Source organism: Rhamphochromis longiceps, linkage group LG18, assembly GCF_057381845.1.
Source record: "Rhamphochromis longiceps isolate RC_006_pf linkage group LG18, R_longiceps_female_GT1.1, whole genome shotgun sequence".
Lineage (NCBI taxonomy): Eukaryota > Metazoa > Chordata > Actinopteri > Cichliformes > Cichlidae > Rhamphochromis > Rhamphochromis longiceps.
Genome location: NC_140574.1, coordinates 23,179,519 through 23,291,284, shown reverse-complemented (window position 1 = coordinate 23,291,284; position 111,766 = coordinate 23,179,519). Strand labels below are relative to the sequence as shown.

Here is a 111,766-nt window from a genome sequence, read left to right as displayed (position 1 = left end):
GCACAACAAACCGCTCGACTTTATTTGTGATGTTTAGAATGGGAAGTCTAAATTATTCTGGGCCCGCTGACATTTTTTGGCCTCACGCTATACTGAAGAGGAGAATAATGTCAGCTATAGCCTAGGGGTTGCAGCGGCTGTATTTTTTGCCACTCTGGTCTACTGGGCTAAATTTGGATGACTCTCTCAGAGCCTGTCAAGTGCCAGCTTTCATTTACTCACTGAAGAGAAAGCACGCCATCTAGTGCACCAGTATGAAAGCTCACAAGTCGAAAAGCAGATCACGCATTAGAGCAGTACATCAGTGTGTGTCATCTATGGAGAAGAAGTGACGCTTTACTGGAGTAAGAAGAAGATGACTGTAGAGTAAGATCTGTGCTGACTCATTTAAGTTCAGTTGCAGCTGAGAAGAAAAGTTGTGCCGATGATGGCTCATAGCACGTTTTATTTACTCATAGTTGGGAAAAGTTGAAAATTAGATGGAGTACTGCAAAGACAATTATTTATCCTGTGGAGATGACAACAAGGTAGGATGTGAAGAATTTAGGGTGCAAATATATTTTAAATCTTTTGTAACTTCCAAAAGTCCCACACTATTTTAATGGTGTACCTCAAATTGAATAAAAATGTGTGTTATCTGGTCTAATGTTGGGTTTTTCTCATCTTGGGAAACAGCCAAGATGATTTAAATGCCACATTATTTTTATTTTCCACAGCTTCACACTGGGATCTCCTGGAAGATACACAAAATGAAATGAAGAATAAATGCAAATGCTGATGTTATCCTTTCTGGATGTTCATATATTACTTTACAATTACATCAACAAAGAAATAAATATTCTTAGACTTGGAACACAGTATTCACCAAGTCCTGATTAACACCACAAAACACTGGAAAAAAAAGCACACCTCCCCCTCTGGACTAATGGGCCCATTTTACCAAATCTATGAAGAGGAGTGGACAATTTGCTGTCTATAATAGCACAGGCCAAAAGAGACAGGTTACTCAGGCGAAGAAACCCCACTCCATCTGAAATGATCATGCTGGATCAGTTGTGGCATTGCGCGTCTCCCAACCGTGAAGAACTGCGAGCCGAGGGCTCCTATAATTAAAGCGCTTATTGATTAGACTTTGCGCTCCTGCGTCCCCTGAACCGTGAGCCAGAGGCACGGGGCGGGTCGGTCACTCTCACAGACATTCAAATCACCCCAGAGCCACAGGGGCAATGTCTATGCTAATGTCTATGGTAATATAGCCCCCAGTTTAAGTCGATTATTGATGCTTTCTCTAAATGGACGGTTGATCCACAATTGAAGCTTTATGTGAACGGGTCAATAGCAAGGAGATTGATACTGGGCATGGGGTCAGTCTCATTTCAACCTCACCGGTTTCAGGAAATGAATTGCGAATTGCTTTGTTAATTGGAGCATTAATTGGAAAGTAAATGACATTTCTCAATTCCAAGTGGGATTTCTGTTCGTCCCTCGGCACTATACAGAAATATACAATATCCATGTATAAAGGCCCCGGGGAAGAGGTCAGAGACCCTCATTTGCTGAGGATCAATCTGTCGCTAGTTTTAATTCAGACATTTCTTTCCTTTTTAATAAGTTTTGTCAAATAGTTTCTGTTTTTTGCACGTGTGTATGTGTGTTTAAGAAGAAGACAGAGGGGGAGAAAAATGAAAAGAGCATAAGAACATATAGAGTACTGCGAGTCCCAAGGTAAAAGTCAACAGGAGAACTGATCTTACGTATATCTGGACCAGACAATAACAATGGTTGATGGTTGATGGACCTCTGGTGGGCGCTGGTGTTGGGGCCAAAGCAGAGCATCGTGCAATCAGTCTGAGAAAGGTCGGCGTATTGATCGGTGCGTATGGCTCCACTGTTACATATCAAAAACATCTTTGCTCTTCCCAACACTGACTTAAAGTACACTGCTCTTTACAACCGTCCGTCCCCAGACAGCCATTCAGCTTGTGAAGCTGAGGCAACATCATCTTTTAGGCTCCAAACCCAGACCTATAGTTCTTTGTTACCACATTTGTGGCCTTTATAGGAGTTCCCCGGCAGTATCTTCTTATTTGTGCTTGAGATAAATGGAAAGATGTCTGTTTGATCACAATAATGCCGCAAAAATTAAAATCTTTCCCAAACTGATTAATATAAGCCCTCAGTGTTAGGTGGGGGAGATTAAAATTAAACCTTGATCTATCTGGAGTCGATTCTTCATCAAACAAAGAGAGGGGACACAGCCAAAAACACGCATCTGATGAGACACTTCTTTAATTACTGGTGTCATTTCCATTATGCCACTCAAACTGTGTCTTTGCCTGTAGGTGCTCTGAACTGTGCTCTAACCACTGATCTGTGTCATGTGGGAAAACTCTATTTTTCACCCCGGTCTGATCCCACACACACTTTAAGAAGCTGGCATAGAAAAGTACAAAGAGGGCACGACCGTACATGACTCATGACGAGGTGTGAATTAGGTCTACACAGTACGATGAGAAAGCAGCGGTTTGAGGCACGGGTTTTTGGCTTCCTTCGTCTTTTATTTGTATGGTTTCTGAAACAACCACTGCAATTAATGCAGCTTCACTTTGCTTCACGTGTTAATACGTTCTTAAGTAGGCCCTCATGTCCACGTATAGGAGCATGACAGTGTGCTTCTCATTCCCATTTGCAGTCGATATTGGATGAGGATATGAGAGTTGGTATTGATTGCAATTTCCTGCAACGCTACGTTCCACTCTCTTGCTTTATCAGGAGACTAATTCCTATCAGCTACGCTGTCGGCCAACCAACAGCCTTGGCTGCTGCCCAGGACAACAGCTAATGAATAAGAGAGGAGTGAATAATCCAGCGAGGCATTTCTCCTCTGACAAACAGGTTGCTACGGGGACGATAATGATGAGTCTGGGATATTGGCTGTGGGGAAATGTGTACGTGTATTAGTGCGCATCAGCAGCCAGGTTGCGTTTGTTTGCATGTGTGCCTGTGCGCTTCAGTATGTGTATTTGTAAGATGTTTGTGCTCCATGCATGCTTGCACCAGCCAAGTCTTCACTGATTTTAATGGCGAGATGTTTGGGATGTCAGACATTTGCGTGCCTTGGGATTTGCTGTTGTTGAGTGAAGTCATCAAGGGCATGAAGCCAGCTGACAGCAGCTGGAGAGCCAATCAGGTGTTTATTTTTGCTATAATTGTGGAGCTAAGTAATAATGTTGTCCTTCCTGAGATGCATCAGGGTCCAGGTATACAGTGAAAGTTTTACTTTTTTGTTGTCTTTTTTTCTTTTCATACCAGTTTCAATAGGAGAATCTCTTTTAAAAAACATAGCACTTGTTTTAGTGGACTACATCCACTGTCCAAACCTTTTTTTTTTACTATATTCACTTTTTTTCCTTTTAAATTTCATCCCTCTTCCTGTTTTTTGTTAGTTTGAGTTTTAAACCGAGTTGATTATACTGTAAGTCTCTGTGGCTGAAATGCTGCTTTAAATCTCTAAATATCCTGCTGCACACATTTCAGGTGCCTACTCTTTTCCATACCACTTGCTTCCATCTCCCCGATTAAGCATTTATCCTTTCTTCTTAGTTATTCTAGTTTAAAATAAAACGGCCTACAATGTCTTTCATCAATAGCTGCAACCCTCTTTGTGTTTTGACTTAGTGTGAAAGTGGCAGGAACATGCAAGGCACCCATAAAGTGATTCAAATGTTTTGTTTTTGTGTTCATGCTGGAAATAATTCTGATGTAACTGTAAGTTTTGACGTGGCTTCCAATATTCCAATAGCCAAAAAAAATTTCAACCTTCTGTTGGGGGGTTGCCAATGCAGGGCCATTAGCCAAAGTGTAGTTGTGTTGTTGATAACCTATTCAAATTCAGTCAGTCACTGATATTAATTCACTAACTGACTGTGAGAAAAGTGTACAGTTCTTGTAAGCGCCAGACGTCTGCTTTATATTTTTATTTACGATCGAGTTCATGTTTGTTTTATAATTCATAGATTCATTACATAAGTCATCTTTTCAGGATTAATAAATATGAAAATATATGTGTTTATGTAAAGTAATTTTAAGTCACTGTTTTGGGATTGGAACCTAAAAGGGGGTACCTCTCACTTTAAGTATGTAAGTGCAATAGTAGCATGAAACCCTATGTGAGAGGGAAGGGGAGGAGCATGGACAGAGAGGTTAGGAGTCTCACGGTTTTCTGACCGTGTGCACAGGTAGTTCTGGATAACTGCTATTTTTTGGAACTTTCATGCTTATTTAGGAAGGAGTTCATTGTTACATCTTCAGTTTGTAATAAATAAACAGTCTTCAAATCATAATGCAACTGGAAGCATTTCTTTTGGAAACCAGGAACACGCGTCAGCCATAGACTCCCCTTTTTGAACTTGGTTTATTGGAAATTACCCTACAGTTCTAATGAAATCTGCTAAAGTTTGTGGCTTGCATCAACTTCTAGCTTTAGTGATAAGTATCTCTGTGTCTATGTGCAGTATATGTACAAGTAGTTATGATCATGCACATGTGGTTTTACCTCTGAGCTCTATATGTCGTATTATGGGTTGGCATGCGGTGAACAGAACAGTTCCTATCTTTTCTGTTTAATTTTAGGCTGTGCAGACCATTTGCATTCACAGAATTGAAGCTTGACTTCTGAAGAACAAGCCTAAAGTAGAGTACTGAAGATGCAGTCAAGTTTGATTGTAGCCGCTCTTCTCTGTTTCACAACCTGGATGAGCTCAGTCTGTGCAAGTGAGTACTGCAAGGAAGAAATAGTTTTTCATTTACTTTATGGTCTGACTGTTTTTAATGGATAAAATTAATGCAACTTTTTCTGTGTGTGACATTTTCAGCCCCTATAAGTTGTTGTGTCACGTGGTCCAAACCCAGAGTCTCACTTGACCGAATTGTGAGTTACGCCATTCAGAGTGAAGATACTTGTCGCATCAAAGCAGTACAGTAAGTTTATAGACAGCTTCACACTATATTGAAAAATATGTACTTGCTCTTCATTCAAAGGTGTTGGCCAGCTGTTGTGGGCGGAGTTTCCTACTCCAGTCCGAAGACATGCTTGATAGATTAACTAATTATTCTAAATTGACAGCAAGGTTAGATGTGAACTTGAATGCTTGTAAGTGTTCATATCGCTTCACATGGTATTAATGTATCCCTCTACTGCACACATTTTAATGTTACTTGATAAAAATGCCTCCCCATCATCTATTGGTGAAAATATTTTCCTGTAGATATCCAACACTAGTAACAAATTCTACAGAAAGCTATGAATTTACAGATTTTTTACATAATGTTAAAAAAAACCATTAAGTAAAAGGAAAACTCATAGCATGACCCAATAGACCCAATAGAAACTAATTAAAAAAACTCACAAGGTTTTATTGTACAGAATGAGTTACTTGCACATCTCAGAAATGGAACTGGGAATGTAAAAGCAACAGATGTAGAACTGAGGAGCATAAGATAGATGCTCCACTCAAAGGTAAGGCCACCTGCTCAACGCAGACCTCAAAAAAAGAGCAAATACAGCAATACAAAACACAAGCGCAAACTAGTGCCTACTACGATGAGATCATGTGAAATTTCAAAAAGCAGTTATTCTAACCTGCAAAAATCCAAATGACTTTCAGTGTACCTATAATCACAAATAACTGATTCACATACAAAATGCGAGGTACTGTCTAAACAGATGTGGGTCATAAGCGACTATAAAAAATTTTTACCAAATTTTCAGTGCAAGCAAAAATACAGGTTTAAACCTCTGTATTCTATTGCACCATTTTGTAATAAAGCAAATTCTTTGAAAATCGTTCACAGAAATTCCAGCAGATCATTTGTAGGGGTTTCTGGTTTATAGTGGATGATGTTGCAGAAAAGGTTTACAAATTCACTGTATACTGGAATTGTAAATTTACCATCAGATGCAATTGAGAAGGATCTGTTATTATTATTATTATTATTATTATTATTATTATTATTATTATTATTATTATTATTATTATTATTTATAAGCAGGAAGTAAGATTCTTCGCCTTGGGCTTGGATAGGTGCAGAGCACAGAGAAAACATGCAAATTCGATTCCTTATCGATTCCCTTATCGATTGTTATTGGTTGCACTTTGAGAGTCACAACCCTCTCTAAGCAGCATATCAAAGAAATTATCATCCAAAATAATAAGAATCAGAATCAGAATCAAAATCAGAAATCAGAATCAGAAAGGGTTTTACTGCCAAATGTTGAACAGGTTTACAACATTTGGAAATTGCTGCGGTACTTAGTGCAAAACATACTGTCAGATAAAGCTCAAATAAACATAAAAATTAAAATTAAAAGTGCTAAGTAGAAAGATATATACATGAGTGCAGGTGGTGATCAGTGCAAACATGGAATGATGCAGTGAACACAGTGTAGGGTCATGTGTTAGTGGTGGGAACAGTCATATGGTTATTGTTCATGAGTCCAACAGCAGAGGGGAAGAAACTGTTCTTATGGCGAGAGGTTCTGGTGTGAATGGACCGGAGCCTCCTGCCTGAGGGGAGCAGGTCAAACAGACTGTGTCCAGGGTGAGAAGGGTCAGCTGTGATCCAAGCTGCACGCCCCAGTGTCCTGGAGGTGTACAGGTCCTGCAGAGATGGGAGTCTGCAGCCAATCACCTCCTCAGCAGAGCACACAACACGCTGCAGTCTCTGTTTGTCCCTGATAGTGGCTCCAGCGTACCACATGGTGATGGAGGAGGTGAGGATGGACTCGATGATTGCAGTGTAGAATTGCATCATCGTCCGTGTTGGCAGGTTGAATTTCTTCAGCTGCCTCAGGAAGTACATCCTCTGCTGGGCTTTCTGTATGACAGAGGTGATGGTGGGCTCCCATTTCAGGTCCTGGGTGATGGTGGTACCCAGGAAGCGGAATGAGTCCACAGAGGTGATGAGGGTGTCAGTCAGGATGATGGGGGGGGAGTGGGGCTGTGTGTTTCCTGAAGTCCACAATAATCTCCACTGTCTTCTGGGCATTCAGCACCAGGTTGTTGTGGCTGTACCAGGACACCAGACGTTCAACCTCCCTCCTGTAGGCAGACTCATCCCCGTCCGAGATGAGTCCAATAAGGGTGGTGTCATCTGCAAACTTGATTAGCTTGACAGACTGGTGGGTGGAGGTGCAGCAGTTAGTGTACAGGGAGAAGAGCAGAGGAGAAAGAACACAGCCCTGAGGGGAGCCGGTGCTGGTGCCTCACATGCTGCTTCCTGTCCGTCAGGAAGTCAGTGATCCACCGGCAGATGGGATCAGGCACATTCATCTGGGAAAGCTTGTCTCGGAGATGGTCTGGAAGGATGGTGTTGAAGGCAGAGCTGAAGTCCACAAACAGGATCCTGGCATAGGTTCCTGGGGAGTCTTTTTTGTGATCAGTTTTGAGGTCATTCAACAAAAAAGTAAAAAAGTAATTATTGCACATATTACACAGAACACTTTTCTTAAAAGTAATGCAGTACGTTACTTTATTACCCCCAGGAGAAAGACATTCATTATACTACTGGTTATGTTGCTTTCATGTTGCTCTGTAAAATGATCTGAACACTGTCTCATAATTACCAAACAGCGATATAAACCTACAGGCTATAGCCCAACATACCAAATCAAATCCCTAAATTCCTAATGAGGACACATGTGATCTTTCTCTTAGTATTTAGGTATATACACAAATCACAAATTGTAGTGAAAGTGCAAGAACTGATAAGCGGGATCGACAGGCAGGCAGAACTACAAGAACTGGTTCTTGATTCCCATCCCAACAGAGGTAACCAATGAGCCTCTCCCATATGGAAAATATATATATAAATCTTATAAAGTTTGTATCTGTCTTGTGTGAAACTTGTATGAAAAGCATACAAGAGTGAAAACAGATATAAGATCCCTTGAAAAATTATATAAATGAAACTTGTATGTTTTGGATACTTACTAAAACAATATATGAAAGTAATGAGAAAGTGGCCACTTTCATGAGTAAATCATATAAGCCTTATATGATTCACTATATGAAGTAGGCCACATCTTATGCAAGTCTTTTATAAGTTTTTACTATTTCTTTTCCATATGGTCTGTGTCTTCAAACTTAACTGAACATCTCTGTGTTTGATTAGAAATAATGTCAAAAATGCACTACAGGTGTCATTAATGACTAACAATTGCAGGTTATGGACCGTGCTTGGAAAGATAATTTTCACCAACCTGACGCTGTGTGGACAAAAAAAGCTACTCAGAAGGTCGACAAGAAGTACTTAAAAGAGAAAAAGAGAAAAAAAACCTTCATAAGCAAGAAGTGAAACTTTTTAGATCAAGAATCTTTTTTGCGATTGGTTCCTCTGTCTAGATAGGTGGTCTGCACCAATCTAGACACAGGACACAGAAAATGAGAGAACATGGAGACTTGCTGTGAGGCCTCTAAATCTGTTTGCACCTACCAGTATATACAAATAATGTTAGAAATGTATTACAATGCCATTAATAGCCAACCAACAATTGCAGGTTACGGACCGTGCTTGGAAAGACAATCTGTGCCAAACCAGGCGCTTACGGGACAATAGGAGCAATGGAGTGGGTGGACAGGGAGAATTCGCAAAAGGGATTCGCAAGTGACATGACACCAACAACGTCCACTGCATCCCCAGCATCAGGAAACATCCCTCAGAAGGACAAGGAGACAGGGCAGAGCCTGATTATGTTTTGTCAAATACACTGCTGTGTAGTTCCATGGACTAAGAACATGTTGTGTCCCACTAACTAGCTAAGCAGCAGCAACAGTAAGTGACATTACACCAGCAGCGTTAAAAAACACACACACTTAAAGACTGGCAGATTGGGGAAAGAACACAGGGAAAAAACAAAGAGAGGAAAAAAGGGCAAAAACATGAAAAGACTTCAAATTTGCCAAAATCAGCTGTTCTTCTGTTTAATTAAACCCATCATGGTATAATTCTACGCTGTCTTCTTATTCGTGCCTCTCTTTTGTGTCTTGTAAACATTGTTTTCTGTTGTCTTCGCATGCATTGCCCTGACCTCTTCTACTATATACAGCACAGTAGTCACTCACTTATTTCCTTTTTTAATTTCACCCATCATCTATTTCTTTGTCATTTTAAATTTTAAAATGAGACAACTTCATTATTGGTCTCCATGACTGGTTGTGAAATGCTGGTGTTATGCTCTAGGACTGGCATGTGCTGCCTCCTGCACACACTATTGATGCCTACTCTTTCCTGTATGCTACTTCCTTCCTTCCTGCTCTCCAATACAGCTTTTACCCTTTCTTCTGGTTTGTTCTACTTTGGTATGAAATAAAACTGCCTGCAGTCTCTCTCACGAGCAGCTGTGAGGGACGCCAGTCATGTTTGTACTTATTCTGAAAATAAAAGAAACACGTATTTAACCCAGAAATATACCCAGAAACTTTGTTTTGTTTATTTGTGGGAATTTATTCTAATGTAAAGTTCATAGTAGTTTACAAAGGGGACAATATCATTGTCCTCTTAAATCCTCTGCATTTCCAGTGTTGAATTACGAGTCCTGTTCTGCTCCTGACTGTGAGGATTTGGTTGATGTTTAAAGTCAGTTTCCCAGGATTCCACATGCTAAAACTGCTGATTTCACGATTTAATTGTTAATTTAAAAGAAGGAAATTAAGCTTAACGGTCCTGCGATGTTAGTCACTACACACCCATACAATTGCGAGAAAGGGCCAAAAATAAATGTAACCTCTTATATGGGTATAGCATGTGCGTAAAGGGCTAATGACGAAGGCTTAGCTGAGAACCACCCTTTCATGTATGATTCTGTGGTTGACAGCAGGATGAAAGAGGTGACTTAATTCTCTCATAGATGTTTTAGATAAGAATGAATCAAATTCAAACACTCACTGAATTCAATTCACTAATTGACTGTGTGAAATCCCCACTTTCCTAATTAACATTCAGTGTTAATTCACGCTCAAATTCAATGTTTCTTTAAGCTAGCAAACTTTTCAAACTCGTAGTGACAGTGGAGGCAATTGTGGCTTTCAGAGTGAGCACAAAGGGAAGTGATGAGTATCTCTGTGTGTGTACAAGTAACTATGTTTATGTGTGTTTGTATTTCTATACGCTGCTGTTTGTGTTGCATTGTGGGCAGGTCTGTGGTGAAAGGACTGTTTGTCATTTTTAGCTTGTAACAGATGAAGTCAATATTTCCTTTCCCCACTATGTGGCCATAGTGACTATCCCCCCATGATGAAAGGTCTGGGTGGGGTGGGGGAGTAGCAGAGGGGCTTATGTTTTATAAGAGGCGAGATCAAAAATTTAATGCTCAGAATGACTGAGAGAACTTCACAAGCTGGAAACGTCATATACCCCACGCCTGCTGCGTGAGCAACACTGCTTTGATTCGACACTCCGTTATCTGATCAGAAAGGAGTAAGATTACTTAGCAGGCTGTAAAGGTTTGCACTGACAGAATCAAGACTCAACTTCTGAAGAACAAACCCAAAGCGCAATACTGAAGATGAAGTCCAGCCTGGTTGTAACCACTCTTCTCTGCTTCACCACCTGGATGAGCTTGGCCTTTGCCAGTGAGTATTGCAAGGAAAGAAAAAAAAGGATTTTCATTCACTGTGTGGTCTTTCTTCAGGGTAAAAATTAATGTGACTTTGTCTGTGTGACTTTTTCAGGACCTGGAGAAAGCTGTTGTGTCTCGTGGTCCAAAACCAGAGTCCCACTTGACCGAATTGTGAATTATGCCATTCAGTCTGAAGATACTTGTCGCATCAAAGCAGTACGGTATGTGTTCATAAAACCTCACACTGTACTTTAACTTGTATTTTAGTAAAAAAGTTTTTAGTAAAAATAAAACACGTGCGACATGAAGATTCTGGGTTCAAAGCTGTTGGCCAGCTGGGGTCTTTTCTAGATGTTTCACCAGTCCAAAGACAGGCCTGAGTAACTAGTCATTCTAAATTGACATCAGGTGTAAATGTACATGTGAATGACTGTATGTGGTCCTGTGATGGACCGGCGACCTGTCCAGGGTCCACTTTGCCTCTCGCCTTAGGCTGACTTTGGGCGAGAGTACTTTTCCTAAACCTGAAATGTATGGATGGGTATAAAATAATAAAATTCAGATAACCTGAATGTTTTTAAATTGTCTTCATAAATGATATAACAAATAAATAATTTAACCCTCTAAGCAAAGAGATGGTCCAGGAAAAGTTTGTTAAAAACTGAGTGAATATTGAACTGTTAGAAAAAGAATCCTTTTAGATGAGAAGCGAAACTTCTTCATTTAACTGCAGTACAGTCGCCCTCTTTTCAAGTTCTTATGACTACCATGACTTAGATGACCAAGAACGGACTCCGACAACGTAACACTAGGTGTAACTGAGAGGGAACAATTTTGCTATAAATATTAACTTTTATTTTATAGGGGAAGTGAAACGTTTTAGACAAAAAACTCTTTGTGGGAATGTCATTGGCCTAGAAAAGCGACTATTACTTGTAATATTATTGAGAGTCAGGAGAAATCAGAGCACAGAGAGAACATGCAAACTCCACACAGACCGTGCCCAGATTTGAACTCAGGGCCGCCACACAGTGAGGCAACAGAGCCAACCAGCCTCTTTCTTTAAACTTAACATGTACCAAATATGCCAGAATATATTTAGAAATAATGTCAAAACTGTATTTCAGTGCAATTAATGACTGACTAACAATTACAGGTTACGGACTGTGCTTGGAAAGACAATATGCGCTAATCCCAATGCTGACTGGACAATAAAAGCAATGGAGTGGGTGGACAAGAAGAAAGCACCAACAACATCCACAACAACAACATCCACACCAACAACATCCACAACAACAACATCCAAACCAGCATCCACACCAGAAGCATCCTCACTATCAACATCCACACCAACAACATCCGCAAAAACAACATCCACAACAACAACATCCACACCAACAACATCCACACCAACAACATACAAACCAGCATCCACACCAGAATCATCCTCACTCTCAACATCTGCACCAACAACATCCACATCAGCAACATCCACAACAACAACATCCACACCAACAACATCCACAACAACAACATCCACACCAACAACGTCCACACCAAGAACATACAAACCAGCATCCACACCAGAATCATCCTCACTCTCAACATCTGCACCAACAACATCCACATCAGCAACATCCACAACAACAACATCTACAACAACAACATCCACACCAACAACATCTGCACCAAGAACATCCACAAAAACAACATCCACTAAAACAACATCCACAACAACAACATCCACAACAACAACATCTACAACAACAACATCCACACCAACAACATCCACAACAACAGCATCCACACCAACAACAGCCACAACAACAGCATCCGCACCAACAGCATCCACACCAACAACATCCACACCAACAACATCCACACCAACAACATCTACAAAAACAACATCCACACCAACAACATCCACAACAGCATCCGCACCAACAACATCCACACCAACAACATCTACAACAACAACATCCACACCAACAGCATCCGCACCAACAGCATCCGCACCAACAACATCCACACCAACAACATCTACAAAAACAACATCCACAACAACAACATCCACAACAACAACATCCACAACAACAACATCCACAACTAAAACATCTACAACAACAAAATCCTCACTATCAACAACATCCACACCACCAGCATCCGCACCAACAACATCCACAACAACAACATCCACAACAACAACAACATCCACAACAACATCCACAACAACAACAACATCCACAAAATCAAAAAATATCTCTCTGACGAAGTGCAGAAGAAGGAAAGGACAGAGGAAAAGGCCATGAGAGGGAACAAGAAACGATGTGTTTGAGAAATCACAAAACATTTCAAACTTATCATAGTCGGCAAATGTTGCTCTTTTTTATTGTACTCTTCCTGCTTTATTTCATCAACAGTACCTGATAAAAGTAACATTAATCTCTCTATATATTACCATATATCACCATTCTTTGTTTTCATATTGTTGTCATGTACAAAAATGTATTTTAAAGTTTTCCCACTTTTAACTGCCAATAAAGCACTTTCCAGCAAATATTGTGTTTTTGTCATAATCAGTTAAAACAGGATTTAATTAGAATTATTCATACTCTGGTCGCTGTCGTTGCTCGTACCTTTAACTGCACACTAACCTCTAATGTTTGTCAAATGAGGAAACTCTGCTTTCTGAACCTACTCACTCTTTATTTACTATAATAAAGTGATTTTAATTTAATCCAATCTCTCTCATTTTAAAAACTGACTCGATTACATCATCAGTTTGCCTAGTGATGTAATCATTAGTATCAGTCTGCTAAAACTTCTCAGACTGATGCTTTTCAAATTCAATCACTCACTGATCTTAACTCACTTTCTCACCGTGAAAACTTTCCATGGTTTAAATTACCACGCCACATGCCACCTAAAATGCAGGTCACCTGTGGCTTTCAGATTGAATATAAAGGAAGTGGATTAATCTGTTTCTGTGCATGCACATAGTTACGATTATTTATGAGTTTGTATTTCTGATGCTGTTGTACTTGTTGCATTGTTAACAGTTTAAATATAAATGATGAACTCAGTGGTTTTTTACCCCATTGTGTTGGTAAAATGAGAACGAGCGCAAAGGGGCCTTTTTTTTTTTTATTAGAATCAACATCAAAACCTGATTGCTCAGAAAGACCACACTAGGAAATACCATGAACGCATGCACTGCGTCTGCCATGTGAGCAAGACTCATTTGATTCGATACTCTGATAAAAGCTCAGGGAGGCACAGAGATTATTTAACAGGCTGTGAAGGTTTGTGCCGACAGCTTTGAGGCTCAGCTTCTGAAGAACAAACCTAAAGCGGAATACTAAAGATGCAGCCCAGCCTGGTTTTAGCCGCTTTTCTCTGTTTCACTACCTGGATGAGCTCAGTCCGTACAAGTGAGTACTGCAAGGAAGAAATAATTTTTCATTTACTTTATAGCTTGACTGTTTTTAACGGATAAAATTAATGCGACTTTTTCTGTGTGTGACATTTTCAGCCCCTATAAGCATACGCAGTTGTTGTGTCGTGTGGTCCAAAACCAGAGTCTCACTTGACCGAATTGTGAATTACTCCATTCAGACTGAAGATACTTGTCGCATCAAAGCAGTACAGTAAGTGTTCAATAAAAAACCTCACACTGCATTTTCCTGTGGTGATATCCAGTCATTCTGAGAAGTTTGGTTCTACATGTTTGACTATTCAAATACAGTGTCTGTCTTTGATTTTCACCACTATACCAATTAAATTGGCCAGTTGGGACTTTAGTAGTCATGTCATTCCTAACGATCCAAAAACCTGTCAGCAGTTCTCACTGAAACCTCTTTGTACTGGAGGAAATTCTTTGAAAACATGTTCACAGGAAGGCCTTCGAGTTTCAGAAACCACTCTGTAAAGAGATGCTGCAGGGGAAAATATTTGATAAGCAAATTTACTGTGTACTGAGAATGGAGATGTTCAATACAAGCTAATTGCATGCCACTAGCTGCAACAGAGGTGAAAATATTTTTTTTTATTAACTTTTAAAAGCAAGAAGTGAAGCATTTGAGAATCAAGACTCTCTTTTGTAAGAGTGTCCTGGGTCTAGATAGGTGCCAACCACCTATCTAGACCCAGGACCCACAACATGAGAGAACATGCAGGCTTGCTGTGAGGCCTCTAAATCTGTTTGCACCTACCAGTATATACAAATAATGTTAGAAATGTATTACAATGCCATTAATAGCCAACCAAAAATTGCAGGTTACGGACCGTGCTTGGAAAGACAATCTGTGCCAAACCAGACGCTGACTGGACAAGAAAAGCAATTGAGAAGGTGGACAGGGAGAATTCGCAAAAGGGATTCACAAGTGACACGACCCCAACAGGATCCACTCCAGCAACATCCACACCAGCAACATCCACTGCACCCCCAACATCAGAAAAGATCCCTCAAAAGAATGTCACTTTGGGAGAGGACACGCAGGATGGAGGAACAAGGAGCAGTGAAAATGTGTCTGAGAAATCCCCCCCAAATTAAAGCTTACTAAAATCAGTGCCACTCTACTTAGCTTTACCGCTCTTGCTATATTTCATCATTAAAGTTAAAAAAAGGAATACTATAGCTACATAGTATAATATAATATATAAATATATATAAATATAAATGTCAGTTTGTCATGTTTCATTGTCATAAATATGTTTGTTTTAAAAAAAGTATATATTTGAAGCTTTCCCACAATCAATTAAAGTTACTTTTAAGCAAATGTTGCGTTTGTTGTAAAATATGAAAAATGTGGGTGAGGAATGTTCCTGGGAACTCTTGTTCTTACTAAGTCTCACTGTTTTTGTACAAAAATGGAAATAACCAATGTGCAGGAAGGAAGCCAATATAGAAATGCAGCTAAACACTGATAGCAATCTGGAGATGTGCATCATTTACATCATTAGGGCATGGTAAACAGACTTGTGCCAGCTGTCAAACAAACCTTGCACCAATAACCTGTACTAAAAGTTGAGTGATAGTTTCAATGCCAGTCTAGGGGTTAAGGGAAGGTGGTATGTGTGGTTTTGATCTTTATCACTTTGCCTTTGCCAATACCCTCAAAGCAGCTCTACTAAGGAGTCTCTTCACTTTTCTTTTCACTTGTTGCTATAATTTTGCCAGATAATAACATCACCCAACAGTGCAGTGTGCTAACAATTAACAACCAACTAACCAGATGTTAAACCAGCTAGCACGTCTCTGTATCCTCCAACATGCTGCTCAACCAATCAAACGACAACATGCTTAGAGTAGTACCACTCAAAACTATGCTGCTAATCGCTGTCCTAATCACTTAAGCTAACTCCGTTGTCTCACCTTCATAACTGCCAAAGTGCAGTGTAAAACCTAAAATTGTAACTGATATTTCTTTTACTGTAGTTATAGGTAAAGAGGAACATTTTTATTAACTGACCAATGCGTTTCAGCTTGTGGCCTTCATCAGGGTCATGATGGGTCAGGATGGTGAGGAATACCCTGATGACGCATTGGTCAGTTAATAAAGTTGTTCCCTCAGCAACCTTTAAGTGTTGCTGGAGTGCCTGCATTGTTAGTTTCTCATCCTCTCCATGCACCTTGGAAGTAGGTGAAGTTGTTGCTATCCTTTCACTGTAGTTCTAAAATTAATATGCAATGACGTTATATATTTCCATTATGGAGATTGCATGGTAATTTTAAAGAAAACTGGACATCACATGGTCTGGCTTAACAGCTTGTTCTGATATAAAGCTGACTTTCGCCTAAAATAGCAGAGAGGCTCACGTACCGTGTTAGTATCAGGGTGTAAAAGCTGCAGTGTTTTTCCTTTCTATTTTAATGCACAAGTCAGGTTCATGCAAACAGTCTACTTGTTATGGGTGTGCAGAAGAACAGACACATCTCTGACTGATCACCATGATAACTGGTGACATTTGCTACTCACGTACATTCAAAAATTCTAGATAAGCTAATGTTATAGATAGTAATTGCATTTGAGAATTATCAATTTCGCAATCTGTATGGGTTTTTTTCTTTATTTGTGACGCACATAAAATGCCACAAAAACACCTTGTGGTGCACAGAAACCCAAAATACAAGTACATATTATAAGATGTAAATAGGAATTATATTAGTTGTATATTATATGTTAACATGTAACTTTTTCCCCTAATGACTGTTTGTTAATGGAAGACTAGTTTTTTCCATGAGTAAGAACAAAATGAGATAGAAAATTCAGAGTAGGTGTTGTTTCTTTCAGCATGAGCATAAAGGTTTTAAAAGTTTAATTTTGCTGGGGCAATTTTTTTTTAATATAGGTCATATTCCTGCAATATTTTTGCATTTATGTTTCAGGGTCGAGTTTGGTTTTCTCTGAAACTGGGGGCCTGTGATACCACGCTAACCACCACATCCTGAGTACACTTGAGCAGGTGGGATGAGTTTACGCTTACGGGGTCTAATTTAGCAGAAGGCTAATATAGGGGCTATTTCCTCTCTTCTAAGAACATTAGGCATGTTTCAGTAGTCCGTGCAACATGAAATAGCTGACACAGACAAATATGTACAAGGTGTATTTATAGGAATACTTGAATACTTTGTCATACTTTTGCCTTAACAATAGAAAAAAAATACTGTGTGCTAGGTGACAGATGAGAGATGAATGTAGATATAAATAAATGACAGATTTCAGCATCTTTTAACTCACTGTTTTGGTCCTACAGCCTGCGGTTTTGAGTCATTCCTGCATTTGTCATCTACCTCCACAAAGCATGTAATGAGGCATTAAAAAGGATTGAATCAAATCCATTGATAAAAGGTGAAATCTTTGGGGGAATGAATCCTAAATTGATTTCACATTTACAGCAGCATTGATCTGGCCTAAGACTTTAGCACCTAATGTAGGTTAAAAAGCATTTCAGGAAGTTGTTCATAGAGTTGGGGTCAAAAGGCGACTCAGGAATCGTGTCGATGCAAAAATTAACTTTTGACCTGCATTTGTTATTAAAACTGATAAAATAAGTTGGCCGAGGTAAAAGGTAGGATTATTTTCTTCATATAATCTTACGTCTTTTTGCCTGCAATAGTATATATTGCCACATATCCTCTAGTATTCGGCCCTACATATGCATTTTGTGGTAGACCCGCACAGAGGAAAGTGTGACCTCACGTAGTTCTTTTGGCTCCGTGCAACGTGAGTATAATTTGGTCGCTGAGGCATAGGAAGTTATTCATTGTCACCTTCATACTGCACATGCATGCACCCACACAAGCATTTGCAGTTTTATGAAAAAGTGTGAAAAATAATGCAATACAGTACAAAGTAAATAAAACTTCACAGAGATTCTTCTGAAACCTACTGTAAACTGAACCGTGCGCAGTACTTTTGACTCGACGGCACATGAATGTGACAACTGAAAGAAAAGCCTTAGCGCCAGTGTTTTTTTTGCAATGTTTACGCCACACTTTTGTTTAACTACGGTTTAATTTGTAGTTTAGGGTTTTTGCTTAAATGTTTAACAGCTCTGTCATGCAAATAGCAACCATGGCGGACCACTAAGGTGGGTTCAGGGCTGGGAAAAACCCATTACTCTTTAGCGCGAGTAAAATGTCTCATCGACCTCAAACGCTCTCAGCCCCTCAGACCTCCCCCAGCTCTAGCACACTGAGACAGAGCTGTACTTTCTCTTTCTACCCACACATAGTAAACGTGGTTTTTAATAGCTTTTTTTTTTTTTTTAATCACACATCATTGTGTTAGAACACCGGAATGGAGGAAACATGCAAAGTAAAGCCCCTAAAACTTCCACCTGGTCTGCCTGAAGCCCACCACGTCTTAGTAAGGGACATGGAACACGGTGACCACTAAAGAAGCAAAAATGATTAAGCTGTCAATGCAAATGACTCAGCCAAGATCGTGAGAAGATTCAGACTTTTGATCAACAAAAATGTGTTTGTTTTGATGTTTTGCTTGCGGTTTTAATTATGATTTATGAAAGTGGCTTTAGAGACAACATGTACTTATGTCTATTTTTATGTGTTTAAATCCCCGTCATTTTGAAAATTACATATTACACTAGTTATCTATGACTGCATATCACAGGATAGTTAAAATATTAGAAACATTAGCTCACTACTACACTAGTTGGCAGGTCATCTGGTCAGTTTGTTGGTCGATATGCCTAAATTGAAAACCATTGGCTGGACAATGCCCACTCTTGCTTTCATATTGAGAAACACACTGAAAACCTTCATTTTTATTTATTTGAATTCTTCCAAAAGAGACACTCATTTAATACATTTACTAAGTCTTTACTCTGAATCCTTCCTGTCTGCAGTCCCTAAACAGTGCAGACTTGAGGATGGACAAGGAGCATTTGGGCCTGTCCATGCTTAGTTGTGTGAATTATGTTTCAATCTGTGTACAGTCATCGTAAAATAGAAAGCACTGCAGTGATCAGTTCTAAAGTTTTCTGTATCAGAACATTTAAAAATTGTCTGGTCCTAAGCAGGCCTTAACTTTAGGTAAATACAGCCTCAGACGAACAACAACACATGACATGTTACACTGTGTCCTTATTCGTTTAACAGAAACTTGGACAACACAAAGTGCATCTCATTATTATGGCTTGCAGAGCCACCCTTGACAGCAATAACTTAAGGTGATCATTTTCTGTACTTCCAGTCTGTCACATCATCCTGGACCACTCTTCTTTACAGTTCAGTGAGGTTTGTGGGTATTCAGTTATGCACAATTATCCCACCACAGTATTTTGGTCAGGTTGAGGTCCGGACCTTCACTAGGCCACTGCAACTCTTTGATTCCTTTCTTCTTTTAGCCATTCCTTGTACATTTGGGCCTATGCTTGGGATCGTTGTACTGATACCTGACCAAATTTCGGCAGAGCTTTAGCTGTCGGACAGATGGTCTCACATTTGACTTGAGAATACTTTGGTTTACACAGGAGTTCATGGTTGACTCAGTGACTGCAAGGTGCCCAGGTGCTGTGGCTGCAAAGCAAGCCCAAACCATCCCCCCTCCTCCCCCTGTACTTGACAGATGGTATGAGGTGTTTCTGTTCATGCGCTGAGTTTGGTTTTTGCCAAACATCCCGTTGCACATCGTGGCCGAACATCTTCACTTTGGTCTTGTGTTGAAGATTGAGTCTTGTGGTTTGCAAAGACTCAACTTCACAAAGCCTCCTTCCGTTAGAATTTATTTAAAACTTCCCCAACCATGTTAACAGTAAAAATTTTATCATCTATTATTCCATCATTGACAATCTATTTAGTAAATGTATGATAAAGCTTACTAAGCCATTGGACATCACACTTACCTTTACTTAAGCAGCATTTTAAATCACGTTTAGAAACCTTCTAGCATGGTTTCTGTCTCTATTTTAGTAAAGGCCTTGAACTATAAATGTTTTAGACCTGGCAGATCTTTTAGATGTGGGATGTATTTTGGATCGCTTCTCCGTTTTAAAACTCTCTAACATCAGTGCTGAGGATGACATTCCTCATCGACTTAGCCATCTTACTAAAGGAACGTTTTGGTTTTATCATATTCTCATGAAGATGAGACATTTAGAAACATCAGATAAAGAGGTGAAGAAATGCTCAAGATATAAGCTTTTCTCGCTGGACGCACCTAGATGCAATAGTAATCTTAAAAAAAAAATACAGTCACCACAATATAGCCATTACAGTGTGACACCTTTTATTACCCAATCTCAATCCATATCATTTCCAATATATGGACATACACAATAACATTATATTTACATATTTACATGCAGAAATCCAATGAAGACATTCAATGTCATATTAACTTCACGAAAGTTAGATAAGGTAGAAAAATAAGCAAATATTCAAGGTCCGTGGCAAAATCTGTAGTTTAAATAGTAATGTCAATTTTGGGTGAACGTAGATTTTGTGTCACTATTTCTTTGCCGTAATATTTCGTTTTTGCCAGTTTTTTCCATCGAGATAGGCCATGCTGTTCTGCGTCCATGTTTTCAAACTGTCCGAGCAGATTCTCCTGCCACTAATTGTGGTGAATCTGTTGAAAATCACAAAGAGAGAAAATTAACAGTCAGCAAGGGAAGAATATACATGAACAATTTGGGCTCAACATTTGAAAAACTTAAAGATACTTTAATATTGGATCATTTTTCTGACTTACACCACTGCAGGTATAGAACACGACGGCGGCTGCTGGATGTAGTAACTCTTCAGCAGGTCTCGATGGATTTGGGTGTTCGAGGTTCTCTGACAACAACTTGAAATCCCACCTTGAAATAAAGATAAAAGATTACAGTGTTATCATCGGCATGATCCAAATCTAACATGAAATCGTGCAAAAACGAACTCGATATTCATCCATAGAAGAATCCATGCATTACCTTGGGCAGCGGCTGTAGATACCATGATAGCGACAAGCAAAAGCGAGATAATTGTAAGTCCCTTCATCGTGTGGCCGTAGCTGAAACAGATTTGACTTTTGCACTGCTCTGCAAGCCCTTTTAAAGACCACCGACACATTCAGCATTCAGTTATTCCGCTTGCAGCAAGGTGTGAAGCACCCACAGATACGCACACGGCTGGAAAGTAGTAGAACAATTTCCTCCCACAATAGCTCACCAGTGTTGCACTTTGTTTCTCCACTCTCATCAACGGTGGTCTGAGGGTGTTAAGGCATTTTCCACTGCAGTTGAATGTGGTCTGTAACGATCATTATAATTTATTTTCATAATGAAAATTATATGGAAAATACCTGTAGCTACAACATGAAGATCTTAGAACACCATCTTAACAACTATGGCAAGTGGATATGATGGGATTCCTCTTTGTTTCTTTTAATTTTTAATTAAAAGAAGTGATTTGTTGACTCCTTCACATAGTTTTATTTCCATCATTAAGTGACAAAGAAGCTGGTGAAATATATAAGTACTTTATTAAACTCAAAAGAATCTGGAAAATGATGTGGAAATAAGGAATTTAATATAACTGCATATGTTATGGTGAATTCCTCTCACTTTCTAGCACGGAAGCTTTCTACTGTTAGGTTTTTGAGGCGAGCGTCTCTCTGTGCGCTCAGTGCCGATGTACTCATTTCTGCAACCACACTGCAGAAATACATTTCCCTGTGTCGGTGTCATGGCATTTAAGAGTATATGTGAGGTTATACTTAAATCGGCACTCGAGCAGTGATGCTGGAAATGTTACATCATCCCACTTTAACCTATATGGTTTAAGGTCATCCATTCTTCTGGAAGAGCATAGGAGGAGTTATATTTAGCTCTGTTGTGTCATGGCTGTTGTGCAGTCATGGTTGGAGAAGATATGAATAAATGTTATGAAGTGGTAACATCACTACAGCAGGTCACAAAATCCCACACCTGGCATCAGGGAGATGTGAGAGCAGTCATTCTTTCACAAAAAGAGAAAGACTTCTTTAATTAAGGTGATACTAACATTAAACTAAAGAGTTAACATCCTCATGGATATATGGAGACTCTGTATATTTACAAGGGTTAGACCTACCAATCATACAGAGTGTTTAAGGAATATAAGGAATTGTTGCATTTTTCCAAGCTATCCATGGGAGGGCGCTGGCACTTGAAGATATCTGTGAGGAGAAGGAAAGAAAACCAGCAGAGGTCAAGATGCAAGGTACCCAAAATATTTGACTGACATTTACGACATATAAAGAGATCTAAATGTTTGCATCCAAATCTAAAATGTTGTGATCTGAATAAATAAATTGTGAATGTTTTTTTATGCTGCTGTTAGCTTACACACTGATAGCCTGTTGAATCATAGCTGTGTTTTCTAATTTAAACATAGTTTAGGTTATAAATAAGAATGAAATAGAAAGATATATAATTTAATGTGCAATTGGAAAATGAATCTTAGCTGGATTTTGTATTCTTTGCTGATAAACAAAGTTGCACAAATCTTTTTTTTTTTTTGCTTTTCTGGCCCATTGGTCCCTACTTAACATGCTCCAGTGACCATTTGATGCTTCAGTCTACCCTAGGTCAGAAAGATGGTGGTGCTGTTAGTGTGGCAATGTAAGCAATGTAATATGAACTCGAACTTGTACACCTCTTTGTAACCTAAAGCAGCGGTCCCCAACCTCTGTATTTATCCGTGACACCTTAAAGGCCGGTCCGTGAAAATATTGTCGGACATAAACCGGTCCGTGGCGCAAAAAAGGTTGGGGACTGCTGAACTAAAGAACATTTAACAATGTTGGCGATTACCTGTGCAATGTTAAGAGGGTGTTACTGTACAAGAAAACCTTCCAAAAATCAAATCATGTATAAAAAAGCAAAAATGTTACATTTTTATTGAAGAAAATTGAAATCAAAGCTTTCCTTCTCACATCACTCATGAAGAAACTCCATTAAATACATGTACTAATTAGCATTTTAGAGCCTTTTTAGGTCTGTGTTTGGTGAAAAGGGTTTCTGTCTGATTCTGTGTCAGTGAGGTCAGTGCAGCTGTGCTAGCACACATGAAATACCGCAGGGATTTATTAATGTAGAAAGGAAACCACTGACATACAGCCAGCTCAGGGCAACAAACAGGGTGTCAGTGACTAATTTTCTGCAGAATTTCAAAATGGCAACTAAATGGTATGTTGTTACTCTTTGGACTAAGCTTAGCAACAATATAGCCATCTTAGATGGTCTAAACTTTAGACCATCAAAGATGGTTTGCAATATTTTTACAGATGTTATGATGTGTTGAAGATGCAACAGTATAGAGAAATAACCAAAATGAGGCAAAGCAGATTACATGAACTTTAATTTGTGAAGCTGAGACACTGATGTACACTGCTGACTAAAGACACACACAAACTCAAATCTGTGTAGAAGTGAAAGAAAATTTGAAACAGGAATGCTTTGGCATACTGAGGAACTGTTCACGCCCTACTTTCACATTAACTTCATTCATTCTGTTGTATTAAAAAGCATTACAAAGAGCCAGAAATATGCAAGGCTCTGCTTGAAACAGCTGCTTCCTAATTTATATAAACTCACTGATGTGTTAGATTATTGTCCTGCAGTATGTTGTACATTGCCAAAACACTGTATCATGGTAGAGATCTTTTTCATTGGTGTACATCTCATGATAGCATTGTGTTATGATGTATCTGTTACTGTATGTACTGTCTGATTCCCTCTCCTAAATATTACCTATTGCAGTGACAGATCATAAAGCAATTATTTAACAGTTGTTCATAATGTTTAACCCCTTAATGCCTCGTGTATCATATTTGCTACTGTGACACAGGACCCACATACACACAGGTCTGGGTTATGCTTGTAACTGTGCTTTATTGAAAAGCACAGTTACAAGCTTTTCCTCCAGCGGTTTCCGGCACCAGCTTCGGATGCAGCCACTCCGTCACTCCCAGTGAGTGCTCCTTCTCACTGCCAAAGACATAAGACAGGTCTCCCTCATTAAACAGTCCTGTACACCTGTTCCCTCCCCGCCTCCGTGCTGCCCTGTGAGCTCACTGCGCCACCCCTCCTCTGCAGCAGGCCAAAGACCACACCCCCACCACAGTTACATACAGTTTTTAGATCTTTTGAGACTACTACACCATCAGTTTTCCCCCTGGAGAAACCAAAACAAAGAGCACACTACATTTTTAAGGAATAGATTGCAAAAAAATAATAAAATATAGCAAATATGATGCAAATTAAAGCTAAAATATACAAATTAAATATTGAATAACATTGAATTTTCAAAATATTTGGATTTCTGATAGTTATTTCATGAGTCAGGCTTTAAAGAGTTACAGGCAAAAAACATTTTTTTTTTTCATTTCTAACAATTTAGTGGTACATATGTGTTTCATAATATTTTTTTTTTTATAATTTAGCCATGTGTGTTTTACTTATTATACTTTAAAGAACACATAGGTATTTGTTTAACTGCTATAACACAAAAAGCACCATGGATACTGGCATTATGCTGGTATGAACGTGGACTCTTTTTTTGAGGGACTTTCCATCAAGATAGGCCATACTCATCTGTGTCCACAGTCTCATGGTGTCAGAGCAGATTCTCCTGCCACACACTGTGGTAAATCTGATACAAAGTACAGACAAAACAATGCGCTACAGCTTCAGCAGCTTCTGTTCTGTCTTGCAAAAAGGAGCAGATACAGGTACGTCTGCTGTGTTGGTGCTCTCCTTTAGTCCTGTTCAGTTCTCCCTGTGTAGTGTCACATATCCTGGTATCAGCTCCATACACTTGAGACTCTGCTGGAAGACAAAGCACACCTTCTTGTGATGGCATATATGGCATATATTACATTAAAACAAACATAATATGTAAGAGATCCCTCATGAAGAACCTACATTAAAGTGCATTTTAGAATAATTTTAGTTGTGTGTTTAGTGAAAAATTGCTTTCTGTCTGATTCTGTGTCAGTGAGATTACTGCAGCTGTGCTAGCACACATTACTCTCACCTCTTACATTCTGCCACCGCAGGTATTTGTTAATGTCTATAAAAAACCCAAAACAGATGGCTGAGGGAAACAAATAAAATGTCAGTGACTCATGTTCTTCACATTGCTAGCTATATTTTGACTGCTGTTGAAATATGTGTTATAGATGCACTAGTAGAGAGAAATAACCAAAATGGGGCAACAAAGCTTACATGAACTCTGAATTCTGAAGCTGACACCTGTGTGCATTGCTGACTAAGTAGCCAGAGATGGGACGTAACCAAATACAAATAGTGTTACTTTTACTCCCAACATTTTTAAACCAATGTCTGTAATATCCTTTCTCCTCCTTGCATTTTCAAAACAGACGCGTTACTTCGTTACTTCTTCCAAAGCATTTACACGGGTGGGGGGATTTAAACCGGAAGTACAGCAGGTGTGTCCGTATGCTGTGTTTGTGGTACTTCCGACTCTAGCTAGCGCTACAGAAGAGGAGGAAGCATTAAGGAAGTGAGGGTTTTTTTTCTGTGTAGATCCACAAATAGCAGCAGGTTAGCTGATTACAGCACCTACACTAACCTACATAACAGATTGAAGCTTTCACGAGAATTCAAATTTAGATTTGAATAATATTTGCATTCTCCTGTACTAATATTGTTTTATATTATGTTATAAATGTTATGTTGTATATTACATAGCACAAGGTTCAGTTACTGTTTTGCAAAAATGATTATTAGAATTGTCCTTCAAGGAGCTCATTTTTACTTTCTTACTTTGAGTACATTTCAGAGCCTGTACTTTTTCACTTTTACTTGAGTAAAGAGTTGCTTCAGTACTTCAACTTTTACTGGAGCATTTCTAAATCCAGGTGTCTGAACTTCTACTTAAGTAAAGAAAGATTGTACTTTTGCCACCTCTGTAAATGGCACATATGAACAGGCCATCCTGAAGGAGCTGGTTTGCTTGTGTTGCTGCCGATGCCATCTCTTACTACCAGTACTGAGAAGGATACTAGCATCAAGCGCAACGTCACTCAGCAGGGATAAGGAAAGGGTAATGGTCTGTGGCCACCATTCCAGAATGTGCTTTATTATTTAGGACAAACTGAAATCCCTGAAGTTGAACTCAATGTATTTGATCTTACATGAGAATTATTATCTAAGTACTTTTTGTTTTTTGGCTAAACACACATTTGTGACATTTCCTGCCATAATATCAGTCCACTCTGTGCAAGCAGTGGGGAGTCATGCCACCCGTCTACAATGCTGCTGGTAAATTCACCGACAGATACTTGTGAAACACATGTGGGATGAGGTGCCACATGGTGCTGTTAGTTTCGGGACTGATAAAGCAGTTTTTGAATAATTGTGTGGCTGCCCCCAACTTTATGTGCCTCACAGTGTCTTTGTCACATTGTCCAGAGAGTAATTTCTGGAAGTCAGGCTTCTCTGTGCGTTTTTCAGCAGCTGTGGAAAGTGCGCCTCAAGGACTGCATTGTTGTGAAGTTGCCAGTGCACTGTGGTCCTTCCTGTTTCTTTTAAATCTCTGGAAATGTCAGTGGTGACTCAACTCCACTCAGGGGCTGCTTCCTTATGATTAACCTAAAACAGAAGTTTTAAGCTCCAACAAAAGTTGTAGCCCATAAAGATATGGCACAGCAGATAGTAGTCTGGCTGGATTCCTGAATGATCACATGCAGTGACACCTATAATGAAATAGTGGATTTCATTGTTAGATTGGGAACCGTGGTGTTGGATACAACCTGTCTTTTTCAGTTTCTTATGGTCATGCTTCCTTCCTCATTGTGAGTTATCATTTCTGCTTTCCTTTGACAAGTATTTTTAACATTATTGAAAATGACCAGATCCAGTGAAGTATCCCATCAGCTGACATTACTGTGACTTGATGTCATTGTGCTGTGAAGCATGTTACAGAGCCAAGAACTTTTCACATATTTAGTAACTCTTAATCTCAAAAGTCTGCTACCAAACCCAGTAAATGAAGAGATGACATGCTACGCATTTTGTGCTGTAGCTGTTTGAGATCTAATAATATTTCACTTTAAATGTTAAAGGTAAATGGGGAAATATCTTTTAGCATTTTAAAGCATTTATACAGCTATGTCTGTTGAGGATAACTCAAGACTGAGACCATTGCATTTATTCATTTCATTAAAAAATACCTCAATATTCTTGTTAGTGACACCGTGTCACCATATAACCGTGACACGGTTATATGGTTAATATGTTCAGGCCACACAGTGGTGCAGTGGTTAGTACTTTGTGTCATATTAGTCAGATGGGCCTTTCTGTGTGAAGTTTGCCGTTTCTTCTTCCATCTTTGTGTATTTCTTGTGGTTGCTCTGGTTTTGCCCACAGTCCAAAGACATGCTTGTTGGGTCAACTGGTGAGTCTAAATTGTTCTAAATGTAGCTGTCTGTCTCTCTGTTTTAGGTCTGCGATGGGCCGGTGATCTATTGAGCCTTAAACAGTGAGAACATTAGGCAGCAATCTAAAAGTCCTTGTGTAATAAAGGCTACATTACAATGACAGCTTGGTGAGATTAAAGTGAATTGGGGGTAACTGAAGGTTAGGAAGTGCAGACAGAGGACCTTCTGTGAAATGATAAAAACCTGTATTTGAAAGCAGTTGTTTCATTTATAACAATGACAGTGGTTCCCTGAGCAGATTAGACTTGGGGATATCTGAATATCAGATTCTAATGAATGTTTCTGAAATACAAAACATAACAAATACTACAATCTGAATTCTTTTTTCACAAGTAATCTCCTAATTAAAAGACTAGTGGTTTGATCTTTGTTTCTTACACATGAACCACAGGCCAAAGCCTGTCACTGTCAACTGACTTACATATTTAGAAAAGTTATTAAATATAGCCTGTTTACAATCAGCGCAATTTTATATTAATTCACAAGGCAAATAAGTGCTTAACTTTGGGTGAAGTCTTTGCCATGAATTTATGGTTAAAGATTTGACCAGATTTGCCTAAATAGTGGCCACAGACCTTTTACTTCCCTTTTAAGACAGGTAATCTTTAATGAACAGAAATTTCAAATTAAAATGTAACATTTAAAATATCCAACGTATTATTTAATATTAATAAAAGCTACGGCGAGCAGGTTCATTCGTTCTTCTTTTGCTTGCAATAAAAGCTTTTAACTAAAAAATTGGTATTTCAAATAAAAGTAAATAAATGCTCCAATTTGAATATGTTATTATCATTTTATAAGAAAAAATATAGTTATAGGTTTGCATTTTTTTTTTTACTTTTCCTACTTGGTTAAATCTTGAAGGATCATTGAACAAGTTCAGACATGTAGCTTTACTTAGAAATGACGGAATGACCAAATTTGGATGGAGGAGGCTCGGAAATCTGTGGTTTGTGGTGGAACCCTTAGGAAATGCTTCCTTCCCTTTTCCTTGTACTTGTAATAGCTGTCAGCATCAGAAAAAAAAGAGGGATAAAAATGAAGATAGAGATTGTGTCAAGTGGCGTTCATGATATGACGCGTAATTGCTTAAATCAGCAGATTTAACTAAAATCTTATTAATGCCTGATTATTAGACAAAGATTAAAAACTGTCAACTTTAATTTGAAGTTAAAGATAACAGTTATCTAAATGCAAATGCCCACCAACTCAATTTATCCACACTGCGTTCTTGCTTACCTTGTTAACAGTAATACTAATAATAAACAAAGATTACCAAGTGTCCTTTAAGTGGACATAGTGTGCCTTAATATAGGATCAGAATAATTATCACTGGATTGCTTCAGGTGTGTGTTATAATATTTGCAATGCACATCACTTTGTTATTTACTTAGGTAATATTAAAAAAAGTAAAATAAAAAGTCATGAACATGATTTCTTAACTCCTGTGCGAAAGTGGTGATGAAATTTATTTAAAAAAAGGAAATGAGAGTCTCAGTGTCACCCGAGTCATCCTGTCCCCCACCCTGATGCAAATGGATACTGTAGAAAAAGAAAGACACAATTCATCCGGTCAGTATGGCCTGATTCCTCTTTTTTCAACGGGATAAAAGCCAGAGGTCTGCTGCAGGGAGTCAGACTTCATCTGCAAGATCTACAGGTCACCTGCTGCAAAGAACCTCAGAAAGATCTTACGCGATAACCATGCAGCTGTGCATCAGAAGACTCGCATGCCAGGCCTTTCTCGTCGGGGTTCTGTTAGTGGCTGCAGCCGCTGGTAAGTTTCCTGTCAGACTCCTCCGCAATATTGTTCTTATATTTATGTTATAGTTTTAACTCTACTGTCTTCTGCTATGACTATCATTACTTGTAAAGAAATGTTTTGAAATTCTGTTTTTGTTTCCTAAAAGCAGAGACCAAGACAAGTGACTGCTGCAAAGTGATCAGTCTCAATCCCATCACAGCTCCAATCATTGGCTACAGGATGCAGAAGAAGGACCCACCCTGTGTCAACGCTGTCATGTAAGATTTATCTCCCTGTTTTATCAAAGAAAGACATGATTAAAACATTTTCTTGGAAAAGCAAGTTTATCAAAGTAAGCCGAGTGAAAAATATGGGCTCAAGTTTGAGTTTTTGTCTTTTCTCCACCCAGATTTGAGACAACAGAAGGGGAAGTCTGCAGCCACTGGAAACAGGACTGGGTATATGAAAAGATCAAGGAGCTAGAGTGAGTATGCCTCCTTATCTCAGCTTGTTTCCTGTTTCGAGAAGTTATTGGTTTCTTTGCACATGAATTTGCTGAGGTATACCACAAGCTTGTTTTAACCATTATCCACCGTGTGTGTATTTTACAGGCATGCACGCAGAGCAAAGAAGACTGCTCTCAAAACTACTGCCACTACCACTACTACAACTTCCAGCCCATAGAGAGCATCCCTCTTCACTCTAAACAGCTAGAAACATTTGTTTTAATCTTAAATAATTTAAAATGCTTTCTAATGTTATCTGTATGTCATATTTATAATTGGCGGTATTTATTTTTTCTGTTGTCTCTTTTTCTTTATGTTTCTCTGCCTATGATAGTTGTTCGCTCTGTGCAGAGAGACATCTTTATGATGAGACATGATGAGATATGGTGTTTGTTATAAATAAAAGGATTGATTCTGTCATCTGTCCACCGTCTTTGTTATTCTTGCCAATTATCTGGTTTTGTATTATTTATCTATAAAATGTAATCTTGTCTAAATCTAAGCTTATAATGAACATTTCTGACTTTATTGAACATATTCATTGAGAAGACACCAAATATGTGAGCATGTTACTGTTCGTATTAGTAATCAGGAACTATTTATTACATTCATAGTGCTTATAGTCCCCCCACGGCTCGTGATACACAGACAGACAGAGATGGACAACAACTATATAACTATTACCGTTTGATTAGCATAAACAGATTAACTTAAATGGATACATAGAAGCAGATCATTTCAAAATGTTTTATGCACCTTAAACATATTGTAATGACTACCAAGGTGTACGATGTACCTGACTAAGGTATGTTGTTTTAATGATTAATCCTGCCATCTAGTGGGTGCTTTGATTGATAGCCATGTTCTTTCAGTCGAACAAGTGTCTCATTGAGGGACTTACCTTGTCAGATAAACCCTTTCAGGTGTACACAATGTGCTCATGTAGTGTCATACAAGTAAAATACACACCATCTGCATCATTTATGGATCTCCTGTCACTCACTGACTGGAAAATATTCCCTAAATCAATGATTGCGTTTCCATCTGAACTAAGGATATTGCACGTTACATGATTTTCTTTGTTAAATGTACATTATGGTGATAGAGTATTGTTTGATTAGATAAACATAGACAGAGTTTCACTGCTGTGAAATAAATTCATATATTTGTGAGAAATGCAGTTGGTATATTTTAAGAGATTAATTTGGTTACGCAGCAAATCCATTGACAAAACAGATGTTCATATAAACATTTATTGACAGACTGATCAAATAAGCACCATCATTTGTTTAAATCTGTTCTTCTCAGTTTTGATACTGAGTACTAAGTCTGAGGCTGATGAAGTTAAAGGATAAAGTAAAAGATAAGGTAAAGCACAGTTTGTCAGTCAGTTTCAAGAGATAATATCCTCAGCGTTAACTTGACGGCACAAGCTTGAGATTCTTTTAGACTAAGATTTGGAAACTGAAATTTTTTAGTCTGTTTTTTGCTAATTGCTGTTAAGGAAAGCCTCTTTTATACAGAAAAAATATCCACGTTGAAGATATGCGTACGTAGCTTATTTGAGAGTTTAGAAATGTGTTAGGTAGGATGTAGAATTATTGTAGAGACGCTGACACTGCCCTGGATGCAATAAAGGCCTGAGTGTGTCATGAATTTAGGAGTAGATTTCTAGGAGGCCCTCCCCCACTTTGAACTGTGAAAGTAAGAAAAAGAGAAGTTATTGTTGAGTGGAAATTCCCCAGGGGAGACCTGGGTGCGGGCCTCAATGTTTGTAATATGTTAACTCTGTTTTCTCTGTTGTGTAGAGGAATTTGGTGTAGCTTGGGTGAGGAGATTACTTTTATGACCGGCAGGAAGTCACATACACAGAGACACACACACAGTGCTTTGACTGTTATGACGCACCCACACTTACATGCACAGTCACTCACCTGCACTCACATAGACACACGGGTATGCGCACACACAGGCACTCACATGCTCGTGCATACACACACAGACACAGAGTTTCCAGCACACCATGAGGGTTTTATGATGGGGTCACTTCTACAAAACTGTGTTTCACAGACAAAGCAGTGAAGATCTGCAGAGGGACACCGGCCTTGCATGTCTTCCCTTCTAGAAGATGCATGCTTAAATGAAGATGAATAAAGGTTTTGTGAAATGACTACTGAGTTCCGGTGCCGTCTCTGGATGCCCGAGGAATAAAAAGAACCGGCTGAAACTGATTTCATAACAACGTCCATCACCAGCTGAAGCATTTCCAGTTTTCTTCACTGATGTTTACCTCCATCTGAGCCACCCTCGGACATGACCAGTTTTAAACTAAAAAATAAGTAGTTCTCCCAAGTGATATCCCAAAAACCAAATGCTTTTTATTTAGATTGATCATGCCTGCAGAGATCTTAAGCAACATCTAATTGATATTTAAATGTGAGTTAGCATCTCATACTGGAGTATTTCCAGAGTTTCCCTCACCCACTCAGCTTTCAGATTTGCACACACCTGCTTGTTTGCAATAACATACTATGACCATTATATTCAAATATTATAGAGTGAGACTTAGAGGTTGCAGGCAAAGTTGGATGGCTTGGAAGAGAGAGTATTACATGATATATATGGTAGTCATCACTATATTTTGCATCCCTTGATACAGGTCAAACGCACTGGCTTCAGCTTGTAGCTTGCAAAGTGTGTTTTGCTCATGTGGGCATCTGATGCACACACACATGCACCCACAGGACATCATAAACATCAATCATATTGGTATTATTGACTGACCAAAAGTTAAATGTGACAAAATAAAGTTAAAGGCAGGCAGAACTGAACTTAGCATGCTCAGTATGAAATAGGAGAAGGGACATCAGGGTGACCATAGCTCTTGGAGCAATGTTGACAATACAAAATACGAATGTGGCAGAGCATTCACTGACATGACCTCTGTACATATATATGAAGAGTCACTGTACTACTGATGCTTTTTTTTTGTAGCCTGTGGCTCTTAAACTGGGGACAGGAAGCCCAGTGTTGTATCACAGCAACCAATACTGCATATTTTGCACCTTGGTTACAATTTAGACATGTATGTATTCAGTTCATATTTCAGTAAAATTCAGCACACGGCTGCAACTTTATCTCTCAGTGTGTATGGCTACATTTACACCTGAATGCAATTTGTTACACATGATAATGTCTTTTAGTGTTGCAGTGCTACAAAAGAAAAAAAAGACTGGCATAGCCTTATTCATGCAATATTTTGACATTGTAGCATAAAGCTGCTGTCAGGATGTTTTACATCACCAGTAACTTTGAAATTGTTTTGTGGTGAAAACTCCCCGCCCCCTTCCCCTGGTTACCGTGACCTATTTAGTGTGCCAAAAGGGGAGAACACAACTGCAGCATCTTCAAGTGGTAAATGCTTTCTAGCATACAGTTTATATGAAAAACAACAAGTTGTTAATTAATAGATGCAAAATTAACACCTGACATTAACTTCTGCAATATTTAGACAAGAGTTTCTGAATGTTTTGCAATTAACAGGAGTTTAATTGCACCACATGCTCTATGTGAGTGGCCTTTTCAGTGGGAAATCAGGAGTGTGAAGGCCAGCAACACATCACTACCACTTTTGTTGAAAGGAATTCATAGCCTTGCTCAACGACACTTCAGAAGCACACATGCTTGTTCACACAGTGTGGAGAAAGCTATAGAGAAGACTACTACTCGAATACATGTTGAAGGTTTTGCTTGGTTAATAAACATGCTCTTGCCAGAAACTGCTTATTCATGTCCAGCCTCACAGAGCAATTTATGTAATTTTCATGGCAAATGTTTTTCCTATTATGTGTCTTTGAGTATAAGGTAATTCATTCATTAGTAAGTATAAACACCGTAGTTAAAATATGAGCAAATTAATGCTGTAGGTACGATAATCATCCTATATTTTTAAAAGAAAAAGATCTAGTTCAACTCTTCTTTTGTAATCTTTCTTACTTATTGAAATCATAAAAGCTTACTAAGCAAGTTCAGACAAGTAACGGAGGATGAAATGACCAAATTTGGATTAGAGGACACTCAGGAATCTGTGGTTTTTGGTGGAAAGCCTTAGGACCGCTTTCCTTCCCGTTTTCTTATAATAAACATAACTGTCAACACCAGAGAAAAGGGAAGACTAAGATTAGTGATTGGTGTCAAAATTAAATATTAAATATTTCTTTGTCATTGTTAATATATATAATATACCAGAGGCCTGGGAGCTTGAGGGTTCTGCGCAGTATCTTAGCTGTTCCCAGGACTGCGCTCTTCTGGACAGAGATCTCCGATGTTATTCCCGGGATCTGCTGGAGCCACTCGCCTAGCTTGGGAGTCACCGCACCTAGTGCTCCTAGTTTATGAAAGTAAGCCAGGTGAAAAATATGGGCTCAAGTTTGAGTTTTTTTCTTTTCTCCACCCGGATTTGAGACAACAGAAGGGGAAGTCTGCAGCCACTGGAAACAAGACTGGGTATATGAAAAGATCAAGGAGCTAGAGTGAGTATGCCTCCTTATCTCAGCCTGTTTCCTGTTTCGAGAAGTTATTGGTTTCTTTGGATATAATGTTGCCTAAGTATACCACAAGCTTGTTTTAACCATTATCCACTGTATGTGTGTTTTACAGGCACGCACGCAGAGGAGTAAGACTGCTCTCAACTCCAGCTCATAGAGAACATCCTTCTTTATTACGAATAGAAAGGACTACAGACATTTGTTTTAATTTGAAATACTTTTAAATGCTTTCTAATTTCATCTCTATTGTATATTTATAACCAGTGATGTTAATTTTTTCTGTTTTGCCTTTTTAATTTAAATTTCCGCTTATGGTATGTGCTTGCTCTTTTCAAACACACCGTATATCTCCATGACAAGAGTAATACAGCTGAGACTTTTATGGTGTTTTTCATAAATGAAATGACTGATCCCATCATGTATCCACAGTCTTGTTGTTATCTGATTTTCTTTGCTCGGTTACAACTCCCTTACTTGACTTCACTGAACACATCCATAAAACAGAGAAGTGATGAAGAATGCAGCAGATTTGTTGCAGTGAATGAAACAAAACAGATGTTATTGTAAAAATTTATTGAGAGAATGAACAAATAATCAACAACATTTGTCTCAAATCTGTTCTTAATACAGTCTTAATACAGGAGTACTGAATTTAGACTTGAGGCTGAAGAAGTTAAGAGCGAAAAGTAAAGCAAAGGCATTACACATTTTTTCAGTTTTTCAAGGGACAGTGCCCTCAGCATTAACTTGATTATAAATGCTTGAGTATCTTTATAACAAATGTATAGGCACACTGGCTAATTCTGCATGGCGATTTCTTTACATCGAGCTGTCTAAGGTGACACCTGGTTTTTGCTAATAAGCAGTGAAAGCCTCTGTTGCAGTGAGGTCAGATCCACTTCCATCACGACCTGAAGCGTTTCCAGTTTTCTTCACTGAGCCACCCTTGGACATGTTCTTCAGTTTTGCGCTAAAAAAATAAGTAGTTCTTACATGTGAAATGCCAAAAACAAACCTTTTTATGCTTTTACAGATCTTCAGGTGAGCATCTAAACAGCCCCTAATTGACATTTTAAAGTGAGTAAGCATGTCATACCTGAGTTGTTCGAGGAGTTTTTTCACCCATTCAGCTTTCGGATTGGCACACATCTGCCTGTTTGCAACCGTGTAGAAACTATAACAGCGAGACACATCATTAGAGTAACACAGAGTATCATAGTACTAGTAAGTGTATTCATTTATGCTGCATGTATATGTGTTGGTATATGATAAATAATAACATATGCCAGACCCCCTATGCTAAGCAAGCCTACCGCAGACATGAGCGAGACAGATAAATATGAAGGCATGCCGGCTCGGATGTCGCCCGGATCAACAAGGTCCGCATCAGGTGTTGAGGAACCAGGGCACCCTGACGAAAAGTGGGCTACTGGAACAAGAAGGCATCGGTGGGCAAGAGACGAAAACGGCGTTGTTGGAATGCTACTACGCAAGTAACCCCGGCGGAAGGGGCTACATGAATATAACAGCACATAACAGCAGGGTGCAAGATGCTAGCAGGCAAGGCATACATGGAACGCCATAACCAAGTGGCCGGCATAGTGTACAGGAACATCTGTGCCGAGTATAACATGGAAGTCCCGAGGTCAAAATGGGAGATGCCCCCAAGGGTGGTGGAGAATGACCGAGCTAAGATCCTGTGGGACTTCCAGATACAGATGGACAAAATGGTGATGGCTAACCAACCGGACATAGTGGTGGTAGACAAACAGAAGAAGACGGCCGTAGTGATCGATGTAGCGGTTCCAAATGACAGCAATATCAGGAAGAAGGAACACGAGAAGCCGGAGAAATACCAAGGGCTCAGAGAAGAGCTCGAGAGGATGTGGAGGGTGAAGGTAACGGTGGTCCCCGTGGTAATCGGAGCACTAGGTGCGGTGACTCCCAAGCTAGGCGAGTGGCTCCAGCAGATCCCGGGAACAACATCGGAGATCTCTGTCCAGAAGAGCGCAGTCCTGGGAACAGCTAAGATACTGCGCAGAACCCTCAAGCTCCCAGGCCTCTGGTAGAGGACCCGAGCTTGAAGGATAAACCGCCCGCAGGGGCGTGCTGGGTGTTTTTATATATATATATATATATATATATATAATAAAATTCTACACACTACCTCGAAATGGAACAGATACAAATAAAACACACACACATACATATACACCTCAAGATGTTCACATATGTTTAAGATGTGAGTAAAAGGAGTAAAAAAAAAAATGATGATAGGGACAGCGAAACAGTGGTGAGGTGTGCAGTAGGAATAACGGATGGTTTCAAAGCGGGGTTGGGATTACATCAGGGATCAGCTCTTAGCACCTTCCTGTTTGCAGTGGGGATGCACTGCTTTATAAGTACCAGCCCATTTACCAAGTCAGTACAAGCAACACAGTTCCCCTCCTACAGGGCAGGATGATGTCTTTGCAGTCAGTTTGTCACTTCGTTATTTACTCTATGTGCGTAATCAGAGTGTGGTTTGTGTTAAAAGCGTAGGTGGGGGGTATGTTTTTGTTTTTCCCATGTAAATCCCCTATCCCCCACAGCAAACTGAGTCCTGCATGTAAAAACAAAATAAGAGTAATAGTCACAAACACGAGTGCTGAAGTCCTCTGTCAAAGTCATAATGAAATCACATCAAACGGAAATGCAGTGTCATCCAAGTCATCCTGTCCATCACGCTGATGTAAACAGACACTATAGAAAAAACTAATACGGAATTCACCCAGTCAGTATGGCCTGCTTTCTCCATTCATGAGATAAAAGCTACAAGTCTGCTTCAAGAAGATCAGTTTTCTCCACCTACAGGATCCTCTGATCAGCTTATACAGAAGCCATACAGCTGTGCATCAGAAGCGGTCTCTGGTAAGTTTCTCATCAGACTATTATTGTTACAATTTACATTACAGTTGTAACTACAGTTCTCTGCTATGGCTGTCATTACCTGTCAGAAAATGCAAGGACTTTTCATAATATTGAACAGCTTTATTGTTTCCTAAAAACAGAGATCAAGACAAGTGACTGCAGCAAAGAGGTCAGTCTCAATCCCATCACAGAGGAAGAACCCACCCTGTGTTATGTAAGATTTATTTCCTTATTTATTTCAAAGAAAGACATGATCAAAACATTTTACATTTATAATTTTGATGCAGTTGGAAAAGCAAGTTTATGAAAGTAAGCCAGGTGAAAAATATGGGCTCAAGTTTGAGTTTTTTTCTTTTCTCCACCCGGATTTGAGACAACAGAAGGGGAAGTCTGCAGCCACTGGAAACAAGACTGGGTATATGAAAAGATCAAGGAGCTAGAGTGAGTATGCCTCCTTATCTCAGCCTGTTTCCTGTTTCGAGAAGTTATTGGTTTCTTTGGATATAATGTTGCCTAAGTATACCACAAGCTTGTTTTAACCATTATCCACTGTATGTGTGTTTTACAGGCACGCACGCAGAGGAGTAAGACTGCTCTCAACTCCAGCTCATAGAGAACATCCTTCTTTATTACGAATAGAAAGGACTACAGACATTTGTTTTAATTTGAAATACTTTTAAATGCTTTCTAATTTCATCTCTATTGTATATTTATAACCAGTGATGTTAATTTTTTCTGTTTTGCCTTTTTAATTTAAATTTCCGCTTATGGTATGTGCTTGCTCTTTTCAAACACACCGTATATCTCCATGACAAGAGTAATACAGCTGAGACTTTTATGGTGTTTTTCATAAATGAAATGACTGATCCCATCATGTATCCACAGTCTTGTTGTTATCTGATTTTCTTTGCTCGGTTACAACTCCCTTACTTGACTTCACTGAACACATCCATAAAACAGAGAAGTGATGCTTTGAGAACACACCAAACCCAACATTTGAATGCAATACTAGCTGTTACACTGCTGATGGAAGAAGTAAGCAATTTGACATCATTCTTCCCTCCTGAACCACTTATCAGCCATCTTCTTAGGATGTCAGTGACTTTCTTGAGGTTATTCCAAAGCATTTAAGCCTGGGCTCTGTCAGATCTCTCAAAGTGTTGTTCTGTAGTGGATTAACTTCAGTCTTTACAGTCATTCTCCTACTGCGAACTTCTAGTGAGCTTCTGGCAAAAGAAACCACAAAGCATGATGCTTCCTCCTTTTCATGTTGCTGTGTGTCTTCCCATGTCTCATTTTTGTCAATCTACTAAAAACAGGTGAGTGCTGTTGTGCGCCTGAAGCATGCAAGCTTTCTTCTTCTTCTTTTTAGCTTCATGGTGTATATGCAACCCTGAATTAGTATTTATGTGAGGTGGATATTTGAAGAGACATTAAACAAGTCAAATTATTCCTTTAAATCGCTCTTATTCTAATTGCCTTTTTTAGCTCATAGCAAAGTAGCTTTAAGACATGACTAATAACAACTGGTTTAATGAAATTGTGGATATAAACTCCTCTGACTTCTCTCTGTTTGTGAGGCATAGACCTTGAAAAAGAGAAGAGCCTTGATTTTTTGTAAATAGAGCATTTCAAAAAATGTTCATGTCCTTGTAGCCAGACTATCAAAATCTCATGACGCAGCAGACAATGGTGTTATTCTCAGATTCATTCTGCCCTCTAGTGGGTGCTTTAAGTGACTGCAGTGCATATTCAGTCAAAGGAGTGTGTCACCTTGCATGACTGGTACACCAACCTCTTGGGGTGTTAATCTGAAATAGCACAGGAAACTGCCTCCCTAACAGCCATGTCATACATTTACATGAGCTCAGAGATCAGTATTGCTCATCAAGTTTTCACCATCCAACGCTTAAGTACAAGTGCTTAAAGTGTTCCTAACTTAACTCATTAATTGATTGGAAAATATTCTCTAAATGAATGGTTGGGTTACCTGAAATATTTTGTGAAACTGGTTAACAAGTTCTAAAGTCACTCAAATAACTTTAAAATCCATTCAGTGAAAGTGACATGGCGGATTTTAGCTGCAATTTGACTAAAGAAATGTAGACAACAGCGTTACATTACCCTGAAATAAATTCATTTACTTGTCTGAAATGCAATATATGTATATTTTACCTCATTCATTTGTTTATGCAGCAGATTTGTTGCAGTGAATGAAACAAAACAGATGTTATTGTAAAAATTTATTGAGAGAATGAACAAATAATCAACAACATTTGTCTCAAATCTGTTCTTAATACAGTCTTAATACAGGAGTACTGAATTTAGACTTGAGGCTGAAGAAGTTAAGAGCGAAAAGTAAAGCAAAGGCATTACACATTTTTTCAGTTTTTCAAGGGACAGTGCCCTCAGCATTAACTTGATTATAAATGCTTGAGTATCTTTATAACAAATGTATAGGCACACTGGCTAATTCTGCATGGCGATTTCTTTACATCGAGCTGTCTAAGGTGACACCTGGTTTTTGCTAATAAGCAGTGAAAGCCTCTGTTGCAGTGAGGTCAGATCCACTTCCATCACGACCTGAAGCGTTTCCAGTTTTCTTCACTGAGCCACCCTTGGACATGTTCTTCAGTTTTGCGCTAAAAAAATAAGTAGTTCTTACATGTGAAATGCCAAAAACAAACCTTTTTATGCTTTTACAGATCTTCAGGTGAGCATCTAAACAGCCCCTAATTGACATTTTAAAGTGAGTAAGCATGTCATACCTGAGTTGTTCGAGGAGTTTTTTCACCCATTCAGCTTTCGGATTGGCACACATCTGCCTGTTTGCAACCGTGTAGAAACTATAACAGCGAGACACATCATTAGAGTAACACAGAGTATCATAGTACTAGTAAGTGTATTCATTTATGCTGCATGTATATGTGTTGGTATATGATAAATAATAACATATGCCAGAGTCTCTGCTTCAATAATTTAATAACTCAATTTAAGGATTTTAGGTTTTATAATATAAATATAATATGAATCAAAAGTGGTTAAGTTTTGTTGGATTAGACTGATTCAGAACAACCTCAACTTTAATTAAATTTTGATTTATGATTTAACAACATTAAAATGTTAAAAATAAAAGTCTTATTTTTATTCCACAAAAATCTGCAGAAATAACTTTAATACGTCTCGCCACAAAAAACTACCAATGTATTTGGAATATTTTGGAATAGATCCAATCCACCCCATTAGTCCCCACCAATCCACTTGCAAATGTTTGGCAATGTTTGCTATGATTGTTCTAGTCAAGTATTATAATGAGTAATTTAGAGGTTGCAGGCAAAGTTGAATGGTTTAGAAGAGTCTTACATGATCGCCTCGATGCGACAGTTTTCCCAGTTACGTTGTTCTCTGTATCCCTTGATGCGATTGAAGGACACGGGCGTCTTACTGTAGCTGGTACAGCAGGATGCACGGGCACCTAATGCACACACAGACACAGATGCAAAGGCACCAGATCATTAACATGTCATCTTTGAGTCGTTATGTGATATTGTCATTATTAACTGACCAAAAATTAAATGCAACAAAATAAACTTACATTCAGCTGGAGCTGGACAAAGTATCCCCAGTATGAAGCAGAGGAGAAGGGCCGTCAGGGTGATCGTACCTCTCGGAGCCATGTTGACAGTGCAAAAAGGGTGGCCGGGGACTCACTGAATACATGGTCTCTGCACATATATATATACTTTTTCCACTACTGATGTTTTTGCATCTTGTGGCTCCTAAATTGAGGACAGGAAGCCCACTGTTGCATCATGCTGCAACTTTGCATCTTCATTACCAATTTAGGCATGTACCATGCTATTACGCAATGCTAGGATTTGTTTATGTGGGATGATATGGGCCTGGTGCTCTGATGCAGTTAGTTCATATATCTCCTTTGGCTCTAATATGGATTTATACTTTCTGCATATGCATGTTATACTTTCTTTCTGAACAGTTGTGCAGTGAAGTTCTCCATATATGGCACAGCAGATTTGAATCGTTATATAGCTTAGCTTTACTTTGATTTCTCTTGATTTCATGGCTGCATCTTCATGTGTGAGTGCATATGGCCACATGGCTACATGCGAATGCACGTGACACTCACATGCGATATTCCCATAGCGTGTTGTAGTCCTACCAAAACATGACTGCCATAGCCTTTGTCGTACAGTAGTTTCACATTGTAGCTTGAAGCGGTTGTCTATCTTGGGTTTTTGATGTTATCAGCAATCTTGGGATTGTTTTGTGGTGAAAACTCAAAGTGTATGTGAAGGTTGTCAAACTTCCCCGCCCCCTTCCCCTGGTTCTGGTTAACATGACCTATTTAGTCTGCAGAAAGCTGACAATTTCAGATCTCGCTCAGCTGACCTAGATAGGTGCAACAGCTTCAAGTTGTAGCACATACAATAAGTATACCATATGTTTCAAAAACAGCATAAACAGGTTGTTTACATGTACGTGTAAAAATAAACAGCTCCATTACAGTAAAATACTGATATCTACAGTATTTTATTTAGGGACAAATATGAATGTTTTGCAATCAACATGAGTTTATTTGCACCACATACGCCACGTGATTGGCCTTTATCAGTGGGAAATCAGAAGTGTGAAGGCCAGCCACGCATTTATATCCAGTGCAGTTGATAGGAATCTGTGGCCTTGCTCAAGGACACTTCAGAAGCATAAATGCTTGTTGACACAGCATCTATAGAGAGGACCGCTACTTGAGTAAGTCTTCAGAGTCTCACTGAGTCAACTGTCAGCTGTTTGATTAACTCATGTGCTCTTGCCAGAGGCTGGTTTTTCATGTCCATCATCACGGAGTAATTATGAAAACGAGTCATTTTCATGGTAACCATTTTCTTTCCCCTGAAATTTATGTGTCTTAGAGCATAAAGTAATTCAGTAATTCGAGAACAAAATGCCTAAAATGTATTTATTTTCATTGTTGTTTATGCATGCTGATAGCTTTTATAAGGAGTCTGATGAGACAGATGAGAAGTCATCTGAAGCCTGAAGTTGTGATCCTAAATTAATTCTGACTCTTGTGAGCTTTGTGTCATTATGACTTGCACAGCTCCTGCCCTTCTTGAAACCTTTGCTGTCCTCCTACTTGGCAGGCTGACCCACACATCTAATTTAAAGCATCACACATGCACGGACCACGCTTGTTGGTGTCCTCCAGCAGTTTTTGCTTCCTTCTTTTATCCCTTTATCCATAGGGGGCACTGTGGTCATGGCCCGTTGATGGATGCCCAGCAAGATTTAATAAATAGAAATAAAGCAAATCTAGCCACTTTTTTTCTAGCCACGGCAGTACAATTGTTTTTCATACCACCAACAAGAATTGCCTTGTATTTGTAAAATTCTAATTGTTTGTTTTATTTTTTCTTTTCTCTTTTTATATAAAACATGTTGTGGGGCAAGCAACTTTTCTCAGCAAATTTTTATTTGTGTCATTGAGTAAAAGAAATGAAGAAACTCTCACGGTACCAAAAGAAAGCGTGTGGGAGTCACCTACATATCAAAATCAAAATGAGTCAGGTTCAAATCAACACAAGAATTAAGGTAACTCATTAACATCCCACCTTCTATTTTAACCTCTCTGTTTCTACACATGTAGGCGTTTGCGTGTGAAATCTGCAGCACGCACTGATAAAGGGAAAGGTGGCATGATTAACTCAGCAACGTCTGGTTTAACAGCCTAATCCCTGCTAATCCGACATAAAACACAGCCTCTTGCCGTCCTGTCTCCTTCACTTAAAGAAAAACAAACACCTTCCTGTGAGGTTACAGCCGCACTGCGTCTTTATTACAGAAAATTTACTCATCGTTTTTAAGGACCCAGTCAGCTGTTTGCCTGAAATCACTCTAATAGTCTTTCATCTATAAATTTATATTTTATTTTATTTTTACACATTATCGAGAAAAGTAACCAGTTAATGCAGAAATGCCAGGATGATGATTATTATTTAAGCCTAAAAAGATCCAGATGAATGTTACACCTTGAAATAGTTTTCTTGCTCGAAAATATTAACTACTGTATTTCATTGTATTGAAGTAGATCTGTGTTTTGGCGCCATGCGAACTATTAGTCCACCTCTAACTGGTTGTTGCTTTTTAACAGCTCTTACTATCTGCCTCCACCTTCTAAATACTCCAATAAATACTTGATAGGCAGTGCATACAACTGTATGCCATTGCACAGGTAGTACAGAGTGTTTCTCACTGAAAATGCTTGCTTTATGTGACTTGAAGCATTGTTTCTGCAGCTACAGTGAACAGAAAAAGTGACACTAGCACATAATTCAAACAACACTGTGTCACAGAGAGGATTTAGCAATTTCCTTGTGGGCGGATCACTGTAAATACCATCTTTTTCAATAAAGTAACTCCTTCCTTATATTGTTGTTTCCTGTATTGCCCTTTTCATTTTTCTGTTTGGTTCTTATATTATTGGTTTGTTTGCTAAAGTGCTGTTATTATTTTACTCTGTGAAGTAGTGGTTAGTTATGTGAACCTTAGGAAAAATGGTTGCTGCCTCTGTAGCAGCTAATTGGGATCCAAAGAAACCAGAAACAATTTAATGAGATGCAGATAAAGATCGTTTGTGATTATTTTCAGTTTGACTAACTTTTTGCTCAGCTAGTTTTTGTTATTAGTCATGCTTTATCACTTGTATATACATAAACTACTGCTTCACAGTCAAAGGGCACACATTCACACACACGCACACACATTTATCTATCTATCTATCTATCTATCTATCTATCTATCTATCTATCTATCTATCTATCTATCTATCTATCTATCTATCTATATATATATATATATATATATATATAGATATATATATAGATATATATATATATATATATTCTTGCATCATCTTCTTTTTATAGATGTATCTTTGGTGATTGTTTGCTTTAGAGTGGGTGTGAAGTAGACTTTTTCTCCTCATAGGCCCCTCTCCTTCGTTTTGAACTTATGCTGTTGGACGGAGGACAAGAAAAGAGAGAAAGGGAGGAGAGACGAGAGGGTAAGGGGGTGGTGGTGGGGACGGGGAGTGGGGGGGGTCACCATTGAGTTGTCCACCCACACAAGGCCCCCTCTGGTCACCTGCGTGGGTTTAGGCCGAAAGAAGGGCGAGGATGCATGCACACACGTGCGTGAGCACACACATGAGCACACACGCACACACACACAAAGAACAAAACGGCAGCTTTTCTAACCCCAAATGTCAAACGTACCAAAGTACTTTGGAATAAAAGCATTTTAAATGAGCAAAAAAGAACTTCCTCGAATCAACGGAGAGGGGGCATTGTCAGGATCCTTAAAAGCACTTCACAGCAGAGATGAGTTTAGCCAGAGAGAGAATCGGCAGAGAGATTAAGAAAAAATCTCCCAAAGCTCTTGGCTGTGGCATGATCTTCAAAAAATCATCATAATTAGTATCGTTCCAGACTGTCGAACCCGTGAGGCACGAAAAAAACAATGCACTCTTCAATATTTTATTGCGTTATGGTAAATTATTTGATGTGTAATTAAGTGAGCCCGGCAGATTCTGTCCTCATCGTTTTCCTCCTACATGCCATCTGCCCCGTGTGTCCAGACTGTGGGTGACTGAAGTAGCTGCGGGGGGAGATGAGGAATTATTGTGGAAAATTATAAGAAAACTTGTGATGTAACAGTCTGAGTTACACTTTTGTTGTTCAAACCAACACTGCAACATCCACGGCCTCCAATAGAATGAGTAGTAGAAGATGAAAAGGGGGGAAAATATAGAATTAGAAGACCTCTGTGACTCTAGGAAGCGCCCAGAGGTATTTTAGTCTGGCAGAAGCTAACTCCTGGCCGGGGAGACTCCGGAGGATAGAGTGAGCCAGAAGAGGTGAAGCGAACAGAGGGGAAGCGAGTAAGTTGGTAGAAAGATGAGTATTTTTAGGGTGGTCTGTTATCTGTGGAGACGAGGGCGTGCGGTATCAGAGCCGGGTCATATCGCTGAGGGGGGAAACAGCACGGGCTCTCGGCTGGGACGATAGATAAGGAGGATGGGAACAATGAGTTCTTTCTCTGTCTCTTGTACATGCATACACTCATACAAAAACACACATGCACACTAAAAAACAAAAAACAAAACAACCACATCCACAGGAAGATACACCATAGCTTCACTCATACACGGCTTCTCGCAAATACTTAGAAACCCTCAACCGTGTTAAAAGATGGTTTCAGAATGGAACCAGAGAGCTGTTACAGGTGACCCAGGAGTGTGTATTTACTCTAAAGAGTGTACAACAAAAACCAACAATATTGCAGAATCTCGTCACTGCACTACTTATCTCGCTTTCTTGCATTTCCCCTATCTGTCTCTCCTCTATTGTAGCCCTCTTAAGATGTAAATGCCAGCAGAACAGATGGATGGAGGGAACATCTCATCACTCTGACACCATGTTTATGCAATCACATGCAAACACACCACACAAACACACGCGGCATGCACGCGCACAAACACATATACACTCCATAGAAAGATGCTGATGGAGATTTCTTCAGTCATCAAAGTGAGCACATGATGCACAGCACACATACACACACACACACTTTTGGTGTTTTGGTGTTTTTGATGAAACCTTCTGTTCGCTTCTTCCTTTGTTGATACTGAGCGCACGTGTGCGTGGACACGGACGCACATCCACACACGAATTGAGTAATTCGCCAGACTAGCAGCTGTCATGGAGAAAACCGGGTACCAGCGAAACGCCTCTGACATGCTAATGACGCTCTGTCGACCCAAGGAGTTCAACCACACACGCTCGCACCATACAGATTTAGAAAATCTGATTATTAACTGTCATGTAGCCCCGGGAATATCAGCCTGGTTTTGTGAATATTAAATGGTTTTAGCTCCCAGTGCGATGTAAGCACTCTGTGTAGGACTGCAAGCCAAATGAAACCTTAGCTCGCTCCAGGAATATCTTAGAGAGGCTTTGAGGGAAGATCCCTTTTCAACACCCAGCCACCCCCCACCCTCCACACGCACACATACACCACCACCACCCACCCACCCAATCAAATCCTCACTGGCAATGCGCTGCTCCTCATCTCTCTTCCCTGCTTCTTTTGTTCATCTCTCTCAGCCGCCCACACACCTACCGTCCCTCGGGCTTTTCTCTTAACACTCTCACGCACATGCACAAATTTACATTTGGCTACTTTGTATGTACTTTGCTTAAATTTCTTCCTCTTCTCTCTGTTCTCCTCATCGCTGTTTGACACTTGGCGATTCTGGATGTCTTTAAATGCTGGTTCTCATGCGTTCATACGCTAACAAGCGCCTGTATCTAGTGGTCAACAATACACATGTGTGGGCAGGAGCCATCTGGGGCCTCGCAAGGAACAAAAAAGCGTGTAAGGATGTGTGTTTGTGTGTGGCGTAGGGCTAAGGGCCAAACGTAAAGTAGGGGTTCGATGCCGGGGGATCTTTGTGCAAACCCCCCTCGAGAAAGCTGTGATTCTCAGGGGAGAGTGGGAAAAACATTTCGACCGTCATCAATCAAAACTTTGGTGACACAAATGACCAGAAACAACGGAGCATTCTCCATCGATGTCACCGTGTCCCCTCCGCCTCGCTGCCATGTCCCACCCACCTGTGCCGCTGCCCCATTGGCCTTCGCCATACGACGCCCGATGCGATTGGCTCGCTGGTCCCCGAGCGAAATCGTGGTCCCCTCTCGGCTAATTGGGCCTTTGTGATTGCGCATTCTATCGTGGGCCTGGCGAAGAATGAAACGTGAAAACGTTATTATGGCGGGTGGGGGAAGAGTGGCAGGTCGATGCGGGGAGATCGTTTTTGCCGCCTCAAAGTGCCAGATGCTCTTCCTGGGTCCATTATGATGCCACACAGGGCTTTGAGATGGTTTCGGCGTAGCAACTGTGCAGACACAAAAGCAAGATGGAGACCGGCTCGCACAAACACATACTTGCAAACGCAGGCACGCACACACTCACACATGAAGTCTCACATACAGAGAGTCCCCAAAAAAGTCCTAACAAACACCTGCCATTTAGTGCTCTTTGTGGCTGGTCTTCAACAGGGGTCATCACAGCTTACCTTTGTACGTGTTAAACAAGGACTGAACATGATGGAGCAAGTCTTTGCTTCACCTTTTGTTGTTAAAATGGATGACAGAGGAGAGAAAACCAGACTGGGTCGATATAAATTGAAGAATTTACTTCTTCAAGCTTCAAGCCCCTCAGCAGTGATTCGTTTTCCAGGGTCTCTGAGAGAAGGAGCATGTAGGAGGACAGGTCATGAGCCTGGCTCTTTGTGCGCTCCATCACGCTTACACACAAGGCCGGGCTCTTGAGCCTTTTTGTTTACGAGTGTTTTTCTTCTTTAATTAAGAACATGCTCATTTCTTTACATCCATGTGGGATTTGAAAAAATACTAAAAACTGTAGCTGACAGACGGCAGAGAAATGACTGAAGCTCCATCAACCCTCCTGTTCTCAGCCTTAAAATAACCAACAGCCCACTGTGAAATGATCCTGACCATTCTTTGGGTTTCTCCTCCTTCACCCGGCAACCATCAACAACAGGTGGCGCTGTAGTCACATTCATGGGTATTTCGCTTCTCAGGACAAAGGACAACCTCAACTCCAATCAGGCACTTCAGGCCTTTATCAGGAGAATGTGACATATTCATGTTTTGAAATGCACGTGACTATGTGATTATTTTTTAAGTGCAGCATTGTGACGTTTATGGCCTCCTGTACCCCAGCTGGCCCTCCTTTGGGTTATCACTGCTAAATGCCACTTCTGACGTGCGCCAGATAGCTTCTACTGACTACAGCATTCATTTACTCCATCATTATGTTTCCCAGATTAGGTGTTTTAAAGTGGGCTGACTAAGTTTTGTGGTCGAATCAGTGAAAAACGTCTCAATTATTATTATTATTTTTAAACAATTTTATGCAGTTTAAATTTACAGCCAGAGCGAAGTTATTCTTTTCAACTAATGTCACCCGTTTTTAAACGCAGAAGCTGCAGATCTGCATTTGCCTTCTTAGAAACGTTAACAAAGATGCTGAAGGATAACACACCGACGCTCGTATAGTCTAGAACAGTCATTTGCCTCGTGTCATTTATCATTACTGGAAGCATAGGAAGTGTAGGAGACCGCCCCAGTACCCACTGCTGCATCCAACTCGCGTTCACACTTGGTTTCATTCAAACACTTTTTTCCCACCGGGATGGAGCTGCTAGAGCGAGTGCGCGGAGCCGACGGGGAACGCACACGCTTCCACGCTGCACACATGGCTGCAAATCTGTGGCGAACGTTTTCTTCTACTATCTGGATATTAACATTAGTTTCAAGTTCGAGAACAAGGATTTATCCGCCAAATGAAGGTAAGGAAGGAGGGACTCGAATCCGTGTTGCTTGTGTGGCACAGTCGGGTCTTTTTTTTCCGCTGTTGCGAGCTGGGAGAGATCCTGCGTGCGCTCAAGGCGCGTCCTAGGATAGCAAAGAACAGGGAAAAATTTGCAAACATCTAGAAGAGGAAAAAAAGTTGAATTCTTAGATATCCTTGTAATATTTGTGCAGTCCAGCTGTGAGCTTTTTCTTCCTTTAAATATGTTTCCCCTTTCTTCTTTTTTGTTCGTTTCTTTATGTTTGTGGGTTTGGTCATGGTGGAGAACACTGAGCACCTCTGTGTTTTTGTTATAAACAGTTAAACCGTTGAATTCATAGTTTGGGGTTTGGGGTTTTGTATATGAATAAAGCTCCGAGGTCTTAAATCAACAGTTTAAAATTCTGTGAAAAATATAAATGTATGTGATATTAAATGTACATATATGACTCTGTGCAGTGGAAATAAGATAAAATTTTTAAACCTAACAGTGCCAATGGACGCCTGCTTTTACTTCCATAACTGTTCACAGCTTAACCATCACTTACTTCTTGTGAGAAGTCTGTCAAATTAATTTTCTCTGCTTAAGAGCAATTTAAAAAAAATATTCCAGACTGGTTGTCCTGAGTACACCTGCATGTGTGTGTGTATGCAATTTTAGTGACCCTGCTGGATACCAGGACAGTGCCAGGAGAGCTGAAATGGGCAGCCAGTCCTGCAGAGGGAGGGGTGAGTGGGATCTGCCTGTTCTTTTTTCTTTTTTTTTCTTTATGAATACACTGTTTACAACCTGTTCTCTCTTTGGAAAACACACTCACACACCCTCTCTCGTTCCTCACACGCGCACATGCACACGCGCGGTCTGGAAACTGTAAATAATCATCCCACAGATTTTGAAATGTGCTGTTGTTCACCAAGCCTAAGTGCTAATATGAGACTGCTGCCATTGCGTTTGGCACAAGTAAAGGCATAAACCAGCTTGGTGGTGGGTGTCATTTTTTAGGAATTTTTACTACCGTACAGTTGCCAGAATGAATCCTGGTGATATCTGTTTCAGATTTGATCTTCTCTTTGTGTTTTTTTGTCATTGTCGTGATCTGCCATCCATAGTTCTTCCTCTCTTTCTCTCTCTCTCTCTCTCTCTTTCTTTGTCGTTCAGTGTCTCTCTTACCTCTTTTGTTGGTTTAAGAGTTAGTGGTGAACTTGCCACTTGCCATTGCCCTTATACTCTCACATGCTGCTTGATTGACAGGGTCCTGGTCTGCACGCACTGAGCTTTTGATTACAGGCACTCCCCCCACCTTCCTCACCCCTTAGCTACACACATACATACAAAACTCCATTTCTGTATGTTTTTTTCCTTCTCCCTTGACAGCTGCGTAGGCTGACAAAAACTCTGAAGGAGACTAGACACAGAGACATCATACCCCATGTCAGCTTTTATACAGCTAACTTCCTCAACCCGCAAAGACACTACAACAGCACACAAACGCTGACACTATGTGGGCATGTGCACACCCTCACACTCACACACATTTTAACACACTGTACATAAAGAAATGCGTGGCTTACAAAAGATCAGTCTCGATTAGATATTCCAGGCCAATAGCAGTGCTGATACATTTTGAGTATTAAATCAATAAAGAATGGGCTTAAAATGTACATAAAACTGTAAAGACTAACATATTTACTGCACCGCTTACAAATCACCCAACATATACATAATATTATTATTAGCTGATAGCATATAGGCAATAACCCCACATTAGACAACGAAAGCGACTTTGATGGCATATCGATCAGTCTAAAGACACACACTGACACACAAGCATGTCCTTCAAGCACACACACACACACACATTCTTCTGTCATTCCTCTCGCTCTCTTTTTCTCTCTTTGGACACGGTGCATTTAGTGTGTATACAGCTCTCACTAGCAGGGAGAGAGCAGATTATTATTCAGTGGCAATAAAAAGCCAATTTGGACTTGGGAGGCTCAGCGGTCATTTGAAGGGTCACAGTACAAGGCAAATAATCGGCTCTATTGAGATGGATGGTGCGGTGAAGGTTGAGCCTGCTTCACTCGTATGGAAATGTGCCTGCAAAAACCTTGGAGTCGCAACAAATCTGAACCACCGTCCACTGCAGAATATTGATACAAGAATGAGCATTAGCCCGTGAGGCTTCACGCAGCAGCGGTGAATCAGAGGGTGGACACCGGCATCTGAAATTTATTTTGTATATATGATGACTAGAAGTACCCCCCAGTGGACAGGCAACCTAAGTTTTTTACAGTGTGCACTTTTTTGACAGCCACGGCTGCTTATGTGTGTGTTTAAAGCTTGTGCCTACGCTGAAGAGTTCAACTTTATGCGGCGTATGCAGTCATTTTCAGTTCACGCCAGCACAGTATGAAAATCAACTTTCAGACACTTTAACATTGCTGCCATCACAGCGGCTATTTAGATGCTTTTGTCAAAATTATATAACAGTCTGCAGCTGCCAGCATGGAAGGGTTTTGAAAACCCTTCTCTGTTGGTGCATTGTGGGAAATTAAACTGGCGTGTCATCTGAAATTTGAGTGCCAGCAGCCTTTTTAAATGACTGCTGCTTGGCAAATGACTTTTTTAATTTAAAAAAAATCAGACTATCTTGAATTAAGAGAAGTTTGGGAAAGCTGTTCTCCACATGACAGTTACATTTCATTAATATCAAGTCATTCATCAAGGCAACTTTGATGGAACATCTGCTTCAGTTCAATTCCAGTCACTTCAAAGTTGGTCTTCGTGATGTTGGCCTGAACTAAATGCATTTTTCGAATGTAGTCTAACGCCTGTAGGCAGCAACATATGTCTTACATGCACAATCATTGCTCTAACTAACGCAGTTATACAAATGTGCTTGTTTGAAGTGGGAAGAGGTGAGCATTATGGATGAGAAAAACATCCCCATCAGGACGTACCAGGTGTGCAATGTCCTGGAGCCCAATCAAAACAACTGGCTCAGGACAGACTGGATCCCTCGGTCTGGAGCTCAGCGGGTCTACGTCGAAGTCAAGTTCACCCTGAGAGACTGTAACAGCCTCCCAGGGGTCACCGGCACCTGTAAGGTACGTGAAAGCGTGCTCAGGATGTGTAGCGTGCTGGTGAATGTATGGCCTGACTGCGGTAAAAAGTTTTAACAAAACAGCAAAGAATTCTGATAAAGGGTCTGACCTTTTTTAATATGTTAACTCTCATGATAATTACTTAATGGACAGACTGCCGCTAATGGACCTTTATTTTATATTACAGCTGCTGTTTATTCAAGCACAAACCCCACTTTGACTCATTATCATATTAAGAGAAAAGATGAGTGCTGGTGCTGACGATAAATAGGTGCCTCAGTCTGTCCCTTTTTTTTAAATTCCCCTTTTGTCTTGTAGGAGACATTCAATCTGTACTACCATGAGTCAAACGAAGACAGAGAGAGCTACATCAAAGAGAGCAGCTTCATTAAGGTGGATACGGTGGCAGCAGACGAAAGCTTCACCCAGGTAACACCGAACAACTGAGTCAGGCTTTGAGTTCCCTCCGCCACTCAGTGTAATTTGCTCCTATGTGGAAAATAAACCCCCCCAAAAGCACTTAGCTGTAATGTTTTTATTTGTTTTACAAGCACTTTTATCTTAGATGTCTGTTTTGCTGTCCCGGGAATGTTGGCAAGGTGCTTTTGCTCAGTCTTTGCTAAAGTAACTTACATTCTAATCTTGCAGGCCGTAAAGCTTGTTTTGCCTTAGCAATCAATAAAAGTTATTCTGAATCGGAGCCAAGTGCTGAAGATGTGGAAATCAGTGGCGGTTCAATTGAAACGCCCACTTTAAGTTGAACAAGCAAATTGAATTAATAAGGGGTGACACGGTTTACTGCACTGTTTATTAATGCAATGCTGTTTCCTCTCAATTCAGGTGGATGTTGGAGACCGCATCATGAAACTGAACACAGAGGTGCGAGATGTAAAAGTCACGACCCGGAAGGGCTTCTATCTAGCCTTCCAGGATGTGGGCGCCTGCATTGCTTTGGTTTCTGTCAGAGTTTTCTACAAAACCTGCCCGCTAACCGTTCGTAACCTGGCAACATTTCCCGACACCATTACCGGGGCCGACACGTCCTCCTTAGTGGAGGTCCGGGGGTCCTGTGTCAACCAATCGGAAGAAAGAGAGGAACCTAAAATGTACTGCGGTGCTGATGGAGAGTGGTTGGTTCCTATTGGTGGATGTCTCTGTAACCCCGGATATGAGGAGAGGGGAGGTGCATGTAAAGGTAAGTGGTGCTGGCTACAGCAGAGCTACTTCTCTTTTGTGCACTCCTGAATTAATGTGTTGTCACTTTGAAGTTTAGCATCTCTGTGAACAACAATCACAAATGTGCTCAGCTTAACAAGCTACTCTGATAATATTGATATTTGGTTCTTTTCGTTTTTAAAGGGGCACTCGCTAGCTTGGCAAATGTGGTTTAGAGAGGACACCATAACAAATTTTATTCTGTTGCAGAAACAGTAGATAGTGGCACTTTTTTAGTGTTTTGTAAGGTATCCAACTGAAATTGCAAATTACACAAAAGAACACAAAAGAAAATTGACCTAATTCAAACTCTAATAATATTCAGATTGCAGGTTACAAGCTGAGAACAGAGAAAAGAGATAAGATGGGTCATTCTGAAGGTGATAAAATCCATTTATGAACGTCTTTAATCAAATTAATGGGTTTTCTTTTTCTGGTGTTTCCGCTGGATACTTAGCAACTGCACGGCAAAGTCAAAAAGCAATGTGTAAAAGTGTAATTTTCACTTGATTTTTAGTAAAAATTCAACAACTTTTAAAATCAGTGACCTTTAGTGGTGCAGTCCATATTGGCCTGCTCAGATCAACAGGGTGGCATGCACTGGGAGCATTTATCTGTATGGACACATGCCCAGCCATCATTTAGAGTGGGTTAAATTAAGACCGATCTTTTTGTTGCAAGTTGAAGTTCTGCTTTGTGTACTGAGCGCTAAGGTCTCCATATGAGGTGTGCTCGCATAACCACAGCCATCTGGACAAAAATGTCTTTCTGTCGCTTACAAATTTGGTCTGAACTTTACTTTAACAAATATGCAAGCTGTTCACACCTTTCACCGACTCACATGTGGCTCGGATGACGTGTAATATTTGGAAACGACTGTTGTGATAGTGAAGACTGCAAATGTCCGCGCTTATGTGACAAAGTGGGGTGAACGGGGTTGGACAGACTTAGTGGAGACACTTTTACAACATGGCTCGACTCTCTCCATTCATGTTCACTCAAACACACAACACACATACACAGATGGACAGAGACCAATAGAAGAAGAGCTGTGGGGGTGGGGGTGAACGATTCACTGATGTGCTCCCTCGGTTTTATTTATGAAGCCCATCCCAGCAGGCTAATTGTATAACAAACAGACCCATAATTCAAAGAGAAAAGAGGGGACACTGAGAAAGAGAAATATACAGAGATGGACATAAAAAAGAGCGATGCATTGCCAGTTGGCCAGTTGGTGATTAAGAGAGAAAAAAACATGACTTTTTTCTTTGCAATGAGAGATGCAGTTGCCAAAATTCTGTATGAATATGAATAGTATGTCTCAGATGTTCTCTGAAACCGTCACCCGGCTTAGCTCATTTGTTTCATCTGAAAGGAGGGGGAGGTTTGTGGGGTGGTCCCTGAAGCCTGAAAGATGTTCCTCCTCAACTAGATTTAGGAGAGACCCTTGACTCTGTTGAACCTCCAGCAGATGTGAAGTGCCATCTATCTATCTGCTGCTCTCTTCTTCATCTCCCTACTCTCTCTGCCTGTCAGGTTGTTGGCTGGGCGCAGCTGCCTCAGTGGAAATTCATCAAAGTCTGAATGAATACAGAATGTATCTCTCCAAAACCTCTGACCCGACTGAATTAGACGGACACCTTAACTCTTCTCCTATTTTAAGTTTAAAATTTGCAGAGAGAAACAGAACAGGAGGGCGTAGCGGGATGGAGGGAAGAGAAATAGATTTCGGAAGAGATTAAGATGATCTGTCTCTCAACATGTCACACACACTAAGAGATTTCTGGATCATGTAGACTCATGTGCCATCTCTGAGTCGGCACAACGCGTTCAGGTGAAGACAAAACCAGGCAAACTAACCTTGGCTGGCAATACGTCATTAGAAGCTGGGCTCATTTTGCACTTGAAAGACAATCGTATGTCTCAGTTTGGAGTCTTCTCTTAGCAGTGCAACTTACAGTTGTCATGCTTGTAAGTTAGAGTTGTCATCTAATGTAGTAATGTTAGACCTGTGATGCACAGACCTAGAGACCTGTCTAAGATTATCTATCAGCCACCAGTTGGAAGGAAAAATGTATATTTACTATGAAATTGATTGCGTTTCAGCTTGTGTGTCTTGTTCAGTGGTGGTGATGTCATTAGACCACACCCCTTCTCATTACAGAGATGCACATCACCTAATATGCTTAATTGGTAGTAGGCTTTCGAGCCTATACAGCTTGGAGTAAGACAACATGCATGAAGAGGATGATGTGGACAAAATACTCATTTGCCTAATAATTCTGCACTCCCTGTAATTTGTTGTTACACTGATAAGACACAACTTTGCACAAGTTTGCATTGCACTTTTTCCAACTTTCAGTACAACTTGGAGAGGGAATTGGGTGTATTTGGAAGACAAGTCAGCATCTTCCATGCTAATTACAGCCAAGAGTGGCAATCTGCTATCAACCAAAGCGATCACAAGGAGGTTTTTGGCGCAGCACTCTTTTTGCAACCAATTTCACCTGGTAGAAACCACTCACCCACTTGTCAAGGAATAGAAAATTTGCCACAAAAACCAGAGATTACCGGGGGTTGGTGACCTGTTTCTAGGCCTGTGCAGCGTTATCTCACGTTGAACATCAACATCAGCTGTCAGCATCTTAAAAATGTGCTCTTAGCTAGCTAGCAAGGATTAGCATTAACAACATTCCTCTTAATGCTTTAAAAGATTTTGGTGATTCATCCCTCCTGCTATACAAGCTCAAGCGACCGTTGATGGGTCACACTCAGGTTTGAGAGTTATCACTAGACAATCTAGGTTCTTGTAGTGCACTAAATGTCAGTGTGAGTGCACTGAAATGGCAACTGTCAGTGTGGAAGTATGAGTTCTGTGACGCAGTAAGAGAAAAATAATTCACACACGCAAGGATTAGTTTGATTACCTCCTAAATAACTCCCACTTTCTCTTTTTGCATGAGTTTTTAAGGTGTTTATAAAGACACAGGAGAAAAATCTAGTCTGATAGTAAAACACCAAACAAGTACATTTAATTTTAAATGAAAAATCTATGCTTGTCTGCTGGAAATGTTTCATAGTTATATGTCTCCTGGTTCAATGGATTGTTACCCACATTAATATTATCTGCATGTGCACTTTTGCACTGGTAATGCATTTAAGCTTCTGCGACAGTTGCGGTTAATTTAAACTGAAACAAGTGTAGATTTAAAGGAGTAAAATGTGAGAAGTTCATTTTCAGTGTTGACGCAAAATAATGAGGATGGAGAGGATGAGCGGAGAAGCTCTGGAGAGGAAGAAGGGATTAGATCATGAATGGGGTGAGAGAGGGGTTGAAAGAAGGCCACTGACAGCAGAAGGCATCAATACAGAGCTCCCCCTCCCCTGCTGGGGGTTTGTCACTTGGTGCAAAGGGGGCGAGTGGAGAAACACAAGAGAGAGGGAACTCCCCCTCTTTCTAAACCCTTGGTTAAGACCGAGGTCATGACTGAGCCTTATGAAGACGTCAAAAACTTTGGCTGACAGCCACACACACACACACACACTTGCAGAAAGAGTTTAGTCGCACAGAGCGGGGTCACGACCGAGGTGGATGAAGACGTCAAAAGTTTGACAGCTGCGATCCGTCTGGGAGGATCGGAAACGAGGGAGGAGAGACAACAGAGAGAATGTGAAATGTGAACGGCTGAAGAGGTGGAATGAAAGCGGAGCCTCCTGGTTTTCTCTCTCTCTGCTGGCCTCCTTTTTCTCTGTCGTCCGAATCTCCTCAATTCTGCTCAGTGCCTGGGAGGGTTGGAATGTTTCTGTGTGCGAGCGTGTTTGCATGTGTGTTCCCTCCATCCAGAGAGATTTCATGGTTGTGCTTCTTTCCAATGCACCTGCAGTGTCTCGTCAACAGCAGAAAGCAGTTGGACAGAAAGAGGCAGAGGGAGAGACGGCAACACTGAAAGAGAGATGATAGAAAGAGCAAGCGGATGATAGAATGAGTGCGTAATCGCTGTATTCAGTCCCTCTAATTATTGCATCGCATTTCTGGACTCCGGACATGTTGGACTGCTGACTTAGAGTGTGTGTATGTGCGAGTGTGAACAAGTGCACGTGTGTGTGTGACTGTGTCTGTCTGTCTGTGTACTGTATCTCTGATTTTCTGCCTAACAAAGCCCTCCTTCCAATATACTCACAGTTTGGAGGACTGCCCAGGAATGCCTAGAGAAGAGTGTGATGGGGCAAACAGAGAGGGAGGAGTTTGTGTCTCTGTGTGTGCATGTGTGTTTGTGTATATGTGCGCGTATGGCAGGTGACGAGGCAAGCAAAGACACTGGAATAGCACGAGTGATTGTTTGAAGTGAGCCAAACTCAGGTGGGGGAAATGCTTTGCATTCCTCCATAACAATCAGAGTGCGTGTGTGTCTGTCTGCGTGTGTGCTATTGTCTGCCTCTCCCAGGTTGTTCTTAATGTACAGGAGGTTTGCCAGCTTCACCAGGCTGTGTTGTAGCTCCCTGGCATGGGCACAAGCTCCGCTCTCCCTCTCTGTCTTGCTCCTATTATCCCTCCTTCTCCAACTCCTCTCCCCGATCCACAGTCAGGGGGTGGGGGTGTTGCTGCTGCTATGGTGGTGGTGGTGGCAGGGGGTGATGTGTGTCTGATAGGGAGGGGGGGTTATTGTTGCAGAGTCCCTTTCACATGCTAATGTTCAACACTGTTGGCTTTAGGCAGACACACACACTCACAAATCCACACACTTCTCGCTTCAGACCACCAGTTTATGTGAATATTTAAATTTAGACAAACTTAAAGCTGCAGCCTCGTTTGACGTTTTAAATGCAAGACTCCATTGACCCTGTGAAATACAAGCTAAAATTGGCTACAGGGGAACTTTGATTTTGGAGCCAGGCGGTCCATTCTAGGAAGTCCTACACTTGAAAAGGGTAAGGATCCGATCCTATCTTCAGCCTCATCTCCAGCCTTTCCCCCAGCGTTTCCTTGGGCGTTAATTAAAATGGGGCATGACCCCTGCGATTAACAGCGTCCCTCCTTCTCGCGTGACGGTCTATCAATCCGTCAATCCATCCCTCCCTCCATCCATCACACAGACAGGTGTCAGACCGGAGCAGTGAGGGGTACTTCCTCCATCTCCACCCCTCTGCTGGGAAGAACCAAGGGACGATGACAGCTAACACGGGGTCAAGGAGAATTCACGCAAACGCACACACACCCACCCTCACACACACACATGCATGCACGCAGTGTGCCGACGAGGCTTTTAGTTGGATTTGGAATGAGCTGCATTTGCATTTTGGGTAGCAGAAGAATGCATATGCAAATGAAGACAATGCTGATAGTAATCAAAGGGCACCTTCTCCTGCATGTCTCTCCCTTCTCCCTCTCACTTCGTCTCCCCTCTCTTCATCTCTTTATCTTTCGCTTCTTGTCAGTGTTTTTCTCGTGCTGCCTCTCCCAGTCAACCTTCCCAATCCTTTACACTCTGTCACTTTGTCTCGCTTGTCTCAAGCAGCCGAACAGCTGATTGCTTTGTAATTATCGTCCTGTCTAACAGGCAGAATGTTAATGTGCCCACAGACACACACACACACACACACACACACACGCGTCTTTGTTTTTTTTTTCAAATTTCCACCTTATCAGTAAGCGTGCTTTACCGGTCAAACCCAAGCTCTCGCGCGGCCTTCGGTAGCGTAGGGTTAATGTCGGGTTAATGACACCCTCATGGGCTCTCATTCCAGGTCACCAAAAACCCACCCTCCTCCAGTAACCGGTGCTAAAGGAGACACAAAAGACTACAGAGAAAAGAGAGAATAGAGACATAAGAGGGCGCTGAAGGAAGTTTATGGCTTCAAATACTTGCTTGCTTCTTTCTCTCCCCCCTTCAGCGTGTCGTCTTTGTTTGTGAGGAGGATGGAGGATTAGATGGGACAGAAACAAAAAGCAGTGTGCTACCCCCCTGGCAGATTCTTGTTGAGCCTTGTAATCAACCTCTAAGTCCTCCTCAGAGGTTCAGATAATTTTCTGTCTTACCTACACTGTTGATAAAGGAATGCGGAGAACAGCTGGAGAATGACTGTATTTTTATCTTGCACTTTATTGTCTAAACTGCCACAACACGATGAGTCACTCGCCACATGAAAGCCGTTCTTATCAGCCGTTTTATGAATTTACAGGTTTCGACCGAGTAGTTTTCAGCTGTGTGTACTTGTGCGCGGCACCCCTGGTATCGATATGGGGGTATAAAGAATGCCAGCCAACGCTTCAAAGGTTTCTCGTGGCTTGATACTGCGAGAGGAGAGCGATGTATGGAGAAGAGTTATCGGAGAAAGACAGATAAGTGGAGGTCGAGGAGGAAGTGCATGGGGAGCGAAGGAGGGAGACTGTGAAATGTGAAAGGGAGGGCAAATGAGTGTGTGAAAGAGCAAATCTGTGGAGGCTCACACAGATGGGGCAGGATGGTTGGTCTGAGTAGATTACAGAGGAGACTTCCTCCCTCTCATCTACCGACGAGAGTGTCATAAAGCATACTAACGCACTTAAACACAAACACGCACACACACACATCATTCCCAGATTCCTATCCACTCTCACTGGGATGTCTTCATCTCCCTGTGCAAATGTGAAAAGGGCTGGGGGGGAAAAAAGCGGAGAATTGGGAAAGACGGTGGGATCGAGGAAGGAGAGTGAATAGGGTGTGATGATGAAAAAAGAAGGTGTTGAAAAAATGATTGCAGTGGAAACAAATAAAGGATTTCCTTCTGACAGTAAAGAGAGAGAAGAAATTGCTCTAAGCAGCCATGCCTTGCCATCTCTTTTGCTTCACCAGTGGATGTCAAGCAGTATAATTATGCACTCATTTATTGTATTGTTGTTCTGTCAATGCATGAACTCCCTGGTATACAGAGAGAAGATGTATCTCCCTCCACTCTTCCTCTGTCTCTCTCTCAGCCCCTCTCCTTCTCTGTTTCTCCTCTTTCATATATTTAAATGTCAATTATATTTGTGTGGGCTGCCGGCGCTGAGGAGTTTTGATGTATTCAGTTCTAGTGTTTCTGGTTTCTGCGTGTGAGTGGGAGCTGATCAGTAAGTGTTCTTTTAGGTGTTCCTTTCTTTGCTCATCAAAGTTAAAGATAAAAGAAGTCAACGTGCCCCTCCCCCCTCGCGCTGGATCTGTTTCTCTCTCCAGATTTTTCCTTAGCAGTTGTTTGTCTTCGGATCAAAACGCTGTCCAAGGAAAAACCTACTCCGCTTGTCAGTTTGAATTTTGCAAAGGCTCTCTAAGCATTCAATACAGGCAAAAACAAAGAACTGTATCAAGGGTTAGGACCTTGGAAGTAAATGTTGACAGCACTAATTGCAGCCTGCCGCGGGGTGGACTTTAACTCCTATAATCTCATTATTTATTAATATGTTTGTAAAGATATCTTGCACAACGTTTCACACCAAAAATTATTGGGTGTATATTTGGAATCTAATACGCTCAGAATGTATTTCACTGCCTATAAAGAATTTATACATTTCATTTCAAATTTATTAGAAGTTATGAATTGAATTCATGAACTGATTTTTAAACTAGATGTGTTTGGCATGTAATAAATGTAGAAAACTGCATAATGCCACCTGTGTGACTGGGCGCACAGTCAGTCGGAGCCAACATCAGAGCGAACTGCATAAATCCCAGACAGGTTAACACTAAAACAACACAATTATTTTCTCCACTTAGATATACAGCCCTGTGCAAAAGTTTGAAGCACCCTTTATTTCTCTATATTTTGCTGGGTACATGGTAAATACTAAGAGATAGTGCTTTTCTACTCGTTCTGCAACCTCTGTTTTACACAACATACCTCGTTTATACAAATACATTTTTTTGCTTAAGTGCTTTCCATATAACATTTACACTCTGATGGATGCATCGGAGAGCACAATTTTAAATTCGAACCTGTTGCCACTGATTTTCAGTCCAGCCATATCAGGTTTTTTCAGCTAACAGCTCTTTGGGAGTCACCTTGTTGGTGGAAAGATTCTATGTTATGCTTCTCAAATTGTGATAATGTCTTCATAGATTCAACTAAAGAAATGGGGAAAAAACAATGTGTTTTTGCATCTAGGTTGCTAGTAACAACGTGCTAATGATAGAATATGAAATTGGTGCTTTGCCAGGTTGTCTGTTATGTCTAGACACAACACTGGTTTGTCCTTTGAGTTAGGTGCCTTTTATTCTTGAATGATAGGTCAGTGTTGACTTAGCAAGCAGAAGATTATTTCCCTGAAAATGGTCAGGTAGAAAGACTGGACTGAAAATGAGTGAAGAAGTTGCCAATGTGGAAATCCTGAGACACCTTCAAAAAGCCTGGAGAATAATTCCTCAAGAACACTTTAAAAAATGAATTTAATTTCATCTGAAGTTGTCCTTTATTCTTTGTAGCACATAGTGAGCTAAAAATAGTGAGGTTCAGACATGTTTCACCTCTGAAAATACTCATTCACAAAGCAAGGGTGGGAGGAAGGTGTGATGCATGAGGTCAGCGTTTTTATGTTACGAAGTAGTGGACCAGCACAGCAGTGCACCTGGAGCAATGCAAATGCAGTTTTTTGTGCTCTCCAAAAAATAATGTTCATGTTTGAGACAGTGTGGCCTGTTTTTATCATTGTTTTTTTAATGCAGATGTTTCAAATGGAATCTTTCTTTCTCTGTGTCTCTGCAGCCTGTCGTGCTGGTTTCTACAAGGCCAAGTCTACAGATCCAGGATGTGCCAAGTGTCCTCCACATAGCCACTCACTCAGAGATGGAGCAACTATCTGTGATTGCCATGCTGGATTCTTCCGTGCTGATACTGACCCTCCCTCCATGGCCTGTACCCGTAAGAGTACACACGCAGACACAAACGATACGTGTATGCATTTGCACAAACAAAAGCAATAAGCACAGCCGTCTTTGCCCAAAGTCTATATCTCTAACAAACAGAGGGGCACACAAATGTGTCTGAATGCCACTCCTGTTTCACAATCCCATTCCTTATGACTAAGCCACCATCTACATTCTGTTAGGGAGTGATAACTAAAGACATCAGGAAGTGAATAAATGCTCCCCCCTTTCTCTCTCGCTGTGTAAGTCTATGAGTAGGTTCTGTGTGACAGACTTGGTGGCCTTGGTTAGCGTAATTATGCCTATATACAGCACATGGTTTTCTTGGCCTGGGAAAAGCAAAAACACATACACACAATCTCTCAGGCACACGTACAAAAAAATAAAGGCCACAGACGAAAACATCAACCCCATCAAAAACATCTCACAGCCGTATGATTTTCAGTCTAATGCCAGATGTCTGCATTTTAGGCTGTGCCAGAAGCCCCGCACATTCCATTTACTTCCACATTTTGAATTCACAGTATATGGTTGATTTCATTTATGTTTATGCCCTCCCCCCACCCCTTACGCTCTTCTTTCAGAGCCACCATCAGCCCCACAGCAGCTCATTTCGGTGGTGAATGAGACCTCAGTGGTCTTGGAATGGACCCCCCCTCATCGTTTGGGAGGAAGAAGTGACACAAGCTACAGTCTGGAGTGTCTCATCTGTCAGACTGGGAGCCACAGCCACACTGGTGGTAGAGCCATTCCTAGGAATCGCAGCATCTCTCAGCCTGAGGCTCAGCATAGTGGGCTGGGAATGCAGTCAGACCAGGGGATTGTGGGACCCGAAGCTTCTCATCTAGGCAGAGGTGTCTTCCAGAGCAGGCCTGGAGATTTTCCCCGGCCTGGCTCTGCCGGCAGCTCCGTCTCCAGCTCTCAGTTCTGCGCGCCCTGCGGCTCAGATGTGCTCTTCTCTCCCGGTCAGACGGGCCTCACGACCACCAGGGTGGTGGTGAGCGAGCTCAGGGCCCACACGCACTACACCTTCATTGTCCATGCGCGCAATGGGGTTTCCCAGGCCAGTGGTGCAGGGGCAGCACAGAGCGTGTCTGTGAGCGTCACCACCAACCAAGCTGGTGAGAAAGAGAAGTGTTTGTTTGTGATAAATCTGTTTGTCAGATTGTTGACTGTAACACAAAATCTGCTTATAGATGTTGTCCGTAAGTGGGTCAGCAGAATACAAGCCACTACTCAGTGCGTGCGAAGGCCTACGGGAAGTTCGGTCGCATGAGTAAAGCTCAAAACTGTAGATTGCACAAGCAGATATGCACATGCTCTGCATGTAGGTATACTGCATCTGTGTGTATTGAAAGTAGCATCTGCTGTAAGCACTTTAAAGCTGTAAAACAATGGCAATTTTCCCACTTGTGATAGGAAGTAAAGGTACATATTGGTTTGCAATGAATGGAAAACACAGTTTCATTTGAAAATTGAGAAGGTTCTGGATAACATGTGAGAAGCAGAAACATGACGGCCAGTGGGGCTAAACCTTTCTGTATGTGAGAACGCAAATGTACCACACAATGGGATATTTTAATTTAGCTACTTGCAAGAATTTAGCAGGTAATGATCTGGTGGATTCACAGTGAGCCAGCGGTCCTGTCTCCTGCCCCTCTGCCTCCTGCATGCTTTACTTAGGAATACTTTGTTTAGCTCCTTGGTTAAACAGTATCCTGGTAGTGAGATCACATCTAAAAGCAGACTACTACTTTTAATGTCATCCTGGCTTCATTGTCTCCACGTTGTTCAGGCTTCATGTGTGAAAACTGGTTAAGTTGTTAATGGAGAAACACACGACAAGGCCCGTGTCGTGCTCTCTTCCAGCCGGAAACTTGTTCTCTTACTATCACTGTCACAGTTGCCATAGTTATTACTCTGTCCTCCTACACCTAACAACAGCTGAATTAATTATAGGGGTGTTTTCAAGAGGATGTCAGAAAGCATTCTGGAAAATGTAAATCACAGACTTAAAAACAAATAGAGAGAGTTGGTTAAAGGGGGAAACGGATGCAATAAAAAGTAAATCGCCACACTTAAATAACTGAGCAGAATCGTGTCGACACTCAACAGCGCCGGCGTACCAAAGGGTGGGATTTTCCTCTTTTTTTTTTGCCCTAAAATGCTTAACCGCAAAACTATTTGAAAAGTCACTCACATTTTATGAAGTGTTTCATTTTAGTTGTGAAGGTGTCAGCTGGTGTGTGGCGTTCCTCGCACATGCTCTCCATTAGTTTTCAGCGTTTGCTTTTCTTTCTTTCTTTTTTTGATGCTGTTACATCTCAACTGTCATTGCTGTAAGTCTTTATGGTGGCATTTAGAAAGCAGCGCACCTGCCTGGTTCCAGGTGCCCCGGGGAAATAACTTAGCAGCGTGTGCACAGCATGAGAGCGTGCCTGGGATCTGTCAAGCCCAACCTGCACTACCATATGGCTCGATATCGTATGAGCAGCCACAAAGGAGGACAAAGAGAGAGTTAAAAGGAGGGAAATGTGGAGGGATTTAAGGGGAGAGAGTGCAGAATGGAGCTTGTCTCTGTGGAATAGGAAGGAACGAGATGTAGGTCAGTTCTCAGGTGCACTGGGTCAATGGGACTGTTGATAAACAGCCATTCTGAGCTGTGTTCAGTGACGCCAAACTATCATATGGTTCACCTTAGAATCAGCATTAGAGCATATTCAGCTTGTCATTCTGCATATGTTATACTGATGCTCCTCAAACTTTCTTTAAATAATGTAAACTATTTAAAATATTTCAAGGCCAATATGATGTAAAAGTGTCAGTGTCAGTTAATAAAAATACAAACCGTTACATTTTGCATTTACCGATTGCAAAAGTGGTGGAAATCCACCAAAGACAGACGGAATTTCACTGAACCGAGTCTTTCTTGTGGGTTGCACCTCAGATTTAGTAACAAACAGGGACTCGTGCATCACTGAGGATTTTTGTCATTTTCTGTGCCAGAGAGGCAACTGCAGCGATCAAACTCTTTTCCAGGCACAGTCGGTGTCTTTGCTTTGTTTTGATCAGAGTCATTACACAAAGAGAAGCTTAGCACAAATATATGGATCACCTCTTTTTCTGTGGTGTCTGTACTTGTGCTACGCTTGAAACTCTGTACCATTTTCACGATTTTCGTCTGTCATTAAATATCTGGATGTGGTTCTGTGCTCACAGTAGACGGGATTGTACTTGGTGATTTTTCCTTCTGTGAGGTATTGCGGCAGCTGGATGAAAATAGGAATATGGAAAATGAAATGTAGTTCAGCGAGCTTTTGTTATTGAAATAATTGTTGCTAAAATATGTTTGGCTCATATATCATTAAATTACCATTTAGGGAAAAAAAAGTACCTCCTGCAGTACTCTGAAGTGCCCCTAGGGGTATGAGTACCATTTGAGAAACAGTGGGTTAGACTATTGTCTTTGTATTAGTTCTCATCATGTTTCTCTCCTCTCAGCACCCTCTCCAGTGTCGTCTATCCAAGCCACTGATGTCACCAGGCACAGTTTGTCGTTGTCGTGGCAACAGCCGGATCGACCCAACGGGGTCATCCTGGAGTACGAGGTCAAGTTCTATGAAAAGGTGAGCTGCCCGCAGGTTAATTCAGCTCAGGCAGCTGTTTGGAATGTCAATATGCCGGCTCGCTGTTCGCATTGCACTCATGGTGAGGATGGATTTGCATTCAGACACTGAATAGATACCCTTCTTTTTGTCCCGGCTAATCAGGATCAGAGAGAGAGGTCGTACCGCATAATGAGGACCTTCTCTCGGAGTGTCGATGTCACGGGTCTCAACCCCCTCACTGTTTACGTGTTTCATGTGCGCGCTCGCACAGCTGCTGGATATGGAGAGTTCAGCACTCCCTTCGAATTCTCCACAAATTCAGGTATTCAAACAGCGCCGTTCAGTAGTGGGAGTTTTAAAAGAAGCAGCTATCACTTTTTGGTTGGTGACTTCTGTGTCCTTCCTCCTTAGATCCCTTCCCTCTGATTGGAGAAGGAGTCAACTCTGCCTTCCTGCTGCTGTCTGTCAGCGGGGTTGGAATTTTACTGCTGATATCTGCAGCTGTCTTCATCATTAGTCGCAGGTATATATACACACACACACAGACACACACACAGCAACACAGACATACAAACACAAAAGATCCAGTAGCCATACACACCTATAGACTTGTTAGGCCAGCTAGAAAGCAGAGGTGTGGACTCGAGTCACATGACTTGGACTCGAGTCAGACTCGAGTCATTAATTTTATGACTTTAGACTTGACTTGAAAAAATGTTCTAAGACTTGTGACTTGACTTGGACTTTTACACCAATGACTTGGGACTTGAATTGGACTTGAACCGGTTTACTTGAAAAGACTTGATATTTTACCCCAAATATAAAATTTAACATGCATATTATATAGAGATTGAAAATGTGACGTCATTCACGGGTAGAACCGCAAAGGATTCTGGGAACTCGTGGCAAGCGGTACTAGCGCACGCAGGCTTTCAATTAAAATCAGTTATACAGCGATAAAAAGAAACACAAAAATGTCAAGAAGCCGTTGTATTATTAACTGCAATAGCCGGTCGCATGACAGCCACGGGAAGCCGACGGGTAAAGAGATCGGTTGTTATCGGATTACGTCGTTGAAGAGAAATTGTTCAAGCCATGTTTCCGAAGTAACAAAGAGGCGACGGATGGCCTGGATTGCAGCCATTCAAAGATCAAATATAACGTCCCAGAACACTCCAGCTCACAGGTTAGTCTGCTCCAAGCATTTACACGAAGGTCAGTGTTTTTTAGTAGTTAATGCGTCATTTTTCTTAACATAATTGGTGATATAGGTTACAAGCAAGTCTGGCGCTGAACAGAAATTGTCGCGCTATGCTCCTTTATTTATTGTGCATAAATAGTGAATTGTCCTGACACAATATTGCGTTTCGCTTCTGTTATTATGGTACATTGACAAAAACATATACTTTTATTCACAGGATAAAACAGTTTTTTTGTATCACTAATTTCCCAGTACGATTACAGCATACAATATTGTTGTCACTGCTACATTTCTGTGATGCTACCAGAAATTATTTCCACTGCTAATTAATTACCGTTGAGCTCAAAGGTCCTATTAATAAACGGTTAACGAATGTGTATTTATGACGACAATTTGTGAGACTGGTAAACTTATGATACGTACGATGGTCTTTACTTTCTACACGGTGCATTTCAAGGTCCTGCACCCATCCGTCGGTAAACTGTACCTGGGCTTGTTGCAGTGACCTGAAGTTACTAAACTTCATGAGTGTATGCACTCACTCCAAGAACCGTATAATTATAAATATGCATATAAATATGCTACGATGAGATAGCTGACTTCATCTAACTAGCAAATGTTTTCCAGGCTACGTTGGTGATACAGTTTTTTTTAATGTGTATGATATTTTTGTCATGCGATTTTAAAGCTGGTCCTACAACCGCATCCAAGAATAACATGCAGCTTATCTCAGAACTGTCTGTGAAAATTATTCTTGGAGCTAGGTTTAATTGAGCTGCATTTTAAAGAGGTGCAATTTCACAATTTGTGTATATTTTCTAAGTTCACTATTTTGTCATGTGTTGAGAAAAACACAGATTTTAAAATTACATGGTCTAATATTTACATTTAGCATATAACTGCAACATTATTTTTTCGTTGTTGTTTTTTTTAAAGACTCGAAAGGACTTGAAATTCAAAGTTTCAGACTTGTGACTTGACTCGGACTTTTACACCAGTGACTTGAGACTCGACTCTGACTTGCCTGACATTACTTGAGACTTGACTTGAGACTTGAGGATAAAGACTTGACACTTACTTGAGACTTGCAAAACAATGACTTGGTCCCACCTCTGCTAGAAAGTTCTCATCAGTGCAAAGCTGACGTCAACACGAGTGCAGCCTTTCTGTTAACTACTGCTTCTGACCAAACTGCTTCAGCGCACACAAACAACAGCCACAGTTCCCCTGCTATTGTGGGCCTAAATAATGTGTGTGTGTTACCTGAAGCTTTTAAAAGGGATTAAAGTGGAGACAGTGATAATCCCTTTGTCCCTGACTTGTCATTACAGTCTCTTCAGCAACATAGCATGTGTGTCAGCTTCCGCTGGCGTGCACCCTCACCAGCATGCGCAGATGCCCACACACACACACTCACGCACACACCTGCTCAGACACAAAGGTGTTTTTGACAGTCTCTTTGTTTAATGGAAAACACCTTTTATCTTGCGCTACCTGAGGCGTTGTGCCTCCTCCCTCTCTCGCTTAAATGCTTTGATCTGGTCGTTCTATGCTTTCCTGCAGCCCGTTGCTCTGCCTTCCTCATTGTCACTGCTTTCTGTTGCGGCAAATCCTTGAAAATCCAGCGAAAGGCACAGCCCTGCTAGAAGAGAAAGCACACAAAGTTAAAAGCAGTGTGACACACGTGGCCTTTTGTCAGGTCAAATGACTAAAAATCACAGCACAAAAGACCCAATAAATGAAAAAGATGGCTACGAGCTCACTTATCTTCATTGTCTGTCCCTCATTTATGTCTCATCAGGAGGAGCAAGTACAGTAAAACAAAGCAGGACTCGGAGGAAGAGAAACATCTTAACCCAGGTACTGCATATGTGCACGTAAGGTCTCGTGGATGCTGTTTCTCCAACTATTCCTTCAGATCCACCTGCACATCTTATATGCATACCGCCAAAAGATATTTACATAACATATGCAGTTATACAACAATTTCTCACCCTCCTCTGCATCCCTCCTTCTCCTCCTTCATCTCGTCTCCTCTCCCGCCTCTCCTACCTTTGCAGGAGTGAAAATCTATGTGGACCCGTTCACCTATGAAGACCCCGATCAGGCCATCCACGAGTTTGCCAAAGAGATTGATGTCAGCAGTATTCACATTGAGAAGGTTATTGGCATGGGTAAGCCTGGCATCGGTGCTCGCGCACACTCACAAACCCACACACACATGCTTACTTGGCGCTGACGCTGCTGTTTTTGCTATCTCTGTGTGTGTGTAGGAGAGTTTGGGGAGGTGTGCAGCGGTCGGCTGCGTGTGCAGGGGAAGAGGGAGATCTATGTGGCCATCAAGAGTCTGAAGGCAGGATACTCTGACAAACAGAGGCGGGACTTCCTGTCTGAGGCATCCATCATGGGACAGTTTGACCACCCGAACATCATCAGGCTGGAGGGTGTCGTCACGAGATGTGAGTAGTGCTCAGCTTAGAACTCAGTGTGGAGATTTTGCTTGATATTTATAAAACTCTTTACCTCTTCAGGTAAACCATTGATGATCATCACAGAATATATGGAAAATGGATCTCTGGATGCATTTCTTCGGGTATGGGCCCTTTTATTACGCTGTCATCTCCTGTTATGAAATGAATATAAATTTTGGTTCTGAGTTGTATTTAAAAAAATGTGGTAAAAAAGATTTAAATCACAGATGAAATGCAGTCAGTCATGACTGTACTGCTAGCTGTGGGTGTCTGTGTTAACTTGCCTTCCTGTCTCTGCAATTGTACCATTTCAGAAACATGACGGCCAGTTTACAGTGATCCAGCTGGTCGGCATGCTGCGCGGCATCGCCTCAGGTATGAAGTACCTGTCAGACATGAACTACGTGCACAGAGACCTGGCAGCACGAAACATCCTGGTGAACAGCAACCTGGTGTGTAAGGTGTCCGACTTTGGCCTGAGCCGAGTTCTGGAGGACGACCCAGAGGCCGCCTACACTGCAAGGGTAAGACACACTGTTATTTTCCTCATGTTAAAACAATGCTTTGCTTTTAATGATTGCAAATTCATTATTCTTTATCACTTACATATTTCATATATATATGTGCTATCACATCTTCAGTTCACACATTTGTTGTTAAAGGCGGCCAAAAAGCTGTAGAATTCATCAAATGAATAGACGCCGCTGAAAGAGCGACGCTTAGAGCAATAAACATTAGCAGTGAGGAGGTTTTTTCGCCCCCGACTGATTAAATGAAATCATAAAAAACATAAATTATTCAATTAACCAGTGTGACTTTTACTGCTGTTTTAGGAGGCCACTGGGACTTATCTTTCTCCTGGGGGGAAAATCCCCATCAGATGGACTGCTCCAGAAGCTATAGCCTACAGGAAGTTCACCACAGCCAGCGATGTGTGGAGTTATGGTATCGTTATGTGGGAGGTGGTTTCATATGGAGAGAGACCCTACTGGGACATGAACAACCAAGATGTGAGTAATTTTAATATTATTGAATCCATGCGATGCCTTGTAGAAAAAAAGAAAAAGAATGCTGGAATTCTTGATGTGTGTGAATGATCTTTATCCTCGAAGAAAGAGTGAAAGTAAAAACAATGGCTTATGTGATGTAACACAAAGCTGTGTTTTTGGACATGTGATCAGCTCTGAAGCTAAAATGACATATACACATATACTACAGCTTCTGAGCCACAAGCATTAACATTAATTAGAATTTTCGCAAACAAGTTGTGAGCTGTGACTTTCTCTAGAAGTCAAATTAAACTTTTGCTAATGTTCACACAGGAAATGGGACTTAAATTAACCCCGTCTACACAACACACCCCACTTCTTTTGCATATTTCAGACAAAAATAAACTGTCCTCTGTGCACTTCTCTCTGAGCAGTGTCTTTGACCTCTGTGCTGTTTGTAAAATGCAAAAAAAAGTGCAAAATTTGGGTTTGAGATCCTTGGGTAAGTTGAAAGCAATCAGAGGACGTTTTATTGAAGATAAATATTGAGACATATATGAATTGGCTGCTTAGAGTCATTCCTCAGCCAAGCCAGGCAGTAATTGTGTTTTTAGGACTCTGCACCAGCGACAGATGCAGCTGGAGGCACTATGTTTTCTGCTTTTCCATCCATCATTAGTCTCTCTCTTACTTGTTAACATGATATCTCAGGAATGCCCTCAGGGGAATTTTTTTCAAGTCTGGCACAAACGTTCAAAGGTGAAGGTCACTATGGCGGGAAAGGATTTCATTACATATGTTTACTTGGATTAGACTGATTTTCTGGATAAACGTCACTGTGACCTCATAGAACAAGCTTTTTGGACATAGCTCAAGAATTCATACGCTAATTACACTGGAGAGGGTAAAGAGATGAAGTGATTAAATTATATATCATCATGCGCTGCAAATGTGCTTTCGGTGTTGTAAGCCAGTAATAGAAGGAGAAATGGATGTAAAATATTACTTGATCTGTTCGAGGAGATACCGACCGAGTCGGCTGTACTTTGTAAACTTTTATCGACATATGAAGAAAAATGGTGTTACAGAGTTAATTTGGAGTAGTTGAAACAACTAAGATGACTTGTGGACATGTCTGCAATGTGATGGATTTCATCTGCAGCACTGTTTGGATATTTAGTTGATTTTTATTTTGTCCAAGTATTAAAAGGGGAAATTTGCACAAGCAGAGGTGCACTATGCACTTTATTAGCTTATTTTTTGTAGTGCATAGATTTATATTATAAACTTACTTCACTAACAGAAACAAGTGAACTTTGTTTTCTTTCTTTATGAATATCCCGGCTATACTTTTCATACCGAGACGGGTTTTGAGTAGCATTTTAGTATCGCAAAGGTTTACAGATTGTGTTGCAGACATGTGCTGCTTGATATCTGCACTGCACACAGGAAAATGCAGAGCTGCACACATCTGCAGGAAATTAAAATCAATCGCAGTTAGTGGTGAGACGACTTTGGGAACCGTTTGGAAAACAACAAGCGAGTAATAAATCTTCAGGGAGAAGAATTTGCTTTGCTATTGGTGAAGTTTAAACGGCAGTCGCACGATTTTCATCATTTCCTTACAAAAACCACGGATTTATTTAAAAGTCTAAAAAAAAGTGTTTTCTGACAGTAAGTATACACCACAGCATTTTTTTTAGCTAAGTGACTGTACAAGTTTTAGATGGGTTGCCATAATATTTTACCCAGATATTTGTGGTTCACAGAGAATGAATCATAATAATATTTGTCATCCTTATTTTTTCTGGAGCTGCAGAAAAGCAAGAGCGGGTCAAAGTTGGTCACTAAATGTTTGAAAGCTATCATCCAAATTTAAGATGATGAACATGGTGAACATTACACATTGTCATTAGGTAGATTAGTGTAGCGCCCATTCAGTGAGAGTGTAACCCGGGTTATTTGGCTAGAATTTACATGACAGGCTGTTACCATAAAAGCTAACAGATAAGCAGCTGATGCTACTGCTTTGAAAAGAAGGACAATTAGTAAATGGACGTTTTATGCTTCTTAAAAAGCAACACATGAACTGTGCTCTGCATGAGGATAATTACCAATGCTAACCAAGTCAGCTGCTAAGTAATCAGGAAAGCTCATCTTATAGCTTCAAATGACCATTTAAACATAAACAGGTGCAGTTTCACATTTTCTTGTGTTTGGTCTGCGTTTAACAATTTTCACGTGACCAAATTTTTGGAACATCTTGGGTTTTGGGTTTTCTGATAACAATGTGAAACCTTTTTTAGGTGATCAAAGCAATAGAAGAGGGCTACCGACTGCCTGCACCCATGGACTGCCCTGTGGTGCTGCACCAGCTCATGTTGGACTGTTGGGAGAGGGATCGAGCAGAGAGACCCACGTTCAGCCAGATCCTCAACATGTTGGATAAACTCATACGCAACCCTGGGACTTTGCGCCGGACAGGAGGGGAAAGGTACTTACAGTGCACGAAAGCAAAGACAGAAATTTCCTCAAGCAAAGTAGCAATTACATGCACATCCACACATATCCACATTCATATTGTGCTCACACCCACTCCCACATCTTTATGATTTTTTTTCTTCAGTTATGACTTCACACTCCTATTTCAGTCCCTTGCCGCCACCAACCTGCTGTTTTTTTCTGCACATATAGACCCACAGGCACAATACTGGAGTCAGGGGTGGGTTCAGAGGTGTGTGTGGCGGTCATACCGGAGATGTGTGTGCCCGAGTGGTCGCTGTGTGAGTGGCTGCAGTCCATTGGGTTGGAGAGGTACAGAGACACCCTTGCAGCAGCGGGTTACACCAGCCTTGACAGTCTTCTGGCTCTCACACACCAGTAAGTGTACCTTCATGTGAAAATGGATTGAAATAGGAGCCACTCTGGCATTAAAAATGTCTTAAAAATGGAATCTGTGATTTTTTTAAGCATTGGGCATAATCGAGTTAAAACTAGCAACAGAAACCCACTCGTATTTCTGAATCAAAATTCAGTGTCATGAAAAGCTGAAACAGGGTGTAAGAAATTTATTTATTCTGTATAATCGCAGCTTTCATTCTGTCCTGTAATATTTAACACTTTAATGATCTCAATGCTTATTAACTGAAAAACGTCAGTGATGATCCATATTACAGTCTTTTTAAAGTACCTTCTGTTTGTAAGCCTTGTTTAGTTTAACCAGAAACATAATTAGGGGGAAAGTGAGTGATAAAAGCTACTCATGACTATAACATTACATCATTTAAAAAGCTAGTGTCACCTCATAATCTTACAAATGCTTCTTTTTGTGTTAATTGGGTGTTCTCATTAGCAGCGAGTTTAGCTCGCACTCACTCTTAATGGCATTAAAACAGACCTGTTTTGCATTTGTAGACTGTATATAAAAGAAGGATGCAACCTTCTGTGATGAATGGTGATGAGACAAACCCAGCGTGAGGCACAGAGGCAGGGGAGGTAAAAAGCAAAAGAGACTTTGTTGGCAGAGAGTCTAAAGGGTAAAAATTAAGCATAAAACTAGAACCAAGCAGAAACAGCTGAGATTATAAAAATGCGTCATAACGGAGAAGAAGACAATGACTATAAATACGCTGTGAGCTAATTACACAGCAAAACACAGGAGGGAGCAGGATAGAGGTGGAAATAATGAATCCCAGGTGAAACAAAGCAGGAATAAATAGAGAATCACAAAGATGGAAACAAAAGAAATAAAAACTAACCTTCAATGTTAACTAGGGATTAACCAAACGACAAATAACACTGATAAAAGTAGAAAGACGACGATACACAACTCGTGTAAGGCATGAGTTACTAGGAAGAGAGAAGGAAGAGGGAAACGCTGGGGGGATTATAAAGGTAATAAATTAACTCAAGAACCAGAACACAAAATCAAAACAACCCAAAACCAAAGGAAGTTAAAAACTAAAAATGTCACAAACTTCTCAAAAACATGGGACTGTGACACATCCATCCATCCATCGTCCTCTGCTTCCTCACTTCAGGTTTAGCTCTGAAATGCTGGATTCTTTCTAATAGTCAGCAGGGTTCAATCACTCCAGTTGCAGAAAAGCAAAGGTCCAAATCTTTTTTCTAGATTTATAAACCTGTAAACTGAACCACTATTACGAAGACCTTTTTTTAACAAAGAGTAATGTTTATTTTGTAAATTTTAGTCCCATTTAAATGTAAAAGGCAGAAATGTTTTGTACGTGGCTACACTCCAACTGAGAAATCATTGACTAGCTCGTTCTCACTCCCGAGGCATAATATAGGCGAGGCGTTCCTGAGTAACGCGAAAGGTGACCTACTGCGTTCTTATGCTACACGGTAATACACATTCCAGCCATGTATTCGAGCCCTAACTCTAACCTTATCCCTAACTTTAACCAGCACTTTAATGACGTTAGCTAATGTTTTCCAAAGCGATTTAAGTTAAACGAACATATATGTGTAGATTAATTCCAAAAGGCTCTCATGTTTCCTCCTTTTTCTGACCTCGTAATATAAGGATGTGTTGGGTGGCAGGAAGCGTATTAAACTGACGATTTGTCACCTAGCATAAAATGTTACGCTTTGGGAATGAGAACGTGTTGCATTGACATGTGAGCATGCAGTGTCCTCGACTTCTAAGCCACACCCACTCATCATGTCTGCTTTTTTTTTTTTTTTTTTTTTTCTTAAAGCAAGTAGGCGATCATTTCAATATTTCAAGCCCCGAAGATGGGAACCCACAGACCAATTCACGTTAGACATCACATTAGCTGCAGTTGCCATCTTTTATACAGTCTTTGTTTTATTAGCATGTGGTTTCTTGATTACGTTGCTTCGTTTTGTTGCTTTACTCTTTTAGTGCTGGGAGACAATGGTGTTTGCGGTGCAAAGGCATGAAGTATATTAAACTCTTCATATTACGGCTGTAGTTTAATTGATAGACCGCTGGCCTGTTATTACCCAGTGATTTAAATGCATAGTTGAGCAGATGCAAAACCCTAAATATCTCCAAATGTTTGTGTGTGGTGAAAGTCAAAGTGTGGGTCAATTTAAAATAAGTAGGCTCGTGATCAAAAGAAAATAACAGCCAGCCTTATCCCTTAAATACTGCATATTGTGCCTTTGTGTGTCTGAATATTTATCTCTGTCTGTGCACCCACAGGGAGATGGACAGACTTGGAATAATCACACCGTCACATCAGGACATACTAATTGCTAGTGTGCAGCAAGAAATATTCTCTCAAATGCAACACATGCAGCACACTATGGTTCCAGTCTGAGCTGGCGAATGGATACAAACCTGTTTCATTTACCTCATCTGTGCACTTTAGAGGGACTTTTCACCAGTGGAAATATAAAGGAGCGTCGTACAGTAGAAACGCAAAGCGAGACGGAAGAAAGGAAGATTGAAAAGCAGCACTTTTTGTGAACTTCCATCCTGTGGAGTTTTCTATAAACCGTGATCTGGACGTGGTCGCCGATAGCGTTGAGCTACCGGCAGCTTAGACTGAAGCCTCATCCTCTTATCCAGTTTCACTTCTTCTCCTCTTTTCTCATCTGTTTTCTGAAGGCTGACATGTGCATAAGCAGAATGGCTTCCAACCTAGTTTGTCCCTTTGGCTGCTTTTGTGCTCGACTTGAACAAAATGTATTTTGTTTGCTCGTGTGTCTGTGTTTGTGCGTGTGTTTGTGCGGCGTGCGTAGCGTGAGTGCATCCTACATGAATTCTCCCTCGTCAAGATGTCAGCTATCATTGAATAACCTTAATATGCAACGTTAAAGAGGGAGCAGGAGAAGCCGGAAAGAATGTATCATTACGAGCTCTTACTAGTTTCATACAGGAGGATGATGCTAACCAATTGTATGATTTCGCTTGTGTTTTTCTTTTTTATATTCATGTTTTTATTTTAAACTGTATGAACTTTTGATTCTGTTGAAGTAAACATTTAGATTAGGATGTTGTCCATCGGTGTCCGTGTACTTGTCACTTGTTTGATGCTAAGAAATAGATACATGAAGCAGTTTGTTTATTTATGAGCTTTTTTTTTAAAAAAAATCTAGTTTGTGCATAGTAAAATAGAAACACTGAGAAATGTTGTAATGAGTGCCATATTGCATTGCAATAAATGCCAAACCATCAGTGTATGTAGGTTTTTAATTGTGTTTTAACAGAAGTTTGGAACTGTAATATATTTAAAGTTCACTGTAATGCACTCTCCGGGCTCTTTATGTTTATAATTTCTCCGTTTTGGCAGAAGAAAGTGTCCTCTGTGAAAGTCGAGACTTAGTCAGAGGTGCCTGTAACAAGGAAAACAACTCCAGAAGAACACCCAGCTGAAAGTCTGCTGGTGTTATCGCACACAGTGTTGCGTTTGAGTGGGTACGAAAGAGAAAAGAGACACAGAAGAAGAGAAAAGAAGGAGACAGAGTGGGAGAAAGGAAAAGCTGTGAGGAGAAAACAAACTTAAATTAAAAGAAGAGAAAATTAAGAGTGGGCTGTCACCAAGAGCATCTGTGTGGCCTCGTGCTTTTTTAAAAAATTTTTGGTTTCTTTCTTTCTTCTTCAGTTTTTTTCTCACTAAATTGGGCTGAGCCTGCAGTGCAAACATGTCAAATCAGCAAACATCTGTCTCCCGCTACACCGCCACACAAACATACACTGCATATATATGTGTATACTGCGACACACGCAAACACACACCAGCGAGTTGATTGGAGGAACCCTTTGATATATATATAAAAAAGGTGAAGATATGATTGGGTATCATTCTGGCAAAAAATGTCAATGTTTTTCCGTCCTAATGAGAGTTGCCTGCGCACCAAGAAGTGAATACACACACACGACCCCCTGCCTCCCTCTCAGTACGTCCAAATCACACACAGCAAGCAAAATGCTGATGGTGGTTAATGAGGCGGAAGCCTCTGAGTAAGAGACAGAAAGAGGAAGAGAGAGACAGAGGGAAAGAGTTGTGTTGGCTCGGAGCAATGAAACAGGCAGCTTTCGTCAAATAATGAGACACTGACACCACATTTAGCAGGTAGCCTTTTGGAATGATGCATCAATGCACTGAACTCTACCTGGAAAAAAAAGAAACAGAGTAGCAGCTGTCTTATTAAGAAAAACTCTTCAAAGGTTGAATAAACTCACTATCCACTGTTTCAAACTTGGCTGTATGGATGTAGCGTGTGTGACTAAGCTGGTAGATGTGCTCTGCAGGTGACTCTGTTGGTTTTGTCGTCACTTAGAAATTTGAATCCTGCTGATTTTGGTGATTACCTGATATTTCCTATAGTGGTGCCATCAGGCAAAAGCACGGGAAAGAGCCTCTCCCATCAGTCGTTCCCGTTTCTCTCCCTTATCTCACTTTTTTTTAAGTAATGAAAACACTGTATCTCAGCTTCAGTCATTCCAGTCCACTCTTAGGACATCATCGCTAAAACAACACAGTCCGACTTGTTCCTCGCTTCACTGTGTTGCTTTTAATTTGAAATCGTCGTGTTATTAGCCAGACGTCGTTTTTCTGTGTCAAACGCTACTTTTAAAGCGTAGCACCCTACTTTTAAGGAGCTTTCACATGGCACATCAACACATTTTAACCTTTAGCACATCTTTTCAGACACTTTCATCGCCACTATGGAAAGGTCATGATAAATTAGCATCAGTAAAGTCAAAACTTTACCGCCAGTAGGGCAGGTGTTTATTAGTCATAGGTTCAGGAGTTTGAGTCTTCTTGGTTTGTGAAATGTCAGCAGCTGTTGAATGGACAGTAATGAAATTTAATGCAAACATTTGTAATTCAAAGACGATGTTATCTTTTGTTTTTTGCTCCAGTGTCAGCATGTTGATCCTTTCCCTCTCTGGCTTTGACCAATTAACTTTTGTTGTCTTGTGTTCAGTGTCAAGCACAAACTGTTAGCATGTCAAAACACTAAGATGTGAACCATCAATACGTTAGCGTTAGCTTATTTAGCTCTAATCGCTGTAAACCCTTGAAAAGATTCACCTTTGCATATCCAGAAGTCTATGACAAAGTTTTTTTTAGCAAAGATATTTCATGCACCACTTTAAGGTTACATTTTCATTGCATTTATTACTATAAAGTCGCCTGTAGGCGTTCCGAGTTGTCGTCAAATTGATCAATCACGGGGATAAAAAGGACACAGTTTAGTGCTGAATCCACATTGACTGATGGTAGAGTGAGCAGTAGATATTTTAACCCTAAAAGACACTCTTGTTATATCGAGAAGGGCAGATCAAATTGAATCTTTCTGTCTACGTGTCTCAGTGGGAGGCGATTGTGGGTTTTTGTCCCTAGATTAGGGTGGGTACAGAGCCAGCTAATCCTACCCGCTCTTCCATGTGGGAGTGGCAGTGGGGTATCTTTGCTGTGCAGCCAGCCGTAATCTAATGGGAGCGAGATCGTGCTTTGTACACGGGCACGCTCGCTCACACTCAGCTGGAGACGCACAACACAAAGTCTAGATTTGTTTCAGGATTAAAAGCATCACCTCAGTAACTGACATAGTGCCACAAGCATTCCCACAGTAAGCCCAATGAGGTTGCCTCTGTGTGCACATGTGCATGTGAGGCCGTGAGCGTATGCGTGAATGTGGCTGTATTTCTATCTGCTGCTGTTGAGTGTTATATATGTATATATAAAAATCAGAGAAAAAAAAGAAATGAGCGGAGACAAATTTATGTACACACTCACATCCAGACACACAAACTCGCAGCATTCAGTACCACTGGAGAAGCAGCTGCCTAAATTGGCAGCCCATGTCCCTCTCATTATGCTGGCCAGTCACTCGTGTCCTGGCGCTCTCTCTCCCCTGCTGCTGCTGCTGGACAGGTAGCATCTGACACACATTAGCCTGCTATTAATAACTTCTGTTGCAGCCATTATCACACACTTAGGGAAAACGATCCCCAGGGTGCCATTTTTGCAGAGACATGCATTAAATATCCAAAACCACCCGATTTTCTCTGAAGTTCTGCAAGCAAAGCAACCGTTTTGTAAGACAAGATTCAGTTTTGCTTAGATGGAAACTCTTGTCAGTTGCAGTGCAATGATTCGATTACCCCTTTGTGTCTTTTTAAAAAAAATTTATGCCTTTTTAATGAAGATAGTAGACACTTTAGGATTAATCCAGGATGTCTGTGAGCTCAGAAGTAAATCCTAAGGAATGTGTGTGGGTGTCGTCCATGGACCTCACCCAATAGAAAGGGAATACCACAGTGATTAAGATTAATCCTACAGGTTCGGACAATCAACACAAATACCATCACAGGATCTCCACCATCAATATCCTGTGGTGCTCTTTCTTGGGTTCTTTACAACCTGATTCAGTGTTGACATTGTGTCTGTTCAAATAAAGGCTTTATTGGGTCATGGAACAATATTTCTTACAAGGATCATGGTGTGTTAGGTTAGCCTATATGTTTACCCTTCTTATAAATGATGCCTCCAGGATTGGCAGGAGGTCAAGGATTCAACCCTTGGTGCAATAAGCCTTTGTGAGTGTATAGAAACATATACAGTGAACTGGGGTCTTAGATGGATTTGACTGTAATACCGTTGTTGCTTTTGGTAGTAACTTACTTTATTGGCGACCGAACCTATGATCACAGGAGCAAAATTCTGTTTATTATAGTTTTTCAAAAAGCCTTTAATATCTTCAAAATAGCCCCTCAGAGACTAGTAGCTATGCTAAAGTCAATAAAAAAAATATATTACGTAAAAGTTACATATTGATTTGCATGTTACTGAGTGAAATAAGTATTTCATCAACAAGCTAACATGACTTTCTGGAGAAATCCTTGTTCTTACCCATAGCAGAGAGGTGTTTCTTGTAGATGATCACTGGGTTTGCATAAATCTCAGGAGTTCCTCATAAATTCTCTAAATCCTTAAGATTTCTTGGCTGCTGCTTGGCAACTTGAAGTTTCAGCTCCCTCTGCAGATTTTCTATAGGACTAAGTTCTGGGGACTGGCTAGGCCACTCCATGACCTTAGTGTGCTTCTTCCTTATCTGCTCCTTTGTTTCCTTGGCAGGATGTTTTGGACTATTGCAATGCTGGAAGACTCAGTCACAAATGATCTACAGTGTGCTTAAGGGAAGGAGGTTCTAGTCCAGGTTCGACAGTGCGGCGCACGGACAGATTCATTGTCTCCTCAACATGTTGAAATCATCCTGTACCCTTAGCAGAAAAACAGCCCAAAGCATAATGTTCCCTCCTCTGTGCTCGACTCAACAAACTTAGAAATTCAGCTGGAGACCAAATCATTGTTTCCTCACATTACTCCCACAGTGTCTCACTGAGCTTTTTTCTATCTGAGGTATCTTCCTGTTAAAAGGGAGTTTTCCCCTCCCGCTGCCGCTAACTGCTTGCTCATAGAGACTCATCTAATTCCTGAGGTCTTCTCTGTATTATTGTAGGATCTTTACCTGTCAATATAAAACACCCTGCGATTACTGTTGTTGTGATTTGGTGCCAATTGAATTGAATTGAATTGAATTGAATTGAATTGAACTGAAGGAGGAAATTGTTTGAATAATTTGAATAAATCTGAAACCTAACATAACATATAACATTTGTCTTATTTGGAATAAGTATGGAACAAATCCACGTCACTCTCCTTTATCTGCTACCCATGCACCTCTAGAGAGAAATAACCAATGAGAGCTGGCACACAGAAACATACAGGACTAGTCAAGCATCCAGTCCAGAGCTTCAGCAATATCTGATTTAAGATCAGGTAGTTGGGGGAATGCTTATCTGACTCTGTTTAAGCAGGGCAGAGGAGAAATGTAATAAGTGATAAGTGGTCAATCCAATCTTGCTCTGCATGCATCTTTGTGCCTCTATGTGTGCAGTGCATTCGTCCACATTAGTCCATTTTAATATACAGGCAAAACCTTGACAGCTCTGCTGGCTTCTAGTTCTGATAAAGCTCCACAAAGGTACCAAGCTGGATTTGTTTTATGTTCCACCGCAAACCACGTTAAATTGACGGGAACCCCACGAGCAAAAGAGACAGATTAAGAAGACATGGGCAGAGGCGATGCACGGCAGCACGCTGTCAGGGAAAGTTTTGTCCTTCATCAGCCCTCCATCCCTTTATTCATCCATCTCATTAAGGATGGCTAGATGATCAATAGGAGAGAAGCAGTAGAAGGGGATTAGGATTAGAAATCGATGGCTTTGTTTTCTTCAGCCTGCCAAAGATAAACACTGCCTTAAGACACTGTCAACGCAGTGGAGAGTCTTTCAAGGCTTTTCATGTGTGTGTGAGAGGGCACAGCATTCCCTCCGCGTGGATGCGCAGACATCTGTTAGCAGCTTCTCACGCCAAGTTAAAAAGAGATGTTTCGATCCCTGCCATGAGACTGGAAAAAGGGGGAGATGGGCTCTGATCCAACTTAGCGGGAATCTTCTATGGTAAGATTCAACCAAGGCTCTAGCTGGGATTTTAGTAGACTTTTCTTCCAGCGCACTTCATCACTCCATTGTCAGCAGTGTTGAACTGTGAGTGGGAGATACAGGTTATGCATCACAGATCAGAGACTGGCTTCACATCAAGTCACCATTTCAAGACTCTCTCAGAATAGCTGGAGATGACTGATGAAGAGGTAGTATCATAATTTGCTGGCTGCAAAGAAAAGTGATGCTCCTAAAAACCTGAGTGGGCTGCAAGGAGTGAGGCAAGGCATTCTGGGTAGGTGAGGCTCCACCTCCCACACAGAGATTCAAAAACATACCCCCTGCTTTGATCTCTCTTTCTCTGCTTTCTCTCTCTGCTCCTCTTCTTCTCTCTTCTTTTCACGTGCATGTGCAGACGCACACACACACTGCACACTCACCCTGTTTGTTCTGGCTTTCGCCCCTCTCTGCTTTGAAAGAACAAAGCCATTTGTTTATGTTTCCTGCAGATGAAAGCTCAGCTTTGTGATGGCCCATTCACCCCAGGTACAGATGCTGCCGCTCCACCGTGTTTCTTTAAATCCACGAATTATTTCGAAATATTTTTAGTTTATTATTCCTCGTCTATGGTCTATGTTTCATTCCCCAACCTTTTTGTTTCTTCTTTTTGTGATAATCACCATGATAATATTACTTTTCAAAGTCACAGGTGTCTGATGTCTATCCCAGCCTGCATGCGAGCAGAAAGCAAGGGGAGGAGCAGAAATAGATTGGAAAGGAAAGATAGTCATAGAGTTTCCAGTGCATCTAATATGCATGTGATTGGCTTTGGAGCTTACAAAACAGCCTCAAGCGGACGTTAGGAGAACATGCAAACTCCATGCTAGGAAACATCATGCAGGTCTGATGCAACTATTTCACACTAAAGAATATTTTTTTTCGTTTTAGGGCTCATCAAGCGAGCCCATTTTTTATCTAATGAAGACACGTTTCTACAAATGGTCAAAAATATAGACCTGGGGTTTAAGATTCAAGAAAACCCCACCAATCAAGAAAGCACTTGGTGACAGTGGGAAGGACAAACTCCCTTTTAACAAGAGCAAACCTGAAGCAGAACCAGGTACAGCCATCTGCCACAACCAGTGGGGGGTGAGAGCGATGTAAGATGTAAAATAATCACTTGAAGAGAAGATAAATGTAGTGAATTTTAATGAGGACTCTTTTTCCATTGCAGGTGAATGTACAGCAGTGGTACAGTGTACGTACTGGATCAGTGCACAGTAAACGGTACCCATGCCATATTCGTTAAAACTGGATAACATGCCTGCTTGTGTTACTGTGTGGATTAGTAATGTTTTACCAGTACATGTTTGACTGTTATGGTGCTCTATGGCAAAGTGGAATAAAGTACTGTTCACTGTTCTATCAAACTTTGGCTACACAGATTTTTTTTTTATGTTATTTGTTCTCACTTATAATTTTTTTTTTTTTTTTTAAAGTCTGCCTGCCCCTCTGTACATCTGGTCTTCACTCCGTTTGGTGGTTAAAAGTTGGTCACTTTCACCAAAGTAACCCCAAAGCAGAGGTTCTCAACATGTGAAAATAAAACTGGGAAAACAAACAGACAATAGTACGATGATGCTATCATGTTGACCTGCGTTTCGATAGATTCAGCATGTATCTTTTATTTTTTTGTTTAAATGATGCTCAGTTGGCACTAAGAGGCCCAAAGCATGCCAAGAAAATATTCCCTAAACCATTACAGCACCATCAGCAGCCTGAACCATTGATACCAGGCAGGATGGATCCATGCTTTCGTGTTGTTTACGCTGAATTCTGACCCTATCATCTGAATGAGCTTGAGACTCATCAGGCCGAGCAATGCCTTAGCTTCCTGTTCTTACCTAACAGTAATGGTGCCCTGTATACTTTCCTGCTGCTGTAGCCCAGGTGCTTCAAGGTTTGACATGTAGTGGATACTGAGATGCTTTTCTGCATACCTTAGTTGGAACAAGTGGTTATTTAACTTGCTCTTGCTTTCCTGTCAGCTCAAAGCAATCTGGCCATTCGCCCCTGACCTCTGGCATCAGCAAGGCTTTTTGGCACGGAGAAGCGCCGCTCACTGGATATTTTCTCTTTTCAGAACATTCTCTGTAAACCCTAGAGATGGTTGTGTGGGAAAATCCCAGTAGATCAGTGGTTTCTCACTTTACTCAGACTTGGCTCATTAGATATTTGTATTAATGAGGCACTGAACAAGTGCACCTAATGAAGTGACCAGTAAATGTGTATATATACACACACACCCACAAACGCACACACAGAGGCTTTTTTTACTCGCAAGTTTAACTATTACAAAAAAATGCCCAGTCACACCGCAACCTTAATTTAAACCTTATTCTAACTTTAGCTCTAAAACCAGGTCTTAACTCTAAAACGGCTGCATTTGCTTAAAGTGTGAAAAAATTTGAGCCAGCCAAAATGTTCTACCTTTCACAAAACTTCATCGCTCTGGGCACTCAAATCGCTTCTCGCTAAGATAGCTGCAAATGTTTTCATTTTCTAAAATGTATTTTTGTCTTTGGTTTCTGTTAAGAAATGACTACAATCACACACCTAGCTGAGCAGTGCTTGAGAAAGCTGCAACCCACAGCCTGAACAAACAGGTTTTTTTTTAACAGGCACAATCACACACACGTTGAGCAAGTGTATCCTTGCAGCTGTCCTCTTTTGAAAAAAGTATCTCGATGATTGCCTGAGTGGACAGTTGTGAAATGTAGCTACAAAAACATGGCTTTAAACATGGAGTTAGTTGCACTTCTGGGTTTGTTAAAGAATATCCTTTTGGCTGAAATTCAGGAAGTAGGCATTAAATAGGATGGAGAGGGGGGGGGAAAGGGTGCGTGTCTGTGTGTGTGTATATGCATGTGCACTGAAAGGTAGAAGGACAAAAAAGTGGAAAATCAAGAGAGGGACAATTTCATTCTTGGACAATTGGGCAGGTGGCTGCTGATCCTTGTCCATCACACATTCCATCAGTGCCCGACATGCCTGACTTGTCACCCTGACTGACATTCACAACTCTGGCCCACACAAGCACGCAGCAATACAAGTGTACCTGCACCAGCAGTCAGCAAATTCACTGCACACTTGATTAGATTTACTCTGCACTTTATTTGTATTTTACTTTTCCTCAAAGCAAATGTGTTCACATGCTTACAAATTAAAGGAAAACTTGAACTCTGAGGCCCTTTTGCTGGCATGATTTAGGTCCACGTTTCCCCTTCGAGGAGAGAGACTGCTGAATCCAGCGATAAGCTTTATCCTGCAGTGAAACATTTCTTTCCAGTGACAGCAGTCTCTTCCGAGATGACGACGCTCCCATTCATGAGGCACGAGGGGTGGCTTGACGAGTGTAAAAATGATGTGAATCATATGCTTCAGCATTCACAGTCACCAGAACAACTTTGGCAGATTTCTGGATCTCTCCACCGCTATCATCGAAACACCAAATGACTGAGTATATTTTGTAAGGGTGCTGTGTCATCTCTCCAGTTGTGTTACAGACATTTAGAGAACCATTATTAAAACACCTTTATGCTGTTTTATCCTTTAATTTGTCCCCCATCTGTGTATAGGCTACACCCAAGTGCGTGCTGTAGTTCAGTATATTTCCTCAGTACTTTTTATTGCTTATAATTAGCATCACTCTGTCTTTCCTCTGTTCTCTGTTCATTATAATAGAAACCACTATGACCAGCATCACTTTATGCAGACTATCAGCTAAAATTTCTGGTGAGCTGTTTTGGTTGAAGCCCTATCTCTTTCGAATGGCGCTGCATTTATAGCAGTAAGTCCTCTGGCGATTTATGAAAATAAATACATAAATACAATCTCCAGAAAAGCAGTCGAGATGTCATATCATTATGTTTGCATGCCTTGAAATGTCAGTGTGATGTGGAGGAGTGGGATGCGTGGCTTTAAATACAAGCCCCCCTTTTATCATCCATTAGAAACACAATAAAATGACCTATAAGCAGATGATATTCTGGTATATGTCTTTATGCAATTTAATTCTACGGTTCAACTAAAAGGGGTGAGAAACACTGTGCGACGTTTCAGGCACTGAGAATTCCTTTTCTGAGACACTCTGGTGCCATCTAGTGGACAACTGGTTTGTGACCGTGATTTAGAAAACAACAACAACAAATTACACAATATAATTTAATTATATTTTACACAGTGATCAGCTACAAACACCGTCACCTACAACGAGGCAGGTTAACTTCAAATAATACAGTGATGTGGTGCAGTGCTGCTTATGGACACAGTCAGGGGGACAAACTTGCTTTAGCCAGCATCACAGTGTGTGGAAGAAGGATAGTATGGCGTGCCTTTTCTTGGATGCTTCAGTTCGTACTTTGTTTAATTTGGTAAATCTTGATTAATCTGGGGTGGCTGAAGACTCGGCCGATTCAACTCTTCTGGCGTAGCCAGCAGGCGTGCAGCTGCTTCGGACTTTCATGGCCTTGAACAGCGATAGCAACTTTTTGACAAACAAAAAATATTCGTTTCCCAGTCACATGTTATACGCATGCAAACACATGCACAGACAGAGACATAAGGGCACAGATGCATGTGGTACAGCACACACAGATTATCAACAATTTACAAAAGACCTTTTTTCTCATTTTTTCCCCTCTCTTGACCTCTTTGAATATGGAAAACGAGTAAGTGCTTGGCCGATTTCTTGTTTAAACTGCTATAAAACGCAGTTTCTCACAGTCGCATATGGATTTAAGAGTTTGTGTTCGTTACATATTATCAGAAAATATGAATAAACAACTGTTACGATTATACCTTAGTTAAAATCAGTAAGGCAATGTAAACAAAGCTTTCATCGTGAGATCAGAGTTTGTCGAGTGGACTGAAAGAGAGAGAACACTGCACGCACGACACCCACAACATCAACTGTGTTTGAGTGTGTTTTCGACCAACAGCTGACGACAAGATAATAAAACACATAATTATAATAAAAAGACCTTAGCCACTGGTACACCGATAAAGTGCTAGGAATAAAGTTACACACAGCTTTGACATGCCTCTAGTGAAAAAGACAAATGGACACACAAATAAAGCATGAAGTTGTAAAGTCAGGTAGAGTCAAAAACAAAGAAGTACCACGTACAGTATGTCCATATTGCATAGCCAGAGCTGGAGAGAGTGATATCTGGACTATGTTGCTTCGCCTGCCTCCAGCCGGCAACCTGATTCTGGATAAGAGGCAGAAAATAAGCACGTGAAGGTTTGGTATCTCTGGAAACTTTGGGATCAACTCTAAAATTTATCATGTTGTGTTTGTTGCACAGAGAGCCCCGTTTTTATAACACTGAAAGCATTCACAGTGCCAGCGTGATACCTCCACTTGATATCAGTAAGATTGTCCTGGAGCTGATGCTTTAAAATGTTGCCTATAATACTGTAAGGTTTTTGATTGTTTCTTCAGCTCAGCTAAATACTTCCAAAAAAGTTCACTCCTTTGGTTTTTATTGGCAAAGCAAGCTCTCACATGCAGCTTGGCCAATCAGCGTGAACTCTTCGTAGCGTCCTGGTGGTTTCATCATTAAAGTCTCACAGATGACCTCTGGCTGCACCCACCGATGCTGCCTCCTCTGTGAGTTACTGGAGAACGAGAAGATTAACATTAGAGAGGCTGGCAAAGCAAATGCGTCCACTCGTGTCTGTTCTGTGATTTAACTTTGACTCATGAATGAACCGTGCACCTACTGGTTCACTCTCCCCATCTGAGCCCCGTCTGGACTCTGAGCTGCAGTGCAGAGGAGAGTACGCCCAGCTCCGATCCTCCTGAGTCTGCTGTTACCAAACACAGCCGGCAGAGGGAAGCGCAAGAAGAAAGAAGAGCAGAGGACTTAACACTGATTTGGGAAACAGAGCTCTGCAGAGACAATCCCTATTCCCGGAACAGTTTAAAGCTGCAATGTGCAGTTTTGCATGTTGTGGCTTCTGAAGGTGATGCATGTATAAATATTAAAATCAGAATCTGAAATAAAAGCCTCATCATCAGATCAAGCCATAGCCATTCTGTCCAAATCATGCAGATCAGCTTTAAGGGCGACTTCTCCAACTTCTCTATCATTTCAAAAGGGAAACTAGGTCTGTGTGAACTAGATGTTACTTCCCCTCTTTGTTGCTTGTAAATTATTTCGCTGCTGCTTTTTAAAGTCACAAATAATTAATGTAATATGGAAACTTAAAACGTTAGCGCCATGGTCATTTACTGCCTCAGAAAGGATGATTACATTCAAAGAGGTTCAAAGAAGCTTGAACATCACTAAAAGCACAAAGCAAGTACAAGTTACAGTCAATTAAATGTAGCACAAAAAGTAAGGACATTTGTGTTTGGTTGATTATTTCTTTGTTGTAACAAAGAACTGCTTCTTGCCAAGGATTTCCTGGTGGAAATCCTGTTTCTGCTGCCACACTTGTAAGGAAAATGCATTTGTGGGTCGAGGCCATGAAAAACTTGCCAAATCTTCTCTGCTAATGCCAAACAGCTTATTCTGCTGTTGACTCTTGTTTCGAGCCTCTGGTACCCCAGGTGCTGACAATCAATTGGCTGATTTGTGCCTGATTAGCAGCACCTGTGAGCATGGACCCTGTTGCAATGGTCAGTTGGCGTCTTCCCCCAGCGTGCCACATTTTACTGGTCTGGATGAGCTACTTGATTGTATGTTCCACAAAACTAAGCTGCATTATTATTTGGAGTGAACCCAAGTGCGATCTCTAAATTGAAGGATACAGCCGATATCTGCACAGTTCCCACTGTCCCAAGAAAATTAATAAAATCCTTTAAGACCCATCTCACCTTGGTCATTTATGGATCTGAAACATCTCGCTTCAGGCAGATGTTTCAGATCCACACTGACAAAAACAGACTAAGGAACAGCTTTGATCCCTCAGCCATCACCACGCTGAATGCTGCCAGATTTTAGACAATCAGATCCAATACCACTTTGATGTACAATGTTTACATTAATACAACACAATATCATGTTTACATATTAACAACTGCAGTTAACATTGGTATTTACATCAACACCAATTTTTTTTAATTTGTATTTTTATTTTATTCTTCATCTAGAGACCTCACTTTCATTGTCCAATGTTTCATTGTTACCACGGCAATATAGATTCTCACCCTGTCAGCACTTAGGAACCGTAGGCATGCCTTTGCCCTATAAATGTGGGACATTTTAAGGGGAAAAACTGGCTTTCCAATGGAATAAGATTTACTGCCAAAAAGCATTGTTACAACAATCAAATCATCAACCAAACACACATTTATCCTTACCTATTGTACTACGTTCATTTAGAGGTCCAGAAACCTACACGTTCCAACTAATCTTTACTGTCAACAAGCTACATGACATGCAGTTTTATATGCAGCGCCCTTTCTTGTGACATCCGCATGAAATAAATCATAGGAAACAGACTTTATTTTACCTTCAAAGATCATTAAGTAGCTATGTGTGCAACAGGCCCAATGGAACAGTTACTACCAGTGTAGTCTAGTATGTACAAACATCACCTGGACTAATGCACAGCTAACTACTTTGATGGTGACTTACATTGTAACTTGAACTAGAGTTTAGCTTACGACGGCCAAGAACTGGAGAGTACACCCAATATCTGCCATCTGCATACTGATGGATGGACACACACACACACACACGGACACACACATGAAAATGAAGTGATCTGAGCATAAAATTATATGGAAAAATAATATGCATGAGAATATAGAAGGAGTTATAAGAGAAACATAAAGCAGAAAATGTGGAATAAATGGAAGAATGCAGCAAAGACAAACAAAATCCCACAAAGGATAGAGCTGTGGAGAGCTGTGAGTGAAGCTGAGAGGAGGAATGACTGCAGATCAGCAGCTAAGAATCATGCTGTGCAGAAAAGGCAACAATCAAAAAGCATGGACGGTGGCTCCTGGCAGCCTCATGCTTCAGTTGAAATAAAGCATTTTGAAAAGCAGGAGCATTTCCTATAGTGCGTGCAAACAGATAGAGCCCCCTCTCCCCCCCCTCACCATCACAACTCTACCACGCTGTCCTGACTGGGCCACTGCAAAAGACCCAGCAGATCAAAGACAAACATCAGATAAAATCATCTTTACTCCCTGAAAATGGATTTTCTCATAAATCAGCTGTATGATCATTGTGGTTTGTTTTACCTACTTTAAACTGGTTAGTATCTAGTGTGGAATATTTTCTGCAAAACAAGAACCAGAAGAATTGGAGTGCGAAAACAGGGGAACTTACAAAGTATATGTCGGAAACCTGCACCTCTCCATCCAGTGAGTCGTGGCTGCTGGAGACAGACAGCTGATTGCGCGACGTACGTGGTGACTGCTGACACACCTGGGGGCTTTGAGGGACAGAGGAGGGGGGCGTCGATGGCAGGTGGTGAGAGGAGTTGTGGGAGTAGGAGTGAGAGGATGCCGGACAGATGGGGGTGAATGCTGATGCAGGAGGAAGGGTGGAGCTGTTTGGACCTGTGGATCGTGCAGCAGAATGACAGACTGGAGAAGAAAGGCTTAAAGACTGAGCAGAAGCAGGAGATGTGAGTGGCTTGGTGGACGGACGGATTGATGAAGTAAGTGTGGAGGATGAATACCCGCTGCACTGAGAGGTGGTGGAGGAGGAGGACACAAAGGAAGGAGGAAGGCTGGGTGATGAATACTGAGAGCAGGGGTTAACAGAAGGAGGAGTGGATGACATAGATGATGCAGTGACAGGAAGCAGAGGATCAGCTGCTGGATGGCTGGATGTGGGGATTTCTGTCATCTGTGTGAGCTCCGTGCTCTTTGGGATTTTACTGCATTAACCAAGACATAGAACAATGTTAGAATACCACATATGAATAAATGGAAACCATCCTGGGATTTTTGCACTGCATATGCATCTACCTGAGCTCCACCTCCACTGTTATGGTGTCCTGGCGTTCACCGTGAACCTCAACTATCTCTTTTTGTGACCTGAAAGCAGACAGAAGCACAGAGCAAGCATGACCGTGGAAGAACAATATCATAAGAGCAGATTAGATATAACATTTTATATTCATCAGATATTCTCACCTGGAAATGTTTGGTGAAAGCATTTGCCTCCTGTAGCGAGGGTGCTCAGGTGTATCGAATGGGGTGGTGGGTAGGGAGTTGTTTGATGACAGAGTGGTAGCGATAGATGCTGTGGTGGCATCTTCAAATGAAGGAGGGGTGCAGGGCGGTTCCTTCCCTGAGGGGCATAGTTAAGTAAGAGATCATGAGCTGTGTGCGCAAGAGAGATGAAAAAATGAACAGGACATAAATTCTTTAAGAAACAGAGCACACTAACATTAAAGGTGCATCTCAGGAGGCTGTACCACAGAACAAAGATCTATCTGAGTGTACGACACTGCACTGCACTCTTCTCTGAACCTCTGATATCTGAACTCTGCCATATGCTTGCAGTGGTCCTTAAACTCAGTTACCTGTGCAAAATTCAAATTTAATTGTCTTCTTACATTCTTGCTCTTACAGGTCTTAGAAAGTTTACAAATGCTCCCTTTTTTACTGAAGTAATATCCATCTGGTATTGTTGTGCACACCTCATATTATTCCCTTCCTGTGTCATCTAGTATTGATTTGTTACTTTTACTTATACTTTGTTTCTGATGCTGCTATGCTGCTGCTTCATCACTGCACGTTAATAATAAACAATGTTTGATTTATTTTACTTAAAGGGAAAAGGAGCACTCAGCTGCAGAAAATAGAGGACGTCAGTGTCAAGGTTAGAAATCGTGTTGCTGTATTAGCTTTTAACTTGGTGTAAAAACAACAACAACAAAGGAGACGTAAGCTTTCTTAAGGAACTTCCTAACACACAAATCACAACAGTAGTTCCGTCAAGGTGCTTTAGACTGTAAGGTAAAGGTAAAGCCCCTAATGAGCAAGCGGTTTAGCGACAATGGGAAGGAAAAACTCCCTTCTACCAGAAAGAAAGAAAACCCTTAAAGGAAACCTTTGTGCACCCTGTGGGAAATATTTCTCTGTTCTTATCAAGTCATTTTTTTCCATTAAAGCTTAGAAAAGGTCATACCATTGTCCTCCAGCATGGGGAAACTGCGAGCTCCTCTTAGGTTCTCCAAGTTGTCCAAGTTTTCTGGCCTGTCATCAGTCAGTGAAGGACGCTGCCCCGTCGAGCTGGCTCCTGCACTGGACTTGGACATTAGAACCCCTCGTCCTCTCTTGGATGGAGACGATCGCAGTGCTGTAAATTCAGCAGACGGATTACTTGGACTCGTTCCCTTTATTAGGACCAGAGGAAACACTACAAACTGCGACCTGTGCACGAACTCACAGCAACTCTTCTTGAACACAACTGTGCTACAGAACTTGTAGAACCTCTCAGCATAGAAGCTCGGTCTGTGAACCGACACAGTGTCCTGTGGGAGAATACAGGTCCCAATAAAGAAAGAGTGAAGATAAAATATATAAACATTTTCTATCCTTAATATATGCCGTAAAACAAAAAACAAGATATGGTTTAGACTGGTCTGTTGGGCTTGGATTCAAACTATTACATAACAGTTACATAAAAGATACTCACTCCATCATGGATGAGGGACTTCCAGGAATGCTCCAGTTTCTTGATCAGCCTGCCAGATGGAAAAATTCAATTATTTATTAGGTGCCGCACATATCTAGCAGTTTACTGCTAAATCAGTGGCTAATATTGCCGACATAAAGCAATCTTCCCAAATAAAAAGAAAAATAGAAATCAACCTTTATGTAGATCCTCATTCCTTCCACCTGCATATTATTATTAAATGATTTTGCAGCTATTTAAAATATGACATGCTTGATGACATAAGTAGTTCCCAGTAAAAAACTAAGGGTTTGAGTATTAACAGTGCATTTTTTCTTAATAATCTTCCCAGAACGGTGCTACTTCTGCACCCAACTAAGCCTTAGTTGTTGCGTTTTCTTCAGTGGCACACTGTCTCACAAGTAGCACACACTGATCACCTACCTGTAGGACTGCAGAATGTCAATGATTCCAATGAACAGCAGGAGGCGCTCCCCTTTAGCACCCATAGCTGGAATGCCACCCATACTAAAGAGAGCGGAAAAGTTACCGTGTGCATATTTGAGGTGAGGATGAGGAGAGGCTTTTTGAAGTGCTGTCTTACGTGTCATCCTGCTCCAGAGTGTCCCTGCATGTGGAGCCTCCCTGTATTGACTCCATGGCACTGGAATACAAGGATCTCTGCCCTGCGGGCCTCTTTTCATCCCCTCCTTTGATGGGTGAGCCCTGAGACTGACGCTCTCTCTCTGCTTGGGTCTTGTTGTGGACCCCAAGCAGCAAACTGTAGTCCATAATCTTAAAACTCTCCAGAACCTGATGTAAAACACATAAAATGCAATAAATATTTGTGAAATCTTTGAGGAAAACTATGAATATTTGAGTATGGAATTAATGTTAGAGCCTTTTAAGCTTTTTTTTTTCTGCTTTCCTCAAATTCTTTCATGAACTACCAGGAAGATGTGTGGTTGGCTTGGCTGCTAGATGCACAGTGTTAATCTACTTTTACAAAGACCAGTTTATCCAGCTCCTTTCTATTTGCCCTCTTACCAGGCAGTCTCTTTGCAGCGTTTTGACCAGAGCGCCGTATGTGTCCTGGTCCAGTGTGAGGCCTTCAGGAATATCACTCAGAAAGTCCAGGTCTTTAAAAGTGGGTTTGGACTTCTCTCTTTCCTTCTTGGATGCTCGCCGCTTGTATGTTGAGCCCTTTAAGTCGAACTTGAGGTGCATGCGCACGGAGCGTGGTAGAATATTGTTCATCACAACCACTCTGATGTTCTTTCCTCCACACTGGACACAGTAGAGGCCAAAAAACTTTGGCAGTAAAGTCCGGGGGTTCTGGTTCAAGTTCTGGAGAGGGATTTATAGAGGGAGGGAGAGAGGCGCAGGGAAGAAAATGTGGCACATTAGTGGTTCATTTTGGTTGCAATCTGTGGCTTCCACCCCATTTCAGTACCATGCACATGCGAAACAGCGTGACTCAACACCAGGCCTCAGCTCATGCTTGTGTTTCTCCACCGTGTCCGTGCTTCACCAATTAAGGAGTACCCAGCCTAACTCCGTGCTCTCACCTATCACAACACCACCACCCGCTGACATCACCGCTAACCTGGGCCAACCGCGGAGGTTTGGATTAAGAGGATAAAGGTGACTCGAAGTTTCTGTGGCATGTGCAGTTCAAACCCAAAGCAAGATTTCATTCTCCAACTCCTAACATATTTTCACACTTATGGAAATCATTCATTTTACTTTCCCAAAATGATTCTAATGGATGAGATACTTACCATGTAGTATCCAGGGAGCAATTTCTGCAGAAACTCAGCCTCTTTGTGCAGCACAGTTTTGATGATAAACTCATCATCACGGGTCACGTAGAAAATTGAGCCACTAGCTCCTGGATTTGACAGCTCAATCAGTGGCTCATTACACAGAGAATACTAGACAGAAGCACAGATAAAACACAGAGTACAATTTAACCTCAATTCAAACAGTCTGACTTTACGATCTCTGGAAACATGTTTTTAACATGCAAATGCTACAAAAGCAAACTAATTCATTAATTTCATATTATGCTTGTGTCACCTGTTTTGACAGAATAATTAGATAGTCAGAAGTTCGTACAATATTCATTATGTCTTTTTTGGGTGGCTGCATAGCTTTGCTCATGTTTGAGCCACTAGAGCTTTCCACCATCCAACCAAAGGACTAATGCATCTACCCACTCACTCGACATTACTCATCAGCACAAAAAAGAAACTATGTGTGTATAGACTGTTGAGATTACTACAAATTAATGCTGTATTAGTCACTCAAATGAACTTACTATCTTTACTGTTGCATTCATTTATCTTATGAAAGTGTACAGAAAGCAGGGATGATGTTTTACCAAAGCTCGTTAAGCTTTAGCCTAATGGAGGCATTCCAGTAGCATCAGCAAACTTCTCACTATATCTGACATCTGAGGTATTTGAGGTAATTCTCTGGTTGGAGGCTGGAGAAATGAGCTGAGAGGTAAGCGCGTACCCTTTGATTGTAGCTAATTTGCCTCACATAGGAAGGCAATTTTCTATGGCTTAGCTGACAAAATGCCATTATCTCATTACTCCACCCCTCCACCGGCAGCACAAACACATGCAGACACAAAAACAAACCGCTCTAACCGTCTGCTGCCACTACTTGGAATTTTAAAAGGAAGGCTTTAGTCAGCTAATCTCCCTCTGGCACAGGTAGAGTGTGAGCTTAAATGTGCTGCTGAGAACACGCTATGTCACCTCATGTGCACATGCACAGTGTGTGAATGGTCGTGCAACTGAGAACTGGGACCTTGATCTTGACCTTGACCTTGGGCATGATTTGAGTGGAAACTCATTAGGTTATCATTGTGTGCAAGTTTCACTGAAATCTGACCAATGCTTTAGGGAGAAGGGTAATTCTTGTAAAAATGTAAAGGTGCTCACAGCACAGCAACTATTACTTTAACCTTGAGCACAACACGGGTGAAGATCATTATGTGTAAGTTTTAATATACTCTGACTAATACTCCAGGATGAGGACTGATATTTAAATTGTGGATGGACACATGATGGGCGCCTTGCCGTGTCACATGATCATCTGAGTTAAAAATATTGCGTCATGTCTAATAACTGGTGGAAATGATATTGACATACTGCTTTTCCCACAATGTTCCTACTATGCAAATACAATTCAAGCTAAATATTGACAAATAGGAGGTCTTGGGCAGGATTATATAGTTTGAGAGAGAACAGTTAAATTACAGCGAAATACTCGGAATCAAGTCACACATTTCAGTCAGGATGACTTTGGAGGTGGGTTACAAAGTGGCTTGCAGAGACAGTGACAATTGTAGGAAGGCTAATGCAACTTAAATAATGTGCTTTATATGAGATTTTCCACTAGGATGTGTAGAAGGATATTAGCTGATGAATTGAGACTGATGGCTAAGCTATGCTATGCTATCTTTAGTTTATGAAAATCTTCACTGCTCATCCCATGTGTAAAGGAATAACAGTTTAGTTACACTGTAATTTAGATGATACTTAAATACACTGAGTGCATTGTGAGTCATCAGAGAAAATAAGTATCTCACCAGGTAATCATCCGGTCGGATCCCAAAAAGCTCTCTGAAGTAGCGGAAGGCCACAGGGGCGTAGGTTTTAAACCTGAAGTCTGGGAAGTGGTGGGCTGGTGTGAGGTTACTGCCTTCGCTGTATGGAGTAAAGTGCGACAACAGAAAGAGGATAAGAAGCAATATCTCATGGAAATTGTATGCACATTTACTGATATGAATGTACCTGGGGAAGAAGATGCTTTCAACCACGTAGAAGTCCTGCATGAGCACATCTCTCTCGGGCTTGGAGCTGAGGTTGCCAACAGTATATCCGATACCCAACTGGATGGCACCTTTCAAAGCAGAGGAGGTTGTCTGGAGGCGGACAACAAAGAAAAGAGCAACAGACCAAGGTGTGGGTGGCAAACAGTTGAAATCGTGATGCCACGAAAACCTACAAACAGTATTAAGAGGCAAACAGGCAAAAAAAAAGAAAAAAAGAACAATAAAAGAAAAACCTTCTTGTAAGTCGTCTCTCCAGAGGCATCGACCCTCCTGTGGCCAATCTTCTTCTCATGCCCTTGGCTTGATCCGAATGGGGACGGCATCTGTCACAGATAATGTGTATTATTCCCATGAAAGTTACAATGAAATGAACTATTCAAGCAACAAATAGATGAGAGAACAGATCGAGCAGATGCAAGACACAGAGACAGGTGAGGGTGTAGAATGTGAAGCAACAATGGCACCTCTGTTATTTGAGCCTTCCTGCTTGAATCTGTGGACAGAAAGAAGGAGAAAAATGTTTAGCTGTAAACTCTTCACACTTCACTCACTCAGTGCCCACATCTGTACATTACTCAGCATGAGTGAGTGTGCAGATGTAGCTTTAACCCTTGTGTGGTGTTCGTATTTTTGTTACTCAGCCAGTGTTCATGGGTCTGGTGGACCCGCTAGAGTTTTGGCTTTCCAAATTAACACTATCAAACAATTTTATGTTAAATTACTCAACAGATGTTTACTTCATCCCAATTACAAGACATATGAACAGCAAACATGGTTAATTTTTTCCCTTTACCTTTGTTAGATCACATTTATGAATTAATGTGCTTCTCGTTTTTCTTTTATATAAAATGTTATAAATAAATCAGTTATAATCAAGTGGAGTGAGTGGAAAGACACAACACATTTACACGTGAAAAAATAATTAATTGTTTAATTTTTCTTTTGAAAAAAACTGAACACGGGTCTCACAGACCCGAACACCATACAAGGGTTAATATCAAGCTAAATAATTAGCCCCAAATTAGACTGAAAGCACACGTCAAATATCCCAAAGTGAAAGAAACAACCAGACTCATTCTGTGGATGCTCAGGATCCTAGTTCAGAGTAGCAACATAGATTATGAGCACTACATGATAGTATGCAACATCAGCTCAAACTTTCTTAATTTTGTAGGTTTTAACTCGAAAAACTTTATCTGCAGAGCTTGAAAAAGCCAGTATAGCAGCATTGTCATTAGCATTCTGTTCCACATTCCTTGGCTCAGGGTCATTTCATTTTAGTTCATTTAAAAATGGAAATGTTCAAACGCTACTTCTGCAGCATTTATTAATCTTGCCAAGTAAATTGGTGTTTAAACTCACCGCAGAAGAGTTTAGTCTCTACAAGTTAAAAATTGTTTGATAATCCAGAAAGAAAAACAAGATACTGGATGCAGTGAAACTGACATCCAACAGTCAGGCTGCTGCAGCGTACCGTCTGTGTTTTCTATTCCTGGATCAGTGAGATTTGTAGAGAGAAGGTAAAAACTCTATTGGATTGACTTCCTTCTTAATCTGAGTGCTGCCATTGGCCGAGGTGTCCAGATCACATCACCGACCAATCACATGCAAGGATTAGGAAAAAATCTTTCCAAGCGGCAGGAAGGACGCAACTAGGCTGTGTTTGTATGTATTTAATAGGATGAGAGAGCAGGAAGCAACTTCATGGTAACTTTCATGTTGTATGAGAGTCAAGGTTAACAAAACATTGCTGAGATAATGCATGAGAAAGCCATGTTAAAGTACACAGCAGACACTGTAGCAGATGTTGCTGTCAGTTAATCATAACAGAGCAGTTTGCTGATCACATAATTTGCAAGTATGATCTCAACTGTCATAAACTTAAACTAACATGCAGAATATTTGATTTAACAAAAGTATGGGTAGCACACAGTCCTCCAAGGCCATTAATACAAGTGTATTCTCCTCTTACCGACTCTTTGCTTCAAAATAGCAGCTGTTCACTATCTCAGTGGGGCGTTTGCTGAGTAGCTCTAAAGACAATGCACAGCTGAGGCTCCAAGGAGTGTCATTAGTTTTGCATGTGTTTGCTCATGAGTACAATGTTCCTAGGTTACAGTTACAGGATGCTAACAGTTAATGGAGTTCATCTTTTAATGGCAATTGTTAGGACCAGAGCTAGAGAAAGATTTTTAAAACTGACACCAATATTTGACAGTTTAGAAATCCAATATATCAGCAATTATTTTCTTCTTTCCAACACATGAAACATAAATAGATCTCTCCAACATTTATTATGTGCAGTTACTTATGAGTTCTTGTTAAGATGATATGACAACACAGTGTAAAAATAATCTTGTTAGTCTATTACTTGTTTATGCTCAGCTCAGGTACCAACAGGAAAGTGCAAAGTGCCCTCTGGTGGACAAACTATGCAACATAACCACTCATAACACAGATGAGCGGTGTTTCTTCCCTCTCTTCTTTGCCTTTGTAACCATAGTTACTCCGCTAGCATTTATTTTTGGTCACATGCCATTTGTGTAACTTTTGCTGTTGATTTATAATGCACATCAGGTTTTATAATACAATTTTATGGTTTTTCATTATTAAGTTTATTAATTACTATTTATCTCAACATACCTATTGCAAAGTAATTTTGGTTCCTACCTTGCAGTGTTTGTGGTGGGATTGTTTTTAAAGTGCAAGATTTTGTGTGTCAGGGAGACAACAGAGAAAAAATTGGAGTACACACTGTTCTGTTGGTATTTACTATAGAAGATATTTTTAAGAGAAACTAAAGCCTGCCATAAACCCACAGCAACAGCCAAAGAGATTGGAGGACACTACCACGACCGTGACACTTTTAAAATGTGTATTTTTCTGATATAATAAATACCAGGATCAATATATTGAAGAATAGCTCATATCGGCTGGTCCATCGCCCCACAAATATATTGGTCAGGCACTAAGTTCAAAGCCTAAAAGGTGAACTGTGTAGTGTCAGTGAAAATGTGAGGGGATCACCAAAGGTGTTCATCCTCCGGAAACAATTATTGGTCATTACAATCAATCCAATATGTGTTAGACAAACTGACTGATTACAACTTGACATCACCATAGGTAAAATCGAAAATGCTCAATCACTATTTTGCACACACACACACACACACACACACACAAAAACCAGTATTTGAACACATGATGCGCACGATTGCACAAACAAAAATAAGTGGATGATGAAGAATTAAATGATTTCTTTGAGGGGTTAAGTGGACTGTTTTGAGTGGCAATGGGGCAAAAAGTTCTGCCTTTTGTCAGGATGTATCCACCTGTAGACTGCAGATTAGTACTGCAACAAAGCCTCTCAGGCAAAACAATGAGAAGGAGTATCCTGGGGTGGACGTGCACACAAAGAGTCTCTGTGGGATTAGGGTCAGGCTAGAATAACGTGTCACTGAGCTGCAAGCAATAAACAGGACAAACCCCACTGGGTCATCTGAGATTAGTATGTGGGTGACAGGCCACCTGTAAGATGAATTTACTTTGAATGTGTAATAAAAGAGTTTAAAGGACATGTGCAGTAACTGAGAGCTCACTGAGGTATTCTTGTTATGACATATTTTGTGTCAGTGTTGAGAGAAATATGCCTTAAGGGCTGTGCGTTTGATGGCAAAGAGGATTATAGCTTTTCCTTATCAGCTGGGGGGAAGAAATGGTGGCCTGTTGCTGTGACATTAATGTGAAACTAGACATGGGGGTAGATTTTGAAGCTCTTTGCATTCAGATATATTTTGTGAACCGCTTACGCCTGAGCATGCACAGAAAGGAAATTTGCTGCAAAATTAAATAACAAAATTAAAATGCCATGGCATGCTCTGTGGTATGTGAAGCAGTGGTGTCCACAGCAATGCCTGAAAATGATATGCATTTAAGAGATTACTGTGTGATTTATGTTTTAATTCCACAAGAGATTACATGAGCCACTCTCCAGATATAGCTCGGAAGAGGACCAGACAGATGGCAAGAATTATGAGGACGGAGAGAAGCGGAGGAGAATAAAATGACACCTGACAGAGACCGAGAGAGCACACAACGTTTACCAATGGATGCTCAACAGCTCACGGTGTGTTTGTCAGCCTGTTAATGATGATGCACATACAAATGACTGCTGTCGTGTGTTTGCCATGCAAGTAAACACTTCCACGTACTCATTTGGGAAAATTAACTTTCATCTCAGCTCAGCTTTATTTGGTCTTGTGGGAATGTGTGGACACATCCCTAATGTGCACCTTGTGCTGGTGCCAGCCTGCGGTGAGTCAGTGGCATTTAAAAAAACACAGTGACTTCAATCTTGAGTTATTCAACCCACCAATCTATTGTTTAGTCCCACACTTTAGTGGGATTACCCTGGGCTACTACTCTGTGGATCTGTTTTGGTGTGATTTTCTCGTCTGTGCCTAGCTGTGTCCACGCACTGTTTGCAGGGTAGGATGCAGCCCAGCTATGCCCAACTTCCCGGGTTAGATCAGCTTTCATAGGCGGCGGCTATTAATAAAACCGCCACCAAAAATGATGGCCGTTTGACAATTTCACTAAAACATACGAACCAGGGTCCCCGAATTCAAGCTGCATAGATGGGCCAGCGGCCGCTGCCTCGCTCGGGCTGCCGTCATCCCCGGTTCCCGCAGTCCCCGCTTCCATCTCCCGGACGGTTCCTGATCACGATGCGCAGCCGCGTCCTTCCTCAGCGGGAACCAGATGTTGCTGGATGCAGAACCCCGGTCCGATGTTTATTGCTATAAATGCCCACCACATAACTCCACGGATGCAGGTTTTATCGCTGTGGAAGTGTAGCGGCGCGGACATGCTCAGTGCCAGCGGTGCCGATCATCTCTGCCGCTGTTCTGCGTCATCGTCATTATCACGCACCGGGTAGGGCGCGTGCCACTACAGCGTGAGCCCGCAGCTCTCAGCAAAGTAACAGCAGGCCGGGATACACTGGAGGGCAACGATAGGCCTGTACGTGTGAGTAAGAAGGTGCTGCTTCAAACTTAGAAAAGTAAGAAGCTTCTGTAAATATAAGGACGTTGAAACAATGGCGCAGAAAGCTGCATTTGGTCACAAGGGAAAAAACAACAACACACGAACTATAAAGAGTTGGATGTATTGGTGCATATTAAAGGGCTGGTATGATGCAAGGATGCCAGTGGTTACACTGTTATGCAATAAAGAGGATGTATGTTGTGTTAAGACACCAGTGGCTAACAAAATATCCACAATAACACAACCTATTTATTCATTCATTATCGCTTCTAAGAAATTTTTTTTTTTTTTTTTAGGTATAAATGAGACAAAGTTCCCCAAAATAAACAATTCGTTTTCACAAGTATTTTAGAGACATCAAGTTGGGGGGTGGATTGACTTTATTCTCAAAATGAATACTAGTTTTTTTTTCTTAATGTGGCCCTAACACTCTGTTATACTGTTTATCTGCTGTAGAGCACTTGTAAGGTCTGCCACTTCTTTTGGCTTCCACTTGACCAGTTTCCACAAATTTCTTACACTGAACACCATGCCGGTAAACCTGTTTTTTAATTTTTAGGAATGACCTCACTGGTGAAAAACAAAAAACTATTTCATGTATTTCAAGCTCTGGGATTTTGCATAGATTCAACCAAAAAAATAAAAAAACAAAACTGGATCTTTGTTTAGTTTTCTGTTATGTGTAGACAACACAGGTTGATGAATCATACTTAAATAATTCATAGATCAGTGTGAAGTTGCTTAACAAACAAGCATTCCTCTAAAAATGGTCAAGGACTGGACTGAAAATGACAGAACAAAACAAAAACCCAAAACAAACAAACAAAAACAAGGCCTTGAGAACTATATGGAAAAATATGTGTTATAAGAATGCTGTGTGGTTCAAAGCTTTTACATACTCTATCAGAAATAAACAGAAACTTCTAGCAATTTAGAATTACCATCATTTACTTCTGTTGTGCAGGTGCATAAGCAACACATCAACACAATATTCACAACTACATTTATTTTCTAATTTCATTATATAAGCCATGATTTTCAGGTTCAACATTTGGCCCTTTGTCGTTTTAAGTGCAAACAATAATATCAGTAGCTATGCAGAAATCTATTAAATTTATTGCCTTCAGTGTTTTCACATAAAACTGACAAAGACACATAAACAAACTTGTCAAAGTAACATTCAGAACAGAGGGTATTTGTATTGGACTAAAAAAAGTAATGGCTGTTTGAAGTATGCTGTGAAGTGGCTCTACTTTGGTTAACCAGTGGATGTTCTCTCTTATGGTCATACGAGGTTTAGTGTGAGTGGGCTCTGGAGATAAGTTGCACGCAAGGGATTATCAGGCCGTGCCCCACCCAGTGCTGGGTTTACAGGCAGGCCGTCACTGGTTCAGGCACACAGACACAACCCTGAAGTCCATAAGAGAGGTCAAAGGTGAAATAAACACATGGGAGATGAGACTGTATTATTACAGGTACGTGGGCAGGTCTTTCTCCACCACCTGCACAGAGAAACAAATGCAAATGTTACTACGGCAGAGTTGAAGAATAACAGCAAATACTACATATAACACACAGATAAGTGTACTGGGCAGACCAGATGGTTACAGAGCTGGGATGCTGAGTGATGAGACGCACTGTGCAAAAGTCACAAACAACCTACTGTCTCAAAATCTGAAGAGTTTCAGTCGTCCTCTGACATTAACATCAGCATAGAAACTGCACAGGGCCTCTTTGCCCATATATTAACAGAAATTACTAGAATATGCACACAGAGGTTGAAAGCGTCTTATACCCCACATCATTCAAAAGGTGCTGTATTCTAGAGAATGCACAAGTATATACTGGAGAAAAAGTGTGGTTGCGGCTTACACTGGGATCATCGGTTGGGCCATATCTCTTCACTACTTGTCCTTCTCTATTTATAAGAAACTGGTGAGAAATAAGAGAGCAATGAAAAGCATTAATTTTCAAATGCAGTTGTAGTTAAAAACAACAACCCCCCCCCCCCAAAAAAAAAAAAAAAAAAAAAAAAAAAAAAACAGCATTAAGTACTGAAGAGCATTGCAGTTCTGAGTTATGACTGTATTAGCTTAGTTACCTTTGTGAAGTTCCATTTGATGTTGCTGTTGGAAAAAAAATAAAGTACAAATGAAAACCATACTGCAAACATTAAAAGTCTGTTGTTTATTTAAACTGGAATTCTGTGGGTTTACACTGATGTGCAGATTTTGCTGTTTTTTGGCTACACCACCTTTTATCCTACTCCCAGTTAAAACATACAAAAAAAAAAAATCAATAATTATGCAAATCCCTGTATATGACAATTAGATTCCTACCCGCAGATGTGAGTAATGAGGATATTCTGCATATAACAAACAATACTTGACATTTCGCATAGCAACACGATCCACGATCCTTATTTTGCCCCTGATACTTTATGCATTTTACTGTATGATTTCTTTGCCTGCTGTTATGTGAATTGTGTTCTTTATTGGAAGGAAAATGTACAAAACTCAGTCAAAAGAAAACAAACAAAAAAAAAAACAAAAAAAAACAAACAGGGTTTTGACGTCCCTTGTTGAGTTCATCTACAACGCAGCAAAGTGTAGACAGTGCAAGAAATGAAATCATGTAAACGTCTTTCTACAAACTCAGCAGAAAACGACAAGAAGCAGGGAGGATGAAGGCAGTGGGATTAAGAGCAACTCCCATTTCAGGGTAAAATGACGTCATGCCTGCCTGCTGTTTCAACACCGCGTGGAACATTATAATAGTTACAAAATACTTTAAACTCAGTCTGTTCCATGGCTACAATTTTAAGCTACCACACTTGAAACTGTGTAGAAACACAGAATTTGTATTTATCCATGACCAGAATTTCAGTCACAGACTTCACTTATGAGATTACAGGTGACACAGGAAGGTTTTGTTGCAGGAGGACATGAATGATACGACATTAACATTGTCACTGTACACTATTAAAAGACAGACATATTGCCAAGAAAACAGAAACATAGAATAACTTACTTTCCCAGGGTTCCCTTGCCTTTGGGCTGAGCCTTCATCCACTTCCACAGAGGGTGAGCGTTGTCTCCATTCACCTCAATCTTACTGAAGAGATCAAACTCAGCATTGTAACCTTTGGCAAACTCTTTAATTTCTGCTTCTGTCCCTGGTTCCTGAATGCCACAAAAACAACAAACAACTACTAAATTAAGCTAGAAAATGTTAGCATGCACAGATATAAATATAACCAATTGGAAAATAGATCCGAAGTATGCAACAGTCTAGCACGCATGTTTGGTACAGAGTGCAAATCAATTAGTACGGTCTCCTCTCTGCCAGCCCACTTTATTCACACAGAACAGTGAAATTAACTCATGTTGCATTTATGGCCACATAAATAATTTGTTTGAGAAAGCACAAAATAAAGGCAGCTGGAGTTTATCCACCTTACCTGTCCTCCAAACTGGTTGCATGGGAATCCCAGGATGCGTAAACCTTTCTCAGCATAGGAGGCGTGCATTCCCGCTAGCTGAGTGTAGTTTACCCTGGTCTTCCCTCATTTAGAGGCTACGTTTACGATTATGCACACATACCCTCTGGCGAAATAGAGCACAAAGTGAGGTTAAAATGCTAATTTCAAGCATTAACTACTGGTGCCAAGTGGTTGATTGTGTTAATATTACTTTTACCTGTATTTCTCCAGAGACACCTCATCCCCGTCTATGTCCTTGGCAGAAAACTCATAGATGGACTTGGCACTGTGCCAGTCTCCCACCTGAGCACACTGCACAGAGGTGAAGAAAGGAAAGCGTGCATGAGTGAGGCTGTGTGGTTAAGTAACAGCGGAGGATGGGTTTATTATAGGGCCTAAGAGAAACCAAGTTAGTCAGTGTTCTCAATGATAGGTGCCCTTTGGCCCATCTGTGTCACCATTCACGTCTCCGCCCATCAGTTTCTACACATAACAAGTTTAATCTGTAAAGGCAACATTTCGTACCTTTACACAAGCCTGCCACTAATAAGCAGAGGAGGGGGTGAGGGGTGGGAAGCTGATTAAAACAAATGTCTCCAGTCAGCCTTCGTTTTAATTCCCAATAGCAGCTTTAATCGGTCTAAATGAGGAAATAAAGCGATTACACAAAAACACGGGCTCTCTCTGACGTTAGCTTACATCACCTAGCTCTCTTATCACCGGGAATGACTAGCAATTTTAGAGGTGTTTTTAATCTTCATACAGACAACCCAAGCATTGTAGCATCACAAAATACATCTATTATAAGCTCGAACAGAGTCCGCTGTGTGCAGCGACTGAGGCTGAACTGTTAAATAGCGCCCCTGGCCTGGTCCGCTATAAACGGGTTTAAGCTAGCGTTAGCAGCTGAAGCAACACAAACATCGGATCCATTTATCTGTTGCACTGCGGTCTAAAAATAGCCACACTTAATGTTTTACAGCGGATATAAGAAGACATATTCGCGTTTTTTAGACTCGTGGCAATATAAAGCAGAGGACAGGTTTTATCTGTGCTATGTCCACTTACCATACTTCTCACTACTCCTCTGTTCCCTACCACACTCAAGACTGCGGACGATCTCCACAGCCACATGATGGGCACACTGATCACGTTACCTTTTCGGCCCTCCGGCTCCGCCCACAAAGAGCCTAGCAAAGGGGTTGGTGTTCCATGGGATCAACTGTGATTTTGTAAGCACAGAATATTCTGCGTAAAATCATCCAAATACAGAGCCCTAACAAGCGACTGCAGCAGCTTCCTTCTCGATGCGTCTTTGAGTGCATTGCACCCCATTGCATCCCATTACAGCGTTATGGCTTGTAAAGTAGACTTTTTTTTTTAAATTAATCAAAGTTAATTAAGTCTTACAGGGCAACATTACTCAAATGGACCTGATATTTAGAACAACATCCATAATATTCCTCACCCTTTTTCTTCCTCTTCTTTTTTTCGTCCTTTTGTAAATTAAATCAAAAGTTTCAGTTTTACATTTCTGTATTAATGTAGGGTCTTTACCTTACTATATAAAGTGTGTAGAGTCGACTGCTGTTGTATTTTGGCGCTATATAAATAAAATAAAATTGAACATTTTCATCTTAAGATTGTCATTTTAGTATTCCCTTGAACAAATTAATTGAAATTGCATCATCCCCAGTTTTCCTCGACTGGAGTTTGTTTCTAAAAGAAATACTGGCAACTGCCAATGCTCCCCCTCAGCCTTTTTGTAGACACATCTATGGTATTAATTTGTCAGCATGGGTGAACTCTTTCTTGAGTTACCACATTCATTTTCAGAGTTTCAGAGGAATTGACCTCTGACCTTGACTTTGACATTTTGAATATAGTATCCATTTGATACTATTTCAGAAAATATGATCTCTATCTTGACCATGAGGTCACACTCACTAAGATTCAAACTCTGCACTGATGGCATCAACATTGCCTTATTCTTGAGTTCTCATGTTCACAAAGATAGATGATGATACGCCATCGTCATCAACCAAAAAAGTGAGTGTGTGATTATGTGTATATGTGGCCTATTTACTCTTACAGTAAGAGCCATTAGTGACCACCTGAAGCTCGACATTCTCAATCAGTTTCTGCGAGCGAGAGCCTTAGATTCAAGTTGTAACAAACACCCACAAAGAGAATGTGCTAAAAAACTGATTCAGAGCTCAAAACAAGGACAGACTTTGTTCCTTCCTACAGTAGCGTTAAAGGCTGAGATTTGTGCTTACTCACTCACTGGGTAACAACTTGCAGTAGGACAACTCAGGGAATACCTCATTTAAGTTTGTGTCTAAATATGCTTGTGAAATCAGAAAGAGACAGATGCCTTGGATGCACAGCCTTGTCACAGCAACAGAGACACACTGATTGTCCATTAGAAAAACTATAATAATGCAGGCTCACCTCATCCAGAGATTACATATATATTTTATTAATTGCTGTCATGTTGTCTTTTTTCACTACTGCCATATGACAAGGAGATGGGAGAAGTCAAGTTTAAGTCATGACATTGGCATTTATATATATATATATATATATATATATATATATATATATATATATATATATATATATGTGTGTGTGTGTGTGTGTGTGTGTGTGTGTGTGTGTGTGTGTGTGTGTGTGTGTGTGTGTGTGTGTATAAACACGGAGATGTAGAGCCTAAAAGATGGGCGAGACTGTGAGTAGTGCTGGCTTAACAGATGCCATTGAGGCCTGAGGTGCTGTCACTCCTGACTGCTTATTTTTGTAAACGAGACTGTGAGAAATGGATAAAACACTGGACTGAATGTGTTTATTCTCTATCATGAGCACACTATATAGGATAATTCATAATACAGCCTATTTTACTGTATGTAAACACATGAAAATATTAAAGAAGTATCATATTTTATATATAATGAAGTGAAGATCTCAAGGACCACTGGATACCTACACTCACTTAGCAGATATACACTAATCTAATGTGATACTTGACTTTTTAAAACCACGTGAGCCTATAATTCATGATGTCCAGAAAAGCAAAAGAAGAAAAAAAAAAAGCACCATAGTTTCATTATTCTTCCAACAGAGGGCACTACGCCATTGTAGAAAAGTTTACTATGTTCAGTTGACAACTTTTAAGTCCTGGAAAGAATGATGAGATTTAAGTTGAGAAAGAAAAACAAGACTGTGGTTTATGAAACTCATTTTTATTTTTAGGCTGGTGGCTTATTCCTTTATACCTTTGATCTGGGACTCTGCAGTGGTCTAATGTCAGACCCCTTAAGACAAAGTTTTGCACCTTTAATTTGGATGCAATCCTTCCTCAAACTAGTTACTGGAGTTGGCTTTAAAACACAAAGGAATAACTTAAAAGTGTAAATCAAGAGGTTATTGTTTACAGAAAAGTTGGCCTGTAATTTCTTTTTCAAATAAAATGTTGTGTGTCATTTTATTGGATTAATAAAAGATTTTTTTAATTTACTTGCTTATTACCACTTGTGATTTCTGTTTTTTAATAAAATGCGACATATTAGAGTTATCTGTTACAAACATAAAGACCTGGATTTACTATATTTCCACTGTATTCATGAGATCTTATTTAATGCAAAGAAAAAGTAAAAGCTACAAGTGTGGAAATGTGAACATGGACTGATAAGCTGGATTGTGTCACATCACAGCGATATAACTGAGTCACCTGAGCAGAGAAAATCTGTAACATTTCCAGTTAGTTACTTTTTTCTGCAATATGTTTAATGAGCTGATGATATGGACTAAAAATTCACATTTTATAAGACACTGAATAATTAAGATTTGACACATAGCGTGCATGTGGGCATAATTTCTGGCACAAATGGAGCCTCGTAGCTTAGAATTTTGATTCGTCCAAATTGGTTTGATAATGAGGGCAAAGGACGGCCTTGCATAATTGCAAGGATTCCCATGCAAACCTGCCGTTAATATTCCTGCACGGCGTAACGCTCAGTGAGTTTGGCTGATGTGGATGCCTTCAGAGGAAAAAAGCTTTTAATTAGGATATGACAAAACGCAGAATCCACCACAGGTTTCCACCTGATTCATTTGAAGACCATAATTAAGCACCTCACATATAGCCAATTAAAACTTGAATCAAAGGGGTTCTTCTGTAAAAGGAATCAGTAGCATCAATGTGGTGTGTGCGTGTGCGTGTGTGTGTGTGTGGACGCTGTAATTAGCTGCTCTGCGTGTACTGCCGAAGTGAATGTTTATGAAATGATACAGTTTTCTGGTGTGCAGGTGGTTTGGGGTTTTGTTTCCTCCGTGTAGCACAGCTGAAACAAATTAGTGTGTAACTGTGTCACATGAACTGTGTTCATTTATAATACAGTGTCAAGCTGAGACAATATTATGCACAATGCATCGCGCCAGGCTGGACAAATATCCTGAAATATTGTTAATATGTATCAACACCTGTTGCAGACAAGCGCACACACAAGCAAAGAGAGTCACAAATACAGGTTTAATCACAACAACGGGGGATAATAAGGTCACAAGATGACATTTCAAACTGATGCATGACACAAGTCATCCTAACGACTGTATAACGAGCTCGATGTTGTTTAAAAGCCTGATAAATAAACGGTTTATTTATTTGTATGTCGACTGTGGCAAAGAGGTTGCTCTCATCTGAGGCAGAACTAAGCAGCCAGCCAACAGCTGTTTGTTATAGGTCAGATATTCACAAATAACTAGGCATGCGTATGGAAAATCTGTGTGCAAGTGAACAACATAGCATTGAGGCAAACCAATTACAGCACGTTTTCAGCTGAAGTTTGGATGGAAAAAGTGAAGGTGAAAACTGCATATGTCTCTGTGTCAACTAAAGAGGCTAATAAATACAAGCATGTAAAAAAAAAGAGAAGAAGCTTGGACTGAAAGTGTGAGAATATTTCCACTCCATCAAAGTCTGTACTGCAGATAGTTACCCCTTGAAAATAGCTGTCCAAACATGTATAATGTAATTAAAAGTATTTATAAAAACAACTTTGCGGTTATTTGTTGTCATTTAATCATCACAGAGTTATGTTGGCTCATACGCCACAGAACCAGACAACCCTGCCCTAATGATGAAAAGTCGTATTTGTGAAAAAATGAGAGATAATGAATAGGAAACGACAGAGAACACAGAAGAACAAACAAGTTTCCCATAAAAAAAAACAAAAAACAGTTGCCTAGAAACAACCTCTGCTAAACCTGACTCCCCCACCCCCCGCAATACACACACACGCACACAGCCACATGCGCACACGCGCACACACTTACACGCAGAGCTATGTGCACCATGGGAGATAAGATCAGATGCTTCAAGAAAAGTTAGGGTTATTTCTCACTGTTCCTAAGCAACAAGTTTGCAGTTTTCTTGCCTTCACCCTCCGTCGGCTCCGCTGGAGATTAATAGTCAGATATAAATTAAGTTGACCACCAAACTTTATGAATTTCTCAGAAGTTGACTTTATTTTTATTGGCACAGTAAAACCACGCATCACCTCACTTGGACCGCTGAGAGTTAGAGGGACGGCTCGATCACATCATTTTACATCAAATGTTCTGGTATTTACTGGGTTTAAATTTTTTACCCCAAATGTGCAGGTCAGCTAACATTCCCACATTGGCCGTTGCTATTAATTTGGAGTATGGCGGATGTGTTATGAGGGCCCCACGTGTGCCTGCTATCATACCCCAGTTCCTTGTAAGGCATAGGATGGTGTTGTAATTACTATCTGAATATGCACATTACTCTCACAGCAAAAAAAAAAAAAAAAAAAGGATCATGCTGAGAAGGGACCACTCACCAGAACACCTACACCACCATGCTACATTCTTCCATGTTTTTGGAATACAGAACAAAAGGAGTGTAATGGAAACAGATGGCAACCTATATTTGCATTGGCAGAGAATCTTTTTACATTTAACCCTCATGCTCTGAGGGGTTTGGTTGGCAAGGCAACATGTTCTGCAATCTGTTTCCCACGACTGCATCTCAACAGTCCAGATCAGCCTGCTTATCCATCTATCTTCCTGGAGAGAATAGTAGTAAGACCAGGCAGGCATGCCCTGTGTTGAAATGTTCGACGTTATGCTGATAAGCAACTGGCAGCCAGCTCACTGCATTTCACTTCAATAGCTCTTAAATTTTTCCTCAGGATCGACACCTATAGTTTCAGAAGCCACTGCCTGACATTCTATCAGAAACCTCAATCTGACTTCAGCATATTATGACTTCACATGTCGTAAACATAAAACTTCAAGGGATTTTATTTTCCTAAATGCCTTTTTAAAATAACTGGGCAAAGACACTATTACAGAACATCTCAAGCCTCATTAAGAAAATATAAGGTGTAACGTATTTGCTGGCGGCCACTTCAGGTTTCCAGCAGTCTCATTTGTTTCCACAGTTTGGGGACACTCTGTTTACCTGCTAAAGAAGGTAACAGCAACAACAAATAAAATCTTCTTCTCACATTTCATGTGTTGTCATTATTACATAAACATATTTGTTCAGAACTGCAGTAAAAGACACTTAACAAAAGCATGCCTAGAGATGACAAAACATACAGCTAATATAGTTAAAAAACAAACAAATGCTCCGCCATCAGATAAAAAAAGAATTGTGGTCTAATGAAACCAGAAATGAACTGTTTGGCTGTAACTGAAAGTGCTATGTCTGGAATCCAGGCACAGCTCATTAAGCATTTAACATTACCCCACAGTGAGGCAATGAGGCGACCGCAGTGTTGCTGAGTGGCAAGGCCATTTGAATGCGAGGTACAGTGGACATGAAATGAGAAACATTTCATATATGCACACTGGTGCTGACCATTTTCCAACACAAGCCAAGTAAGTCTTAAAGTCTTAAAACCTGGTAAGGTGAAGACTTTGCAGTAAAATTGGCAAATTTGTGACACCTTTAAAGATTTGACTAAAGCATTTTACTTTTCCTTGTATTGTTCAGCTTCCCCTTTTGTGTTCATGAGGATCGTTTCTAATTTAAAGCAGGTGTCAAACTGCACT

At 40.7% G+C, this 111,766-nt stretch overlaps 7 protein-coding genes across 15 annotated transcripts; 3 read left to right on the top strand and 4 right to left on the bottom strand.

Moving 5' to 3' along the window:
- The first annotated feature begins 10,522 nt into the window (after positions 1–10,522).
- Positions 10,523–15,218, top strand: LOC146648294 (uncharacterized). Its single transcript, XM_085390065.1, has 7 exons — positions 10,523–10,631; positions 10,731–10,839; positions 11,775–12,167; positions 12,779–12,947; positions 13,983–14,049; positions 14,151–14,265; positions 14,894–15,218. Exons 1-7 carry the CDS (start codon positions 10,565–10,567, stop codon positions 15,168–15,170), a joined length of 1,197 nt encoding a protein of 398 aa, XP_085246191.1. The 5' UTR covers positions 10,523–10,564; the 3' UTR covers positions 15,171–15,218.
- A 5,164-nt stretch (positions 15,219–20,382) lies between these two features.
- On the bottom strand, positions 20,383–21,153 carry LOC146648293 (monocyte chemotactic protein 1B-like). Its single transcript, XM_085389211.1, has 3 exons — positions 21,056–21,153; positions 20,836–20,944; positions 20,383–20,712 (listed from the first exon to the last, which is right to left on the bottom strand). Exons 1-3 carry the CDS (start codon positions 21,120–21,122, stop codon positions 20,592–20,594), a joined length of 297 nt encoding a protein of 98 aa, XP_085245337.1. The 5' UTR covers positions 21,123–21,153; the 3' UTR covers positions 20,383–20,591.
- An 8,046-nt stretch (positions 21,154–29,199) lies between these two features.
- On the top strand, positions 29,200–30,234 carry LOC146648292 (uncharacterized). Of its 2 annotated transcripts, none has more exons than XM_085389214.1 (4): positions 29,200–29,347; positions 29,484–29,592; positions 29,724–29,798; positions 29,926–30,234. In XM_085389214.1, exons 1-4 carry the CDS (start codon positions 29,275–29,277, stop codon positions 29,996–29,998), a joined length of 330 nt encoding a protein of 109 aa, XP_085245340.1. In that variant the 5' UTR covers positions 29,200–29,274; the 3' UTR covers positions 29,999–30,234. The 2 variants fall into 2 exon arrangements, with proteins under 2 accessions (XP_085245340.1, XP_085245338.1); XM_085389212.1 differs by having other exon boundaries at positions 29,481–29,592.
- Positions 30,235–39,527: 9,293 nt separating this feature from the next.
- Positions 39,528–40,980, bottom strand: LOC146648291 (C-C motif chemokine 20-like). Its single transcript, XM_085389210.1, has 4 exons — positions 40,873–40,980; positions 40,641–40,752; positions 40,046–40,123; positions 39,528–39,919 (listed from the first exon to the last, which is right to left on the bottom strand). The coding sequence occupies exons 1-4, from the start codon at positions 40,952–40,954 to the stop codon at positions 39,805–39,807; spliced, it is 387 nt and encodes a 128-aa protein (XP_085245336.1). The 5' UTR covers positions 40,955–40,980; the 3' UTR covers positions 39,528–39,804.
- Positions 40,981–48,127: 7,147 nt separating this feature from the next.
- On the top strand, positions 48,128–75,587 carry LOC146648290 (ephrin type-A receptor 4-like). Its single transcript, XM_085389193.1, has 19 exons — positions 48,128–48,732; positions 49,396–49,463; positions 51,645–51,842; positions 52,158–52,268; positions 52,680–53,034; positions 61,770–61,925; positions 62,515–63,051; positions 65,432–65,556; positions 65,701–65,860; positions 65,950–66,061; positions 68,541–68,599; positions 68,800–68,913; positions 69,013–69,198; positions 69,271–69,332; positions 69,525–69,734; positions 70,044–70,220; positions 72,506–72,693; positions 72,894–73,079; positions 75,391–75,587. The coding sequence occupies exons 1-19, from the start codon at positions 48,576–48,578 to the stop codon at positions 75,506–75,508; spliced, it is 3,279 nt and encodes a 1,092-aa protein (XP_085245319.1). The 5' UTR covers positions 48,128–48,575; the 3' UTR covers positions 75,509–75,587.
- Positions 75,588–85,904: 10,317 nt separating this feature from the next.
- On the bottom strand, positions 85,905–101,985 carry LOC146648289 (phosphatidylinositol 4-phosphate 5-kinase type-1 gamma-like). Of its 8 annotated transcripts, XM_085389202.1 has the most exons (20): positions 100,767–101,985; positions 96,621–96,649; positions 96,390–96,479; positions 96,116–96,246; positions 95,911–96,028; positions 94,088–94,240; positions 93,354–93,653; positions 92,911–93,119; positions 92,751–92,834; positions 92,328–92,376; positions 92,079–92,163; positions 91,818–91,988; positions 90,818–90,974; positions 90,650–90,718; positions 90,358–90,558; positions 90,003–90,235; positions 89,771–89,805; positions 89,301–89,375; positions 87,439–87,522; positions 85,905–87,333 (listed from the first exon to the last, which is right to left on the bottom strand). In XM_085389202.1, exons 1-20 carry the CDS (start codon positions 100,858–100,860, stop codon positions 87,331–87,333), a joined length of 2,370 nt encoding a protein of 789 aa, XP_085245328.1. In that variant the 5' UTR covers positions 100,861–101,985; the 3' UTR covers positions 85,905–87,330. The 8 variants fall into 8 exon arrangements, 7 of the variants coding, with proteins under 7 accessions (XP_085245328.1, XP_085245325.1, XP_085245329.1 ...); XR_014908467.1 differs by lacking the exon at positions 89,771–89,805; XM_085389199.1 differs by lacking the exon at positions 89,771–89,805 and having other exon boundaries at positions 90,003–90,558.
- Positions 101,986–102,132: 147 nt separating this feature from the next.
- LOC146648288 (phospholipid hydroperoxide glutathione peroxidase-like) lies at positions 102,133–105,851 on the bottom strand. Its single transcript, XM_085389209.1, has 7 exons — positions 105,752–105,851; positions 104,901–104,995; positions 104,663–104,807; positions 104,233–104,384; positions 103,304–103,328; positions 103,075–103,134; positions 102,133–102,704 (listed from the first exon to the last, which is right to left on the bottom strand). Exons 1-7 carry the CDS (start codon positions 105,815–105,817, stop codon positions 102,672–102,674), a joined length of 576 nt encoding a protein of 191 aa, XP_085245335.1. The 5' UTR covers positions 105,818–105,851; the 3' UTR covers positions 102,133–102,671.
- Positions 105,852–111,766: the final 5,915 nt, after the last annotated feature.

Excerpts from the sequence above, each read along its gene's own strand:
- LOC146648294 (XM_085390065.1), top strand. The coding sequence starts at position 10,565 with ATGAAGTCCAGCCTGGTTGTAACCACTCTTCTCTGCTTCACCACCTGG. Across the intron at positions 10,632-10,730 it reads GATGAGCTTGGCCTTTGCCA|GACCTGGAGAAAGCTGTTGT; the intron begins GTGAGTATTGCA and ends TGACTTTTTCAG. Across the intron at positions 14,266-14,893 it reads TGTCGCATCAAAGCAGTACA|GTTACGGACCGTGCTTGGAA; the intron begins GTAAGTGTTCAA and ends CAAAAATTGCAG.
- LOC146648290 (XM_085389193.1), top strand. The coding sequence starts at position 48,576 with ATGGAGCTGCTAGAGCGAGTGCGCGGAGCCGACGGGGAACGCACACGC. Across the intron at positions 70,221-72,505 it reads GGGACATGAACAACCAAGAT|GTGATCAAAGCAATAGAAGA; the intron begins GTGAGTAATTTT and ends AACCTTTTTTAG. Across the intron at positions 72,694-72,893 it reads CGCCGGACAGGAGGGGAAAG|ACCCACAGGCACAATACTGG; the intron begins GTACTTACAGTG and ends CTGCACATATAG.
- LOC146648291 (XM_085389210.1), bottom strand. The coding sequence starts at position 40,954 with ATGGCTCCGAGAGGTACGATCACCCTGACGGCCCTTCTCCTCTGCTTC. Across the intron at positions 40,753-40,872 it reads TTGTCCAGCTCCAGCTGAAT|GTGCCCGTGCATCCTGCTGT; the intron begins GTAAGTTTATTT and ends TGTGTGCATTAG. Across the intron at positions 40,124-40,640 it reads TGTCGCATCGAGGCGATCAT|TTTCTACACGGTTGCAAACA; the intron begins GTAAGACTCTTC and ends TCGCTGTTATAG.
- LOC146648289 (XM_085389199.1), bottom strand. The coding sequence starts at position 100,860 with ATGGAAGCGGGGACTGCGGGAACCGGGGATGACGGCAGCCCGAGCGAG. Across the intron at positions 96,650-100,766 it reads GCTTGAATTCGGGGACCCTG|ATTCAAGCAGGAAGGCTCAA; the intron begins GTTCGTATGTTT and ends TTCTGTCCACAG. Across the intron at positions 89,376-90,002 it reads AGGTTTCCGACATATACTTT|TATGCAGATGGCAGATATTG; the intron begins GTAAGTTCCCCT and ends TCCATCCATCAG.
- LOC146648293 (XM_085389211.1), bottom strand. The coding sequence starts at position 21,122 with ATGAAGGGACTTACAATTATCTCGCTTTTGCTTGTCGCTATCATGGTA. Across the intron at positions 20,945-21,055 it reads ATCTACAGCCGCTGCCCAAG|GTGGGATTTCAAGTTGTTGT; the intron begins GTAATGCATGGA and ends CTTTATTTCAAG. Across the intron at positions 20,713-20,835 it reads TGTTCTATACCTGCAGTGGT|ATTCACCACAATTAGTGGCA; the intron begins GTAAGTCAGAAA and ends GATTTTCAACAG.
- LOC146648292 (XM_085389212.1), top strand. The coding sequence starts at position 29,275 with ATGCAGCTGTGCATCAGAAGACTCGCATGCCAGGCCTTTCTCGTCGGG. Across the intron at positions 29,348-29,480 it reads GTTAGTGGCTGCAGCCGCTG|CAGAGACCAAGACAAGTGAC; the intron begins GTAAGTTTCCTG and ends GTTTCCTAAAAG. Across the intron at positions 29,799-29,925 it reads GAAAAGATCAAGGAGCTAGA|GCATGCACGCAGAGCAAAGA; the intron begins GTGAGTATGCCT and ends TGTATTTTACAG.